Source organism: Homalodisca vitripennis, chromosome X, assembly GCF_021130785.1.
Source record: "Homalodisca vitripennis isolate AUS2020 chromosome X, UT_GWSS_2.1, whole genome shotgun sequence".
Classification (NCBI taxonomy): Eukaryota; Metazoa; Arthropoda; class Insecta; order Hemiptera; family Cicadellidae; genus Homalodisca; species Homalodisca vitripennis.
In genome coordinates this window covers 89,854,359-89,987,500 of record NC_060215.1, presented here as the reverse complement: position 1 = coordinate 89,987,500, position 133,142 = coordinate 89,854,359, and the positions used below count along the sequence as shown (strand labels likewise).

Here is a 133,142-nt window from a genome sequence, read left to right as displayed (position 1 = left end):
CGATACAACTGAATAGGACCAAGAAACAATGATTACACGATAAAGTATTCGTCTTCATTATGAAATGACACCAACAGTTAAATATATTATTTTTTGGAGATATTAAGAGTTTTATCTCGAGCAAAGAGGAGGGGCGCGTAACGCGAGGGACATTAGATATCACCGCCGTCATTGCCTGAACACGTAAGGGGTTGTATAAGTTGATTAGACGGGCCGGGATGGCAGGTCGTGTCTGGCTCAAGCTGCACACCAGAAACTGAACAATCCATCCTGCCACCGAGCAAATGTTTGGCCTAAACCATGGGTTATGATAACTGTAAAAACTTTGCAATCATTTCATATATTTTATGCTCCAATTCCAATTGTGGTAGATAGAGAGATATTACACAGTTTGAGGTCCAGTTTTATAACCCTATTCAGATTTTATAACATAGATGAACAAAAATGGATTTAATATTGTTCTATTCTATTTTTAAACTGTTCGTTTTTAAATTATTCAAACCTTTTTGGGCATAGAAATATTTTTACAGTTCTCCCTCATTGTAATGTCCCCAAACTTAGTAATGTCTTGTTTTACTCCTCATTCATTTTGTAATAAAATTTCTAATGGTGAGATATCCGTCAAATCGAGAAATAATCATTTGTAAGCAATTTAGATCCAAATACTAAAATTTGAAGGATTCTTAGGTAAATTCTGAGCATTTGTTATGACTACCACATTTTGTTGCTATCCTGATTATTTATGCAACATTTATATGTTTTTATTCATCATTGCATGTCTTAACTTTCAAACCACCATGGATATTCCATTAATATCCAAATAAAAGTAGGTGAAAATTATTAATTTTGACGATCTGCCATTTCCCACTTTTGTTTCATGTTTATGTTTTAAAATCGTGCGGATGGTCTCGAGCATGAAGGGCCACGCACCGTTTTAAGCGGTTTACGATGTCACTAAATTTCTCCTATCATTAAATAATACTAAGGATAATATTATATACTATATGTTATTGCAAATAAATAAATAATTTATAGTTTTATTTGTGGATATTGAAATTTTCGTATGGTACATGTAAACCATTATTTATTATGGGATGGTTGTTAATTTTTCTAACTGTCTCTGAATGTAAAAAGAATTTAAAGAAAAATAGAAATGATAAAAATATAAATAGTTTTATGGAACCTAGAAGGAAGAGGCTGTCGTTAATGGCGTAAACAGGACGAAATGAGTAACGCTGGAACGAGATAACCCAGACGTAATCCGTTCGCACTCGCGTACTCGCTGCATCTCAGATTTCCCTTCTCGAATGATTCACTAAGCCTCACTACTCATCTTCCCCTAATGGAATCATCACTCATTCCCACTTTACGCGTTGATGGGGGTCATTTTTTCCGCTATGCGCTCAGAACCGTAAACCCTTTAATTGATACCCTATCTTAATCCCTGTCCTCAGCTGGCTCCTTGAAATCCCTACAAACGGGGTTTCTTCCTTACCAACATTGCAATTGGTACGGCATATTTCAATTTCATTTCATACCATTGACATTGTGCTACTAAATATTTTGTGCGAAATACTTTTAAATAATTTCTCATAAGTTACGTAATTATTGACCGAGATCTTACATTTTCCTCAACAATGAACTTAAGAATGTATTCGATTTAGTTCTTTAATTTACTTACACCTTTATTTTTACTACATATGACAGAATTACGTACATTTCTCTTCACTGTGTTTTAGAAAATAGAAACATAACGTTTCGAATACTAGTATCTACTCTCTTCTTCAAGGCGAATTATAATTATGTGAGGTAAACAAGGAAATTAACAAACAATAAACATTCCTCAGATACATTAAAGTCAAAGTTAACAACAGAAAACCTCCATGTTTACGAAACGCCTAGTTTATGTTTTTGTTGTTACAATCATTATTGTAACACACATGCCATACCAATCATGTGTTGTCCCATCATTATTTGTTAATAATGATGGCTAATGTTTTTTATCCTGTTGTTTAAAAAATCATAAACAGTGACTGATACACAATATATCCAGTTGTGTATCAGTTGCTGTATTGCCAAACTTTTATATCCTATTACTAGTAAATATTGAAAGATATTGTGTTTATTTCATTTATTTAGAGTGAAACTTCCAACACTACCTATTCTTCCGCTGACCCGCGTCAACAGATTACATGTCAGATTGGGGTTTATCAAGCATACCCTTCTGAATGGGTTCATTTAGAGACCGACTGGCACAATCCCTGGATTAATGAGTTTTCAGAAGTCCCAATCAAATAATGCTAGTACACAAGGGAAAATTGCTGCGGCTGCAACGACCTTTAGTAGTCAACCTGTTACGAAACCTATAACAATACTGCCAACCTGTCTACTGGTAATAACTTATATTTCTCCTTTTTCGATGGATACTTTATCGATCCCATACTATTTTTGTAATACCAAATCTACCAAAACGCCTCTACAAATTTTCCTAACTATTAGATTATGATAGAGCCTAGCTATGATGTAGAACAGTGTAGGCTGTTCTTGAAATAGCATCAATATTTGAGTGTTTTTCTTCTTGTTTGAAGTTTTGAATTTTAAGCACGCAATGACAGATCAGCTGTGTTGTGTAAGCCGGAGAAAGATAAAACAAAGTGGTTCATTCGCTACGGTATTTCGGTTCAAGGGTTCCTTTATAATTTCTCTTAATTTATGTCATCTCCTTTTCAATTCATTCCAGGATTTTTCCATAATCTGATTGAAAATGTCTCAAATGGGTGATCGCTCGTATACAGCATCAGCTAATCCAATGTTTGTCTCTATAAATAATATTTAGTATCCATCCTATCAATGATCAATGGCTGATCGCTATATCTAAAAAATCAAATGGATATAAAGAAATGTTGTATGTTGGCTACTCATATGCTGTACATGTGCAACCAGGTCGGGTAAAAACTCGGTAAAGTTGTTTACATAGTGTTTCGTACAATATCAAAATTATGATATTTTCTCCATTTGCCTTGCTTTTCACAAATATATTGTCTTGCAGATGTTCATATTTCTTATAATCACTGTAATTTCAACTTGTGGAAAGTTTTAAAGTTTCTTTAATTAAGTGGAAGTTGTTCTAAAAGCTGATTTTATTACCTCGAATGGTGATTTTGTCTTTCATTACAGCTATCTTAAACGCTAACCGTTTAAAGTAATTTAACGCACAGTAGTTCCTTTTATACTTTGGATGAGCATTATCGCTCTGTATTCTCGAAATAGATTAGAAGAGTTAACGATATTTTTATGTCTTTGTCAGGTTTCCACAGGCAACGGTTTCACAAACTCTCGTGAACTTTAATTGCATTTTTGTTCTTAGACATGAGTTTCTTTTATTTATACCGTCACCTACTATCTTGAAATGAATTGTTGTATCTTGAAAAAATTACTGTTCTAAATAAAGAAAATACAACCTACAGTGGCAGTAACTATTAGAAAGTGTTATTGTAAACAGGTATTTTAAAAGCTGTTTTTCTAAAGTTTTAAAACTTGAATCACGAATTACTTTGTAGTTTTCTTTTAATTAAACCAATATTTAAAACTTGACTTTAAAATTAACTAATACTACGTATTCAAGTAATTTATTAAGGTATTTGTGTTTTATCTCGCCGGTAAGGTTATGTATGTTTGTCTTTGGCCTGTCTTATTTATTTGTTAAATAAAAAATATTCATAAATCGTAATCTTTTAAGAATAAAAACCTACGAAATTTGTTCAAATAAAATATTAATTATAAAATTTTCGAAAAGATTGTTGGTTTTTATTTAATTTACAATTGGCCTACCATGTTTAAGCTGCAATACATGCAATACGTTTACGATGATACTTAGCCGCCACCTTTATACAGGCAGTTGTCCTAAATGATTGAAACTACATTGATTAGACAATTCTTTCAATACAATCTTATTATAATTAAAAAAATCTGTAACTAGAGTAAAACGATTTCTCTATATATTTGATGTTATTATGATAAGTAACATTGTATTTTCATTCTGTACTTATTCTTCCCAGTTTACTTCATTGAACATGAACCAAATGGTTGTTGAATTAAAATATATTAATGGCTAGTTTTAAATAATATCCAACTAATTGTTTACTAGTCCATCATTCAAATTATTACTCGATTATATTTTATAATTACTTAAGTACATGCTTAGCCAGATTGAGATTTTATCCTATACATGACTGAAGTCTATTGACAAAGCTAGTATATGGTTTTGTATTATTATCCATAATTCTACTATATTTAATAGAATATTCAAATCTCACTTTCCGGAACAATAGATTTTGTTACTCCTATTGTTGTATGATTTGAGGTGGAGGGGATAAAGTATATAGCGTATTCATAAATTTATAGAATATTTTAAGTTAACCATTTGAAATGGTTGTACTGCACATGCTAGTTCATTATAGGTTTTGCAAATCGAATCAAAGAATAAGGATTATGTATTTATTAGAATTAATTTTAATTGACAATGATAAATTTAATTTAAATTAAAGTTTTTCGTGCTTGGCACTTAATACGCATAAACACAAAGCGTTAAACGCGAGGTATTTCTTTTTCATGAAGATATCTTTTGATTGATATCCATACTGTAAACGCTTACCTGTCTCCAGTCCCCCTAAACTTTATGACACAACATTCCAAACTTTTCTAATTATAACCCTTCTAAATCTTCATCTTATCAATTCAAATACATACGCTCATCTGCACTTCACATTTTTATCCCATCTCCACAATTTTGTACCTCCACTTCTCTTTTACATTTAACACATATGTGATGAGTGTAGCTGATTGTAATTGATTATTTACTCATGTTATGTTGAAACACAATATATTTAGTTATCATGATTTATTTTTATATTTAAATTAACTTACAAATTATTATGTTTTAATTAATAACGCACACTATTAACATAATCAAAGGTAATATACAGGTTACTGCCAAATAATACAAAAAATAGAAATCGTAATTTAGCATAATTTTAAAATGTATATCTCATGTATTATTGATCTAGTCTACGCGGATTGGTAAATTTGGTAAAAACTATTGTAATATTCTAAGAATAAGAAGTTTATATTTATAGCTGTATGTAAACGTCTTATTAATCACCAGAAGTTTTGTCATATTTTTCTATTGCAAGTGCTTTTAAAACAATCCTTGTTATCCACCAAACACAATGTGTACAAGTAAAAGGGGTATGCATACCATTTGTAGACTTATTTGACCTAATTGAATTTGATACAAGATGTTTTGGAAGCACGTAAGTTTTATGTGAATCTTTTCCAATATGGTTCAGTAGTTTCAAACACAATTTCGCAAGTTTGACTTTTCAGCGAATATTCGGCGATTGTTTTCAGATTATTCCCATGAGAGTAGGATATTTTTCAAAATTAGCCTTCACTCTCGTAATCACCTATAAAATCTATTTTTACCATAAGTGCACATAGCGATAATGTAGCTGGAAGTCGTTTTTATGTTATGTAATAGTCGCGCAAACAAAACATTCGTTGAATTAGTCCAAATATGAAACTCACGTTAATATTTTTATGTCATTTGTGCAGTTACGTATTTTTGTACATTTATGAAAGCCGCACTATGTTCATTTAACACTTCCTCTCTTACAAAACAGACTCATTGGTCAAAGTCTCCATGGATTATGATAATTGTGAGTGGTCGTAGCGGTCGACCTTCAGATCGAGAAAAACTATGTCTATCTTGTTTTAATTTAATATCAAAATAATGATGGTATTTTGAGGCTGGAATAAAATATTGCAGGATAATTATAATTCCGTTAGTAAGAAGGTTGACATATTGTTTTTTTTAGATTGTAACTAAAAGATTTGATTTCAGGCCCTGTTTTATGTGATAATCTTTCTTTGATCGTTTGTTCTGTATAGTTTATGACGTGATAGTAGCTGTATCAGTACTATAAGCCATAACCTTTTGCTAAAGACTAACATTATTATTACATTTCGTTTAAATAGTGTTGTTAATGTAAAATTTATTAGAACAGTTTTATAAGTAGGTTTTAAAAATTATAAAACTGAAGTACAAATACAATAATACCGAATGCTTTCTCCCCGCCCAGAGTTAAAAAAATGTTTTTAAATGGATTCTATGAACAACTTTAAATGAAAAGTGTTCTCATGTTTTCGACGGAAACGCATTTTTGACGTGACAACGTCTTAAATTAGGTTGCGGCTCGGAGTCACTCATGAAAAAGTGTAACGCCCGGTAACGTTACGATGCCCGTCCAGTAGGTCCGCCGCACGGGATCCGCACGGGATAAAGCAGATAACTATGTTTATTCGTGAAAATGTGGAGTGCTTAGATTCGTCATTTACAACAATAAAGGTAAATAATTGTACACTGATATTTCATTATCGTAAACTATGATTGATTGATTAATTGTTAGATTGACACAAAAGTTGAGAAACTGAGTTTATAGGTTATGTCATACTATTAACAAATGTTGATAGTGTTAAGTAAATTATTAGTTTAAATCACTCTGCAATCAATCGTAATTCAGTCGATTGAGAAGAAACAGCGCGTATTGCTAGTCAAACATTTAAAATAACAAATTATAACCTCTAACCTGTCATAACAGTGCGACCAAACAAACGAACTAAACCGACCAATCACCACGCGCGGAGTTAGAATTTAACTGTGTTTAGCAAGAATTTCAAATTCCAATTTTAGTAAATGTTTTATTCAACTTTACCATTTACAATAACAAATTTTAATTAATTTCAAATTATGTACAATGTTTTAGTAAACAAAATATATTTCTATAGTTAAAGTTTGTGCAATTCTTATTTTCATTCAATTCCTTGTTCCTATTGTGCAATTTAATAATATTCATATCAATAAATATTCTACCGAGAAAAAGACGTTGTCACGTAAAATCTTCGCCCGTAAAACCGACTTTACAGGCAACCGTAATTTTTCATTGTTTATCGTTATTTAATATGAAACGAATAATCATCCGATACTGGAAGAATGGCGTAATGACTTTTCGAAGTTACACTTTTTTGATTACAATTCTGAAGGAATGCATAAAACATATTTCGAATACCATAAATTATATTACTATTATACAGGGTGATTCACGAAGATATGCAGAAATTGTGGGAGTTCATTATACATGTAAAAATAATGAATAAACTTTATATAAATATGGGTCCGGAAATGAGTTACGGCTAGCGAGAGTTCGCCCGGATGTCAACTCACCATGTAAAACGATGTATTCCTGAAATTCTGGTAAGGTAGATTAAGGGGCGAATTCAATAGCTTTTTTATGGTTGTACACGTAATAAATGGAATGAAACAGGTTCCAGAACTGTGAGTATTTGTTTTATAAAACCTGTACCAAATGCAAAAATTGAGTGAAAAATACACTTTTTGTCTTTGGACAACAATAACTTTGTATTTCACCCCAAAACAGTTAAAGATTTTTCGATAAAACTTGTTTTAGCGAATAGATGTTTGATTAAATGCATGTTTATTCATAGCAACAAACACGTCTTTTATATTTAACAGACTATAACTGCTAATGACCCAAGAAATAAATTAAATTCCTACTAAGAAATTGTAAAAATTTTAAATCTGAAATGAAAAATTATTTAATAGACTACATTGATTTTAGCAGTGCATTCAGGTGCTGCTGACATACTGTACGTCTTGATTTAATTTGATTTAAAAACACAGAATGATATTTTGCGAGAAAATGTAATTTCATAAGTTGGCAATACAATAAGCAGCTGTTGAACAATGATATGATTTGAATTGTAGAATTCAAATAATTTTGAGAGCCAACAACTGAATTTCAGTCCATGTGCGTATTGTTCTGTGCGTATTAATTGAGTTTCAGTTCGTGTAAGTATTGTTCTGTCCGTAGTAATTTTAAAATTATTGGAGTGGTAATGCCACACTTATTTACAGGTGAAGAATGCGCCGATATGTTGTTTATTTCTGGTGTGTGTGAAGGCAGTGCTACGCATGTTGACGAATACAGACAACGTCACCCTTACCGCAGAATTCCAAATGCTACAACAATTAGTACTACATTTCTTACGTTACGGGAAACAGGATCACTTCTTAGCGCAAAGCTCCAGTGTGCTCTAGCCAACATGATGTTATTGTAGAGGAAAACATTGGTGCTACTGTTGAACATAGTTCAGGTATTAGTACTAGACGATTTTTAAACGGTTCAAAGTTACGCTAAGTAAAGTATGGATAACACTCAATAATAACAAGCTCTATCCCTACCATAATCAAAAAAATATACAGCATTTACATCCAGGAGACAATGCCCATCGCTTGGGGTACTGCATTTGGTTTAACAATCATCATGGACTCTTTAAGTGTATTTTGTTTACCTATGAGCCCACAGTTCACTCGTGATGGCATCAACAGTTTACGAAACCAACATTCATGGGCAGAAGTGAACCCTCTTGCAACAATTGAACGTAACTTTCAACAGCGTTTTACCATTAACGTATGGTGTGGTATTATTCACGATCAGCGTTTATTTTTCAAGAGCGCTTAAAAGGTCAGCTATACTTGCAGTTTCTTCAAGAAGAATTACCGACGAATTGCTTGAAGATGTTCCTCTTAAAACGCAACGCCAGCTGTACTTCCAACATGATGGCACATCGCCACATTTTCCAAATGTTGTTTCCACTTACTTGAATCAGCAGTTTCCAAATAAATGATCGTCGTGGAGCTCCTATACACTGGTCACACAGGTTACCAGATCATATGCCTTTGGATTTTTGCATATGGGGATGGATGAAGGAGAATGTTTACGAGGTCAAAGTTAATTCCCGTGAGGCGCTACTTAGACGTATTAATGAAGCTTTTACCTAGTTAAAAGAAAGCCCTGTTTGAACTACGGAAAACAACCAGAGCCATCCTTAAACACGCAGAAAAATATATTGAAGTCGGTGGAGACGCTTTTGAAAATTTACTGTAATTTGGTTGCATAGGTTTATTAATGGTTTCCAGTTAAGTTTACTTTGTACTGTTATGAATAAAAATTAATTTCGCTTTCTGTGTACTTTATTTACTTTCAAGTTTTATTAAAAAAAATTTATTTTTTTGTTATCTTTGAAAAGGTTTAGTGGTCTTTATGAAATAATCTACTTTTCGTATCCAGCCAGAATGAAACCGCGCTTACAGTTATGAAACGTATTTTATATCAAATATGGCAGTCGAATTATATATATATATATATATATATATATATATATATATATATATATATATATATATTAAATGTAATTTATAATGATTTGTGATAAGTTACTAACATAAATAATAGTTTTAACAAGACTTATCTGTAGCAGGCATTTCTCCTCTTATTCCGAACGATTTCACAGTTATAATTTAATCCACAAGTATAACGCGACGGGATTTAACACTAAAATACACAGATACATAAAAAAGAAAGAGAACAATAGCATACACACGTGGAAAATAAAAAAAACACACAAAACTAACGACACTTGTCATGCGAGGCAGAACTCCTGTACTAACAATAACTCTAGTTAGCGAAGGAGTGAGCAGAGCCTACAGCCTACCGGAAATTACGAAGTCAAGTTATTTTAGTTACCTGCAGATAGCAAACAGATAGTGCAGGCCATTACTGACCTCTGACACATGTTTGTCAGATTACGAATCAAGTGAATGGTGATAATTAAATGTTAAATAAGGATTATCATTTAGTTGCCTAGTTTATGAGGTAAGCATTGATTGTATTGTTTGATTATTACAATCAGCACGTGGTGTTATTTGATTTTAACTGAATGAGGAGACTTTGTACAAAACCTAATTTGAATAAAAGTTATGAGTACAAATTAAATAATGCATATTAATAATAATATTTGTAACAAGATCGCCTATATTATACTCGTAAGTATGTTATTCATGGTAAACTAATTTACCATATAATATCGAGGGGCTTTTAACACATTTATGTTTCATTACAATATTTCAATATAATAGACATATTTTTTAAATTATATTATAAATAATATAAACATGAAAGAGAATCACAAATTACCAATTTAAAGATGAGCTGTGACAGCTGCTGAAGAAAATAAACATATTATATGTTATTATAAGACTTGAGTAAGAAAATGTATCTTATATTGAGACCATTATGCTTGGTTATAATGGATTTACCTGTAGTATGAGTTGTGAGCCAATTTTCTTATATATAATAATGTCCTTTCAATGGCTGAATTTCTTCTTCGTCAAATTTTACCTCTTATATGTAGGCAACAACCTTGTAAAATGCTGACTGTAAGTTGATTTTTATTTATTAAAAATTTTATATTTGTATGCAGTTATATCAGTCTTTGCTTTGAGTAACATAAGATCTGTTCTTCACTGACATGTAAACCACTTCTGACATGTTAACACATAACAGAAATAGTGATTTTTAAATTTAATTTTTTAACTACATCATTCAAATTTTGTATGTAATTTGTACAAAGCTGTAGAACGAACTGAAAATGTAAAATGTCTCCCTTTAAAAGGATTTGACAACAAAGTACAAAATAAATTACCACAGGACTGTTTATATTTAGTTGAAGACCTTATGTAACTGATTATACAAGATAACACAATAAAGTCTTGATCGTGGTCATAGAAATAATGGTGGCAACATTATTTGATGCATCCTTTTATATGTAAATGCCACAGGTTAAAATATTACTCACCTATTTATAACACTTTTCAAGATTACATTTTAAGTTTTTAAAAGTATTATAAATAATAGTAATAGTGGGTAGTTTTTTTCTGAGACATTTGTCTGCACCAGTAAAAAAATACTGATCAATGTCAAAATGCCTTAACAATTCGCTGCTGAAAACGCCAGTGAAGCTTTCTTGCAGGACATTATCTCACATCAAGCTTCCCTTTTGTCACTTGTTCTGGACTCATATCAGTCTTAAACAAGTCTTGGAGTAGTAGCCTGTGAGTTTCGTATCCATATTGTTTTTTTTATAACTTTAAAACGATTTGAGTTTTAATACGGGTAATCTAAAATACCATATTATCAAATCATAACCCAAAGTGATTATAACTAGTAGTTCACTAGTCGTTTTAACGATAACCATTAGTGAAGTCATTATAAATTATCATTCCGCCTTTAAATCAGCATAAAGTGCTACAGCCCGATTGATTCAAATTTGTATGACTTTTATTTCACATGGGAATGGTCAGAATACACAAGGTTCAAACGCTATTAAATTACCCAAAACGTGTTTTGCTAAATTTCTTTCAGAGGCAAGTTTCTACTTATTTAAAATGTTTACATTATATCTATTATTTTATATTTAAAGCTCATTAAACGTCAATTGGCATCACCTGTTTATTGCAATGTCAGTGATGAAATATGTGAAATATATTACTGATATTTCTTATATGTTATATATGTTACCAATCGCTGCTATTTAACAAAATTACCAATTCATAAAATATACAAAAGGATATTCATTAAAGTAATTCCAAGCAAAAATAAAACATAAATATATACTATGACCATCCAGCATTTACTGTTGAAACACACATTTATTTAGTAGTGAACATGTTAATAAAATGATAATCATGCACTTCAAAAACTTATCTACATTGCATTTACGTTGACAGTCTTAAATCTGTTTGGCCAATGCATAATCAGGTTTTTATCCATGACTTTATTAAAACAAAATATGAAAAAGTGGGAATTATGACGGTTGTTGAAGCATTACTAAAATTATAGATATACTTAGCTGTATTGTAAAGACTAGTAAATATATCATTGTAGTTCTGATCATAACGATTTGATATGTTTGATTTAGTAAGTTTTCATTGTACTGTACTTTTAAAACTTGAACAAGAATAACTAAGGGTACCCCTGCCTAATGTGTGAGTCAAACATGATGCCAGTAATGTTGCATAAACACAAAACCTTTGTTGCATTTTTTATAATAATCCTGACAAAAGAGGGGGGTTATACTTGCATTAATATTTACCAAAACAACATATACATTCACACATGAAAAATCTCCTCTGCATTTTATCCTTTATTAGGTATACTCCCAACAGAGGTCTCGGATAGAACTGGCCCCTGACAGGAACAGCAAAATGTCTAGAGGTTAGACAGGTTGTCGAAGAAATTAATTTTTTTATCCATAGTGTGTTATACAGACAGTTTATTTGTGAAGAGTATACTCTGATTGAACCAGAGATATTGTGTTTTTGAAGTGACTACTTCTTTTGCATGGGGAAAACAATTTCGTTTCGTGCACAAGTTAATGTTTTCCACACACACGCTTCCAAAGTAGAATGACAGCTTTGCAAAAACGTGAACATACTGATATAGAAATTTGATCTGTACTAACAAAAGTTGAGGTTAATGAAAATTCTTTTAGGACAGATTAAAACAAAAACATAAACCACAATACCACAACATTATATATGATAAGGAAAACAATGAAACGCTTCTCTAATCTAGAAGTGTTTTATTAATTTATTTTCTAATTTTTCGATCAGTTTACTCATATTATTATTGACAAAAATGTTGTCTGAAATATCGCATCGTCTGGATCCATCCCTGCTTCTGCAGACTTTCCTTGGTTTTGGAATTTTTCAGGTTAAGTTACTTAAGCTCAAATATAAAAGCTGTCAACATTTACAAAATAAATTCATAATCTGCTATTAGTAGGTAACTTTAACACACTAAAAAACTTCCAATGCCAAACAATCGTTACTAAGAGACTAAAATTTATGGTAAAATACTGGTTAGAATAAATCTACAAACTAGTAATTTATTTATAAATCAATCCAACATAAAATTGATTAACTTACTGCATCAATTTTATGTTCATCAGATTCTAAATTGAATTCCAGCACAGTTAATATTAATTCCTATTCCACTTCACAACTAGTTTCGTCCTGACGAGATTTAAAAAAGGATTAAAAAATAAATTGATTAGATCCTGTCTTAGCTAGCCACAGTGTAATTTAATCCTGGAAGAAAATTAGTCTTTCTGTTGATTATAATTATAACCTTAACTCAATTACATTGGGCCTTACATTACATGCTCTTAAAAAATAAATTAGGTAATAACAAATTTTAATACAAATTTAACTGAAGAAACGTCAAACCAATCATTGAATTTTTAAAAGATAAATTTAATTTAACACTGTCAAAGGATAAAAACATAAGTACAACGAGATATGTCCTATCTTTTCCAGTAGATGCTGTGTTTACAAGATATCAAGCAAGATTTTATTCCAGAATTTTTATTTCTCATTTCAGTTATCATAAACCCATAATTTCATTTTCAAAATTTAATGACTATGAAAATTATGTAATTATTTTGGAAATATAAGATTGTGGTAAAATTGATACTGGCTAAATTATAGAAACTAATATGGGTAAACAATGAAAATGAAAGTGTATAAATATTTATTACTATATATAGAAGTCAGTGATTATTGTAATATATGAATGTAAAAAAATATTTACATTCATACAATATATATATATATATATATATATATATATATATATATATATATGAAATTGAATGAAAATTAAAAACTTTTTTATGTTAAAAAATTGAATGTCTCATTTTATTTTTAAGTATAAAAAAATAACCATTTAATAATTATCAAAGTACTTCTTCAAGATGTATATTACAGCCTGTTATAAGAGTAGTCACTTCTGTCCCTCAGTCCCGTGACTTTCTTACTTTTTTTAGAGTTTCAACTTTATAATAAATCTCTCAACACAGCTAGTTGATTTTAACCTTAACCTAGTGTCTCTCTAGAGGTGGTTAACAGAAAAAAACACATAAAGCATATACGTAAAACACTTTTTTATTAAACATTATTTCAAAAGATCAAATTAAACACAATCAAATTAGAAACTAGCTACGACATACCATGTTATGTACAAAAGAAACATTTGACGACTTAAAGTAATAAATTAATACTTGGCGTGAGGACTACCACAATACTGGTTGAGGTTTGATAATATTCGGTCACTTGCGAAGTGTGAATCAGCCAGGTTGAGATCAGCCTGAGTAAACAGAACAGGTCTCAGACGTGGGCCAATCAGTACGTACATGACGCACCACCCGTGCAAGTCTCTCTTGCTTCCATTACAATCCCGCATGTACTACCTAACTTTCTTCATACATTCTAACAATTACTAAAACATAAAGTTAAATTTATGCCCTGCTATAGTACATTCCAGCTATTTCAATAGCTTTTGATTTCTAAATTACAAAGGACATAATTTTTTTATTTCACAAAGTCTAATCTTAAACAAAGAAAAACAATTATTATTACGGTCACTGGAAAATCTGAAGTACCAACATGAAGGATCCTATCATTCTATATACAAAATAAAATACAATTCAGTAAAATACAAAAAATTTAAGAAATATATTTTGATTATTGCATTACATATGTTCATTATTGAAACACAAAATTTTCTTTAAGATTATTAAAATGAATTTTAATTCAATCACAACTGGTGAAATTCAAAACCAGTTTGAAATAAATAAAACATGTAACTAATGTTTTATTAAAATAATAAATAACTTGAACAGTACATTACACAACTCACACTTAACTAAGTTACGTATTGATAGAGAGCTTAGTCATAAACTAAGAACCTTTACAGACCTCCACAAGGACTAGATTTCTTGTTTATTCAAGAACAATAACTAATGACTTTTAAATAATTATTAATTAACATTTATGTTTACGATTTATTGCTATATAGATAACAAATTAACATTTGCAGGAGATAAATCTGTTTTCTTAATTTCGAATCAATATACAATTTCAGTTTTAGTTTTAATTACTTTGGCAACTATATACTGTATGTATATATAACTTGTGGCAAAATTCGTTTAATTTAAATCCAATAAAAGAACAAACACTGTATGATTTGATATGTGAAAGACCATGCAAACTGTACAAAATATTGTGTAAAAAAATCTTTCTTATGCTAACTAAATAAATGAATTACCGTACTCAAAAATTACTCTAAAAGGAAATGTGATGGCAAGGTACTCTATACTACTATGTATTTGGTCTTTCTGCAATATAAATAATTTCAATTAGATATCACATAAGCCAGTTATACCATCAACAACTGCTAATACGGTAACATGGTCTCAACAGGAACTGGCTTTAACCTAAAAAATAAATACATTAACTTCTTCTAACAACATAATATTGGACAACCAATTGTCACCACACACTCTTTATGCAATAAGTTTAATATTTATACTTGTAGCACACTGTTTTATGTTTTATATTACACTGCTTGAAATTATCTAAATATTCATATATACCGGTACACAAACACTGCAAAGTATGTTTACCCATACTATTGTTTATAGATTGTTTTTAATATTTTGAAAAATCTCTCTAAAATATTAACCTTTGGGTTTTTTAAGTTGTATAAAACTGAAATTATGGTTTCAATAATAATTAAATTTAGCTGAAAAGCATATAACAGCATTTAAAAATGTTGAGAGAGATTTTTTAAGTTATATTTAACTATTTAAAAAATATAAAACTGCTAATAAAATATACTGAAATTTTCAGTTTTCAAATAATTACTACTGCTTTAGAACAATTATAAGTAATAAATTTTGTATTTTTATGGTTTTATAGTAGGAAATAGTAACTTGTACGCAGTCTTCTTGCATCTAGTCTAGTCTACGCACAAGTCTCCTCCTTGGAATGTTTCCGCGAAAGACTTTCCTCCTCCCTTTAAACAAGGGCTCCTTTCTCAACTAGTCATCCACAACTATAACAAATATATAACACGCTCTGTATACGATAGAAAAATTGCAATAAATATTGATTTCTTACAGAACACGCAAATATACACTCAAGAATGCTATATACATAACAACATCACTTACGCAACAATAAACAAACTATCCATTATTGAGTTACATAAATATTCTACTTAAACAATTTCTAAACTATTTTTAAAATATCTAAACATCAACAAGACAAAAATATTATGTGAACTAAAATATTTTCTAAAAATTATACACCTTGGGTGTTTTAATTTTATACGGATTTCATCACAAATAAACTCTTAAAAATTAGTTATTAATACAGCAATTTACAAATCTATGTTTTATACTATAAACATCAAATACAACAATAAAAGTGTAAATCTGTTGGTGGAGTGTGATATTTACATAAATTAGAAACACAATGTGCTACATAGAGAGTGGTGCTTGCTTATGTATTGTTTGAGCATAAATAAATTACCATAGAAATTATATACGGTAAGATCTAGGAATGATGTGTCTTCAATTTACATAACAATGTTTCTCACAATTCAGCTAGACAACAGCTCGACTTCGCTGGACATAAGCGTGACGTGACGCAGTCAGTCCAGGAGAGCTGGGGCGGTAGCGAGTGTCTGGGTGAGTTCATGTGCGGTGGAGGTGTGTATAGAAACACCACAAAGATAGAAGACAGCCAAGGAGGAGGGATAAGGCGGAGGAGGAATAAGGAGCAGCACTGATGTCCTCCTCACAGATCTGGGAGCCAGGAGGATACTTCTCACAGTGCACCTGTCAATCATACACAAAATATAACCATTAGGGAAATTTACAACTGAACAGATTTTACAATCGTTTTACACAAAGTAGATAATGTTTCAACACCAAGTCACATTTTCACATTTGCTGTTTTGGTAGAGGTCAAATTTCACCACTATATGGTCAATTTGTGTTAGTGACAATTAAAGATATGTACAAAGTAAAAATCAAGTTAGTATTAAATTTAAAACCTGATGGTGCCAAGAATATTTTGGCGATTGGAAAATTAAATAAATCGACTGTGAAAGTCCAGTGAAAGAGTCTGTTTTTATTTATCTTACTAAAATAAATAATAAGTTTGCAAAATGAAGATCAGAAGAACTCTTGTATCCAGTGATAGGAAAGAAAAAGGTGTGGTGGGATGTTTACGAACTTGGATAAATAAAAAATTTCTACTATAACAGCTCTTATCAGCATTATCCAAATTAACAATTGGGTTAATTATTTAGTCACAGTTCTTTAAGAATACATTTACTGAAGACAAGAAAATTTAAAACAACGTTTGTATATTTCACAAGGACTAGTAGACATTGAAATAGTAGTTGGGGGATCTTGTAATCAGGGCCACATATACATGGCTAAGGATTTTAAATGTTTACGGTAGAATAGAAAAGAGGACTGAAGTAAGTCAAATATTTTATATTTGTGAAAATAAAATTTCCTCAAAACATAAATAGTTACAAATTCTTTTAAATTATGACAAGAATTCAAAATGTTACAATATATATATATAGATTTTAAATGTTTACGGTAGAATAGAAAAGAGGACTGAAGTAAGTCAAATATTTTATATTTGTGAAAATAAAATTTCCTCAAAACATAAATAGTTACAAATTCTTTTAAATTATGACAAGAATTCAAAATGTTACAATATATATATATATATATATATATATATATATATATATATTATGTGTGTGTGTGTGTGTGTGTGTGTGTGTGTGTGTGTGTGTATTTATAACTTTGTAAATCAGTTCGTCTTTTTTATGAAACAAAGAAAAACGTAAAGGTCAAATCAGAAGATAGAAAATTGAATTCTTATTATCAGCCATTTTCCCAACAACTATGTATATAAACCACTATCAGAGGTTGCAAAATATAGATGCATATATTGATAATAAAAAAAGAATTCACACGGGTTTATAAAATGAGACGTGAGAACGATTATCAGAACTGTAAAAAATGGAAAATCAAAAGTAATCATCAAAGAATACAATATTTTGGGAATTGTTGAATTTTATTAAACACATGTTTCCATTTACAATAGTGTTTCGTACTACTCCAATGTTACAAGACCATCTATGAAGTAGTTGTAAAGTAAATTATTTTAAGTTGCCTATTATATTTATTGGAAATGTTTCCTACAGCACGGAGCCTATACCTGGATGAGCGAGGATGCCATGCGATCGAGGAAGCTCTTGGTGAACTGTGCCGTCTCCTCGCCGCAGGTGTCCATGACGATCGCGTGTGAGCAGCGCAGGTACTCCTGGAACGAGCTGGAACCACAGGCAACACGTGTACAATACTGTTATAGTACATATACATAGTAACTTTCCGACCGAAGTGATTGTAACGGCACAGTTACATCACATCGTGCCAGAGATTACAATCATCCAGCTAAATTATTACTTGAAAGGTTTTATAGAGTTATAGTAATTTGATACGAAATCAGTTAGAAATAATTACAAAATGCAGGCCACTGTCGGTTTTAGTACCTAATAAACTGAACTATTTTTCAGTAGCTCCGCGAACAAAAATCGTGAGAGACGATAAAACTCTAAAGTTATTTAGTTTTAGGCCATCACAGTTATGTAGAAAATTCCCACCAACTGCTAAACAAATGGATCGAACCGCTTTAATATATTTGTACTTTCTTATATTTCACTCTTAACTTCTTGGGTTTTTTACGTTTAGAAATATTGGAAACAAACCGCCGATAACTAATAAAAACTGGGGAAACAGCGTTTTATCTTTTACGGGACAATTGGCCTATGTAATGTTGCACGAATTTTACTGCCAGAAAACTCACATCTTCCAAGCACCTCAAAGTATATGACTGCATCACTTCACCACATGAATAACACACGATAATAGCAGTTGTAGCTCACATAATTAACCATTTTTAATTAACTTTTTTGGTAGCCCACACTAAACCACACACACCTTTGATAGGTTTGTATATATTCTAATGTTTGATTACTCTCTCCGTTATTGTGATCAGACCCTCTAACAATTAATTGTAATATGTTACGTGATAAGTACGGGTTTTCTTTCGTCACCACCAGTGCAGGGCAGCACCAGATATGAACGTCACTGACCTCCATTCTTATAAAACAAGGTAAATTATACTTCCCAGAAAATAAAACCTCATTAATAACGATTACAGGTCTGATAGTTTCGCACCTATTAGATCATGTTTTGCAAGGTTATGCGAGGGCTAAAAAATATACCTAAATTAACTGACAGTAACACTTGTTCCTCAACATGGATATAAATTTCGCCGTAGGATCGTAATCTCTGATCACAAAGGCTGTTATAGTGATAAGGACGGAATTGGATTGGCTTATGACAGCATCTAAAATCACTGTCGCACTCATACAACTATGGCGTTCAAAAAGTGCATGCGATGTCACGGTTGATACAAACTATAGTACTGTAATATTATTATGTCACGAGTTTTAAGTGGCTCGTAAAATGGCTCGTAAAAAGGCTACGAGTGTAATCATCGTAGTTTGACGTAATTTGATGGACGGTGGCCTAAGGCGTTCTTAGCCATACACATTTACAATTGATGCAACGAATCTACCAAAACAATATACAATCAGTGCGTGCACAGAGTGGTGTCATGTACAACAGAGGGCGATAAGATCTGAGTTCTTGAGCGGTGTATTACGGCAGGGCACGTCGGTGCAGCGTGAGGGCACAAATGTAAAGTAGAGCGCCTGGTACGGGAAGCGGCAATCTGCACACTTTGGTGTCCAGTATTTTATCTACCACAGCTATCACGGCGCTACCCTCTATCTGTTAACCCAGCATCTGACCACGACTATTCAACTCAATGGTTTTATTCGTAATTAAATTAATATAATGGGAAATGTATGAATAGATACCATTCATATATATATGTGTGTGTTTGTGTATATATATATATATATATATATATATGTGTGTGTGTGTGTGTGTGTGTGTGTGTGTGTGCGTGCGTGCGTGCGTGTGTGTGTGTGTGTGTGTGTGTGTGTGTGTGTGTGTGTGTGTGTGTGTGTGTGTGTGTGTGTGTGTGTGTGTGTGTGTGTGTATATTATTAATACACTGCCATATTTATTTCTAAATTAAACAAGCAAATACATTACTGGCACACAGTAAAATTGGAAACTAGGCTCAGAAAATGGATACATTATTTCATACTACTTATATAATAAAATAATCATTAAGATAAAATACAGTCAAATACGGTGTTCTCTGAAAACCAAAATAATAAATTAAAGTTTTTAACATAATAGTAGCCATAACATAAGTGTATGTTATATATCTTTAGCGCAGGGGCAGTATGGCTTTCATATATTTATGAAGGTGTAATAGAAAATCTTAGTTCCTTGCATTATTATCCATTTCATATTATTTGAACTCTTCTAGGTAGGTCCGGTTCGTGTGGATAATATTTGCAATAACATTTGTGCATACCAATAAAAATGAATTTTATAATATTTAAACATTGCCTTTGGAAAAACCACATGTTACAGATGCGTTACAATTCAAAGCTCCCTTTTATCAGTTGTATTGCCACCACTCAACGATCATTCCCTTTATCTGTAAACAGTGTGTCATTTCACAGGTTTAAACATTCACCCGGTCACAAGCTCGCTTTTAAATATAAATACTTCTTGAATAAATGAATGAATGAATGAATAAACAAACCCCTGTGAATATTTCAACGGAATCTCGATTGATCATGAATTTTTAACTGATCCCACCCAGCTCCACATTTTCAACAGTGACCAAACATCAATCTGCTTTCGCGGCCACTATTACACAACCCGAGTGGAGGTGTTGCTCTTGTACCGGTCTAGGTACGATAGCGCGGCCAGCGAGTCGATTAGTACGCGGTAAGTAGGTTTGATATCGATTGAAGCCCTGAAATATGCTATATTTGTAAAAAGATGAAGGGCAGTATAAACACAAGTACGACACAGTTCATTCACCCCATAGAATATTTTACTTTGATTATTATTTCAATTTATACGTTCAACATCAAGCTGCAATTCCTCTGTAGTAATAACTTTAAAGCATACTTTTAATAGGAAGATCAAATATTACTTTTATTCGATCATTCTTTTTTAATACACAAAATTTGGGTGCTAATAATGTAGAATTACTAACATAATTAATACAGATTTAACTCTCAGAAGCACCATTATGACAAGCCGTGTTCACTATCACGTATGTCTACATTAACTATATATAACATTCATGCATTGACTTACACACTAATTGAACACAGTTTATATCGGATTTATATGCGACTCAAAGCTTGTTTCTCAGCTGAGAATATAGAGGGAGGGGGTCGATACGTAAATACTGTATTTCGGTTTGGCTATGCAGACTGAAATTACTATGGAGCTTATCAGAGAAACAAACACGCGTGCGCACGCGAGAGTTCTTCACTTCACGTTAACGTCGGCTAGTCGCGCGATCGTATCTTGAGAGAGTATAAAAACTATATGGATTGACGTTTGCTGAAACAGCATATGACATAATAGCGACATCAGAGTTGGAGAAATGTGTGTGTGCAGCTTCAAGTCCGTGTGCACATTTAGTGGAAAATGTTTAGCTCTTTAAGCGTCATCCTGTATAGAAATTACAATGAAATATGGAATATTAAATTAGAAGATTCCTTTCTTAATTAAAAGTATTATATATTTACAAGCTCATAACAGCACCGTTGGACAAACAATAATACACTGCGGCGTAAATCAATGAAGCGCATTGTTGCAAAAAACGTAAAAATCAATCACTACAGATTTTGATTCAAACAAGGCAGCCATCTATGTCAAAAACGTTAACAAGTTACAAGTAACAAGAGCATAACTTTACGCAAACAATTACGGGAAGAGAAAAATGGAAATGGGCTTAAAAAATAACACTGAAGTACTTAAAACATCTAATAAAATAATGTTTCCTATACCATACAATAATGATGTATCTTAATAAGTTACTGTCCTCAAGATTCGGAATTATACTTCATCGACAAGATCGGCATTGTTGGTCTCAATAATTCTTAGTGGCAGCGACCCAAGTCCGCGATCAGCTAATCTGCGGAATCGTGATATAGGGAACATCATGACCAGGAATCGCTAGGCAATGTAGTAGCTGTCAATGTAGCAATGTACTGTAGACACTTCACCGACAAGATTGGCTGTGTTGGTCTCAATAATTCCTAGTGGTAGCGACCCAAGTCCGCGATCAGCTAATCTGCGGAATCGTGATATAGGGAACATCATGACCAGGAATCGCTAGGCAATGTAGTAGCTGTCAATGTAGCAATGTACTGTAGACACTTCACCGACAAGATTGGCTGTGTTGGTCTCAATAATTCCTCGTGGCAGCGATCCAAGTCCGCGATCAGCTAATCTGCGGAATCGTGATATAGGGAACATCATGACCAGGAATCGCTAGGCAATGTAGTAGCTGTCAATGTAGCAATGTACTGTAGACACTTCACCGACAAGATTGGCTGTGTTGGTCTCAATAATTCCTCGTGGCAGCGATCCAAGTCCGCGATCAGCTAATCTGCGGAATCATGATGTAGGGAACATCATGTCCAAGTATCGCTAGGCAATGTAGTAGCTGTCAATGTAGCAATGTACTGTAGACACTTCACCGACAAGATTGGCTGTGTTGGTCTCAATAATTCCTCGTGGCAGCGATCCAAGTCCGCGATCAGCTAATCTGCGGAATCATGATGTAGGGAACATCATGTCCAAGTATCGCTAGGCAATGTAGTAGCTGTCAATGTAGCAATGTACTGTAGACACTTCACCGACAAGATTGGCTGTGTTGGTCTCAATAATTCCTCGTGGCAGCGATCCAAGTCCGCGATCAGCTAATCTGCGGGGTCGCGATGTTCCATTATGTATCGGCAGCTCTTGATTCCCTGGCTTTAGGAATCGCAACATCTCTGCTACAAGATAGATGTATTTTGTAAACCTTAACAACACTTCTTCACGTTGTAATCATAAGGAATAAATTATTCTTTCATTAATTTATCTTTCTCAGCCTTGTAATAATGAAATTCCTTTTTTATATGAAGACTCAAAAAATACTATCACGTAACTTAATAGTCAATATCAGGTAACATTTCGTTACTCTCGAAAGATTCAATGTCGTGCTCAATTTTTTAGTTTAATTTGTACCACAACATTTTTTATTTCAATGTCGATAAATATATTGCTTTATTTAAATTGTATTTTTATAAACGTGTTTGTGTTCTAACCAGTTAACGGGCCTATACTACTACCAACGCGACGTGGGCAGCAACTATGGGAATTAATTTCGTATATATGGCTATCATAATAATTCCAAAATGATAACTTATAACGTAAAAATGAATATTACGTAACCTATTTATTGTTATATTGAATTTTAAGTAGAGTTAAATTAAATAAAAGATATTAAATGTTGCAACAAATACAAAAGCCATCATTGGCTTTTGAAACACATCTTATTTAGGTTTATAACATTAGTTATAACAAAATAAAATACGAGTACTATCTAAGGATCATACTCAATTTTAGGCTATAGTGTTGAATGATAGTGCGTATGACACGTAAAACCCACAATTTATTAGTTAGATACAATATGTATAATATTTATACAATCTTAGTTTTAAATAATAAGGGAAAATTGTTTCTATCAATCCATTACCGTACACATTTCACATACGTTTTTTACCACATTCAATGATTTAAATAGGGTGGTAAAAATATATTTGAGTGTTTTGGCTTTGGCGAATGGAGTGACTTTGATGTGGTCCCTTATTGAATTGGATTTACTCCCTACTCCCTCTGAAGTGATGGAATAATTCTGGACATGTGATAGCACATCTTCAGTGTCTGCCACGACACACACACACACACACACACACACACACACACACACACACACACACACACACACACACACACACACACACACACATATTTATAATTTATTTTTAATACATACTTTTAATATCATTTTATTATTCAACTGTTCCATCTAACTTGATCTACTTAAACATTGCATAACTATTAGTTTAAGGAACCCATATAAATATAAGTAGTATAAGTATAATCTAGGTACGCTGTTGTAAGTTACTATGCATGTATTTAATTAATTATTTTAAGTGTTAATTCCGCAACCGATCAAAACTACAACAACAACAGATATTTACTCAAGTCCTGAGTAAATGTAATAGCCCGAATTATCATTACATATAATTTTTTGTGTTTAATGTTAACATTGATTTTAGTGAATTATTTTAGGAATGCATCCCGATTTTTATTAATATTAATGCAATGTTCCATGCATTAAATTGTACTATTAACAATAAAGGTAATCTATTATATAGTTCGTTTCCAGGATCTGAAAATAACATTTCAGTGAAACCATTAGCCACCTAGGAATACAAATGAATTGTTGGATATAAATTTTAATTACATAGACAAACAGACCAATTAAACGTAGACAATTTCATTTAGATTCCAATTGTCACTGTACATAAGTACTATACAATTCCTACAGAAATGGAAGATATGAGGATATGGCAAAATGATGAACTTTATGAGGTTCAAATTCGTAACGTATTTTTGTATTCTTTTTTAAAGAAGTAATGAATTTAAAATTATCATTGAAGTAAGTTAAAACTTTCGTTTCTCTTAGAAAAGTGTGTGCTTTTTTGTAATTTCTACTTTTTAACATAAATCCCAGGACTGATATTAAAGAAATCTACTCACTCTGTCCTCGCCATCTACACCAGTAGTCCCGGACTGTCTGTATCGTTTTAAAACGATAGTTGGCAAGTGACATCCCTAAAACGTTGAGACAATAATTCAGATAGACGAAGAGCAAACAGTAGCACGGACAGATAGAAGGACGGACTTACCGATCTCTACCTCCGCCCCAACCACTCAAGCCCACAGCTCCCAGATAAGCTGCCTTATTGTGATTCGGTTCGGCGGAAATAGACTCTTCACGTTTTGATTCAAATTGGTTTTTCTCGAGTAAGTCGACGGGCAATCGTCCACAGTAGTTGTTTTTGTTGTTGGAATCGATTCGATGATTTTCACAACACTGCCCTTGCTTTAAAAAGAATTGAGACAAACTAAATCAAAGGAGACGCATATTATCATCTGGACTAAAGAAGAGGGGGTAAAATTACAATTGGGTTGTTAAATGGTAAAATATTATGCTCAAACGGTTCTGAAACAAAATGTTTTACGATTATAACTAACTCAGGAACGTGAGTTATGGTACTAATTTATATTACAAAAATGTTCCGCTTTCTGAAAACCAAAGACAAATTACTTCCATGTGAGATATTTAGCACCAAATTTTTCCAACGGGCGCTATCTTAGAACAGGTGGAGTTATCTTTTGTTCTGATGCCAAAGATAAGCTACAATAAGACAAAGAGTCGTGTAAAATTACTCAACTGTAACTTAACCATGTATACACGTTGATAGGCTTATAACACGTACTATGAAACACCTTATGTTCGTCTAGATCAAAGGAAGAAAACCCTGAGCTATCCGTCTATAGTTCCGAAATACTCTGCAAGTGCCTGATTGTTTATGCATACAACATTCCTGAAAATCTAAAATATCCATCATTAAGTATTCAAGTACAACGGACAAGTGTAATATGCTCTTAAAGCAGTTAACTAATTTAATGAGACAAAAAAATCGGGTAGCCTTACCCACTGGTACGATAGACGATACCTGATGAATCGGAGTTGATTAATAATATGATGTAACGTTTTAAAATGATTTAACATGCTTATTTTATTGAATTGGTTTTATACTGAGTAGACCTCGGTAGTATTTCCGCATTTCTCACATAGATACTGCTCCCGTTACAATATATTAGCATAAGGGAATTTTCATTCATGTGTTTCAGTATGTCAGTGAATCAGCAGTAGCAGAAATGTACTGGGGAGAAAACGTTCCATACTACAAATAGATCATTCTGGGGGACCCTCTGACTTTGGCTCAAGTAGTGACAATGATTTGGCTTCCACTCTAAGTACTGTTTTAGCCGCGCAGCATCCGCCGCGGCGTAGAAGCCAGCGCGACCGTATGATAAACAAAGCACCTTTGACTTGAGCACTAAAACAGCACCTGTGCAATATGAAATCTATTTTCGAGTGACATCTAATCTTGTTTTGGCAACTGAATTTGCATGTTTGTTTGCTAGCAAAAACCAACTAGCTGAATGAAACGTTTAAATAGCACGTAATTTAATTGGTACGAATTGTGCGATTCTATACAGTGCAGTCAATAACTTTAAACGTGATAGATACTAATATGATACTTATATACATTAATATGTGATATAAAAAATATGCTTGTGTTCACCGTCATTACTTATTAAAACATACCAAAATTTGGTTTCAAAATTAAAAAGAAATTGCTTAACCTTAAGCTAGAAAGATAACACATGAAGTGTGTGTTAAGTAATAGCAACGGAAATGTATTTCATTTGGTCGTGACAATATTTAGTTTATTTTAAAGAATAATAGTAATAATGCATTGAAATATTGTAAAATAAGCAGTCTTCAATCAATCCAAGAACTACGAAAAGATCACAATTTTGCGTAATTGTATACGATATAAAGTATATTTCTGTGTTAAATTATATTTACAAATTTTAATCTTACGCATGCATGATGCGTAAGAACGAAACTATTTAGTAAGACAGATCCACAAAACGGAACGCATTAAAATCATGCTCATTGACAGTTGGGCCGCTTCCCCTACACCTATGTAACGTACAGTAAGACAGATAACAACGATCCACGGATCGAGTCGGTGCGATAGCAACGCCATGTTATTACAGAGCTGACCACATTATAACCCTGCTCGTTGACAGTTGGGCCGCTTCCCCTACACCTATGTAACGTACAGTAAGACAGATAACAACGATCCACGGATCGAGTCGGTGCGATAGCAACGCCATGTTATTACAGAGCTGACCACATTATAACCCTGCTCGTTGACAGTTGGGCCGCTTCCCCTACACCTATGTAATATACAACACTTGTCATTGATGTCTATATTGCTAAAGCCTTTCTTCGCTCTCGTATATTATTCCGAGGCAATTTCAACTGTAACTGTGCGAGGATAAGTTAATTACTCTTTTGTGTTAATAACCACAGGTAGTTTACAACACATTTTATATATATATATATATATATATATATATATATATATATATATATATATATATATATATATATCTACTTGAATCTGTTATTGTGAAGTATTGTTAATACTGTTTTTAACTAAGTCCATAAAATACGGTCCTCGTAATAAGAGCGTTCATTGATTTTTTAAACTGCTAAATACTCTTAGGAGTACATCGTTAACATTTTATATCGCTCGTAATTTCAATGTCGTGTTTAGGTAATAAAAAAGTAAACAGATTTTTAAATGTTTATTGTTAATTCATATTAAATTGCTTAATACACAATACTATAGTAAACAGTTTTAAAACATTTTTCTGTGACATATATTTTTTCTGTTGGACCTAATGTCTTTCTTTTATTAATATGACATTCAGTTCCAGTAGATCGGTTTTCCAGTACGTTTTAAATATGTACAAGGTTCTCAATGTCAACGAGTAGTTCAAGTTTTAGAACATAATAGTTGTAAATGCCTGCTAAAATATCAAGCAATAAAAATTAAAACATCCTGTTCCTTTTTTTTACAAATTTTTAACTTTTACATTAATAAATGTAAATTTAAACTCAAGCCCCGGAATCTACGAGTATCTCGAACAATAAATAGGCAGAAAGGGTTTATTTCAATTTTAAAATATGAATTGAAGTCAAAAGGTAAATTACTGTCATTAAGTATAGAATCAGATAAAATCACAAATTAACTTAAAGAAGTTGTAATGATAAAGGAGACTGAATTGTGAACTATCCAGATGGATACGTTCTGGGAGTACTCTGAGCACGTGTATTATACAGTCGAGACATGTGCGGAGACTATCGATGATGATGAGACTGATCGAGAAGCCTGTTGCCAGTTGCTAACCACTGGAGTCGATCATGTCCGCTTCCCCTTGGCCTGCAAGCCGGGTCGAGCACTCCGGGTCAATCACCAATCAGTGCCTCCTGCCTCACCAGCCTCGCAGTTCTCTGCCCACTTGCCAAACGTAATGACGGCTTAACAGATCTTCTTTTGGGCTTTCTTTCTTTACCTGAACATCGCATTAACTTTCTGCGCCTTTTAGTCGCCCTTGTTCCTTATAACCGATGCGCCCCGTTATCATGTACAAAAAGAGGTCTATGTTTTAAAGCAAAGTTGGGTTCTTAATGAAAAGGGTTCCTTAGATATCATTTATCTTTATACACGTTTCCATTTCATAACCAGAACCTGGACAGGAATACTGAACCCGTGGAACATCGGTGCACTGGTAGACTTACATAGATACAATAAATATCTGGTCATGCAGGGCGTTTAGATCTTGAGGTTATATTTCTATTATAAATTGTATATTGTTATATAATTATAAATGTATAAAACAAACATCATTTGGACTTACGAAATAAAACATGGACGAATAAAGCATTTGTCGAATTCCTAATAAGCGACGTTTTACAAGAATAAAACAGTAATAGATTTTCAAAGCCTCTACACCAAGAACGTATCCAGAGATAGAAAACAGAACACGTCCTGTATTGTTGCAATTTTTCTTTAACATTAATACAAAACAATTAATGAATCAGAAAGTCGTAAAACATTCTCTCGCGTTTTTGGGACTTATCACACCAGAGAAGCTGAAAAATATCAATTATGATTTATTATTTCAACGTATTAGTGCGCTTATCATTGTTGTATAATGCTTCCAGTATTAAAAACGTTACAGTAGTTTCTTGAATATCTGTAGATAACAAAGTACCATATGTAATTTAGTCAACCCAACAATACAATAAAATATTCCAATATGTGTAAGCTAATATCATAATTCGAATAGTCAACTATTTTTAAGTTCACACAATTTATTTTTTTTTAAATCCCATGCGGAGGTAAATAAATACTTCATAAAATAATACTAATTAAAAGTTATTTATTACGTATTACAAAACATGCACGTTACTGCATTAATCAGAAGACCAAAAGGGTATTCACTTCTTTAGTTATGGATACCCCAAGAGATTCAACAATGTGCAACTCATGTAGTACTTTACAAAACAACAAAAGGGCCCTAAAACTACTTTACCCAATTAAACGAAGTGACTGCAGTTATTTAGCCAAAACCGTGCACAAACGGGCTGACAAATTTAAATGAAGCTCTAAATCTTAGTGTAACTGCAGAGCCTTTTATGTACAACCTGACCCCTTATTCTTTGTGTTTCGGCTTGAATACGCGTATTTGCTCATAAACTTCGTCGGAAATGTAACTGCGGGCGCTGACAGGATTACAACTTAAACCTTTATTCTAGTAACAAACAACTTGGGACATATTTATAAATGATTGGCCTTTGTAACAATTACTTGTAAGACTGTATTGGTTAGAAGTCTTGACACCATCTTCATTCTTAATTAGACATGAAACGCAAAGCGATATTGGCATGTGCAGTTTTGTAGATTGTAGTATCTAAACACAATTTCGAAATAAGTGATATAGTTTGATTTTTCATTTTATTCCGTTATAAAAACTGGTAACTTATTCCGTACTATTTTAACACAAACGTTGAAATATAATTTATTCCAAAATCATACTCCTAAAATTGTTCGAATCGAACTGACCGTTATACAGAAGAAGAAAAACATTATTTTGCTAATGAAGAAAAACATTTTACTCACCAACAAAGTCTGCGAACGTGATGTTCTGTGTCACCGTCACTGGAGTCATTGGACATCAGGCTGCTTAAGTCCTGTATCTTCTGTTGGTAATCACGTGCGCACTCCTCGTAGTCCTGTTTGACCTCCCACATACAGTTGGCGTGCCTCAGGAACTCTGCATGTGCAACATATATAGTTACATATACATAGTTACATGGTTGAATAGATAAGATATATACACATACAGATTGTGCCTAGTCACATTCTTTGGATAGTCAGGAATCGTCTATAGTATTATTCAGGTGATATGTACAGAATAATTGTCTGAACTCAGCTAAAATCTCGTCTAAATAAAACTCATAAGACGTGACTACACTATACTACTATACAAATAGGCATGAAATAGTTGTTATGTATGGTACTAGTTTACAACGGTTGTTTAGCAACTGATTATATTTAGAAGGCCATCACATTCCATCGAATGAGTAGTGGAATTAATTGACAATAAGCTGATTGACATTAATTAAAATTGAAGTCCACGAGTTCAAAATATCAAGAATTTAACCTTCAAAACATATAACGATACATGCACATTATATGTTTAGCATGATGCTGTTGTTTAATCCTTACATACATTAATGACAATAAATTAAAAAGAGAGACACATTTATGTACGGTTTTAACCGATACGTACAGTATCACATGTGCTGACATAACGTTTATCGTTAACATTTCGTCAATGAGTTGTATACTGATAACGCACTAACGGGCTCAATGTAAGATAAGACGTTGTGAGTATCGTGGCGTGATATTTTCATGAGTTTCGCTTGATAGGAACCTCGGTGATATACTATATCTCTCTGATAGGTAAAGAGGCTTTCAGTCGAATCACCTTAATAGTAGATAATTTTTTTCATTTTTCGTCTGTATCATCCCACTATTACTCGTCATACATTGTGTATTAGCATTTCTATACTCAGGGATGTAATTTGTTTTCCTCAAGAGAAAGATGAGGACGCTAAAATTGTGACTTCGTGTACTTCTTGAAAAAAGTTATTCGTTACCTCTTCAAATGTAAATGTTTGTTTTATTTCAAAAAACAATCTTTTAAAAGGTAGCAAAAACCGATATTTAATAAAAAACTAAATGTGAAAACATATAAATGGAAGTTGGGAAGCGCACGTGCACACAACAATAGAGAAGAGTTGAAGAGGAGTACTGGGAACAGAACATCCAACCCGAGAGCGTTCGAGGACCTGTCGCCTTTTGTCTGCCACTGTTCTGTTAGTTAATTAATCGCATATTATTGTTTTCATCTCATCACTATAAATAAAACTTCTCATTTCGATTGTAAAACTCGTGCTACTTTAATACAAAGGTTCAATTGTGCATTGTGCGGGTATAATTCTGGACGTGGTTCTGTGATTCAAAGTAAAGAACCCTTCCTACAAAGCTAAATCCTAAAAAGCTTCTTTAACTACCTGTTCAATGTATATTCTCTAGAATGGCTCAACCTATAGATTTGAAAATTTGTACGTTTACTCATTCATACACTTAGCTTACAAAGACAATCAACGTGTTCCAAAATGTAGTTGCAAAAATAACAGCCATATTAACTTTCTAACTTAAAGCTATCGAAGAAAGGTACCAGTAAAATAGAATTGATCGGTTTGATACATTGTTAAGTGCGTTGGGACTTTATCATAGATTACTTATTTACAAAAATTACCAGTAAAAAGTAAGTAATTTATAAACATATACAGTTTTTAATTATGTAAGTCTAGTAAATAAACATGGCCACCATTTTGGAACAGTATATTGAAGAGTTATTTTCTTTAAGTGGCTGTATAGATGAATAGCGTAAAAACTTTGTATCAAACTGTTGAGCCGTTCAAGAGTTATACATTATATTGGGTGTTACAACGGTTCTTAAAAATTTCAACAAGTGTAATTTTTTAATGTTTAATAGGCTGTAGCTCCTAAACTAGTAAGTTAAAGACAATTCTAAAATTAAAAACTCTTTAAAATGATTTTTTATCCAAAATTGAAAAAAGATGTTCCATAAGAGATTTAAAGTTAGTTGCCATAATGGAATGTGGTGGTCAAATTTTAAAATTTTTAAATCATACATTTAGTTGCTAGTAAAAGAATGTGAAGCTCCCCATTTAATCTTTCCTATAAATCTAATCGTTTCTGAGATACCAATGGTAGCACAGGTAATTTGGACACCTTGGTCAAAAAAGCAAAATTTCGGATAGCTAGTAATGGCAGTAGATACGTAACAGTTGCGATTCCTTGTAAGCTGATCACCCGAATATTAGTTCCACGCTTGGGGAAAGATTCTTGTGGAACATTAAAAACCCTCGTGTAATAAAACGAACGGTAACTAAAAAAAACATTTACTAACATTCAATCAAAGGTACTTCCGACAAGTAAAATTTTAGTTTTAATTGAACGTTTCCTGACGTCCTTTTCACGGACCCGAAAATGAAGGTTCTGGTTTTGTGTTATTGCTAAACTATCAAATTAGATAGACTTTAGTAGATTTATCTCAATAGCTTTTTATATCAACTATAGTATACTAGTACGTAACACGTTTTTACACAGTTTATCACAGTTGATATTTTCTACAACTGTGTATTCTGCACAATAGTTTTATGAATACTATATGATGTACTGACTCGTTTAGAAACGTATTTAGGTGAAGCTGTAAGAAAGACGAATGTTCTTAATTATTGATTAAAAATGGTTTGTTGATCAGAGTGAAACATCTACTGAAAGAAGTCTGAAAACTGTAATCATATCCGTGGAACAAGAACCTCAAAAAAGCAATCAAGATGTATAAGAGAGATAATGGTTGTGACGCAAATTGTGAAATAATAGTGGCAAGGCCTTGGAATTGGTGCTGCGATCTGGAATAACAACACTCCAGACCCGCTTACTTGTCCAGGTTTACTTCCTGCTGCCGATCATGTGTTATCCATGTTAAATACTTGAAAGGAAATTCCCGTGTTTATATTAACTGATGAACGCTCATCAGAATGTAAAACAGCTTATACAACATTTATTTGTATTCCGAACAGATACTTGTACGACAAATACAACACGGCCATCAGAACATTACCCGGCGGCAATGTAAATATAAAACGAAGTTGATGTATCTAAATGTTTGAATCTGAAAACATTAAGTCTATTCTATTTATTAGTAAGTGGAAAGTTCCGATTACTCCAAACCCATACGGATCGGAAATTTCCAGGTATGCATCTATAGAAAATAACAAGGATTGTAAACAAGAAGATTACAAGAGAACCTGAACCAGTTAATTCCGGTTTACTTAATGACCATCTTAACGACCATTCCAGGTTTATCGAATCTGATCTTTTTTATAAATTCTTGCTCAGAAAAGTTCTTGTAGTTGCCAGTCATCTGACCACCCTAAGAAGGAGCACGGTCTTGTTCTCGGAGTACCTTTTGTGAAACAAATAACTAGGTACAAATAATGGCGCATTAAACAAGTTCTTGCGCCACCGGTAAACGATGACCTTGAAAGTGTGGCGTGAAACTTGTGTTCCGTTCTCGGTATGACGCGAGTACAGGCTATGTAGTCAGTTAAACAGGCGGCAAGGCCAGCCACTAAGTAGACCCGCTGGTGACGTAGAATCGTACGATGTTCACTCTCACCAATCGGGTGATCGGACGAGTCGACGACCAACCGTGCGGCACCATTCTGTTTTATCGGGACTGACGGCTCCGTGGCCGACCGACCGGAGTCTACGGCAACAGCAGATCCTTTTACACTTCTGGCCTATATCTTTTGCGGCTTCTCCTATTGGTAAAGAATAAGAAACTGACGACTTTGAAAAGATAAACAGGTGCATGGCGGTCCAACCACAATCTTATTTATAACATTCTAGAAATTCTATATGGTGGCTTACTGGGGCCTCCTTGGCAAAAAAAGCCGAAGTGCGCTACGCGTGGTCCGTTTAGCAGTGTGGACAGGCGTGACCTAGTTCGGTTTGGTTCAGACTTCCCGTTTAACCACTATCCATTTGAAATCAGTTTTTTATAGGCAATCAAAGGTAAAGGTACAATTATAATGTTACAAGGTTGATGTTAGGGTAAAACATTCTCGCTAATACTGTCGCAATTAATATGAGCCAAATAATATCTAGAGAATACTACGTACCCCATAAATGGAGCGGTGAGCTCATTTGAGTCAAGTTAGTTGCGTTATGGTTGTCGATGGAGAGACCGACACTGTGACATAACAGTTACGTGTGATACATCCGGTAGTGTGGACAGTACTACATAACGTGTTCACGAAATACACTTTGTTCCATGTTTATAGTGATAGAGTACAACATCAATTATGAACGGGGGCAGTAGGGTTAACTCTAACAATCCTGGAAACTGTACCAGTCAAACTGATAAACAAACTTGGAAAAATCACAGATTACGTTTATGTGAAGCAACTCGCCACAATACAACACTGACAAATCCCTTTTCGACTGCGAAACCATTTGGCTGATTTAATGTTGAATTGACCAAGCATAAAATTAGGAAACAAAAATAATACAGCAGTAGAGAGGAATGACGATTCTACAGCGGTCGGTTATTTGCAATCCAAATTCTCTGAATTGTGTAGACCTTAACACAGTCTGACACTGTCAAAAAGGGTTTAACTATTCAAAGTCTGACATTTTTTGTCTCAATTGTGTTGCTGATCTTAAATTAAAAACTGATTCAATTGAGTTTTTAAATCGACAAAAATGTATTAACAACCAAGTCAACTGGTTTGCGATTAAAACTCTATGGTTGATTGTAAATCTGGTTCTGTTTGTGTACGACCAATGAGATTGTTTACATCCAGAATTGACCCTGAGTAAAACCAACGATTTGTTGACCTACTACAACTACATTTATGAGCGGCCCTTCGACCTTTATCCCTTCCCTTCTGATGTTTTTTACGTTGCTCTATTCTATTTAACTCGTTAACGAGATAACGCTTTCTGATATTTACGTTCATACGTTTTCATTGCATTTCCTTTGGGATTTTCAGTATTTTCTCTCTCTGAACTACTGTAGTTAGCAAATTCCATTTTGATTGATGTTTCCATCTTATAATTGCACAACAAATTACATGCGGTGTCTAATGTTCTAAATGGTGATTACTCACGTTCATAAGTTATCATATTGTGGCTCATCCGTAAACTATGATTGTGTAAAGGAATCTTCACTTTTAGTTTTTGCGGACATTCACTGTTCAAACGAGTACATTTTAATAAGAAAACGCTATTGTGTCCAATTTGCTCTTATTATTCAATACAACACTTGCAGAATAGGAATTTTAATTGCAACAATTTTTCTTGAACCTTAAATTAAGAACAAGAAAAACCACTAAGACCGATGTTGGTATAAGTACAAGTACTTATATTATTATATAATTACGGAAAATATTTTGACAATTACCGCGCATAAGACCGGTTTAGCGGACTTTATATCTACAGTGTAAAGTGGAGATTAGAGCAAATACGCGTTATAAACGCCAATTAATTACAGTCTCATAGCTGATAGATAGCAGATTCGTAATTAATGATAATACATATGTAGTTATAAAAAAATAGTTACGTAATACAGTGGTCATTCCATTCAGTGTGACGTAGGTCTACAAGTTGGTAAATAAACACACCACTGCGCGCATACTAATTTAAAAAGCTTGTTTAGTAGAAAATGAGATTCACTGATGTTGTTTTAACTGGCAGACCAAAAACAAACCATCTTAAAGGTTTAACCGTCTTTTTATCTCATATTAACAACACATTTAAAATTAAATATTTTAAAATGAAAATACATGGTCAATTTTTTTATTATTTTTACCACTTTTATTCTATCTTTTTCTACACAACAGACTACACATCTAGTTGTAGGATCAGACTTGTGCAAAGGTTTTACTGAAATAACTCTTATTGTTTCCTTTTAAGTTTATGTATCTATAAAACAGAGTGTTCTTAAAGAATTAATTTTATTGTCAGTGAGAACATTAGCAAGACTGAAACTATATATTTCTGCGGACAAGTGTAAATTATTACCTCTGATATATACGATTACATGTCTCGTATTTAATTTCAAAACAAGAGCTGACATCCCATCTTAAGTTTTCTTTTCATCATACAAACTAACTGAAATGTCTACTAGCCTAGTACTACCACATGTGTCACTTGAAGGTTAAATGACAAGCGATAAGATGACAGGAGTGAGTCATCCATAGTATAAGAAGTACCACATAGTAAGGAGATAAGCAGAGTTGAGGTTACAAGGATGAGAATAGCCGCGAAGCTAGGTTAGGTCACGTGGTTCTGGGAGGTGTGTACTGGCGGACCGCTACGTCACACATCGCCTGATTCGTGACGTCAGACCCCTTCCACTCACACACTGGTTCTACTAGTTGAAGGTAATTATGCTCGGAAATAACTCAATGAGTTCACAATGCCGCACCACGCCACGCCTCGCCGCTCCACAGTCCCGCTCCCTCTCTGCCAGTTTTTATTCTCAACCGCCACATCAAGGCCGCACAGATCCACCGGTTTCGGCTGTTCAAAATCAAATATCCATCAACAGCTCACTTTGGAGAGTTTGGATCGGGAAAGCCACGTTCACACAACCTAGCACCTGCTGTGTGACCTCCAGTACATTTAACTATGGTCACGAAGATAAAATCATATAGCATAAAACTATAGTTTTCACTTTTATTGAACCCATCTCTTTGTTAGTTAACATAGAAAAAATAATGCAGTAAAGTCATTCAGAGAACTTAGAGAAGGAATGAGTTTTTGTTAGAAGCCACCCCATCAAAGTGATCTTGTTATCGTGTTCACAAAGTTATGCAAAAGTGGTTTGTTAAATAACCTAAACCTGACAAAATGTTGATACATGTCGCTCGCCTTTTTAACGTTTGATTAGTTAGTAGTGAATTCGATTTTAAATGATACGCCACATTTAAATCCTAAATTCTTCATCACAATAATTAAATAGAAGTAGTCAAACAGTAACTCAGTGGATCTTATTCTTCTAATGGCAGAACCAGCAAAGTAAAAGTGGTTAACATTGTCAGTTTGCTTGCTCAATATTTGTTAAAGCACATTTTAAACCACAACATTATATCTCTTAAGGTGAGGCGTTCCCATGTACAGGTATATTAAAAACCACCAAAGATAGCACAGCGATCAAGAAGCATGACTTAACAATCAATAATCGTCCAAGTTCAATTTTACCAATTTTTGTGAAAGTCTTGTGAAGGCTTGTTTTCAAAGACTAGGAAAATTCTTTATCCAACATTTTTTTGACAATCAAGTTTAGGTTTCTTAAGAATATATCATCAAATGATGCCATTAAAAAACTTGTAGATAAAATAATAATGAACTTGGAGAGCTAACCGCGCACTCCTCACGTGTTCCTCAATCTGGCAAAGTTGTGGGTTATGCAGATTGCAGTAGTGGACGAGATCGTACCTCATTAACAAAGGCCAGTATGTTGAATTGTTAACACTCTGATACAAAAATCAAACATAATGTTCTAAGTTATTTCAAGTAATCACATACCTAATCTGCAGCGTTGAGGTGAATGTGCTAGGTAACCCTAGCATGTTTAATGCAACTATTAGCTGCAACAGAAAGCCATCTTAATGTTATCAAAATTAGAACCAAGAGTCGAATCATATTTGGCTCAGTTATCGAGCTGATTTTTGATGACTTTCCTGCATTTACACCTTGAAAGTTACTGCTTTTGCAGATAGGGCTACTCCTAATTAATTCAGAGCAGAAACTTACATAGTTATGTACTAGAGGCAAAGACCGGTATAGAGTGCAATAGTATCGAACACAGGCATCAAAATAACGTATTTACAAGTCGATTCGAGATTCAAAGACCGATTAAAACGATTTTACGCTATGGAAGAGTTTTTTGGAAAGTCGAGACCATTAAGTATCATTAAGAGCAAATTACGCAGGGTTAATTAATGATTGGGGAGATAAGAATGTAATTTACTGTATGCATGAATTTAATGAGGTAAATTAATGATAGTGTCAGAAAGAGAGGCGATTGTAAGATTATAAGCTACGTTTTCAAGTCTGCCATTGCTAAGCATATAGCCCACAAAACACGATCATTACTGATTACATTTAATAAATGTATAGTTCCTCCCAACTGTTTGCAATAGTTTTTGCTAAGTATGATATAAACAGCATTTTGTTGTTGTTAAATAACTCTTGCTACAGAGAAGGTTTTGTTATTGGCGTTCCCACATATTTTACGACTAAAATAGTAGACAATTACTTTTAAACTACCTTTCACGTGCATATCAAAAGTTGTTTAAATGAATCCCTGAATAAATCTTTAAACCTTAGAAATATAACACATGTGAAATACAATTTGAATGCTTGAAAAAGTATTAGTATTAAATATTAATAAGTATTCATACTACTAACGTTTTGTTTATCATTAGTTGTAAAAGTTTGTAAACTTGCTTTTATAATAATTTATCAATATAAAAAATTTATAATATTACCTCATTTTGTTTTTTGTGCCTTGAAAGATTTATCCACCTGTACTAATAAACCCTGAACGCTTTTGAGGGTTAATAGCTCGCTTGTTGATGTTCAACCTTCATAAGTAGAGTTTTGTTTATGTTTGTGGCCAAATAGCAACCTATACCACTCGAAGGTTTCAACAGTCCAAGGCAAAACTAGGAGTGGCTTCGTCTCCGACATTGGTCAGTGAGAATATATCACCACAGGAGAGTTAGCTAACGTTTATCTTTGACATATCAAGCGAAACTGCTATTTTGGTTTGCCACTCGGCTTTCCCCTCTCTCTTAGGAATTCGGTTTCAGCTGGTGGAAGGAGCTAAGCACTCAAGCGGAATTCCCTTGCTACAAATATTTTTTCATGCGGAAAGGTTAGACAGGAAAATCAGAATTAAGGAACACCACAAACATGATTTGGAGTAATCGTAATAATACGGATGTGTAGTTAATATATAACGATTACATTTTAATTGCTTCAGAAGTAATAAGTGAGCTTGTGATAAGTTAGGGTATGGGCAGTTTTTGTAAGATCCATTGTATAGTTGTAAGTGTATATTTTGTAATTTAGGTGAAAAGAAATAAGTTTTGACAAAATATAATAATAATAGTTTTAAATGTAAGGACTTGTGCCATTTAACTAAAGTAATACAAATGGTTCTGTGTACAAAACATTTCTTGATTTGAGATTGTATAAATATATACACATCGAAAATAATGGGCAACTTGTAGTGAAAAGGTACCCTTAAAATACATGTTAAGCATAGTACATAAAATTTGACCTTCGATTACGGAATAAAATATTCAAAATTGCACAATTTTTGTTTTATATACAAACTCTTCTAGATACATACATAAATACATACATACATATATATATATATATATATATATATATATATATATATATATATATATATTTATATATATATATTTGTAATTGAAGCGAAAATTCACAAAGCTTCTTGTTTTTAAAATACATAGTTACAAGTTACATATTTCGTGATGGAAAACTAGCCCAGATAGCATTAGACAAGAAACAGTCAAAGTCTATTAGAAATTCAAAACCAAATCAGTCTAATACACTAGTTTACACAATTATGGAATTCCTTAAATACTTTGTAACAAAAGCACATTTCAAACAGCAGGCTCGGATAACACTTCTGCGTCCAAACAAAAATGCATATAACCCTGGCATTTTAGATTCTGTATAGATAATTAACTGACATCTTTTGATTGATTTTATATTGAATTTTCAATAGTAACACGCCGTCATAATTATGGTAAAATTATCAACCTTAAAAATTAACTCGGAGAACAACGTGATATAGAATCGGTTGTACATCCTATACTCTTATTTATAAATTGTGAGATCATTTCCTCTTTTGTAATACTATGAGCAACAAGATTTTAGAAGGAAAAATTGTGTGAACAGACTTTCAAACTCAACCAAATCATTCTATTTAGTTAACAATTTCTGTCACTATGCATAACGGTGATGATGATTGATTGCTCATGACGTGTAATCTTTTTTTTAATTTTTCTAATACACCAAACCATTGTGCTATTTGGTGTATTGAAAATTTGCAGTATTTTCACATGCACCTAAACTAACAATAAACGTTTAATCGGTTCACTAGATTCTAATTTTATACCATACACAAAAAAGTAGGAAGAAATAATGGCTACAGTGCAGTACATCCGGGAGTTGTTTCTGTCGTCCTTCCCAATAATGTCAGTACACACTAAACCAGTTTATTAAATATAATATGTTGTCCATAATTTATGCTCCTTACATGATGTGATCAATGAATTTGTCTTTGTAGTGTTATACGGGCCAGATCAAGTTAACAAATCTTGTCTCCACTTTAATATAGAGAAATAATCGTATATTTCAATTTACAATGTCGACGATTGGAATTATTCTTCAAGAGTATTTAAATTGAGACCTCGACTGAACGTATCTTTTCTTTCGGATAATTGCTTTACAAAATCCTGCATTCCGACTTACCGTCCTGGTAAGGTCCTTCCTGACAGATCTCTTGGATGACCATGCTGCTGCCGGCGTACAGCTTGTTGAAGTGAGAACGTTGATGAGGTGCCATGCAGCGTCTGGTGTATTCGTCAATACAACGTAGTCCTGCATTCAGATCTCTGCAACAGATACCACGGGGTCGTTATACATGGTTTGGTGAACACAGGATAAAATATACCTACGAAATATATAGGACTGATGCAAACGCAATCAGATAAGAATTTATAAGTAATCGACATGCTGCAGATTGCATACGAGCTAATAGCTAGAAAATTTAGAAAGTACTATAGTTTGCGTATTTTGGTAATTAAAAATGTATATCGCTATAAAGAAAAAATAACAATGTTTCTTTCTTCAGAGTACCAAACAATTCTCAAATCTGTAAAATGACTGTTCTTTCCTCGACTGCCCAAGGTCTTGTGAACGGAAGAACCGAGACGTTGCGAATGGGATATTTACAGCAGGTACAGTACGACAATAATCGAGTACACTAAAGTCAACACACCGCGTGATAAAGCCACCACTACAAGTGCAATGCTCTCTCCCTCCAAAACTATCGTAGTTCCTTCTTGTTCAAACTTGCCAGCATTCTAATTCCAACAAGTCTTGGATGTTGGGTTATATACAATCTTTAAAGGAATTTCAAACCAGCAATAAATGCGATATTGATACACGTTATACATAATTACGACAACATATAAACTAAATTATCAAGAACCATTTGTCAATTGATTAAAAAAATTATTAATATTTTCAAACAACGGTCAAAACCAAGACAAAACCAAGCAATTATTGATGTAACATTGTGATTACTCGTTAAAGTTATTTTGCTGATAAACACGGTAATTTAAAAACACGTATCAGTGCGTTGTTTATAATTTTTTCGAGGTAGAATCAAACGGCGACGATTTACATTCCAGCTCAATATATCACTGGATATCTTGTAAGCTACAGATGACAAACTGATATTGCAATGGTATTGTATTGGGTTTTAAGAACTGAAGACAACAATGAACGTGACTATTGTTTCTTTTATGACTGAATTTAGGATAAGACTAAATGAAATGATAACTTCTCGGCAGAGCGTCTGTTAATTTATGACTGATTGTTAATAGGGAATGAGTGGGCAGACCCAGAAATGGTTGGCACCTGAGACAGAGACACCTGCTAGTCTAAAGCTGTCGATGTGGTGAGAGAGGGGGGATGGTTATATCTAGTCATGGATGAATGTAGGGGACACACCTGCTGTATCTCCCCTGTTCTGTTCCTCTGTTGACAAACAACGCCAATAAATTCAATGTCCCGAGCGGGATATTAGTACGTCCTTGAATGCCCTTTTGTGCAGCCGCGGTTCGCCAGTTAGAGTAGAACTTCAACCGCACGAGAAATAGCCAACAGGCAGTTATGAGCAAAGAATACTAGCTGAGTTGATATTTCTGGAATTAATGATCGACTGCGAAAAGGTGCAACATGTTTTATTATAAATAAGTATGATGTAAAAGGTCTCATAAATAAGAATGTTTAACCATCTTGAAATACAAATAAGTTACTTATGGGAATCCTGTCTTGGTTGCACATTTCCAATACCATGCAATTGGTGTACTTCTTCCTAAAATAAAATGAAAAATACAAACAGTTTTCAGAATAATTGGACGACCTTACGAGAGCTATGGCTGAAAAACTTATCACAATTTTTAAACCAGCTAACTACACGAACAAAATCTTTTGAATCAGTGGCTGCCTTTTTATTTAAAACGTACATTCTTAGTTGAAAATTTAAGTACAATTTCACAATTAGGTTATCGTAAACCTACATACAAATACGAGTGCTGTATAAATAATACGAATTTACTAACAAACAAGATGTGTTAATGTTTGAGCAACGTTAAACACTAACTTTTTCACCTAAAATGCCCTTCTCAGTTCCCTAATAAAAAAGGAAAAAGGACAATCAGTCCTCCAGCAAAGAACTTCTCTGTCAGCGTTTGGGTGTAAAACGTACTCAGTTTCCTGGCGGGAAGACAAAACCCTCGGGAAGCCTGTAAAAAGTTTAGGTTTGGATTAAATTTGTTTCTAACTCATTGATATCATCACTGGTCTGGCTCGTTGGAAGCAAGCATGGGGTTGCACTTGGGGGGGGGGGGCTACTTTAATGTTAATGTGATGCATTACGATTATTATTATATTGTGACCTAATACGCTTTAAAATGAGGCTTTCCTAGTTACAGCAATATATTTTAACCTATAACGAAGCATAAATTGTGTTTGCTGTTATTTTTATATCTGGTATAAAAAAATGCAATATTTCACATTTTTAAGACGCTTGAAAATCTCTAAAAATCCTCCGAAACATATTGCTTGGAATGGGCAATTATTATAGGTACACAATGAAAAGTAGTAAAATGTATTTGGTGGTGAGAACTGGTTAACTATAAAGTAGTGAAGACAATCTTCTTATTCTAATTCTACAAGAAACTGAGTGGTTTCCTTGTTTTATATGGCTTACTAGTAGGCCTATATTAAGTAATAACTTTTTATTGGACTGAAGCGATAAAGTACACGTTATTAAACTGTTTTGTGGCATTAAAACATTTATTAACACAGATGTATCGGTAACTTAATCTGGCATTTTAATCTTGTACCTGCCTTCTCCAATTCGTGTTTCGGTCTCGATCACTGCCGCCTGCCCTTATCTATTGACAAATGCTGTTGCGTTACATTTCAATGGTGTAAAAACAAACACATGTAATCCTGTGTACAGTTGATACGTACACACTTCAGGATGTCTATAAACACATGTCCGTTCTAACATTCTTGTTTTCCCTTGCCGTAAATGTATTTTTATGTTTTACAATAGTATTACGAGAAAGTACACATTAATGCGAGTATATACTTCTACATTTTTATTAGTAGAGGATACTGCTACGTTTGGGTTGGATTGGAGGCACAGCTTATATTATTTAAATATATAGATGGAGTTAGGTCTGTTTGGTAAAATCTTATTAATAACTTGTAACCCAAGACATAGTGTCCGTATTGTTATATGATACAATGACTACATTGTTACCGGTCAATTGATCTTGGTTACGTAAACAATATATTCAATTTTAGTCTTTATGAGAAAAAATAAAAAGGCTGTCTTAGAAAAAAAGATGTGAACCGTGAAAAATTGAATAGGCTCTAACAGATGAATAGATTCACGATTCCTATTGAACCCAAATCTACAAAAAATAGCCAAAAGATATACGACTAAGGTTTCCATAATTGTTAATGAAATCTAGATTTTTCAGGGGTTTTACAACTAAAATTAAATCCAACGCTAATTCAGGGTTTTTAAGACTAGCAAACCCCATGGTAGCGTATTTCAGCGCGATTGTAAATCCCAACTGCCACCGTAAGATGGGCGAGCCCTGCCAAGGCGCCCACGGCGCGTGCTACAACCTTGAGTCTAGTTTTATGTTCGGTTCCTGAAGTTACCTTTCACTACTACTAAACTGGCTCGCCTAGTTCTGATCAGTTCATTATATTATTAATGGTCTAACGGTTATAGAGGCTTGGGCATGGTAAGGCTAAAAAGGTATCTGATAAAATCTTACGGGCAGATGAGGTCTAGATCTTCCTTTTTGGAGGCGAATCCGAAATCTTGCACGTTAGAGGAGCTCGGGAGTGAGCTGGCACACTGGATCAGGTGTTCCTGGTTACAAGGATGAGAGTCCGAGAGATGAGCTCCTGTAACAGACGACGGAGAACATCAGGGACAGTGCTACTGGTAGGCCTTCTTACTAATGCATTAAGTTAGCTAAGCATATACTTGTTTGATAGTAGGTTGACCCACATTCAATTATGTTTAAAAAATGTAGGCATGTAAGTTAGTAGCAACCGGTACATCCTACTAGCTTATAATAATGTTAATGTTAATAAAGCAACAAATAGTAAATATTTGTTTAGTATATTTAAATAAATATATAACATACATACATATATTTAATATAATATGATCATGCTATACTACATATCTATAAATCATCTCTAGACTAAACAACGAATGCAACGGAAATGTCAATAATTTCATAAAGTCGAGTGCTACTATTTTCAGAATACGAAGAATCGGAATAGAGTTAATAGATGTATCTTTGTTCAAACGTATCCACAACACGCGTTAGCCGCAACCGCATGGTAGACTTTTATGTGTACTTTTTTGCAAGAGAAGAATGCACAGAGTATAATAAAACGCTGAAATTCAAATTAAGAACAATATAGATTTTTTTTTAGTTGTCTTGTTATCGCATGAAAATAGAACTATCTCTAGGTCGCGTCATCGTAAAACCTAAAAATAGATATACAAAATACCGTCGCATATCCTAGGAGCTGAATACTTTATTTTCATATTATACCTACTGATGTCTGTTCATATCATATGTTTCAGATTATTAAACACGAATTATATCAAAAACAAACGTTAAAACCTATCGTCGTTGTAAATAATCACAGATAAGCTTCCGCTCTTCTGTATAAAAATATGCTTTTAAAGTTTCGGGGTAGATGGCTTGACCCCTTCTCTGAAACCATCACTGCACAAATAACGAATACAGAAATTAATTCTGTGTATGAATAGCCGTACGTATCTTCAAAGAGATTTCGAATAAATCCACGATATTAGAGGGTTTCCAATTAGTGTGCCAGGTAGCTCAACATACAACAGCCATAATATTCCATGTTCACAAAATAAAACCGGATAAAAATCTGTACTTTGGTTTTTGTCATTCATTATGTGAGTGTTGTATTTAATCGGCGAATATCAACTTGTAAGCTTTTCTACGTTTAAACATTTATAATAAAGTTATGATTACGGACATTAACACTCTGCGTACTTTTAAGCAACTAAATTTAATGTTTACTATATGGTACCAATACACTTATTTTTGTTTGTTATTAATATCTTAAAGATAAAACCTAACTAACGAATATTCCGTGATGCTTTATTAACACAGTAATACTACGAACAACCCAGATGAATTTAACAACTGCCGTGCTGCAGGAAATATGAACATTCATTAAAATATGATTAGATTAATAGGATGATTACAGTTTTTAAACTGCAGTTATTTGCTAAGAAATACCAGGAAAACTCTCGCACTTTTACGAATAAAATAATACTGAAACTTAGTCAACTTCACTACAAAGATCATTAAATCTCCTTGTACTTGTTATATTCATGTTACGTATTCGCGAGAATCCCCTTTTCTTGTTCAAAGATCTCGTGACAAAAATACTTCAGCATCTTATATTGCTAAAGTAAATCTGCTGTCAAAACTGCAAGGAATTGAAGTGAAGCGCCAGTGTGCGAAGGAAGCCAACCCTAGTTAAACAGCAGTTAAAACTAGAACTAGTTGAGAACGAAGAAAAGTTTATCAAAGACGACATGAGATAGTCGCTATGGGCATAATTGCCTCGTAAACTGTAAACTGTGACTAGGTTACTGTAAGTGTGTGCACGACGACGCGACACGTCATTCCGCCTCCAGTTAGTAAACTACGCCAAGTATGATCTAATCTCACAATAAAAATAACGTATTACTCAGCAGCAGATTGAAACACAAAATCAAAGACTAATTTACTCCTTAAGAACTTTTGCCCCTTTATCAATACTATTACTCCCGAAATTGTACACCTAAATTAACCATTATTTTATTACTTAAGTGTATTATTAATTATTTTAATTCTTATTAGATTTATTAGATTCGGACCGTTTTCAAAAAAAAAAAAAAACTTGAGTATGCCACTGGCATAGAAATAACACCCTTTAAAACAGTGACTACCTTGTCACAGAAAATGTTCTGTGAATGTCTGCAGTAGGCCTATGTAACACGCCCAACGACGAGGAAAGAGAAACAACAGAGGTCATTCAGCAACCCAGCAACAGCCATCACTGCTGTTGATATTTATATAACTCGAAAGTAAAGCGTAGGTGAGTATTCTTGCGTTAACCACCTGGCCGCGACAGCTGTTTATTTTCTTAACAGGCAATGAATAAATTACAAGCTGGCAATGGTTATCTGAGGGTCATTATTGATGATTAAGCAATGGAGTATGGATTTCCTGGTAGTTTATTATGACCTTGAATTGCACTCAATCTGAGTGAATGGTTGATTGATCCCACACGATTAGCAACTTCATTTTTGAACAACTTACAAGAACCGAAGAAAAATTGATACTTAACAAAGGGTTTTTATATTTTTTGAAAATAACCAAGACTAACTATAAATCCACCTTTAAAACTTTGGCATGAAGTGATTGTACACTTATGAATATGAGCCAATACTTATACAAAATTAAGTAGCAATTCATTTTATAGTGGGGTTTTTCATAACTTTGTCTTGAAATGGATAAAAAAACACAAATGATAGACTTATTCTTCGATGTGTGAGTAGTTATTATTGTGGTAGAACTTAAAGTTATTTTAGATTTTTCGGAATAATTACGCAACAAACTTAAGCAACGTGATGTGCCTCACTTCATGATTATCATATTTCCACAGCTTTATTGTTATCATTATGCCTTAGAAAAGTACATAGGAACAATATATAGCATAAGAACATACTATACCTATACCCATACCTGTACCTGTAACAATATGTTCCAACAAGTTACAACATGCTATATATCAAAACGAGACACAAAAACTATTTTCCAATTCTGTGAAACTGAAGTTGACATTTTAAAGAAACTAATCAGAATTTTGTAATTTTTTACTAATTACTATTTTATGGTTTCTTGAGAACTGTAAAATACATTTTTTACGTAAAACATAAATTATTTATAATTTGTTTTTCGAATAACTTTAACACGAATTGATTACCAGAAACCATAGCGGCATCGCGTGAACATGTGGAAGCGTTATAAACTCATTTTCTCAAACCAATCGACCAATCTAAATACGAGTTACAATCTCGTATAAATAACTATATAAAGTTGGAAGTATGAAAAAGGACTGGTATATACAAAAGAGATAGAATAATATAACAAAACTCTTGAAAAATTGAATATTATACAGGCTGATATTTAACTCTTTTTGCCGTACATGGGTTGTGGTGTTTAAGGTGGCGCAAACTAGTTTTTGTTGGGAAAATTTGTTATTATAAATTAACAGTGTTTTTAGATAACTTCCCTAAAGACCAAAAAATAGAACAATTTTCTTTGATCACTCTACCAGGAATAACAGGATTTAAAGTAGGACATTTTACTATTATACCCAAACAAAAACTGATGAAGATACAATTTTTCCACTATATGCATGAGTTACAGATTAGGTGTTTTATTAATTTACATCTTAAGGGAATTATACATGTTTAATTAAATATAGTTTAAGAAAATAAAATGTTTTAAATAATTTTTGTTGGGGAAATTTTTAAAGTAAAAACATGTTAATTCTTCCACTCATAGTTTATGTAGATACTGTAAAAGGTCTATACCCTTATCTTGAACTGTTTTTATTTGGGCCTGATTATAAGACACCCTTAAATTCTGCTTTAAGTGTCGACCACTACTCGTAGGATGAAGAAGTGTATCTATTTTTACTATTTTCAAAATTTATATCTCAAAGGGCTATCGCACACGTTTTCTTCAAAAAATCCAAAAAATCCTACTGCATCGCCTTAAAGTTGATGGTGGATTTTCTGCTGCTAAACGCATCACTATTTATATGCATTACGTGATTTTCCAACACAAAACATCTGTTTTCGACCAAAATATATCATAATAAGTCAAAGTAGGCACATGATTTAGAATTCCTATGCAGGTGTAGTGTGCAAACTTTTAGTACTTAATATATCATATGTGCTTCCTGATAATAATCTCGTATCATTTAATAATTAAATTATTAAATCATTCTAGATTTCAGCTTCGCTTTAGCTTCATCTTGGGTATTATTTAATCATAATTTTCCAAAACGTCTCAGATCTAATGTCCCGTATATATATATGAACAAAGTGAATAAACGTATCAGAGCCAGCCCGAGGAGATTACTCGGGGAGGACTGAAGGAAGGAGTCGCCTGTGAAAGAATCAGACTTTTTGGACGTTTCTTTTCAGAAGTACTTTAACTTGTTGAAAGCTGACTTGGTCGCACATCCGTTCCTTGGAGCACTTATCAACTCGGAGTACCCCACAGTCGTGGTGGGGATAAGGAGGGGGCGGGAGGGGGTGCGACGTTACAAACAGATACATCATGTGAGGCTCGCACATGCTCCCCCTTCGTATCAACGTTACCCTATTTGTTATCATTATTTTTGATAAATAGTGTCACTTTTTCCAAGCCAAAATATTCTCTAACTCCGCTCGCTTATTCAAGCGGTCACCGGAGCTAACGTTGCCGTTGATAGGAGTATCTGTCACAGTGTTGACAGACCCCGTGTGTATCAGAGTAATTATCGCACTATAGTGTGTCTAAACCTGTTAGATTTCATACCGATCTACCAACACTTTAAATATTTAAAAAATGTAAAACTATTTCAAGTTGTATATCATTTTACAGGGTTTGATCAGAAATAATAACGCTATTACAATGAACAAAGACTTGACATGTGAAAGAGTTTTAAATATTTAGATCATGGTTATTACTTTACATAAATAACTATAGAGCTTGTTCTTTATACAAAACATGTGTAAGATAAAGCGCAAAAACAATGGGTCATAAGGAACATTTTTCTAGATTTGTTTTAATCTCAAACCCCATTGTTACTTAAAAATAATGTGCCATGATAAGAATATTTGCTTATAAACCTACGAAAAATAACATATTTAGCACTCACTGTACTTAAGTTATTTTTAATTGCTTAAATATTGAACCGTATGCACAAAATAATAAGATTAATAAACTATATTAAGCTAATATCTTTATTGTGGTGTACCACGTACTTGTGCTGTCTTTTATGGGTTGTGCAGACTCTTTTGAGGAAGCTGAGAGTTACTGATAAACATAATTATATATAATGTATGATATGAAAAATTTCACTTTTAAGAGTTTAAGGAGAATTTAAATTTAAGGGTGAATTTTAGTACACGCTGTAATTGACTCATATATTAATGATATTTAATTTATAATAGCTTCGAAAAATATTTGCGTCTTCTCGGTAGACAATTCTAATTATCTTTTCGCCGAACCGTACTAATATTGACTTCTGCTAACATTATTCCAAACTATTGGAGAAGGTTACGGTAATTTTCAATGACCTAACTTTGCTTATACGGTATCAATGGAATTAAAATCCTAAGTCAAGAATCTTCAGAACGGATCAATATTAAGAGCAAACATTAGTTCAAAATGTCATCATTATTTTAAAAGAAACCACGTTCAAGTAGAAGATAAAGGAAAGCAGTGGAACGCGAGGTGATGGGAAATTATTCAACTGCGCTGGACGTATTTAAATGTATTCGAAGTAGGATAAGGAAACAAGTCTCAGTCCGTGTCTTCTAAGAGGATCAGTGTCTTTTTGGTTCAACCTAAACAGAAATGTGCAAATGTTCAATTTTAGCAATATTATAATTATTGTACATCGGTACAGAAAGTAGTATTGAATAATATGCCCCGTGTTTTCGCCTTACTAGTCTAGTAATTTTAAGATGTTAGTGCTAAATAAAAGGACTCCCTAAAATCAGTGTTTCTGATTTTCCTGTTATCTGTCCACGTGAGTTCTTCTGATTTAAGCATTTTGTTACGATCATTTTTAATCTAAAATATAAAAGATTTAATGTATTTATTAAATACTAAACACTACATTACAAATCTCCTTATGCTTATCGCAACAGAATATCTACTTAAACATATAAAAAAAAACTAATACCCCACTGCATATAAACAAAGTTTTTAATTCGACATGGTCAGACATACCAAGAGGTTTCCTCAAGTTTTCAAATGTATAATCAAAGATGAATCGTCTTTAATTTTCCATGCTCTTTAAAGATTCTTAAATCTTATTTTATACCCACTAAGATGGTCGGGTAATGAAAACGGCTAGAGGAGAGCTGATGGCGGTAAGGGGAGGGGGCAGGATCACAAGCAGATGGGGAGGTTTGTGATGGGGAGGAGGGCACACGTATTATTACTTTACTGATCAAAGTCGCTACGAACGTGAGATTACCCTTAAAGTCGCACTTCCTACAGCTTTTATTCTGTCTGGAGCACGAACAAACTTGTACCCGCCTTCTTCCACCCCTGGACGCTTTCTTCTCCTAACCTCCGTTTTGTGTCATATGGTTCGATTTTTGTGAAAGACATGGTCAATCACTCCCCAATGCACCACGCTGCGCAGGTGAGAATCCCGGTGTTTTTATCTTCCTATTCATATCTATCTACTTCTTAGTTATTTAGTGGTATCAAAAAGAGAAATGATTGTAAACGAGGGGCATCCAACAATTCCGCGATTTTTTATCATACAATAATAATACAAATTTGCACAAAAAACCTACTAGGTTTTACTAATACTAACAATAGGTAGCAGGAAAAAATAATATTTAATAACATTTGAAGAACAATATATCTGATATTAGTAATTTGTGTTTTTCTCCAATGAAGTTTCTCGGTTACAACAGTTGTTATTTCAAAAACTGGAATTCCAAATTAAATAGCGTAAAACATACAAACAAAACTTTATATGTATATCACTGTATGTATATCACTCTTTACAGTATATGTATATCAATATTACATATAAATTTAAAAAATCTTACAATAACCAAACAAAAAAACACAGAACGAAAACTTAGACCACTTTAAATGTTTTGCTATAATAATATCAATTTACAAATAAAAATAATATGGAATATAAATAAAAGTTTCTTTTATATGTACTTTCGATCATTACTTAGGATTATTATAAACTAAAAAGAATGTAAAACATCCAATAAAAATGTATTATATTAAAAATTCACATAGGAAATATTAATTGTGAACCTTGTAACTGTTTGTGTAAGAAACGTTCGATGCAGTAAGGTCCTCAATGTTTGTAATTATCGTTTTAGTCCATTTCAATCGTAACCGTAGCGGAAAATACATTAACGATAAGATTATAACCTCTCAATAGAAGAAAATCTTATGTTATATATTTGCGCAACACACACTTCATACGTAACGAGTTGCGCATTACTTCTTCCTGTCGTAAAGAGTTGGTAAAGTAGTTACGCTAGTATACGCTCACATCGAAACAGCGATTGCGCTGAACTGCATCAATAATAGCGGACATAGTTCGTTGTAGAGCAGGAGAAAGTGGACTGCATGCCAGCCGACTAGTTCCCAAGTGGAGTTAAGTCTTTTACACGTGCGACTTAGACTAAGACAAACCTTGGTAACCTTTCATTGATAGCACAATATTTTCTGTACTATCTACTACTTTTTTATTATTTCGCCGAAAGAACCCAATATGTTTAATTTGTAAACCTAGAATCAGTATTATCCAATCATGCCCACAGACCAACACAACTTCAACTAAATAAATCTGTTGTTAGAGGTGAATAAAAATAATTTGTATGCGTAGGAAAAAAAGTAAATGGAGTAAATAAAAAAAACTGTCTATTACTAGTTTATGAACAAATAAATCACACGTCTCACTAGTTTTTATAATTTAACAATCAAGGAGGACATTACATTATGATAATGCATCTGACATAAAACTATATTACAAATTGTATAGGTGAAATTTTTAATATTTAGAATTGTTGTTAAGACAAAAATATACTACGATCAATCTGGTAAATTACTACTAGCCATATTGACAAATTACTAAGCAATCGTTCGATTTTGACTCATGTCGGTTGGAATTTCGGCCACATATTGAGACCGTAGTTTAGATGACCACGTTATGTTAATATACGAGCGGTCGGCAAAAGCTGACGGTCGCCAACCACTCGTGGACAAAATGACTTCAATTATCGCCAAAGTCAACACGTTCGACAAGACAATCGATAAACTGAAGAGCCGACTCTAACCTCTAATTATGTCGGAAGAAAATCGTACAAGTAGGAATCGATCGACTGAGCCACGACGCGACGTGGCCACGATGCGACGCGAAGCTGAGCGGATTTAAGCGTGGCGATTCAGCGGACTCGCATCCCACTCCAATACCTAATTATGCCATAAAGGAGTTTCCGATCGATTATAGCAATACCAAGCCGTTCGTACACTAACGAGCACTCGAAAACATCCCTTCCACATAATTCCTTTGACTGAAGAGGAGGTTCGGAAATGGTTATTAAACTGGGGACGGAGATAAACCTGCAATGCTTTAATCGGTAAAACCCGTATTGGTTGCGATATTTGCCCTTTATCACAAAAATGATCAACAACTTACTTTCAATGTGTTTTACTATAATTAGCATTCAATTATATTTATTTTCCTGTCCAACACATAACATTTCGTAATTATAATGATCGCAATGTATGTTTATTAGCTATTTTTAGTGTAATAATTTGGGACATTATAAAGGAGTGCAATGGAACGATCCTACAAGTCTATAGGTATAATAATTCATGCTGTGCTTGAAATTGTATTTTTACATGTCACACAGTACATTTCAAATATAACTGCTAGCTTAAAAACAAACATCCTTTGAAACCATAGCTGAAATCGTAACAACCATCGATCAATATCGCAATCCATGGTATTGGCGATATATAACGGTTTAACTATTAGCTTATTTTAGCTTTATTAAAGATGTAAACAAAACATAATTTAAAGCCTCGAAATGAATATATCAGCTCAGGAAGAAGACGGTACTGAAGGAGAAAAGGAAGCATTAAATGAAGGGACAATAAAGAGCCCGGGCTGAAAGAAGCAGTGATCCGCATGCAGTGTATAATAGTTTATAATTTATATGACTATTAGTGAGGCGGGAAGGAGATGGCCATAAGCTGGCTTAGCAAGACCTCGGCAATTAAGCAGCGGCTTACACAGCTCTGCAAAAATATTTCATTGGCCCTGCGACAGTCTTGCATCCTAATTTAGCGCTCTCCCCGCTGCAGAAGAAAATTCCCTCCCTACACTCCCACAAAATACAATAGGTCTATATTTCAAGATAAAATACAAACATTTGTTCGCAATTCTGAATTTCTTATAAAAACTCATACGCTATCTGAAACGGAGCCGACCAAAACATTGAATGGGTTTTACGCGTTTACTTTGTCGTTATTGTCTATGTATCTACTTTCTTACTTGTAATTAAAATACTCCTATATTGAATTTTACAACGATCGTTTCCTACAATAAGGCGACACAATTTACGTATAATTCACTCCAAACTTAAACTGACACAGCCTTTCATTCAACAACTTTACATTCATTCACATACTGTTCTACATCAAACTTCTGTCTTAGTATTGTAGTACAGGAACTGGAGTTTACAAGGCGTTTACAAGGTGACTATTCAAATTCATGCCTATAATAAAAAACAATAAGGGATAAAAATATATCCCTGTGGGACACCATATACCAGTTTACTTGTGATGATTGAGTGACTGACAATTTAAACTGTGCTCAGAAGTTAATGTGAGAGTTGAGTGAAGTTAGGCATTCCTACGATATCACAGCACTCAAATTAGTTTAGTAAACTGCTCGAGACATTCACACATTTTAGAAAGCCCAAAGCAAACATCAAGAGCTTGCTTTCGCTCCTGAATACCAGCTTCCACAATCATGTCAACAATGCTCACTACTCTAAGTATTGTGTCGGCAAACCGATGAAACATAAGCAGAATCACTCAAGTTTGTAATAATATTACGAATATTCGGTAAATAAAACTTTGAGTTCTTGGAAATATAACATGAATATAATGAAAATACCCTCGCAAATGAAAGGCTCTTTAAACACAGAGGCTAATATTATATTGTAAATTATTATCCAACCGTATCATTCATTTTGATTGTATTATTAATTTGATTTACAATTTCTATCTAATTAATACATATTGCAGTTTACATCACATTACCGTGAAATTGAGTAAGCCAGAATTCCTTTATGCCTGGCTATTGTTATTAAACTACTAACATATTTTCAATTGAAACATTTCATTTATAGTAGTACATTATTGTTACGAACTGAAACTGAGGATCTAATACATTTATTGAAGCAAAGCTAGAAATAACTCACATCATATTTGTAATTATTTAAATTAATTATTTTTGAATTAGAATGTAGAGAAGAAACTAAATATGTTTTTGTGTCTTCGATTTCGTCTTTTGTCACAAAATGTTTTTTTTTTCGAGTTAAAAGACTTAACTTATTTTTCGAATTAGAAGACTTCACTTATTAATAAAAATTATATGTAATATTTGGTGTATTTCCCTAATAGGCCTGTGTTTGTAGAACTAATTAAATTAAATTGCACAAACCATTTGTGTTCTAGACTGCAACCGATGAGTAGACGTGGAACGCATTTTTGTGTTGAGCCAGAAGAAAGAAGTGGTACCCAGTTACGAATTGCCGGACCTCTAATCAGCTTATAAATATAACCAGCCGGTTTCCGAGTACTTCAAAGTAAACACAGTTATTCAACTTTATTTTGTATTTGGCAACGTAATGAAAAGTATCGTTCGCAATTCGGGCAAAACAAACTTGTCTTTACTGTGCTTGAAAAAATACTCCAAGACCAAAGATGTCTCGTAGAGCTTCGATATCGTAAAATACACGACCATCTGAATACCTGCATTGTATGAAAAGAAAGAGCGGTGGCATGCCACCTCCAGCCGGTGCGATGTGTCGTGTACGCGTGCACTCGGTGGCCGGTAACCGGTGACCGCCCCCGGATTACTCCTAGCCACCCGTGTAAACAGCCTTGTTCCGGCCCTAAGATGGAATCAGTAATGAACTCTGCACCGCGCCTCCTCTACTTTATATTTTATTCAACGAATCAAATCCGCTGTACAAGCGACTCCCGAGTTCAGCAGAGGGGGGGAGGGACTCTCGACGTTTCGATTTGAGAAGAGAGCGAGGGAAATTGGTTCTTTCTGGGCCACACGTGAAAAATACAACTCGGATTCGCCAGGCCGGGGAATTGAATAAAGACATTCCGGGAGGAAATCGCCGATTATACCGTTAGGGGTAGCGTAATGTTCCGCTATAGCCTTTGCCCTCCTTGTAAAAGCTGCCGGATTTCATTCATACGTCAAACGATTCGTCGTTTATTATTTCATTCGTGTAATTCGTTACATTACACATCTCTGAAGTATACACCCAGGCGAATGTGATTATGAACTTATAGTCATTTAATACTGCTGTATTCAATTCAATTCATCCTGGTGAATTGAAACGTAACCCGGTGATTACAGTATTAATGCAAAATGGACGGTAGCAAAGGCCCGTGATTGTCTACAAATTAACGAAATACGCGTAAGAAGTATTCTCGTATAGCCAGGATCAGGAGTTAAAGTTAAAATGTAACAGTTGTAACACACTCCACATGAAATGTATCGGTCTAGCCCCCAATTAAGTGGTATCGAAGTACAATATCTCGGGCACTGGGGCCCCAGGCCGAGGCGACGCGAGCGGCATACCTCAGCTACTTGCCCCGATATTGATTTATATTAACTGCTCCCTTCGGATAAATGTCTTAACCTGTATTGAATCCCTATTAATATGAAATTCTTCTTTAATCTAAATAGTAAGATTCGTTCTTTACGAATTTATACAACTATACAATATACAATTTTTGGTAACAAATTCGAGAAAGTATTTTTATAAAAATTGTTTATGATATTCATTAATTATATAACACATTTTTTGAATTAATAAAAATACTTAGTAATTAATATAGAGGTTTTAACTGTAAAGCATTTATGTCCACATTGCGGGACCTATTTTACAAAATCTGCAAAAGAAGTTGAATCTCCTTAAATAATACAAAATAATATCATTGTATTCTAGCTGCCTACAATATTTTTGACTTCTTTTTGGAGTATGGAAAAAAATACCAAATGATAAACAGAAAAATACTCCAGACATGTAGACCAGGAGGCTACTACTGTGAAGAGTACTGGCAAATTGTTTCGCTCAGTTCTTATATCTATTGACAAATGCTAGATATATCATTTTAATTTTATCGGCTTCAATGTTTGTTTGGACACAAACAAAAACATCGGAATTCAAACTAACACAACAAATAAGAATCATCAAAATCGATTTCTTAAAAATTGGTAAATATTTATATTTAATATAAATAATGATAAATATATAATTTGACATCTAAAAATATATCTGATTAGTTTGTAATCAACGAACAAAATGATTGAACAAAACTGTTATATAGTGGATAAAGTAAAAATTTAACACATTTTTATGCTTTTATAAATTAAAGTATATCAAGAATAACCCTCCTTCTCTCCTTCATGCAACCACTTAAATTTTGAATAAGAGGAGAAATAATATTTTACTTCAGTAAATATGAACATAGCATTGTGCTTCTTTTGAGTGACGTACTTTTGCCTCTTTCCAAATGGGAGGAGGGTAAACCTCCAATTCGCGCTACATCAATGCAAACGTCTTAAAATAAACTAAAATGGCAGCCTATTTAGTTTATTTCAAAGTAAGTTAGTTTTATGTTAATTACGATGTTACTTACTAGAGTATCACACATATGTCTGTACAAATTTATAAAGTTATTTGAACAGAAACTTAAAACACAGGAAATATACACATTCAGTCAGATATTTTTATGAATATTCGTCAGTGTTTTGAATCTTATACATAACGTATTGAATCTTATAATTAATGTTGATTTGTATATCTAACTGTTTTGTTTCAATTAAATGTAAGTATCGGCACTAATTCAATATTTATATTATTAAAAAAAGTCTATAAAAACCAACTAATTTACCCAACAACCACGACAATTCGAGGTTCTCATGGTATACGGGCTTTCATTTTTATATTTTCGTGAATTACCAACATAAAGTTAACGCGGGATTGAGAATAAAATACAATATACAAAACATTGAAAAGAAACTTCAAATCTGACATATTTTTCATGCAATAAGAGCGTTTAAACAATCATAAAATATCCGTTGCTTCTGTAAAGATTATAAATAAACAATTAACTCCTAAATAACTTTTCCTCTTGCCTTGGACAATCGAAATAGTTGGGGTTTTAAGCCGCCATTTTATTCAGCATAAGAATAAAATTCCCCTCTATCTATTACCATTTCCCCCTTTTATCAAGATCTTCATAACGAGATATCACAAGGTACGCATACAATTTTTGAGTTCCCCCTCCCCATTATTTCGGAAAGTGTTGGGAAAATATCCTCATTCCAAAAATCAATGAGAGAGCTTACATATCTACTGAAAGGTCCTATTTACGTCGGGATCTAGACGCAAAAGAAGGAAATGCTTGCACAAAAATTAAACTTTTCAGTCACATTAATAATGAATAAAGAACCGATAATGTCCTTCACTACAACTTTCTGAGATCGTTTGTGTACCATAACAGTGTGTGCTGAAATTGGACAGTGTTGTTCAATTTTAATAAGTGTTAACTTATAGTAAACATTTGAGTTATATATTTTTACTTTATTGTTCTCATTAGAATATTTTTACTTCAATGTGAATATTGAGTTCTGCTCGTTTTCTCCTCCCGATTAGTGCCACCGTTATGTGTAGAAAACTCGGTTGCTTTACAATTTCCTTCAGAACATTACTGGATCATTAAACAGTAGCTACTTGTTTATCTCATTTCTAGACTAAACATTTATTTCTGACATAAGAACGTGCGTTGTCAAAATATGTTCACATTCATTTTATGATGTTTGAAAAGAGTTCAGTAGGTGAATAGTCAGAAGAAGTGTGAGGGGAGGGTGGAATGGCGATGGAAGGGGATGCGAGACAAACGGAACGGCGCGGTACAGAACCATATCTCACAAAGACATTTGAAAGGCGACCAGTCAAAGGCTTCCAATCAGCCACCATAATACATGATTAATTCAGTAATGAAAAAATAAGGCAAGTTTGGCACGGGCAGGTAGGGGGTATGTACCGGTCGATGGCGAGGGCCGTACCCTTAGCGGGGGCGGCGGCGGCGGAGCGGGGGACGGGGGACTTAGCATTCTGTCCGTCTAGGCGATAATTACAGAACTGTATTCGTTATGAGATAATCAGCGACCATCCTGTCACACTTAAACACTCGGCTTCTGGTTCTATCATTAAAAACTGCTCCTTGAACTGCTTTTGACAGTATGTGAACTGCATTAAACACTATACAAAGGCAGACCTCATTAGGTTACTTTCATTTTCGTGAGGGGCTTGACACAATCACGCGTGTTCAAAGAAACCGAGTTTATATTCAGAACATGAGTGTAATAGAAAGGTCACTTTATAGTTCCAAAAATTAAGACAAAAGCCCTTTGTCTACTACCGTTTGAGGGCGCAATGCGTTGCATTCAACTACTAATGTATAAAAACAAATTAAATGACGAGTCTCACAATTAATCTTACTAACATGCAGAAACGTCTTATTGTATTGTGCTAGAATCTGTGCATTTAGGTTTGTACTGTGAATTTGTTGATGTAACAAGATAAACCAATATTTTTATCAAAGATTTTTAAAGGACCCAGTATCATAGCCCAAAATATTGCACATGTTTATTTCCAGGAATTTTTGTTATGACCCTTCTTACAGTTGTCAATGTGCTAACAAAAGGCTGGAAATTATGTGTTCAAAAGTGTGAGTACTCAAGAACACATTGCCGGTTTTGCTTAACGGGAAGTGTTAAACGAATCGAGTCAAATGGGATATCAATGATTTTAATTACATTGTTTTTTTTTATTAACGTATAATGTCTACAAAAATCAAGTTAGAATATAACATTTAGCTCACCGGATCCACTTAGCAATAACTGAGATAACGATACTCCAACATAAAGTGTAGGTGGACTTAGCCGCCGTGTCCAGTGCGACCGCCCCCAGGGGACTTCGGTGCCACCCCCGGCCCCTGCTCCCAGCCTCAAGCGACCTCTCGTTAATGCTATCATTATTTTTGTACACTCCAGGCTTCTTACAGTCAGTCCGGTTGTTACTTTCTGAGTGCTAACTATTCCGGCCCGTAACTGTGTTTCAACTGATGTTTACCAAATCATGGGCGTACACTTATTAATGACTCATTGTATTGAAAACACAATTCTTCCTAAAAATTATGTCTAGAGCGAATTCCTTATTAGAATATCTTCAAAGGAGGTTCATTTAGTTCTATCTTGCAAATGAAAGGTTTCACAATTCTAAATTAATTTCTAATAAAATAAACGAAGAAGGATGCACCAAACATATGCGGTTTTCTATATACTGTTGAGAGGAAACAATACTAACACCACCACTACAAACTACCGTTGTACTGTTTTTTCATATCTGTTGTATATGAGTGGTTCTTTCATATTTATTTTAGATGAACATAATAGGATTTATTAAACAGTGTTGATTCTTAACAAGATCAAATTCGCATAAATTAACTTTTTAGCGAAGTTTCCGGTCGGGTGAGGATGATCAGGCTCGGTAAACAATTTGAAGTGAGTCATGTAATCGGCAGTTGCGTAAGAAGGACAAGGTTTCTCACGTCAAGTTTAATTGAGGTTGTCGAAACTGTCAGGCTGTATTCTTGTCAAGATCAAATCTGAGGCTGGGTCTGACGGGAACTGGCCGAACTGGACTACTCAGAGTCTAAGTTCCTGTCAGGACATCGTATCCCGGAGTCGTTTCTTAGAACTTATGTAAAAATGATAACTGGTCAACCTTATCTGTCTATACGAGATTGTTATTAAAGCATCAAGAACCTCAAAATAAAAAAAGTCACAGCAATGGAATAACAATATTTATCTACCTTTGGCCTTATTTAGGAAAACATAAATATAAATGTTTAAATGTATTACAAGATTGTTAGACAAAATTACAAACCGCCACTTGTGAGTTACAATATCAACAATTGAATGTACTGCGGGTGATATAAACTCTATAATATTTTTGTAATACAAATGAAAAAGTATTATTTTATATTTTATAATGTAACAAATATGAATTTGTTATCACAGGTGTGCGGTTGTAAACGACAAAACATATTTTCTCGTTGTGTTTCTTTAAACGCTAAAATGATATATGTGTTATTTCTTAAATTAACACAACTTGTTACAATTAATTTATCGATTTTCTCAAAATACTAAATGAAAAATGTGTCATAGCCAGTATTTTAATTGAAGCCTATGAATGTAACTGTAAAACATGTTTCCACAGTCCTTTTCTTCCTCCACTATCCAAATTGATTGATTCTTTTAGAATAGTCGGTATTCACAAAATAATAGATTAAAATCCTTAAATCGTTTTGGAGATATTCGTTTTATCATAGGGAAATCTAACAGATGAACGAAATATTTTATGGGAAGTTATTTGTTTAGATAACCCGGTTGGTTAGATAACACCATAGTGTTCAAAGTGACGTTACATTTGATAGCATACTGAATGCAATTAATTGTATAAACACTTCGAGCACGTTGTAGCCGACAATCCAATAGTTATTTCACCAGCACATTTGCAGCATCTATCCATCATGGCTGAGGAACTCGATCTCGGTACAATTTTAATACTCAAGGTTTCTAGCTTGTATCTGGTCTGTGCAGAGATATTTCAGAACCAATTATAAAAACCTCAAACTGAGTATATACCTATACAGCAAGGAATAGCTAGATTTACAGGTAATATTCCAATACAATGGTTTAATAAAATAATATCGTTATTTATAAATTGCATGCATAATAGATGCATTTTCTGTGCTTCATTTAGTGTTGTAATGTTTGATACTTGCCAGATTTACAAATCAACATATATGAAATAACCATGCGTTTTCTTTATTCTCAAAAAGTAATGTTCCGTTAACATTGTTCCTGACACATGTTTTACAGCGTACAATCTCTCCACGTTTCATTAAGAGCCGGCAATACTGGCGGCCATCTTGATTGTAGCCCCATTAGAACAATGTTACACCTCGTGCACTTTACGGTATTATTTTTAGTAATGCAATTATGGGACATGTCTCATTTTAAATATTTAATTAATACACATCCAAACGCGTTTTACTTTTCCAAAATCTTTACAGGGCAATCATAAAATAAATAGATTATAACACTTTGTACTTCATCGTTTGAATATTCAAAAAATATACACTTTAGAAAAAAAAAACTAATATTTTGTAAAGATATAGCTTATATGCACATATAGTTATATCTTTAAAATTAGATATCTAATTCTACTGCTAAAAATAATGACGTAAAAGTGCACGAGGTTTGAGATTGTTCTTACCGTTGTTTTGCTACCGGCTTTAAAATATTAATATATTATTGATAGGTTTGAGATTTATATAAAAAGGTAATAAAGTTTACATTGTAACAGTGTGCTAATAAATCGAAATGCCATTGGTAAGGTACATTTTGCTTCTTAAAACTAAAATATATTATTTAACATACGAATGAATCCTTAAAAAAGGGTTTCATTGGTATCCATGAAAGAATTCACAGTAAAAATAGTTTATCTAAGTAAATAGATAAAGAATAAAAAATTTTGTGATATCATTTAAGCTATTGAAAAAGAAATGCCTAATTAATAAAATAAATTGTTGGTGTTATACATACAGGTTATATGCACTTTAATTTATTTTAAATTTTAAATCTGGAATGTTTGAACACTAATACAGGTTGTTCAAGATTGGGAGTGTACCATCCCAGGGTTGTTCAAGATTGGGAGTGTACCATCCCAAGGTTGCTCAAGATTGGGAGTGTACCATCCCAGGGTTGTTCAAGATTGGGAGTGTACCATCCCAGGGTTGTTCAAGGTTGGGAGTGTACCATCCCAGGGTTGTTCAAGATTGGGAGTGTACCATCCCAGGGTAGTTCAAGATTGGGAGTGTACCATCCCAGGGCTGTTCAAGATTAGGAGTGTACCATCCCAGTGTCGTTCAGTATCGACAGACATCCTGAGCATAGGCCCTAATAAAGAATCACAATCTTTTCCAATACTACTATTAGAAGAAATCACTTTTCTTTTTCTAACCGAAAGTTAGGATGGATATACTTTTTTACATATGCAAAACCATAACCTTTGCTATTTGTGTAATAGTGTGGTCGGATGTCCATATATACTGGCCATTGTTTTTGAGACCTGTAAAGATGCATACTTTGAGGAAAAATTGGATAGGTCTTCTCATTTAATGTTAGAGAGTTGGCACCCACCTCCATCTTTGGAAAGGAAAGCAATTTAGGGTTACCACCCGCCTATGCGTTTGGGAAAAGATACGATAAAAGGAGAGCTATTTAAACTTTAAAAACCAACAACAGAAAATGTTATAACCACTCTATAATTTCACAATTATCCTTAACGCAAGAAGAAGATAAGTGGGCCTTACAAACCGCAATGTGCAGTGGAGATGTATGAATAAAGAAACTATACTTATCTTGTTTGTAGTAGAAAAGTAACGTCAAACAACTATGGTGTACCATAGAAATAAAATGAAATTATTCTAAGTGTTTGCTCTTTAAAGGACGCAATTTATCACATTCACGGATGTTATCCGTAAAGTTAAGCTGTGGAAGGGTAAGCCCCAATACACGCTTGAGCGACCGGTTTCCGGTGTGCCAGTTTTCGTTATGGGGCATCACTGATTATAAATCAGTAAAAACAATGTAAATAGTCAAAAGTACAAAAAGGTTTTCTACACAAATGTACGCGTTGATTATTATTATTAAAGACGGTTACGTATAGTTGTTAGTCATCTCATAACACTGTGTATTGCATTTCAAATATGCAATAATGTTTGTATTGCATTTCAAACGTTACCATTTTTCGTGAAAGTTGACAATAAAAACGATCAATTCAATTGAAAACGTAAGGTGTTGTTATACACATTTGGAAGTATGGTCCACTTGCTGAGTTTAAAAATAATTACTTGTACGTATTAAAATATTTCAAAACACATATAAAAGCGGCATACAATGTAAAATTATCTTGGTTACCTATAAATTGCATTATTTAATGTAAATTCGTAAACACTATATATATATATATATATATATATATATATATATATATATATATATATATATACACGCACACACAACATTATATTGTTAATGATAAAAATTAAAGTTAATATAACAAAAGATCAAAAATAGGCTATTATATTACTTGTGCTATTATTTTATTATTACTGAAGAAACCAATATGTTACTTATATAATAACATATGTTATTATAAGTATATTATAAGATATAAATAGACTGATTGAATGGAGTGAAGAGAAGGGTACAACAAGAGCGATGATAAATCAGCTTCCCACGGCTGTCATGGTCATTAGTATACAGGGGGGGCTAGCGGGAGTAGCCGTATACACCATAGCCATATCGACATGGCGCTGCTACCATACCATGGTTACGTTGATGTCATACTGTGGCAACGACGCTATCATGTCTTGTTAACTACACCTTGGTGACGACAGACGCTGTAAAGTCTTGGCAGCGAAATTTGACATGCTGTGGTAAACTGGCTGTTACAGCGTGGAACTTTCGAATTTACAGGAATTTAAAAATACACAGTTAGAGTTAGATGCAAATAATTTCAAGGTGTACATCAAAATACGGATCCCTTCTAATGACCTAAACGAAATACGCGTCAATAGAAAATCCAAATGAATTCTATTTCGAATACATACTTTAAGAGAAGACTCGCCCCTAGATTTGTGTACTTATGTGTATACCAATCGAGTCTACTTTTTAAGTATATTCTATGCAATTCTACTATTTGTCATCAGAATTGTGGTTAATGATTTTTCTAATTAAAACCTTAATAAAGGGCGACCTCTTGCTGGAAAGTTAAAAAGCAATCTTAAAACAATATCACTAAATCAATTTATCCTTTATCTTCAGAGTATTTAGTGAGCTAGACGGTATCAGTACCTGTAGAATATACCATTTGTCATATACCATACGATTCAGTTGTTTTCGATATTTTATAAAACAAGAAAACCGCCAGTGTATTTGAGTTTGAGTGAAGAAAATAAAATTAATTTTATGTAAATAGTTTAAATATCTTTACACTACCGCAACTGTAAGACGATTCCAGTACCTATGTTAAAAAAAAAAAAAAAAAAAACAAACATACTCATCTGCTTTCAGGAAGTGCTCCTCAAAGTTTCGACCAGTAGTAACACTGCCTTCCTCATTTGAAAAAGCGAAAACGAATACCAACTTAAGAAAAACTCCTCGAAAGAGATTGGCGTACAATGGGGTTTTTGTCACATCGTTGGTCCACAGGACACTTCAAGGACAATAGTCAATGGAGTTACAACGACCACTCCTATAGACAGCAGACCTGCATCAAAGAGGGATGGGCCCGTGTCAGTAGTATCGGCTTCCCAGGCGCAAGTGCCGATCGCTGCCAACAGAACCTAATATTGTAGACGTTTATGAGCAATAATCATGCAAAAGAGCCTGTTTTCCCATCTGTCTGCAACAACCGTGAACCGGTTTACATCACTTACTGTCGCTAAACCGCCAATAAACTGAATTTAGTGCTCTCGTAAGGCGAACCCATTCATGCATGCCACATCGGCACAGTTTACGATTGTGAATGAACAGTGACTTCCAAATATAGAAAGGCTAAACGAAAACTTACTTCAAGATGTGTATGACAAGAGTGTTCTCTCTTGAGTGATTTCTACTATTAGACACTTAATTAAACATAACGGAAACCCTACTGAACTAGATTTGACATAGCAATAACCTTTTTATTGAATGTGAAGGTCATGTTTGTATGAGACTACGAATGAGTCAATAAGTAGGATTGACCGTTCCTATGCAAATTATATTAAACAAAGACATACAGGGTTTTATTACATTATCCGAGAATATTTAGTTTCAATTTAAGACGTTTCCAACAAAAATAAATTTGTAATCTTACTCCTATTTCATTTACTGAAAATATTAATGTGCGCATCTTTACAGCTATTTATTTTTAAGACTACATGTTTACTATGTAAAGCTGCAAAGCTGAATTGCTTGAAAAGGAAAAATAATAGTATTGGAGAGCTTGATGGTACGCAATTAGATTTCCTATCGTGTAACTTCTTTTCTCATTTCCTCATCAAATCTTCCAGAAATTAATTAATTGTATAGACTAATCTCCTCCTCTCAATATATATCCCATTTGTTTAGTCCTCCTACTGCAGACTGAGTGTAAGAAAGGACTTCATTTCACCTGCGAAAATAAAGAACTCATCCATTCATTCTCCTCATGTTCATATTTTCCCATAGTCCTTTTTAGTCGATCTACTTATCTCTTCTTGCTCTCTGATTGCCCTTTATTCTCTGCTTCATCTCCCAAATATATTCTCTCACCTACAGTACCTCTTTCCCACTTAATTTCTTAGCACATACAAGAAGCGCAGCGACCACGTAAGGTAATGTCGATACCACGATCAGGAGAGTCTACGCCTGCAGGCTTTGTTTAATTGGCTTACTGTATTGTTCTCTGACAGTCTCTTTGTTCAGAGCATACGCTTCTGGCAGATTTTCTCTTCGTATTACAAGCTGAACATAAATATCTACTTGAATAAACTAGGAGTCTTCAAATATTTGTTCTCTTAACGTTACTTATATGTCTGAGAATAATATATTGTCAGTAAATGTTGCAATAAAAACAAAGTTCAAATAACACTTATACTTGAAGTGTGAAAATACTTATGTATAACAATGAAATTGCTATTGATGTCATCGGATGCGAAATTCTATAATTTTGGACTTTTTCTGGCCGTGAAATTCCGTACAACTACTTTGTAATGTACACTGAGTGTGTAAATACTTCAATGTAATGACAGTTCACTCTCACCGGGACTGCCTCTCAATTGTCAGTAAAGGTAGAAGAGCAAGACAATGTTAATATTTCTCGTCAGAATACAAACGAAACGCCGAGGGCAGATATGACAACACAGTATGACAACACATCCACCGTTCTTTTAAAATCATTAAAGGTAAATAAGAACGAAATAATTCAAAACACACTCTTGTAAATTACGGTTTATTTAAACAGAAAACATAGTTATCGGTCGGTTAATGTCGTGCCAGAGACAGAATGCCAGTTTACTTTTTATTTTCATAGCCCCAGGCAGCGTTCTTAGCGAAGACGATTTATTCTCAGACATATCATTGAGCTTAAATCCTCAGAATTCATCAACAGAATGCCGACGCTCCGTTAGGTACAGTCCACGCCAGTATCAGAACTGGCCGCCGGACAAAACCATGACAATAATTGTCCGTGTTCTGTTCAGAACATAGCAGGTTACGTTAGGGAAGGGTGGTCAATATTCAAACTGACCTCAATGTATGAATACACAATGGAAGACAATGCAATGGAATTTCCTAAATATATTATTGCTAAATTACAAAAAAAGACCGCACATAAGTGCAGTTTAACTTCGCTCCTCCGTTCACTTAAAGTACTGGGATTACCTTTTTGTAGGATGAACTCTTTAATTTCATAATCATACTCCTTTTGTGGAATATAACACTTGTAGTTATTTAAAAATAGAATGTTATGTAATCATGACATTTGCTCCAAAGACATGTTTACTATTAAATAGGTTTTTTTCTATAAAAAAACTATTTATTACTTCACGAGAAATTATCTTATGCATGCCAAGGAAATCTCTTTTGTTTTAATATAAAAAAGTTTTGCTACTTACGGTAACAATTTCATATTGTTACTGTTATATGCCATACGTCATATTAGCCGTTTTCTAAAGGACCTGATTATTATTTACATGTCTGCAGTTTCTCGTAGAAAGACAACATTTATATTTTACTTGTCTGCAGGAAAGCTATTTTATAGAACAACCTTATCATCAATTGAAGAATGTATGAACTGAAAAGATTTGACAACCTATTTTGTAATTTATTTCCATGTATTACGAATAACTAATCGACGCATATTATGTACTCTGTGTTAATAAAGTTTATTAGCCCATTTGGAACATAACAAACATGGGTTTTCTTGTTGATATTAAACAAGAATAAATTTATCGTGATAACTTAGATAATAAACTTTTAGTACTGATTTACATATTAGGATGTTCAGCCACGTGTGCGTCATTGAATATAATAAAGGCTTGCCTAAGAGTAGTGTTGTGTTGTTTATAGTTTTCTAGTCGAGATATTTATACAAGTTTCATTAGCTTAAGCGTAACTGTCAAATATTAACTTAAGATTACTTACTTATATAAAAACTAATACACAAATATGTATATTTAAATTCATTTATTTGTGAAATTTATAAAAATAATAGGCGAATTAAATAAGATGTTATTAGTTGTAGGCTTACGCGGTCATGGTCATAACTACCTTTAAAGCGTTCCGGTTAACACAAAATGTAGCTCGGTGTACTCCGAAAATAGCTGGATTAGGCAGATAATTAAAATATGGTTTTATTGGGAGCGGCTGATGGGTCGATATGGCTTATTGATTACGCCGATAACTAACCTCGATATCTTGATCTTGACGAAAGTTAATAGGGCATTTTTGATGACAGAAATTGAAGTATAATGGGACGGTCAGTTCTGACGGGCCGGGCTCCGGGAGCTGTGCGGCGCGGGCGCGGGCGGTGCGGCCAGCAGAGCCGATATGAGATGCCGAGTTGACCGTAGCACAATATCCATCTCAAGTTGAAATTGCCCCCATTCAACCCCTCACACTTTCCAACTTTGCTCGCCAAAATCGAGTGCTGCATAAAACTAGTCGGTACAAGTTATACACAATAGACCCTGATATACACTGGCCACACGTCTTGTACGAACACTTGGCTGGTACTATACTATACTTACTTCGCTGTACTATAGTGTTTATTAACACTATATTTACAGGCTTTACTTTTTAACTTTTAACCTGTAAGGGAAGCAATGTGTCCATCAATGTTAACACAATCTGTGTATTCCAAGGATTTATGTAATACATTTTATTTTGGTATTTTGTTTTAAGTTTGATTTTTACATAACTGAAAACTCACAATACTCCTTCTCTACTATTATCTCTTCTTTCACAGTTTCTAGCGATAAGTATAATGAACAAGCCAAACAACTGTTTATAGCTTTTTATTAACTATGCGGGTAAATAAATAACAATCACCGTTATTCTAACTAATCAATAAAAAATATACCCTATTTTGTAGCTACAATACATTTTCCTTATCTCGGATTCTTTAAGTTTATGTATCGCTTTGGAAAACTTGCCATTGTATACGAGCATAATCATACATTGTCTTATTACTTAAATGCAATAATATAGTGATTTTCAGAATACAGATGTCTTTGATTTTATATCAAACACAATTAATTTCCAAGATTTAAAAAGCGGCATGAACACATTTTCACGCTACACAGTAATGCAGAAAAGTACTAACAACGAACTAAAAAGTTCAGACCACGTCATTGTGAGGAATTAGTTCCCTGATATCTACTGTACTATATTGAAGACAAATGGATTTTCCAAACAAGACTCAAATATACCATATGGATCATATCAAATTGTTTTTACCAAAGCTTGTTTAATCTGAGGGAATTCCAAGAAAGAACGTACTGCATCATTACAATTAAGTATTAGGAAGTATTCATGAGAATGTTAAAGCTAAGAGATTAACTTATATAAGAAACGGTATTGCAGTTGCAGGAAAGTTTTAAGTACAGAGATAACGGGTAAAACTGATGACGTTATAAAATGTTTGATTATATATTTGAATCTACAGTCAACGTTAATAGAATAACATAAAAAATGGACAATGGCACCAGATTAGATAGTATTTGGATTAGTCGTCAATTTTAATATACAACCACTCGAGTTCTGCACGAATTGGGTTAGATCCTTCTGCACAAGTACATACGTCGGTAATAATCTAATCTATTGAATTCAGTCAATTTTATTCATATTCAAGTGGAGTAAGTGCAGTAAATGTGTATTTATAAACTTAAAGACCAGAATCACCAACCTATATAATCAGTCTAATTTCTTGTTGGGTTTGAGAAAAGAATTACAGGAAGCGTTTAACAGGCAGATTAGGCAGGTTAATAGGCAGATTATATGAAGGACAATATAAACTATAAACATGATTTACAATATAAGGCCAATGTTCATAAAAATACCATACCTCAGCAAATGTTTGAATTACACTGTTACACTTTCACGGTTGTTATTCCTAACAGACTACATCAGCTATTAAAGTTAAAAATATTGTTTTCTGTTTTTAAAGGACGCTGGTATGTGACTGTCTCACCACTTTTACTGAAATTTGGAATCGGCCTAGAGGAAATCTTCCTACGAAGCGGTAATTATAAATATAGCATTTAAATAGATTATGGATTTGTGAGTAACAACACTTATACATAATCGAAAAACTAAACATACCTTGACGGTTTTTTTATGATTTTGACCAATAATACATGATAATTATTAGCAAATTTTAGTCTGAAAATGTTATTGAAATATTGTTTGTTTCATACCAATCTCATTATTACGCAATTACGACTTTACACAACTTAAAATTATTAAATATGGGACACTGTTGTATTTAGTTTTACACACCTACATGTTTTGTTTATTAGTACTGTTTTTATATAAGTAAAATATATTAGCAAAACATATATATAATACTACAGATTTATTTCTAATCTTAGTGCACACGACAGGTAGAATTTGAACTGAAACTATTGCTATTGAATTGTCCGAAGCTGTTATTGATGATGCTAAACATACACGCATTCTTGTTATTAAGGAACAAGACGAAGTAGAACGCTAAACCCTCAGCATTTCGGAGGAAGGTTTAAACTTTAATGTGAAAACCCTGAGGAATTCGCCAGGATTACAGGATTCCCAACACTATTACACTTAACCTAGGTACTCGACAATGTTATCAGCAACGTACAGAATAATGGCGTGGCCTTTTAAGAACACCTCCGTGTAAGATGTTATTGTGGTTGCAAAAAGTGCATAACTGCAATTTCTGAAAAACGAGAGTTTTTATGTAGTTCAATCTAAAATTGTAATTCGTTGCTTCACGCGACGTCTTTACACGCTTCCAGCCATTAAACCTTTCAGATCAGGTTAAAATAAACAATAAAATAGAAATCCACTGACTATCCGTATCTAGAGTAACGCTCTTAAAAAATTATAAGTCTCATAATAAGATGCAGATCATGCGGGGAAAATATTTGATATATTTTAGCATCAGAGGTGGAATTGGGAAGGATCTGTTAAGGAGGGGATAATTCCAGAGTTCAGAATATCGTAGCGCTCGAAAGTTGTGTCGGGTCGTGTGGATGAAACCCCAGATTTCGCCCGCTGTGTTGTACGGCAACAGCCAACTCGCGGCGTGCCGGGCACTTACTTCCACACGACCTTTCTACACTTTTACCGACTGCGCAGTTGTAAACAGCAATTAGTGCGATCAGGACCCAGACTGCCCGGTCACTGGTCGAGCGAGGCGAGCCTTTCGCCGCTATTGGTCGAGCGCGCGGCGGACGGGGTCCAGCCTTCTCGCGAGTCGAGACCGGTCGTTGCAAGGACAGGGACTGAATCGCATACTTGGCAGTGGATAACCTCGCCGTCCGGCGTGGTGCACAACGCCCCGGGCTCTAACAGTTGCAGGTCTACAGGCAGTACTTGTAAACCTGTAATGTCAATCCACCTCGCAAACGCATCTTGCAAGTCGCATAGCAATCTTTTACCGTTATCCGTGAACATGATAGCGCGCGCATGAAGCATGGACATATGGACACAACCGATCTGGCTGATCTTGTAATCTGTGTAGCCCCTAAACATTACCTAATCAGCCAAAAATAAGAAAAGTGGTTTATGACTTAGTTATCCCTTACTACAAAACTTGGAAGAAACAGCCAAATGTTCCCGAGTGACATAATGTTCAACACACAGATAAAGATTGTTTTTAATCAATTGTTTAGTACATTTTAAAGTTCAGTGTTACTTTTACAGCGATGTTTTAACCCTCATTACTCGTGACGACCGACTTTGACCGACTGTTTTGGCAAATATAAAAGAAATTCTCTTTATTGAATACGTTTACAGAATTTTCTAAATACAAGTTAAGTAATTAAAATATTACACTTGCAGAGATTACTAAAACAAGAGATTATAAATTAAAATATATAAGAAAAAGGAAACAACTATTTAGATATTTTATGCTTAAAACATGTATCGGGTATAAGGCTAAACATTCTTGTTTTATAAAAAAATACTACCAAGAAGATTCTGAATTAACTACAATAACCTAAAAGTATTGTTAACAAGAAAATTAAATCTACACATACGGTACTAAATATATGAAATCACACTGCGCTGTCTGTTTCACACAAGTGCATATAGGCTACGTTGTGGACGGTTTGTAAGCCGCACAGAAATGCCCTATTAAAAGCTTTTTTCGACAAAGATTGACGAACGTTATGTAACGGTAAGCTGAAGTACTCAAATGTCACCTGGCATATGTACATGATAGTTATATATCCATGTAGCCAATAAAAAACAAGTTATGGTATTTTAACAAAGTGAACTTTGTAGCTTGCCACTATAATTTGCCAATAATTTTATGCGGATAGTTGATCAAACACGAACATTTCAAACGGACATTATGTTTTAATTGTTATAACTAAATAAAATTTAAGTCATCTTTGCCTAGAAAAAGTATGAAACCAAAAACGATTTTACATAACATTTCCGATTTGATCATGGTCATTCTTTTAATCAACCAGTTCCCGCCAAATGAATTTGCTACCGAAATAGAACTGTTTTTGAGATACCACACTAAACTCTGAAATGTAGCACTACCGGTTTTCTTACAAGTTCCTCTATTAAATCATAATTGCAAATCGTTTATTTGCTGTTGTTGTGGCTTTGTTCACAAAATATCACAACACAGCAACAAAAAAGATTAAACCCTACCATTTAATTTTCTTTAAATAAAATAATTAATTTTCTTTTAACATAGTCTTCATAGCAAAATCAAACGAACTTCATTTGATTAAAACCTTCGCTTTCAACATATTTTTTTATTATTATATCGCATTAACCACGATCATATTGCTCCCGATTGCATTTCATCTTAACAGCCTTTATTACCCAATTTTGTAAAATATTAGAAAGACATATAGATTTTCATGCCAAAATAAAAACATAAATGAAATACGGAATTTGAATTCTTCGTTACTTTTAAAACGAGCAAGTATTCTAATACCATATGAAATACCAAGACATTCATTAAATATTTTGACAGTGATAAATTAATACTATAACAAGAATCGGACCGTTGTGGATCTTTAAAAAAGTAATATTATCGTAATTTAAAACCTTTCCACTTTCATCTGAAAATGGTCTGTCAGAGAGCGAATGATGTCGCATCATTTCAAGACGGATGCTGCAGTTTCGGATCGGACGCGCGGCATTTCTCCAGCATCCTGGTTATTTTTCTCAATAAATTACACAGCAACGTCCTTATTCCTTTAAGGCGTATTTCTGCATTTTCTAAGTGTCCCGTACACATGAGTTAGGTCCCGAATTAAACTCTTGCATAATTTATTAACCGTTAATAAAAAAGCATATATAAATAAATGCGCCATTTATTGCATGAGTATGAATTAAAAAAAACAATGATGACGTAAGCCATTATTAATATTCGGAATATGATCGGTAGTCCTAAGTACGATTGGAAGTGTAAAAAGGGACGGAGTTTTCTCATTTTACAAAACAACAGGTCAGTTTTAATCTCGTTTACAATGTACAAATTAGTAGTACATTCAAAATGAAGGGTGTTGTTTAAGCATAACATATTTGAGCATTTGATCAAGAAATAATACGTCGTTGGCATAAGTCTACGACCCCAAGTTGACTTGAAATTAATTTTAATATCGGCATAAAACACGATTACTTCATTAGCTTGTGAGTGAACATGTTTTCTGCTACCAGCAATTCTATATCTTCATGGATGAAAGATATTACGTAATGGTTGCAATTAAATTCACTGTTTCTCTAAGCCCAGATACTCGGCCATTCCCATGTAAATAACCGAAGTCAAGTGTTATCGCCATCGTTGTTGCCCGTGATCGTGAATGGCTCGTGATGTGTTAAGCAATTTGAACTCGGATAACACTAATCTGTTTTCCTTTTGAAACATTTCATTACCATCTGCAAACGAGAGAACTTAACTTTTTCGACGCCATTCTGAGATTTGTATAGTGACCTATTGCAACTGACAGATTAAATTCTGTTATAAATTGAGACTGTTAAAAATATATTTAATCAGTACTTGACTTAGATTTTTCTAGATCCTCTGTAAGTGCTGCGCCATTTGACTTTTAAATGCAAGGTCACACCCTGAATTCCCGGTTATGGTATGAGATTAAAACCGATTCGCAACCAGACACAAGCTATAATTTTCAGTTACGTAACCGACTAATTGTTGTTTTCCTACAACAAACCGGTGCGGGCCGGAGCCAATTCCGAGTCTCCGCCCTTATGACGTGGTGAGTAAACAACTGGGCAACGAGTTGGCGAGGGCGGGGAAAACAAGAGCGGTGCCAAATCCAAAAACGACACTTGCATTTCAAAAATCGGGTCAAACCGAGGCGGAGCAAGGTTCCCCTCCCCCTCTCGCCACTGACTACATGCTAATATATTCACAGAGAATGATAATGGGGGAATAATTAAATGGTTACCCTATTTGACACTAGAGCTCCGCTGGTATCTAGCTGAAACTCGAACCTCACTCGTCCGTTCCCTAATCTATAAAAATCTATATTGCGCTTAAAAATTCCAACTTTTCTTTTTACAATTTAAACAATTATATAAATATTTCTTCCTGTTAAATACAACCTTACCGAATGCAAGTTATACATGCAAATAATTGTTTTCATACCCCATCCGCCACCTCATACCTGGTTATAATTTCATTTCATACGCTTAAACATTAATACTCCCTTAATAAAAATAAGTGACATGTTGAAAATTATACAACAATCCTTATTTAATTACTACTAAGGCAAGATGCTGTTGCGAAGGAGTCGCGTTGTTTTATTAATATATTTACTATGTATACATACACATCCAGAAACTTCAATATTTTAACAATACTGTTTGGATAGAGACATAAATGAAATAATGGTTTGAAAAAAAACATACAATAACTTCTTGATATCAAAGAGGGAATGTATACTGATGAATCGATATGCAATGGTTATACACAAAAAGAGTAATTATGGTTTAACTACACGCCGTATTTTCTATGAAAACGTTGAATCGTCTTATTAAAAATAATATTTTAGGGTGGCTTTTATTTTTTCCAAATATGGTACCTGAAAGAACGACGATAAGAAGCGTGAAAGATGTGGTGAGGGCGGTTGTCATTTCTTGAAGCGAGTTGAGAAGTCGCGTGGCCGGAGAGAAGGTGTGTTACGAGGCCACAGGACTGAGCGCGCACGAGGTACTGCTGTCTGCACTGCCTTGCCACCACCGCTACCGCGTGGTTAGTCGAGCGCGACAAGCGCCCCTGGTGGCCGGTGGCGAAACTACAACATCACGCCACTACGGCTATGCTATTAGCCTAACTGCCCCTGCACCTGCCTTTCCACGTCTCTCCTTTTTCATCTACTTCAGGCATCAAATTTTAGAGATTCTCCATTCTAGGTGACCGACGGGAATCGGATTTCCTGAACTTTTTCAGTCGGTCATAGGGATTTAGAATATATATTTTTTATTTTTAGTTGTCAGTGTTGTAGACAAATAACTCCTTGCTTCATGGACAAAGAAATATACACCTTTCTTTGTCTGAGTTGCTCCAGCGATATGTTGCATATTTTCACTGTAACCCAGATTCAAGGTCGTCAAGATCGCCGATTGGTACGATGCGTACAAAAGTGGAAGCATCCAGATTTCCTGACTTAAAAAGGCAATATTTTTGGAACTGTTCAGTGAATTTCTAGATTTGTCTGGCGCGTACACAAAATAAATGTATTCATAAATTAAAATCTACGTATATATTATTGAATACTTCATACTTAATATTTATACTGGCTGCGTCATACACATAAAGCCTGTTGATATTCTTTCTATCATTAATTACTTTCGTTAACTGTATATCACTGTTTATGACCTAGTTGATTGGCTAAGATACAACAACAAGACTTTGTACAGCACAAGACCGCACATATGAATAAAAAAAAATTAAATATAGAATTTAGAATGTTGAAGGTTGATAAATTACAAGATACATTTGAATTCATAATCACTGCAGCTTGAGAAGTTTTTAAAGTTTATTTCCCACATTCATGCTTTTCATATGATTATATGTTTTTAGTTATATTTAATTAGCGTAGATTTTTCTGTAGGATTGTATGTTTAATCCTACAGTTACAGAATACATTTTTCGTCTAAGCTAATATCAATTCTGATCAATACGTTAAGATCCATTAATAATAAATACATACAAAACTATCACATAGAACTATTAACCTGAAATTGGATTGACCGTATATGTAGACGTTGGGCTACCATCGATATTACACATTGATAGAGCTACTCGTATTGCAAATTTTCGCACACATTCAAGGCAGAGGGATTTAATTTCAAGTGTATAACAACATACATTAATGTGTCGTGGTTTATAATAAATTGAGAGCTTGCATAATAAATAATGTAATCATAAGATAGTCTTCCAAAATAGATTTGTTACTGGAAACATTCTAAACGATGTATTTCCAACCTTTAAAATAAAACTAAATATATAATTCTGAAAACCCAACCTGCAGTACATGATAATTCCGCTGTGTATTTACTTATCGATCACGTCTTCGTAAATCTGTAGTAAACAGGACAATAATAATAATGGCATTTTACATTACAATAAAGATTTAATGTATGGTACAAACAATCTGATAGTGTGCATTACTTTTTCAAACAATGGTAATACACTTAATTGGCATTTGTACTTCATATTTGTATAATTTTACCTAATTTAGCGCCAAAACAGCTTGTCAAAAAGTTGCAGTTGTAAAGCAGTGTTAGAGACAAAACTGAAATTTGAGTAATTTAAAGTAATGTTTCTTTAATTGAATTATCTAACTGTAAAGAGTTACTACTGTTGAGTCACTTCATCGGGCACTTTGGCGCTGAGCCCCATTGCCTTGTCACATACCATCCGACCTCGAGTTATCTGGCATCTACTACGACCAGCGAGAGAAGATATCTTTGTCACAGAACAGAAAAATTGTGACATTTCAGTTCCATTTGAAACCTATCCGTCACAGTTTGTAGTGTTGGGTCTGACAGTAAAATACCGTGATGACGTTGCGGATGTTCAAGGTCATTTGATATCTGAAATGGTTTCTTCCTTTTGTTTGTCAAAATACCCTTACTTTTCCCTCTTCATATGGTAAATTTAACTTTGGCTTTCTAAACAAAATTTTAATGTGCTATTTTCCAGTTACCAAATAAATATTTTCTAAAAAGTCACTGAAACAACTGAAACCGAGTTTGAGCTAGTAACCTAAAATGTACCTATAGGTCTTTTCAGAAATTATAATATTTCGTATTTCACAATACCCATCACAAAAAGTAAACATATTAATTTGGTGATCAAAGTATGAGTATCCACCAGGCTTGTTAGTAACCAATTTTACAACATAAATAAAGCTATCCAGATTTCCACCTTTTACAGATTACTAGGTGTATGCGTTTAACATCTACAAAAATACCATTGCTCGGTTGGCCGATATTTAAAAAAGTGTTATTGCTCCCCGTATTATAGTATCGTGTTGGACTGTGCATGACCAATAACGTAGAAAGGAAAAGGAAACCGGTTGTGAATTATTAACAGTTCTCTAGGTGTACAATTTGTAATACACTGACATTCAAATATTTCCTACTAATCTTACACTGAAAACTTGTACATTTGATTGCTGAATATCTAGCGTTTACCTAATCCTCTCCTTTCCTCACGCCCCTGAAAAGAATTTCTGAATCCCCAAGTGATCAAGTGTACAGATCACAGGTTAAACACGAAAAATTATCTTATCACCCTTTGTATGCAAGTGATTCCTCGTTATCTAACTTTGAATGTCAAGGAAAACAACCTCGACAGCATTTAGTTTTTGTGTAGGCATATCATCAAATGAAGCACCTCGTATAGTTCTTAACGTCTTATATTAATATTAAAAAAAAATTAATTTTGACTCAACAATTAAGACAGATTACAAATGCAACATCGAGAATTTTACAATAGACATTACAGTATATTAAAATTGTTGACAGCGTACCCTAGGCATAAATTTCGGAAGCTCGCATGTTAATGTCCATTAATAATAAGCTATTAAGCAGAATATAGTGTTACAGAATATTTTTTCAGCCTTCTTCTTCAACACCATTCTCTCTTTAGAGATCCTTGATTAGCTCTGTGTTTTGTTTAAGGGCCTTCAAGAGATAGATTTATGCGATTTCTATCAGTATTGGTGGTTGATGTTGTAAATAACAAGGTCAAGTGTTATGTTATCCGAACCGCGGGCGGAATTGCGTCACCTTCATGTTGCGTCTTTACAAGTCGATAAGACATATTACAGCATGAACAACTTTTCCATAATTAATGTTTTGTCTCAGCAAGGTCAACAATATATCTTGTATGGTATGTACAGGTTTCTCCAAGATGGCTTATCCTAAGGTAGTTTGCTTATGTATAGAAGTGAATTTCTTGAGTTCGACTGGAGTCTTTGGGGTTCTGTCCAACGAGGGTTCTTGGTCCTTTCCTTTCGTAGCAGAGGATTCTCTACAGTCCTGTTCAGAAGAATTTTTACAGACAATCAATCCGTATCGATGGTGAGATTCGCAAAGATCCAAAATAAGTAATCCTTGGTGAGTGTAGGATACCGGTATTTTACATTCACTTGCGTAGACAAATTTCTGAAGAGGTGTACAATGTGATGGTTCCAGGAGATATTACATGCATAGCATAGCTATGGTTGGAAGGGATGATTGAATGCGAATGTAGAGTTTCGTTCAAATTCATCTTCCTTTTAGTACAGCGTCTTGGATGTGGCGCCGTCGCAGACTTCAGATTGTCCTCAATTGTGCACCTCAGGAGACAACGAGAATACTTTTTCGTCTAGATTACACTATATTGTATTCTACGTGTCTCTGATGTCCAAACAATACAAACTTCACCTTTTTAGATCTCTTCAGACGAACATGGCTCCATATTCCAGGAGTCAAGTAGGTGACAGCGTCAGATTTCAGACACTGCACTAACAAGAAGGTGAGTTGAAGCAAAAAATATTCACATTTATTATAATGTTTATCTTACAATCTGAACTATATTAAGAGATCAAATATTCTTTAAAGTTATTGTTTTTTTTAATAACTTTCAATTTAATCGTTAATTCTATCATATCTTTCTATAATACTTTTTTTCATTGTCTGTATGATATATTTTTACAATGTATATTGTGTATATTTATCTATAAAACATCTGAAGCTTTATGACTTTCTAATTTTGTCTTTTACGCACTGGATTCAATCTTATTCCATTAATATCTGAATTTTATTATATTTGCATGCATTATTGTACAAAACCAACGAAAATATCAATGCATTATTTAAATATCATTTTGATTTTATTTTAAATGGTAAACATATTATTTATAATAATACAATATTGCCTGTGATCTCTTTCATTTCATACTAAATGCTAAATGCTGATTTAAAATTAGAAATATTTGTTGATATTGTGCATTCAGAGAGAATACATAATGAATATTTTAATTAAAACGTAGGAAACAAAGCAAAACTTAAGAATTATTTCATCAAAAATTTCCGATTTAGATTAAGGAAATAACACATTACATTCACACTCATTCATTCTTTACTTTCATCGCAGATTTTTAATAAGATATTCATAAGCAAATTTCTTTTATATTTTTGTTTGTGTTTTTTTACAATTAGAGTTATAAGATTAATTTAAAATGAATAAATTACGATTACAAGAATATATAAAGTTAAAACGAATAAAAAAAATTAAATATAGAATTTTGAATGTTGATAAATTACAAGATACATTTGAATTCATAATCACTGCAGCTTGAGAAGTCTTTAAAGTTTATTTCCCACATTTTGTAATTGGTTTAGTTTATAAATACAATAAAAGAAATAAAAAAGAAATAATTTGCATTTAATGGTTATTGGAGACAAAAACTTAAAGATCATGTTTTCGATATAAGAACAATTTCATAATAAAACATTTATGCTACTATTTACAGGTGTTTAGTTTATTACTTATTAAAATGTATAAATTTCTTTACTTTTTTATAAATTGTATGATTACACTTGTCATTCTTTCTGTTTATATTATATTATTGTCTAATAAAATACAACAATATACGACAGAAGTGCATGAACAGTGCTGATATCTATATAAATATATAAATAAAGATATAATTGCAATGGAGTTTTCTTATAAATTTTAACTCTAGTTATACAACGAGTATTATGAAATAAAGCGGAACGTTGGCAGAGATTCTTTGTAGTACTTAACTAGACTATTTCACTCTGTGCAGCCTCTTTAAAAGCACATATAAAAGGCTTAAGCTTGGAATAAGCATGAGCCGGTGCTATATTTAAACTATGATTAAGATTAGATACATAATTTGTATCTACACCCCCATGACATTAGAAATGTCCGCTCCAAAGACATTCCAGATGACTTACGCCGGTTCTCTGCTCATGACAATAGGCAGGTGGTTGTTGAGACCAATACAACAGTTAAGAGTGTTAGAGCGACTGGTAGGTGTGCCGCCGGTTATAAATTATCTAGTATATAGCTATTCATCAAGTTATTATAAAGGATTTGTTCATCAACGCAGGGTGAAACAGGGTGATAGGATTAGGGTTAGTGATGTGGCAAGTGTCTCTGGACGATTTTACTTTCGAGATAAAAAGTTGCCGTTCAATCGTCTCAATGTAATAATCTCCACTTTAGAGTTGAGCGCCCTTTGGAAAATCCATGGTTTTTACAAGATATTTCTATTAGTTGAGTAAGGGTTTCAACGAGTAAGTTGAGTAAGGGTCTGGTTGTGGTCTGTAACCACAGTTCTTCTGGTACAGTTCGCTACTGCCCATTTAGTAACATTCGCAACCTACTGGTATGATGATCGGTAATAATTTCACCTTTCATAAACAGTAGTTTCCCAGTAGCTCTCTTCATTTGCATGCCATACTAGGATCATGACATCTTTCGCCAGTGTAGTATTGTCACATTCAGCACTTATGTGATTCTTAATGTTATCATGATTTGTAGATGTGATAGATTTACTACACTAATATTGGATTAAGTGCAAACCAGTCCCGGATACATGACAACGGCAGTGGTACGGGGTCACTTCATGATGGCTTTCCCTTGTTGTACGTACTATTTCTGTTGGCATTAGTTCGTGGGAATGGGAACAAAATGAAGAGGATTCCTGACTAGAGATGGCAGGTTGCAAAGTGCATCTTGACAGTGGATTTACGTAGTTTGTCAGCATAGAGAGTAAGAGCATTTCAAACCAAAATTCTCTTCCCGCTCCAAAAAGAAACATTTCTGAAACAAACACTTATCCGCTTTTGCAACATTATAAACATTAATTCTGATATAATGAAAGTAGTCCCAAGATTCGAACTTCAAGATCGAGTTGGAACTGAATAATTCATGCAAGAAATCTTTTAAATCCCCATCAGTGTTTGAAAACTCTGTGCCACTGTCTTCTTCTCCATTTTACCACTATTTTATTTGGTAATGTGACATTGTGAAAATTGAGATCGCTGACTTTCTCTATTTTTTTGCCTCAGCTTGGCAATGGCTGTAGCTAACGAAAGATGAAACCATGTGATTTTCCACACTGTTGTGTGCGACGGCTGGTTAGGAGCTCCCTCCATAGATTTCACTATTCCTGATTTGATTCTAAGGAGGTTTGCAAAGCTCGTATGTCATCTCTGATAGTTACAGCTACTGTTTTACCATTCTGGTTTAATTTCATTTACTGTTTAGATGTTAAATGTAAGAAAGGACAATATGGTCCTAATTTCGCCTCAATAAAGAAGTGTGTCTATTCTATTCTAGTCAGAATGGATTGTGAATTGAATTCCTTGCGCTCGGAATACCCGCACTCGTAAATGTTGTGACCATTAATTTTTCAGTAATTTTTGGAGAACTAGTGGGTTAGAACACAGTACAACGGGCAGAGTCCAGATGTAAATGGTTGATAAGCTTGGAAGACATCTGCGTCTTTCAGAATTTTAAACTGCAATAATGTTCAGTTCAGTTAACTCCATCCCACAATTATTACGTACTGCAAAGGGAAAATGGCTTTCACATGTCGAGTGCCGTCGTCACATGCTGCTGAACAACATCCAAGGTGCCACAGAACGCATGGTGGTCGCATTATGCGTCATGGTGCTGTGAGCTACACGGTGACTGCGGTTTTATCCGGTGTTCGCAGATCCATGAATTTAGCATAAAACACAAAAGCTGTTGCTCTGTATTGGTTAAGGGATGACTCAAACGTAATATGCTCTGAAAAAGAAGTGACGAGCTTTGTGTCATTGACACTCACTTGTTTCTAGTGTTTCTGTATTAATTGGTTTTCACTCAGGAAGTTATTAGTACACGATCAACTTCCACGGAATCTGATCCACCTTTAGAGTAAGTAATTTTCCCTTGAGGAGTAGGACTCTCTTCCTTTTCCCTATAATAGCATCTCACGGTGTTTTCTGCACCCTTTTTCAAGTGTCAATAATCGCTAATGTTTGCTCACACAATTGTCAATCTCACGAATGAAATTATTTATAAAATTTAGTTGTAAAACACAATACTTAAGACTGTCTAAACGACTACTGGAAAGAGTGGCACGGAAGGCACATATTAAAATGAGCTGAGGTGTGTTGATGTAGCTTTTACAAAATTATCAAAGTGGCTGATACTTTTAATTCTACGCTAACTACATTTATCATAAATGACTTCAATGAATCGTTTGCAATAAAAACTAGACATTACTAACAACATGTAAACATTTATTATGTTACTCAAATCAATTAAGAAACTCAACTTCTAGATTCGCGTATGTTTGTTTAGTTATGCGTTTATTGGTTTGTCAAAAAGAAACAGCACAATAATGGCTATTCCTAATTGTCTCTAATTTTGTCAATTTAAATAGCCGGATTTAGAGAATATTTGCTAGATTAATTTCAATTTATTCTTCCTGGAAAGGCGCAAGGAACGCCTTCATCGGTTCGTCTACATTGTGAATTACGTAGAACAATTGAATTCAATAAATCGTTTGTCGTAACTGCTTGCCGTATGTGGTATTCGCTTCCAGCTCTCATAAAATATACGAAGAGCCAGGATTGGTTTGACTTACTTCTTGCAGCAGATGACCGCGAACATGAGCCCTAAAATTAATTGCTTTGGTTATTGAGAGGAGATATGAATGTGTGAGTGAGTGAATATGGCTATTATTTTTTTATTTCTTTTTGTCTCTTATACTTTTATATTTACAATTGTTCCTTACATTATGTGGTGTTATTTGTACTCGAATCGTTAGTATTTAAAAGTAGTTATTTATCATACCATTGTATTATTGTTATGTAGATATTTTTAGTTTGCTTTAATGATTATTAACATATTAATTCTACTTGTTCTTTTCAAAATAGTTAGGATTTTAAATGTTATTATTTATAATTGTTAGATGAATCGGTAATTTGAAAGAATAAAACATTTAATACTCTGTTCTAAGTTTTGAAGTTTAAAGTGTGGCTTCAACTTGAGCACAGCAACACACCTAACCTTCGAAAAGAAGAAGGTGCGTAAGTCTTAATTTTGAACATTCAGGACGCATATTTTGGGGCACGCTGGAGTAAGAAAAACGTAAAACTCTCCCTCACCTTAAAATAATGTAAAAAAACAATCGCCTTACAAGAGTATAATAGGTGTAACTGCAAGTTTTAAAAGTGTTCCAACTTGAATTGTAAGAATTAACCAGTACGAATTTTAACTGTTGTAATATGTAATATAACATATATTGAATAATGTCTTTCAAACAGAACGAGTACTAGCTGAGCGTGAAAAATAACGCATTAAATTTTTAGTTTGGGACATATCGTAAACCAAACCAACAAAACCCCTAACCATAGACGAGATAAAGCCTACCGTGTAAGGCATGGTACTGTACGCAACACCCGTTACGTACGAACAGCTGTTTTATTTGTCCCAAACCCACCAGGACGAACCGGTTATATCGGGTTTGGGTTTCTTCTTCCGTATCCTTCCCGGGTCTCTTATGATTAATATTAGGGCATTTTGTGTGGTATTTGCCTATTTAGAGGGCCAAAAATACTTTTAAAAACTGTTGCTAACTAGAAGGCCAGAAAAAATATGTACTTACTCTGAAATATTGATTCGTAAAACACAATAGAAATAATTACCCAATTTTACGATGAGTTCGAAATGTATTCACCACCTATGTGTTAAAAGTAAACGGGTTATACTTATGAGTAATAATATAATATAACATTTAGCTCTTTCAAAATGGACCTCTACATCCCTTACATACCGTATAAATGGATTAGACGAACAAAACACTTTGTTCAATGGGTCTAATTTTGACCATCAGCATCAGTCAATCGTCACAGACAACTCTATTAATTTTAGCCCATGTCTTCTGAAGGAAATATCAATCGAGTACGTTGAGTTGATTAGGAGACAAAAGCTTTGTTCAATTGACCGACTCTCCATAAGAGTTTAGCTGAACGGTTTCGGGACGAAAAACATTATCGATTTGTGTCAGGGCTTTTGAAGATAGTAGTGCAAGGAATCTCATGCGGCGCGGCGTTTTTGATATCACGAATGCTCTTGACAACGTGAATCACTTTGTTATTGTTGTCATTTGGGCAGATTTTTAAGTGGGCCAAATAAGTTTCAGAAAGACGCGAGAAGTCTGAAGACATTGAGAGCCAAACTGCCTAAAGTTCGTAAGCTATAGAATATATCGATTCTTTCCTTTGTCCGTCAGTTTTTTTTACGTGGTAAAATCTTCTTTTTTGTTGAGTGAAACAAAGATATATATTTAAGTTTATATAACAAAAATTCACGTTGTTTTCTGTTCAAATAAAACTGAAATTTCCAGATATACACACAAACACCCGCGCATGCGGCAGTATGGGTATAACTTGTTTATATTGGGTACTTAAAGCAACAAACGTTAAAAACTATTTGAATAGTCTTAAATGTGTTAATAAAACATACTTTTATTCGTTTAATTACGTAGCCTAATGGTGCATAATTTTCATATTGTATACATAACACTCGTAATATCCAAATTAAATCATACTGTTTATTTAGGTAAACATAATCAAGTTATGTCGTAGCAAATCCTAGTATTGCTGTAACAAGCGATAATCAGGTTGTTTGTTCCACGAACTAAAAATAAAGATAAAGAATTGTCGATGTGTTTTTCCGAAGTTGTCGGAGATTTCCATTGCTTGTTAAATGTGAGCTCTGTACTTAATTTCAAAAGAACACGTTGAGTTGTCATGCACATACTTAATCCAACTTAAATGTGTAGAATTATTAAGATTTAATTGTAGTGCTCTATCAAATTACCGGAACTGTTTAATATATTGTAGATGTTGTATTTATGAAAATGCATTTTTGCATATCAACGTATTGTATGAAGTTCTATTATTAAAGGGTTATTCGGGATTGTTGAACCCTATACTTTCCTTATGCCGATTATTGGTGATTCTTTACAAACTAAATTAATTTTTTTTCTTTGGAAATGGATAGCACATTTAAACGTGACATAAGAGACAAAAATATTAACTAACCGTGATTTGCAGACCTCACATCTTAAAATGACGGTCGACTTTATTTATACCTTTCATTTTAGTAATGCTTTCCAACAACTCATAGAAGGTCATCTTCCTAAAAATATGAAAGCCAATAACTAAACAAATATATCAATGACCTATGTCGCTTTGCTGTTTAAATTAAACTATTAAATAATCGTTAAATTGGCGTTAACAGTATAGGTATATAGGATAATATTTAATTGGAATACAGTTATTAGATATGCCCGGTACAACAATAAAATAAATGTTCCAAAGATCAGACATAGTATTTAATTTACATTAGATCTTATTCACCTGCAAAAATACATAATCCCAAAACTGTTTTTAAGATATCCGACTTTAATACTGGAAAAACCTAAATCCAAGTAAAATAATTAATATTTCTGAAGTGATTTTTATTTCAATCTTTTATCTGAATTTGATAACAATAAAAATATACATCTAAAGACTTAAAAACGACAAGTAAGATTGTATACATCATTTTTAAATCTGAATGAAATAACGAAAACATATGTTTGTTTGAAGGTTATTTTTGACGATGGAAGGATTGTGAAGGAAACAGGATTTTTCCGGACATTTGCCATCGTTCAGTGAAACAAGAAATCAGTAACACTACGTTTCGAGATCTGCAATCTGATCTCTTCTTCAGGTAAAGAACTAACCAAATACATAATTACAAACTAGGTTAAAATAAACAAATCTTACCAAAGAGTTGTGGCACGCCTAGGTCAGGAATTACAACCACCATATTGTTTGTCAATTTCACTAACTCTATAAACTTGCACTTAATAAAAAACTATACACTACAATAATCATTAAAACTAAAATACGGAATACAGGTCACAATACGTCTTCATTCGTCTACTAACCACCTACGACTGACCAAAGGGGGCTAGCCAATGGTAATCGTCACGGCAGACAAAAACAAGATGGCGGAAATAAAAAGGAAGGGGGACAGGAATGGGCCCTTTCGTTATTATTGGTTCATGCGAGATTAACTTCTTAAAACCATATTGTGACTCCGCATTGGTTTATTACAAATATCTGATCCGTTTGATACTTTTGGTTTTCTCTTTAGTTCATTTTTTAGAATTGGCAACCAAAGCGGCCTAATCTCGACTGATGGTTGACTGATTGATTGGTCTGCCAATTTAATGTATGTTGCCTCAATTAATTTCCTTTTGAAGAAATGTGGTTCTCGATGTATTATGTTGGCTTCATCCCAATTCATATGAGGATCTTCGGACCAACAATGGTGTGCAATTTTTGACTTTTCTGTGAGACCCTTTCTCGTGTTTTCTTTGTGCTCTTTTATCCTTACGTTTAGTGGTCTTGTTGTCTCGCCTATGTATTTCCTATGCCAACTACATTTTATACTGTAAACACAGTTTTTGGAATCCTGTGTGCCATTTTTTGGTTTTGCTTTTACGAGACTTTGTCTAAGAGTGTTGTTCGTTTTAAACGCGGTTCTAATATTGTACTTTCTACCTACTCTTCTAATTTTTTTCCGATAGTCCCGGCACATAAGGGATTGACATAAACGCAAATTTATCACAATTCTGTTTTTCTGACTCAGGAATGATTCTTCTGGTTCGTTTGCACTTATTTATTACTAATTGAGGGTATCCATTGCTTCTGAGATCCGATTCAACTTTCTTAAATTCCTCTCTTAATCCATCTTTATCTGAGCACAAGCTCTTTGCTCTATTAAACAACGAGTAGGCTACTCCTTCTTTGACAGATGTTTGATGGTTGGATTGATAATTTAAATATTTTCCTGTGTGTGTTATCTTTCGAAAAACAGTTGTCTTAAGGACATCCCTATCTCTTAATACACACACATCCAAGAAGGGAAGCTTGTTTTGGACTTCCACTTCCATTGTGAGTCGGATGGAAGGAGAAATACTATTAATGTGATTCAAAAAATTATTTAATTCAATGTCTCCATGAGAACAAAAAAATATTTTTATTAATTAAGTTATTTTTTCTCATGGAGACTTTGAATTAAATAATTTTTAGTGTTCCAATTTTTAAATCAAAAGTTTTAAACTAAAATTTTAAATCATCAAACATTGTTAACACAATATTTTAAACAAGGAGATTCGACACATTTTGACAATTTCAAGGATGTTAGTTTATTATACTTATATCAATAAATGATTCTGAATTAAAAAAAAACTAACTACTCAATATCCGCACCATCTTAGTTAAGTTTATAGATATAATAATAATACACAGCTTAGTTGTACTAAGAACTTTAACGGAATTTCAGAACGACTAGATATTCAGTTTATTAAAGAACAATAGGTCCCTAAAATAAACCTCACAGCGGAATAACGAGGGACCTTACAGAGCCTAACAAACGAAGTAGCGCACATATGAACAGACAGACGGTGAGTCATCACTTCCTGTTAGATCCTAAAATTACTTGACGTTCTTCCTTGGACGAAGAGGAACCTATGTAGTAAGTTTCAAGTTTATAGGATCATTATATCAAGAGTTGGGCAGACGGACAGGCGGGCTGCCGTTTGACCTTTTGACCCCAAAACCAATAACGTTCTTCCTTGGACCAAGGAGGGTCCATGTATGAAGGTACTAGTCTCAAGGACCTTTCTACAAGGAGTTATCCCTTATCGGACAAACCTTATCATTCAATAAGGTCCTGTCGGGTTGTTAATAAAATTTATGTTATGCATTGGTTGTTTATATTATGTTATGTATTGGTTTGTTATATTATGTACTGTTGATCACAACAATATACTGTTGGGATTGCCTACATGAACCTGGTTTACTTATTTCACGTAAAGTTTTAGCCAACAAATTACATAAGTTTCTTCTCCTTTTATAAAACAAACAATGTTTTATTATTTCAATTCTAACCTCTATTTATTTATATATTGCAACCACTCCTCTTTAGGACGAAAATTAGGTTTCAGCTCCAGCTTTAAACAACAGTTTTACAATTTAATTTAAAATATGAAGTATTAAAAAACACAATATATAAAGTATCAAATAAGAAATCACTGCAAACAAAAAACAGTGATGTGGCGGAGGTAGGCAAAACAACTTTGTATATAAACCAGTGACTCATTATAGCAAATGCCTGATGTTAATTCCAACTGCATTACAACTAGAGTTCAATCTACAGTTGAAGATATTATAGACAGAAGCATTATTTATTTACATTTTATTACTTAGTTCTTCAAAACTTTAACGAATGGGGTGTTACAAGAGAAGTGTTACAAAGTAATATCGGTATCAGTACAATTCTGACCTATAACTGAACTCTGGTGACATCATAAATATTCTCAGACAACTCAACCATTACAAGAGGTCATGTCTGATGACCTTGCTTCTCCGTATCTGCTGACAATATTACACTATTTATCTCTTTTTTACAGAATGATCCAAATTATTCCGTTACATACCTATAAATTCGTGTAGAGTAATAAAACTGTTGTAATTTGTTATCTTCAGGGAAGTTATCTAAAAATTATATATTTATATTATTTTTTAATTTACCGACTCTAAAAGCTGATTGCACCACCTAAGCACTTACACCACTCTGAAGTTTTCTACTGTAACGTAAACACTGTAAGGTGGAAATCAGGTGCAAAATTGTCCACAACGTAACATTTAAACGATTCTTTAATTTTTAATTTAATTCTTAACTTAAGAGCGCTGTCTGGGAAAATCCAGCACTCAAAATAATCCCGTAGGTATGGCCGAGAAATATATTAATGGAAAATGTACTATTGAATTTCTCTAATCAATTGCGTGCTGAATGTCCAGTGCTTTTGAAAAAATCTAGTGGCAAAATTCTAGTAACTTTTTTTATGGAACGATTATGTGTAGTATGGGGATATTGTACAGTCCATGATGATAGTTTCCTGTGCTCATGGCTAGAGATTACAAATAGATACCGGTGTATGGGGTATATCGCTGTTTAGTGAGGAAGCTCAACACATAATTTAACGATCTTTATATTGTCCGGGTAGGCGAATATACTGGTTGATAACGTCTGTATAAAAATTCACAAAAGAAAACGTACACATTCTAATATCATGCTCCCGATGAACTACACTGTGGGTGCGAAAGTTTTTAATTCTTATCATTGTAGGATATATGCATCTACATCATGCAAACCATTTAAGTTTAATTACCTGATATAACTGATTCTATCAGTAGACAGATGACAAAGTTGTCATAATTGTTATCATCATTCTTACTTAAGGAACACTTGAACTCATATAAAGACTATCTTCTCTTTCAGTTCATCTTCTTGAAGTCTTCTCCTAACTGTTCTGGTACTTTACATCAACTCCACGAACTCTTCTTGGCTCGTTACAAACTTCAACGGATGTTCCAAACCGATTCCTCGGACTCAAAGAGACAACATACCTGTTATCCCTTGCAGTTGTGGCTGTATTTCGCCCCGATCCTAGTCTCCTTTCATAGCTTCCTATCAGTCTGAACCGAATCACTGCTCTGTTGATGATTGATCTGCTGACATTTACCACCTCACGTACTGTTAGTCCATGTTCAATCAAAGTAATTGCTCTAGCGCACAGCAACGCCGAGAGAGGCATTTTGGGTTGAGATTAGTAACTGAACTGACAAACATTAGAGTTAGACAAAAGTTTGAAATAGCCTGCATTAGAGTTCAAGGGTTCCTTAACTAAGTATGATGATAACTAGTATAGCAACTTTGTTATCTGACTACTGATAAAATCGGTTCTATCAAATAATTTTACCCAAATGGTTTGCATGATGTAGCTGTATATCTCATACAATGATAAGAATTAAAAATATTCACTTTTACCAATGGATTGTAGATGGGTTTAGTAGATACATTGAAAATGTTTGTTCTTCTTATTTTGTCCCATAGTGTATATACAGGATAATTCTGAACACATGTAAAACCTTTCAGGAGGGTATTCTAGTAGGCAAATTGAAAGATTTCCTTCTATCGTTTTTCCAGTTCCTATGTTTTATAGACATTTCACAAAAGTTAGAATAATAGTTTAGTTTTTATTACAACGTCCACATTAAATAAAGACAAATTACTAACGTTTGTATTTGGGAGTATTGTATGTGCAAAAGTCTTCCAGGCCATAAAATTGTGACGAGATGATATTGGGGTGATATTTAGATTGACAGAGAACTTTGCCAGATATTAAACTTTAAAAAATGAAATTTTATCAAAATATTCATATCTCAATTAAATGTATAATGAATAATAAACAACATTAAGTTTGTATAAGTTGCAAATTAAATTATTTCTTATAGTTTAAAAAGAATGTTATATAACGATTATTGCCGTATCATAATCATGGACTACATGAGTCCATGAATGTTTTGGTTAAAGGGGTTTGAATTGTAAAAAAGCAGTTATGTTTTACAATTTTCGGATAGTTGTGATTCTAAAACAAAATGGAGAGGCTCAAATACCAAGTGTAATTGATTAGAAATTACTTTTGTTTCAATTTTAACTAAAGGAAACCATACTGATAGTTCGCATAATTTTTAACTAATAAATAAGTTGTACACGGGAGTCCACCAATTCATGTCCACACTTGCCCTTCATCAAATTGTAGCCACCATAATCGCGTTCACATACTGTATCTCTAACTTAGGTCGACTGTGATCTCAATTTATTAAAATGTACATCGTCATTCCTAAAAACTGAACTAAATGGGTTTATAAAAGCCCTTAGATATAAACGGAAGTTTTTTTATTTCCAACTCAACATTTATAGACAAAATGCTGTCAAATAACTGTTGTAGTTTTGTCGTGATTTTAATAATATTATAATTTCTTTATTAGTATGACTTGTTATTTGTTTACATAAAACGGATAAGTCGACTAATCTACGTAAGTCAGTACATAAGTCAATGAAAAAATCATTATTTTGTTTACTTCGCTATTTTACCGCGTCTTAAAGGAATCGTATTTACGGAATGTTTTCTATAGAAAATTGAATGCCTGTAACAATTATATATTTATTCTTTTTTCCGGTTAGGTATTTTGAACTAGTGTGCAAAATAAGCTAAACGAATTACAAAATACTATGTTTGCTCTTAGGGCTAGGGCATGCGTGTCCTCTCTTACAGTGGTGAAAAAATTGAACCAGATTTTTAAAATTTTAATGCCATATAAATAGTTGCAACACGTTCGTCTGCAATATGCATATTCGTTAAGCGCCTTCAGCTTCTGAACGGCAATAACAATCAAACCTGACTGGCAGATGTAAGAACAAAAGTGCAGGAGCTAAAAAATACTAAAATTTTACGATTAAAAAAAATAAACTAACTTTGTGTATTTCTCCAATTTTTATCTTTATCAGTGATAACATCATAAGTCTTAAGTTCCCTAATTGCATATGAATTTGTAATAATCACAATTTTGTCTGAAACCCGTGCTCAAGTTTACTGTTTTACTTGTATTACTGTTAAAAGCTTCTTCAAGATTTATATAAATACATGTAATCGCTTATATAAGTATGTAATGTATTCATATGGATTAATTAAACAAATATCGTAATAAATCATTCAAATAAACTCCTGTTGGATGTTAATCTATCGCAGGTCTAAGTGTATTGTAGCTGTTGCCTGATTAAAATTACAATTTACAAAATAATAAATTCCAATTCCAAAATATTTCCACACAAAACGTTCGTTTATCTGAGAAAAAAACACTCATATGTTTGATGGTCTCCTAAAATGATAAAAACCACGTTTAACACGAACATTCTAAACACATGAAACATCCTACTCAATAATAATATATGCATTAAAATAGAACACATTTATTTGCCAGTTAAACTTAACAGTAAATAAAAATTATTTATGTTTTTAGAAACTATTTAAAAATAAGAGTAGGGAATGATAATTAAAACGTAAGAGCCAAATAATAAAATGACGAATAGAACTACTTGCAAATCCAAGAAAATTGTTTTAATTAAATGAACTAGAACAAAAGTACTACACACACATAGTACAATTCCTAATGACAGTATGATCAGTTGAAATTAAGATAATGTGGAATGATCAAATGGGAAACCTATTGTAGGCATAAGTAAATGCAACAAAAACTAAAATTAAAAAATAAGTATTCATTGTATGGAGTTGGCGTTAGTGCCTCCGCAGCAGCGGCACCAGTTTCCGGTATACCTGTATAGCAGTCGCTCACAGATCTCTCTGCGCGCCTCCACTTGTTTCAATATCTGCTATTAGAGATAATGTTGGTAATGAGAATCTGACCATTTTTGGAGGGGGCAGCATCTTCAACGCAGCCCCTTAGCACTACAATCCCCGGAGATGACGTCACTTTGAGGGATCATAACGACAGGAGTGGACATGCCCAAGGGCTGTAACTACAACCCGATTGTTATAGGTCCAGAGCCTGGTCATGCCCAATGAGTAGAATTACAAACCATCAAGGGGTTCAGTTCCCGTGATGTACAATACACGCCCTGTATAACACACCCGAAGGCTATAGTGCCAAAGCATGGTGATGTCCTAGGGTTGGCGTTATACCCTCCGGATTGTTATTCAGGAAATTTAGAACATGAACACTCTAACTACACCCCTCGGAGATTCTAACCCTCTCACATTGTATTTTAAATATAATTTCACATGATAATACCCTGACCTAAAGCTTCATGATGGATGTAGTGCCAGGTGTTAAAACATACAGAACTACCATCACACTCCCTGGGGTATAATTCCAATTGTTGTAGAAGGCCACACATTGCCACCAGGGCCCCTTCCAATCTAGAGTCTACTGCGTGTGGCGAGTATTCACATTAATCTAGATGTTTATGTTAGAACTCCCCCAGCACATGAAGGGACTAAGGGTATATCTACGGCTCTACAACCCACGGAGTAGTCATCAGGGGCTTTGTCACCAAAGGTGTAACTATAACTCCCCCAGCCCACGGAGAGGTAATCAGGAGCATGTCACCAAAGGTGTAACTATAACTCCCCCAGTCCACGGAATGGTCATCAGGAGCTTTATCACCGAAGGAGTAACTATAACTCCCCCTGCCCACGATGAGGTTTGAAAGATTTTAAATATTTTATAATGGTGGGATTTTAATGCCACTGGAATTATAGCAATGTTCTGTTCTATTATTACTTTTTGTGATGAAGAAAACATAATGTGATAATATTTATATTCATTACTTGGAAGAAGAAACATTGAATCCGAAAGGCTCATCCCTAAATTGCTGCACTGATTACTATGAGAATCGCTTGCTTCACCTGTCGCAAATTTATCTGTTTTAACCGTCAACTTTGATTAGATCATGAAACTGCTCAACGCATCGTTTTAATACAATGATTTACCTTATTGCCCGCTTCTAGCACTGTGTACACGTTTCTGTTTATCACTGCTCGTTTGTTACTTCCCGTTATATTCATGTTTAGTGCAGACGTATCTTCTGTGTTTACAAACTTATATAGCTCAACTTTATTACAGTTGATGATGTATTTATTTTCTGATCAATTAAATATCGGTGAGTTTTCTTCTTCCGTCGTCGTAACTAAATGTATAAATTACTAGTCGTTTTTCCGGGGTTCTATGATTGATTATGATCAATTCCAGTCCGTCAGAATTTATTTGAACCATTTGAAGGATTAAAATAGAAATGTGCATTGGCAAAGCGTTTGAAAATGTATACTATCACTGTAGCTATCGATTGTATTTTTGAAGTCAATTTTATATTATATGTTTCTCCACACCAAAAGACTTCAGTATTTCTTATTTTCAAAATAATTGTGAACATATATCACTTTCGTCATTGTTGTTATTAAAAAAATTCCTATTATTGACATTATACTTATTAAATTCCGCTGCTAAATAGCTATCTGAAACATTTTATCGTATCTCTATTATACATCCTTATTTAGTATACCTATATAGTGTTTATTTTAGATTCCTTTTAGTAATAGAATATCAAGATAATAGATTCTAAACAAGATACACCGATATGTGCTTGAGAGATAAGATTCAATGGCCACTAAATATAGCACGTAGAATAAAACACACCAAATTCTATAGTAGATTCCGGACTGCAACAAAACTTAAACTGTAAGGTTTTTGTATTATAATGTTATTAAGATATGAACCATTAAAATGGTATTGTAAAATTATCATGGCAAGTATCGAGATGGATACAAACACTCAGCGACTTTATTACTTTAAAAGTAGTGATGTTCTGTACATCGATAATACTCAGTCAAGTGAATTGTGTGTCAAACACAGTGGTTTTGTTTCTTTAAAAGCTGTGACGTTCTGTGTATCAGTAATACTCAGTCATACCTCAGGGGCGGTCTTACTTTCGAGGCCGTACGGGTAGTGGCGACCCCGAGGTACCCTAGCTAATGCTCCAGATCCCTTCTCTTCTTGTTCTGGAGGCCTATGGCTGGCACACTTTTCTATGTGTCAGCCTATCTTTCTTCTTCACTCTCTTCTATCTGAGGTAAACTTCCTCAACCCTTCGATTTAGTTTTCCTTTCATTTCTCCCACTAGGGGCCAAGCCACGGTGGAACAGCATAGGCCAGGGCTGAATGGCTGGTGGCAAACCAGTTTGTACTATGCGGACTCTGGATACCGGCGACCCTCCAGTTTAAAGCAGCTTACCCAGGCATGCGGGGCTCTGTCTGGGTCGACCTTCCATTCCCTAGCTACTCGTGGGAACATCATGATGAAAAACAAAAACCAAAACCAACCAACCCTTGAAACAGTTCCTGAAGCTGTTTCTAACCTACCTCTTCCTGCTGAGGTAGCTCCTGAAGCTACCTCGCATACACCATCACCTGGTAACACAACTCAAGAGGTTGTTATGCCAACATCCCTACCTTCTCCTCAACAAAGTGCATTAGGAACACAGGAGGTTCCATTGCACACTGAAGCTCCCATACATGGCAAGGCTTTATCTGAGGAAGGTAGTACAAGCGCTGAGGAAGCAAAAGCCTTTCAAGATATAGAAGATCAGCTCCTCAACAGCCCAGGCACTCCCATGTCTAAAGGTACGCTGGATGATGCCACAGAGCAACTCGGCAACCTCAGAATGAAGAGGCCTAATCTCACCACTGCTCAAAGGAGAGAAGCACTAAAGGCTAAACTTCTTGAAAAGGGTGAAGCTTTTGACCCTTCCAAGTGGAGGAGGGAGAAAAAGAAGAAAAAGAACCTAGAACGGCAGGAGATCTCAACTCCGGGCCCAACTGCGGGTACCAAGGCGGGGGAGGGGTCGGCCAAACGCCCCAGAGGCACCTTGGCCACCCCACCCTCCGCTGAGGGGCCTGCAAAGAAGGCTAGGAGGGAAACCCAAAAGCCGGAAGCCCACGATCCCGAGGCCTCTGGTAGCACACCCAAGGCTACCTACAGAGAGGTCGCGGCGATCAAAATGGCCATAGCCCTCGAAGGCTACCCGGAGGCGAAGCTTAGTGCAGAGCAAGGAGAAGCCATCGAGGACGCAATTATGGAAGAAATCCAACCCCTGGAGGATGGTTCCGTTCCATCGTTTGCGGGCACCTACCTAGAAAAAGGTGTTTTAGTTGCTTCCTGCATCAACGAGCACACCAAACGTTGGCTGGAAGAAGTTATTCAAAGAATAAAACCCCTGGGAGACGACATCTCTCTGAGAGTGGGGTCTGCGTAAGAACATCTTGAGGTCCACTAGGGTGTTTTTAGAGCTCACCCGAAGATTCTGAAGAAGACACCTGAAAAGGTACTTGAAATGTTTAAAAAGCAGAATCCCAACCTAAATGTAAACGAGTGGAAAATCCTTCCATCCAAGCCAGATCCGAAAGGTTACGGATTCGTCTGTTTCCTGGACGAGGTCTGCTACAAGGCTGTGAAGGCTTCCAACTGTAGAGCCAACCTAGGACTCTGGCAGGTCTTAATTGTCTCCTCGACAGTCAAGGACAATGCCACGAGTTCTACAAATCAACCTACAGCACAGTAGGGCTGCTTCGGCAGCCTTCTGGCAGTTCTTCCTCCAGGAGGGATTTGATCTGGCATTAATTCAAGAACCATAGCTTCATCAAGGGAGAGTGGCGGGCCTAAATGAAACCAAAGGTAAGTTAATTTACTGTACCTCTCTAAAGAATGTCAGGACCTGCATCCTGTTGAAGAGAGGCTTGGATTTTCTAACCCTCAACGAATTCTGCTCCAGAGATCTCACTGTGGGCACACTGACCTGGAAGAATGGAGGCATAGTACAGAGCACAATTGTAGGCTCCGTATACTTGCCATATGATGCCAGGGAACTCCCTCCATCAAGAGACCTAGAGCTCCTGGTGGAAGAAGCACAAGCCAGACATCAACAACTACTTCTAGGTTGTGACGCCAACGCCCATCACTCTGCTGGATGGGGCAGCACCAACACTAACCCCAGAGGTGAGGTACTTTTACAATTTCTTCTAAGTAGGGACCTATTTATATGTAATAATGGTAACCGCCCTACGTTCGTAACACGAATTAGACAGGAAGTTATTGATATAACAATCTGCACACAAGGTATACTTGGAATGGTTGATAATTGGCACGTAAGCGAAAAGGCCTCATTATCAGATCACAGGTATATCCGCTTCAACTTGCAAGATGAGGCTGCAGAGGTCCTCTATCGCAATCCCAGGAGGACTGACTGGTTGGGATATAAGTCTGACCTTCAGTCACAGTTGGGATCGGTAGGCGGAAGGGTGCGATGCTTCACAGACATAGATCAGATAGCTTCTGACCTGCAGAATGCTATAATCAATAGCTTCCACGACAATTGTCCATTGCGACGGGGGAAGAGTCGAACCAATACTAAATGGTGGACTGCGGACCTCGCTCGCAAAAGGGCTAATGTTAGGAAGCTGCACAATCAATGCAAAAGGAGCCGTATCTGGGAGTCCTATCATAGAGCTCTAACAGAATACAGCCTATCAATCAAAAAGGCAAAACAAAGTTCCTGGAGGCAGTTTACACAGAAGGTAAATGAATTAAGCGCGGCAGCTAGACTGCAACGTTTACTAGCCTCAGGTCCAACCGGTCACTTGGGATCTTTAAGGTCCCAGGGAGGTCAATACACTTCCGGGTCTAGTGATAGCCTCAAACTTCTCCTTGAGACTCACTTCCCTGATTGCATCTTTGAGAATGACGACACTGGAACGTCTGGTAACCATGAGGCAGGCTCATGGCCAAGAGCTTATCGTGGTAGCTGGGCATTGCCAGAAGGATTGTCACTCTCTCTAAAGCCAAATGGGCAATTTCTAAATTTGTCCCTTTCAAATCTGCAGGAGGGGATGGAATCTTTCCTGGGCCGGAGAATCTCCTTACCCTTCTATGTGAACTATTCAGGGCGAGCCTAGCTTATGGTTACATTCCACAAGTCTGGCGTCTCAACAGAGGGCTTTAGGGCTTTTTTAGGTCTTTATCCCTAAAAAAGGGAGAGCGGACTATTCTGTCCCTAAATCGTTTCGTCCCATCAGTTTATCTTCGTTTCTACTGAAAACATTAGAAAGACTGGTGGAGAGGCACCTGAGAAAGGGAGTTCTCTCAGACACTCATCCCTTCATCGCAACCAACATGCATACCAGCAAGGCAAATCCTGTGAATCAGCACTGCACCAACTAGTCAGTAGGATTGAGGATAGCCTGTCCGCCAAGGAATTGGCATTGTGCACCTTCATAGACATTGAAGGAGCTTTTGACAATGCTAAATTCACTGCGATGGTAAGTGGAGCACAGCGACGTGGCCTCGAGCCAGCTCTGTGCCGGTGGCTTAGGGCCATGCTGTGCTCCAGACGGATCAGGGCCGATCTCAATGAAGAATCGCTTGTGATCGCACCCACAAGGGGATGCCCTCAATGAGGCATCCTGTCACATCTACTGTGGAATCTAGTAGTAGATGGTCTACTTGAGGACCTTACTAACAATGGAATCTATGTCCAAGGATATGCAGACGACATAGTCCTTATGGTACAGGGAAAACATACAAATGTTGTTGTTGATATCATGAATACCAACCTTCAACATGTACACAACTGGTGTCATGGAGAGGGACTGAAAGTAAATCCCTCTAAGACAGTAGTTGTACCATTCACTAGGAAAAAGAACCTAGAGTCTCTTTCCAGGCCGAAACTCGCATCCACACAGCTTGAGTGGTCAAAGACAGTCAAATATTTAGGACTAACTCTAGACCATAAGCTTACGTGGAATGATCATCTTAACAATATCCTGCACAAAGCAAAGTGGGCGCTCATGACGTCCAGGAGACTTGCAGGAATCTCATGGGGCATAAAACCCCATATAGCACTATGGCTTTACAAAGCAGTTGTAAGGCCTCAAATCACTTATGGTTCATTAGTCTGGTGGACAAAGGTGAATCAGGTAATTGCAAAAGCCAAACTCGAAAGCTTACAAAGGCTTGGCACAATCTTTGCAACTGGAGCATTATTTAGGAGCTGTCCCTCAGCGACCTTCGAGGTGGCTTTAGGACTTCTACCTCTTGATGTCTATATAAAAGCTGAAGCGCGTAAGTCAGCTTATCGGCTGATGGTTGCTGACTTGTAGAGGAATGGCACGTCTAAAACGGGCCATGGCACCATCACCGAAGCTGTAAACCCAAACGCTATTCTCGAAATGGTCTCAGACATAATGAGAACGGAGTTCGTATTCAATAAGCAATTCTTTGTTGACTTCTACTGCAGAGATGAGTGGAAATCGCAAGATAACATCCCAACAATAAGAAAGAGCTTTGTCTGGTACACGGATGGCTCGCTTATTAAGGGCAGAACTGGATATGGAGTGTTTAGTCAATCCCCTAGAACTGCCCTTTGCGGCAGTTTGGGACGGAACTGCTCCATATTTCAAGCCGAAATCTATGGTATCCTGGCCTGTGCCAACCTAGGCCTCACCAGAGGGTACCAAGGAAAGACCATCTGCATAATGTCAGACAGCCAGGCAGCTCTTAAAGCTCTTGACTCCAACAGCATTTCATCCAAGCTTGTGTGGGAGTGCTTCAACACTCTCTGCAAGCTTGGATCACGCAACTTTGTACGTCTTGGTTGGGTACCGGGCCACACAGGCATATGTGGCAACGAATGCGCCGACAGGCTTGCCAAAAGCGGAGCAAGCATGCCATACACCGGTCCAGAACCGAGTTGTGGTATAAGCAAGTCAGCTGCTTACCAAAGTATAAACAAATGGTCCAGGAAGACACACCGCTTGCGGTGGCAGAGTCACCAAGGACAAGCACTCGGAAAAAGACTGCTTGCTGATTCTAGCTCCGGCTTCACCAGATGGCTGATGGGGCTGGGCAGGGATCAGGTTAAGCAAATGATTGCCTTGATCACTGGACACGGCCACTTCAGGAAACACCTAAACACTCTAGGTTTACGAAATGAGGACTCGGAGTGTAGACTCTGCAATAAGTCTGAAGAGACTGCAAAACACATAATACTGGACTGTGAGAGACTGGGAGCAAGGAGAAGGGCTCTTTTCGGTGATAAACAACCAGGCGACGAACCAGATGCTAGTATCGGGGAAAAGCTTCTTAGCCTAATTAAGGGCACAAAGATAGGCTTACCCCTCTAACATCAAAGTGGCACACAATAAGCTCAGGTTGACGTGTGAGGATCTGTGAATCCACCCCAATACCCCAACGCAAAAAAAAACTCAGTCAAGTGAATTGTGAGTCAAACTTGGTGACTTTTTACCTCAATTCTTAGTTTTTAGCTCAACTCTTGTATTGTATCTGCATTGCAGATTCTGCATTTGTCTTTGACCTATTTAGAGTTGTTTGGCTAATCAGTGAGTCTTTAAACGTATCTCAAATACGTGAGGAATCGTATTTGTTTGTCTGTGAGTTCAGTTTCCGTGGCTTAGTGTCCATAGTTCTAAAGCTATAAAGGGTAATGTAACAGTCAACATTAACAAAATTCAGCACAATAACAAATATGTTCGATACAAGTTTCAAAAATAGAAATATTTTTTGAATATGACTGTGGTTCTTAAGAAGCCTTTTACTATATATGTTTGGGTGAAATACTTATAATTTGTTTAATTAATTATATTTATTTTATTTTTTTACAGTCAAATTCTCTATTAATTTTCATCAAAATATACCCTAAAATATTGACATGTTTAAATATTGATAAGTCATTGTTACAGCTGTGTATCCTTGTAAAGCTGCTGTAACCTCAGTGAATATTACAAGTAATAGGAGCCATTTTGTGTATATGAAAAAAAATCAGTTTTAGTAAATCCAGTGTATATGTGTAAGAAGAGAACATAAATCCAATCACTGAGTGTATCAATTGGGTTATCTCTTGTACTAAGTTGGTAACGCACAGCATTTTTTGAAAGCCTTCAATTTCTTATACGCCATATTGTCATATACATAAATTTTGAGTTCAGCCCCATTTCACCTTCCGCTTAGTGCAGCGTCTGATACTATCACAGACTTTACTCCTAGAATCTGGAGTCAACAGCCGCCAGAAGAGATAAAAAAAGTTGGCTATGAAGAAGCTCAAAACGAACTCTCTGCATCGGTTTGACATCAGATACACCTAGGCTAAAAAACAAAATGTAATCTAGATGAAAACGTTCTCATTATCTCATTAGATGCACAAATGTGTGCACCTGGAACCAAGTCTGTGACTGCGTCAGATTTCAGATGCTGCACTAAGCGGAAGGAGAAATGAGGTGATTCAACATTCGTATTGACTCAACCCTTCCCACCTTAGCTAGGTTATACCGACATAGGTTTGCACTGAAAAAGCAGGTTTAATTTTTTACAGCGTTTATATTGACGAATTTCATAGTATTAAAAGAACTTTGTTTTTAATGTTGTGCGCTCTTTTTTATCCACCAAGACCTGTTATATTTATTCTATCATAGAATAATTGATTGTTTTCTTCATGTCATTTTTATTGTCATATGAAAATTGTGTTATTTTTAATCATTGTACCATGAAGTATTTAATATTATTTTATCTGAGTATACAAAGAGCATTAATTTATTTGTAAATAATTAGTTTACGTATTTTTAAGGTATTTGTTTATTCGTCGACAACGTTTTAAATACCATTTGTTACGCGGTAAAGAGGTATGTTAAATTTACTTGTTGGGCTCTTTTCTTGTTGATGATATTCTTGACCTTATATCCATATTTTAGAATTAGTTCAGATCAGCAACCTACAACTGAGCTTCCTATGGTGAAGACGCAATTCTTGAGAAGTTCTTACCTCATGTAAGCGCACTTTTTTCTGCATTAAACTTGCTATGCAAGATAACTTCACACAGGAAAATTGTATTTTACAAAATAACTTATTTTTAACTAGAAATAAATGTAACAGTCTAAATTCTAGTTTGAAAGAAAATTTGAAATTTACAGTAAACTAGGGAATCAATTTTAAGACAATTGTTTTATTTAAAAAATCACAAGTAAATAAATTAGAAATTGAAAATTAGAACCTAAAGGGCTCTTGGAGAGGGCAATATTGGTGTCGACTTTGCAAAACTGATTCAGCAGAGCGATGATATAGTTGTCAGGTTAAATTCTGAGACATTACGGACTAACAAGAGGCCGATTTGATGATTCTGTAAGCGGGGCTGGCGAGTGTGGAGTGCCATGAGATAGTATCTCGAGGGAAGACGCTGAGTGGATCCAGAAGTACCAAACACCCGATACGAGTACTGTTTTAGAAAGTACGATCACTGTCCCACATTTTGGCGTCAGCAAATCTCCTTTCTACAGAAGCTGAGTGCAGTTCGCAGAACGATCGTGTATGAATCATCTGATTCAAGGAGCCACTGTACATAAACGAGAGAAACCGTCATCAGGATGATTCACCCTATGGAACACAAAAGGACCCATTTTCAGGGTCATTTTTTATGTTGATCAAATATATTTTTCCTTTTTTAGGCAAAAAATGTTCAATAACCTTTCTTACAAACTATTTAATTGTCAATCTATAAGTAAGTTTATGTATAAATCTAGACATGTGTTAATACATGATTGGCTTCAACATTACTTTAAAATAGTTTATCACGAGTATTACGATGATTTTTCTGTAAAGCGGTTTATAACAACAGAGATACACTTGATAAATAAAAAATCCATTACCATTTATGACTTTATAAACGCACGGTAGCTGACGGATTGTATGAGTGCACAAGTCTTTCCTACTTTTCTCTGCTTCAATGGTTGCTTGATCGAATCATGATAACCGTTCTGTCCTTGAAGAGAGAGCACTGCCTAACTGACAGTCGGGAAGACCGTTATCAGCCTCACAACATACGGATACCGATATTCAGATACGAGTAATTTGGGAAAATATCACCACCAAAAATGTGAGTACCTTAGCGTAAAACTGAACACCAAGATCTTGCTCTGGGGGCAGATTCTGGCACAGAATTAATGGCAGCAAGTATATCCTCGTTAAACGGAGCAATGAAAGCGACGGAGCTTTGTCTAGCACGTTACGACTGTCACACACTCTATGCTCCTGTACGGGTGCGAGATTGAGCAGCCGCACATCGCCAAGATCGCTACAGGCACAATACATCGGCACTGCAGAGGGGCAGTTCTGTCTAATAACGAATGCTTATCCGTATGAACTGCCATAGTTGTTAATGGGGTAAATTATTTCCCTGAGATTTTATCTATTTCGGATAACAATGGGTTACAAACGGATAACGGTGAAAACAAAAGACAAGATGGTAGTTAGGTTAATTTTAAACCTAAGAAAGCGTGTGAAAAGTTATTAGGGGAGGTGAATTTTTACATGACCCTGTTTCACTGGCCATAACAATTTGTTTGGAATTATCTTTTGAAGATGGGCAAGTTCAGCAACTCGGGTGTATCTGCGGGTTCTTGGAACACAACGCCACCAACCATACATAATTCTCCTGCAGAGCACTAGTAGAAGAATAAAGAAGAGAGCTTGAAACACTGTATCTATCGGCCTGCTTTCAGTGTATTATATTATATTTAATACAGTCTACAAATTAAATAAGTGTCCTTGTATATGTCTTGTCGTGAACGTAGTTTTGAAGGCTCTATTCTGAAGAACCCACATTGGGGCTAAGAACCAGCGAGTCAATTCCATGGTTTTCACTAACAGTATTTTGACTTTATGATATCAAAGCGGTACCTTCAGACAAATCTGCTTCAGGTGGAGCAAGCGGTAGCGGGGCTGGGGCTTTCTTTTAAGCGGCTGAGTACAGTGTTTCTTTCTTGAGTTCCGACCAGAGTTAAGACCGAGGTGATTGCAGCTCCTGCATAGCATACAAGATTAATTGGGACCGAGGCAGGTGGGTGGGAAGATTGTTTGTTTCTTGATTGGATAACGAGGCTCTTTAAAAAACTAATCAAATATTTTGCTTGTTATCACAGTTGGTTATTTAAGGTTGAAAATTAGATTCCTGAATAACACTTTTCCAACCTTAGCTCCGCAGTAAAAATTGCAGCGATCAATTAGGCAGCCCTCTCTTGACAATCACTACTTTGACTTGCTACAAAGCTTGAGTCATAATTGTAGTTAGCATCTCTAACTGAACTAGATATTTAATCTTACCAATTGGAAAATCCTAAATAAGAGCTGTTATAGCTATTAGTAGTAATTTTTTATACAATTTTACAAGTTTTATTCTATGAATATTACAGTGAACAATTTTTATACATTATTTTCCATACATTAAAAAGGCTTCCAGTTGGCATGTGGAGAACCTAAAATTTCTGACAATTTTTATAAAATTGATTTACTACTAAAACCAATTACTGTTGTGACATTCCTGAGAAAACCGTGTTTTGAAACCAGAGGATAAAACCAGAATAAACTTTCACAAGACATAGTCAAGCACAATGAAGAAAATAGGAAAAGAATAGTACCGATTATAATCTGTGTCCTCAACTCACAGCTCTCGTTGAAGAAAAGGCTGAACGCACTAGATGCTGAAGATTCTGATTTTAAACTCAAGCTGATTGATTGATATATTTAAGGGTCAGTAACAAGTATTGTATGAAATTAAAGAAAGCGTTTTAGGAGTTGGAGACACCTCTGATCGGTTTGAGCCACAGTATCCATACTCAACGTATTTTCACTTATACCGATACTATGTGATTCGAATGAAATGTGGTTATTTTAATCCTCTGTTATAAAATAAACTGAATTATCAATCTATTGATAGGAATTCTTATATAAACTACCCCTCTCTAATTCTTTATCCAACCGAAGCCTCCTCCTAGCTAATAACTCCATGTAACTTTACTTAAAACTTACCCATAATCGTGATTATACGATGCTAGTTCCAGATGATATCGTGCAATCATTCGAGGCCTGCATATTTTCTTACATAATGTGCTCCCAACCTAGCTCATGCCATACCTCCACCTTTCCTCCATATTCTAATAAAATCATGCCTTACTAAGAATGCTATCACTTATTGTAAAAATTTCGCTTCTTCGCTGCATCTTATCATGGGGGTCATAAACATGAGAAAATGCTACATACACAATCTGAATTCGGACATTTGTTTGTATATTGAATTTTGAATAATTTCCATTGTATTTACCATATTTAAGGGTACTATGTTTCTCGCTTTTTTCAATATAAATATTATAGTAACCCTACATAACGAATTATCAATTTATAATATATAAATATACATTGCGCAACTTGAAAAGGTTGAACATGTTATTAAAAATAACTATGTAACAAGTGTTTTTCTCTCCGTCTCACCACCAAAGTCTGTTGATGAGTTGCTATAATTGACCCACCGAGTAACGCCTCAGTGATACATGACTTGAACACGTGCAAGTCTTGGCAAGTGCTAGGGAGTACTGGCGCGTATTATCTTACACACTCTGCGTCTAAGATTTACCTACGTGTAGAATTTACCTGATCATGTTGGCGTTACATCACTGACAACTTAAAATGAAGTTTTATTTCTGTGACAGCCTTCATGATGGAAAAGGGTTTAATGCTGGTGGTTTTTGTTTTATCTGGTGCAATGGATCATAGAATAGCCAACAGTGATCTGCAGGATGCGTCGACTTGGAGACTGCATTGTAGTCAAGCGTCAGCAACGACAGACCTTTTGCTGCTGCAGAGTGTTTAGTCACTTAAATTTCAATCTTGTCGGTGACAAGTTTATCAATTTATTAAAATTCATTCATATAAAGTTCAGACTCGTACTATTGTCACTCTCAACGAATGAATCATATATAATAGGTGAAAACACAAACCGGTTGGTGAACAGCCAATGTTTACTACCAGCAGCAAGATAATTACGTTTTTATACGAACAGAATTGACTATTTTCCTGTGTGTAAAGTTTGCCTATGGGCTACGTGTAGAGTTTACCACATCATGTTGGCGTTACATCACTCATTAACCATTTACTACCACTTTCTTCTACCTATGCGATAGTCTGCACATTATAGGATTTGCAATAGCCATCCGCGGGTCACTTCACGGGATGAGCATGTCAATTATTAATCGACTCAGTAATATATTCAGTTTTGGTAGTCATCATGTTCTAAAAACTGAGGTCCATGTGGTGACGTCGCACAATCGTAATTCTTTAAAAACAAAGTGTCAACCTTTAAAATGATATGTAATTATTAGATAAACTGTTATAAGAGTGGACTATGTTGGAAAAAGATATTAATATTAAGCGTAGAGTCTACGGTGTGGTATTGGCCACAGGGTTAAACAGTTTCGTCCTACAAGATGAATGACTTTTCAGCTATTTAACAGTGCAATTGCGCTGACTTTTGCAATATACACTCACTTAATTTAGTAACAGAAACAACAATAAACCCCAAGTTTTGAAATATTTATGTGTATGCTGATTATTCTGATCAGAATTGATATAATAGTCAGTAAATCAACATATAAAGTATAATTTAAAATAATTATATGAGACAAATCTAAAATAATTAATTATACACCATTTACTAGCTCTGGTATCCTTTCTGCGCTAATCAATCGTTTCTACCTACAAAATATTTCTGTAGATACGAGCAGGGAAATCCTCCAATATTGGTGACGAGTTTCATGAGATGGAGAAGGATTTCAAGAATCGAGTGAAACGTACTACAATATTTAGCTATCGTGGTCTCGGTATTTAACGTGGTAGTAGTACTTACTATAAATAAATTATAAATTGCGTCTTCCATTGAAAATTCTGAGATCACAGTAGCGTAACTAACTTACTATAGACTCAATTCCCTCGTTCTGTCGTTTTTTTTTTCAGGCGATATTTATTAATTAGTACTCGTTCATTTACTGGCACGTAGTCGTTTGTGCAGTAACCGCTCTATAGGGTGATTAATACAAATGTTCCAGCCGTTTTACTTGGAAACTATAAGTGATATTATAATAAGTTAAATAGACATTTCACTGGATATTTTAGTAAAAACAATTTGGTAGTTTTAAACTTTTATAATGTCAGCCATTTTTTCCAAAATAGCAGCCAACTCAGATATTTTAGATGCAAACACTATTTTGTGTGTTTATTTCGGGTACAAAATACAATTTTAATGCATTTTAATACTAGTCTTATTTTTCATACACCTAACCGTTTCAGATAACCTTACATGATTTTTATGTCAAACTACTATCTATTTATTTTTATTTATCTATTAACCTCATTAATTAAATCCATTTAAGGGAAGGTTTCACCACTCAACCTCATAATACTCATAATATATCTTAAATTGTACCACGCCATACCAATTTGTTATCGAATTATTTAGTTAAATTTAGACGTCATGCACGGTCATGGACTTTAGACGAGCTCAACAGACGATGTGTGTTAATTGATTTTCGAGTGGTTTTCAGGAGCAGAATGTACTGTAGTCGAAAGGGATGGATTTTAACGTATGCAAGAAAACTCTGTATATTTTAAATCGAGTATTTCTATAGTGTTTCTTGAACCTGACTTAACCAAATTGTGTGCTAATTGCGACTTTAACTATAAGAATATGTACATTAAAAAAGTGTTCTGGTAAAATGAAACATTCAGTCTATTATTTCCACATTTTTATTTCATTTGATCTGTGATTCAATCGAATAAATGTAGCATTTTATACTACAGTAAATAGTAGGGAAGAATAAAGATTACATCATTCTGTTTCCGGGCTGTCAAGTCTTTCTTTGCCTTTATGAGGGAAGAGGCTCAATATTTTTGTTAAAAATGAGTGATCTCAGTTTGTAAATTAATTACACTAAAATCTTGTAGTTGACACAATTGTTTCAAGTGCAGTACAATGCCTGAAACGCTGTTAAACTTGGGGTGATGTGGATTCAACGAAGTATAATCCCTGTATGCAATAAAAGTGTCAGGGCAGTTTGGAGCGTTCAAAATTAATCAGTTTAATGTTAGCAGTGGTTTTTAGCACCAAACCTTTTTCAATACTTCTCATATAAGGGACTTTTAAAATTATGAAATGCGTAAAAATGCTGGTTAATTCGTCGTCATTTTTATCTCAAATAGAGGAGGAGAAGTGACTTTCCTACCAATCATATTTACTGTATGCAAATCATTTAATACTTACTGTATGTAGTAAAGCTTAAGAATTGTTATGGCACCTTCATTCAAATGTAATCTAAACATTAGTGTAGCAAATCATTTTGATGTAGTTTGATTAATCTTCCTGCATAGAGGCAACGTGAATATTAAAATGGGTTGTTACATTTAGTGATGTTACATAATTTTGGAAATGAAATCAAATGTAAATTTAGGTAGTTAAGTGGATGGTTTAAAATATTTATATTCATAAAAGTTTGGTACGGAAAATATAAGTAATTATTATAAAACATGAGTTGATTATTCATTTTATGACTAGCATTCAAAGAATCACTGAAACATACTTAAACAACGACAATTCTTTCTTTTTTTTTGCTCGATTTGTTCAGTACATGAAGTGTTACAAATTCAAAATGACGCCACGATCGGCTTCTGATTGTAAACACGATCGGTTGTTGCTGACGTAAGCTACGTAACGTACAGCAGCGTCAGCCGTGAGCCGCGTTGTTGGCTGTCAGCAAACAAAGGTCCACGGTCCGCGCGAGCCAGGATGATGTCTCACCAGCCTTCGTATTGTTCACTAATCACTACAACCGCATTTTTGTTCAACAGCACAATGGAACCCTCTTGCACTTTATTTACATAACAATTTCATCCCTCTGTTTCATTGGCAAATCAAAATCTGCATATTAAACTTTCCTCGAGCATTCTTATCCACACACTCGAGAAAAACTATGGGTGCTTGTTACTGTAACAAAACAAATACTGTAACCTAGGAGGTCTTATTATTGGGATCACAACAGACTATAAGAAAATATTCATTTATTTGTATTCAGTTCCGTTCCATAAAAATATAAAGTTCTTAGGGCCCCTTTTGTAAATGTGCCCTGGCCCAGGGGCTCAAAATATTTTATGTTATATATTTTAAGGCACGACTTAAATGATAAAAAAGTGTGCGGCAGTCGGCTGAAACTGAACCACAATTTTATAATATTCCAACTTGCCATTGTTAACCATTACAATCACAACAAAATGCTTGCGTGTTTGTATATTGCGCACGCACGTCACTCTATGACTAATAATATTCTAATCGTGTGAACGCTGTTTTCTACACCTAGCAATAAGGTGGCCGAAACAGAACGTTCCAATAATTATCGGCCGTAGGGTCCGAAAACGAGCTATAATAAGGTATATATTTACAAATCACGTCATTCTCGGCACTCGCCCATGACTCATCCGTTGGTTAAGTCTTCTTGGTAGTAAATGTGAATTTATCTAAAGTATGTACACAGTAGAATACTTTATTGATCATTGACATATTACTGTTACAATGTTTCGAAAATGATAGTCAGTCATAATCAATATAAATATTATTTCTTAAAATACCATTAACCTACTAAATTTGTAAGAGACTTTATGAACACCTGTGAAATATTCTTATTTCATACAATTCACCATCATAAAAAAGGATTCAAACTTGGATGTACAGAGGTGACAATCTGGAAAGATTTTATGGAGTGAGCTAAATATGTTTAGTCTCAAAATTACTATCGCAATTATTTTTGTAGTATCTTTCATTCATGTTTAGGATTATGCAATTGGTCATGTTGTTTGTACCACACTGGTGGGAAAATTGAAGAAATAGTTTTTTATGATTAAAAACATAAATGGAAATAGATTTCACCAAATTTAAACATCAAAGTCAAGATTTCCCTCACTGAAAATACCTTCTACAACTTTCTCTCCGTCTGAGGGCACATTCTATGTACCCTTTTCACAACCTCAAAGACTCTTGCACAGAGAATTCATAGTCCAGTCACTATAATGTGACACCATAGCTTATAATAGGGTAAATTTTTCTGACATTTACTTTGTGAAGAAAATAGCTGCCTACCAAGCCTAATGTAAACCATATCGACTTGAGAATACTACCTAAAGTTATAATCAATTATAATACCCAAGAACGACACATAATCTCAAAATATGATTCTCCAGGTGATTTTCTTATTAAGTTGATGTTGAATATCTTAGTTTTATCAATATTATAGCTGACAGGGTTACACATCTACACAAGATGAGCATGGTTCACCACTTAATAAAAACTAAAAGCCCTTCCAGTGTAACTCATCTTAGACCTGTATGATGTTTATTTATTTATGGTAACGATTACAAATTTGTCACACATTGTCACGTTGAAAACACATTGTTGTACAACTCAATGTTAGGATCAATTCAATCCTTTAGTTCGCCCAAGCTTTCTAAAAGGAGCAATAAATTAAATCTATAAATCAAAAACCATTTTAGAATACTGATAAAAGAATTTCCTAAGATTAACAATTTCTTATTCATCAGTAATCACAAAAAAGTCATCTACTTCATAAAACGGATGATCAAAGAGGAAAAAGCTAATTTGAGTTTTGTGTAAAGTGTACAGCGGTAATCTTAAACTATTTGGCAGGACATTCCATAATTTTGGTCTAAGAGATAATATTGCTAACAAATATTGCCTGGAAGACAACTTATTGTTTACAGTTCTTTTGCGCCCCTCATGTTTTATTGGTAGAAGTTTTGATACGTTAAGTTGCTTGGCATAGCCATATAAAGCAACAGTTTATACACAACTAAACAAGGGCCTGTCATAATATGAAATTCTTGAAATTGTAGTTTACATGAATTTTTATAACCACATATACCAGAGATATAGCGTACTGCTTTTTTGTATTAATAAAATTATTAATGTTCTTTTTAAATATATTTCCCCATACAGTATTTCAATACCATTAACCGATTGGGAGTAAAAATGCATAATGTACAGTTTTAAGAGCTTTTTCATTGCAGAATTCAGATAGTTTTCTTATCATAAATATTACTTTATATAACTTTAGCTTTAGAGTAGTTATATTTTTATTAAAATTAAAATTTAATTTTGATGATCAGTTCGAGAAATTTGTAGAACATAAGTTGGTATCACTAAATTGTCAATTGCTACTTGAATTCAAGGAAATATTTTGTATTGTATGTAACATTTACACTTATTGATTTATTTGCATTTATTGATTTATTTGCTAAAAAGATTTCACTAATGTAATGCACTACATTATTAGTTTGTATATTTCCAATGATTTCTAAATCTTCCAGAATTTTGTGTTTTGTGTAAAGTATAGATAGATATGTCATCTGCATATAAAATTGTCTGGTTAGGATTATTTACATTTCCAATGTCTTTAATATATGTATATTAAGAGTAACAATAGACAAATATCGAAATCTATACAACACTTAATGTTTGTCTAATTATTTTTTATGTACTAACAAATTGTTTCTGGCAAACTAAGTATAATTTCAGTAAATCATGAGTTGTCTCTTTTATTACTTACTTTTCTAATATATCAAGTAAAATATTTACGAAAGCTTTTTGCAAATCCAGAAACACACCACAAATATAACCACCATCTATTATTCCTTTCATTATTTCAATAAGAAATTTGATTATAGCTGACAAAGTGGATTTTCCCTTTGTGAATCCATGTTCATTTATAAAAAGTATGCTCCTAGCTGCTAAAGAATCAACTAACCCATTACAAATAGTTTTCTCAAAAAATTATGGTTGCCTGTAAAGTCGGTTTTACGGGCGAAGATTTTACGTGACAACGTCTTTTTCTCGGTAGAATATTTATTGATATGAATATTATTAAATTGCACAATAGGAACAAGGAATTGAATGAAAATAAGAATTGCACAAATTTTAACTATAGAAATATATTTTGTTTACTAAAACCTTGTACATAATTTGAAATTAATTAAAATTTGTTATTGTAAATGGTAAAGTTGAATAAAACATTTACTAAAATTGGAATTTGAAATTCTTGCTAAACACAGTTAAATTCTAACTCCGCGCGTGGTGATTGGTCGGTTTAGTTCATTTGTTTAGTCGCACTGTTATGACAGGTTAGAGGTTATAATTTGTTATTTTAAATGTTTGACTAGCAATACGCGCTGTTTCTTCTCAATCGACTGAATTACGATTGATTGCAGAGTGATTTAAACTAATAATTTACTTAACACTATCAACATTTGTCAATAGTATGACATAACCTATAAACTCAGTTTCTCAACTTTTGTGTCAATCTAACAATTAATCAATCAATCATAGTTTACGATAATGAAATATCAGTGTACAATTATTTACCTTTATTGTTGTAGTTGTTGTAAATGACGAATCTAAGCACTCCACATTTTCACGAATAAACATAGTTATCTGCTTTATCCCGTGTGGCGGACCCACAGTTATCTGCTTTATCCCGTGTGGCGGACCCACAGTTATCTGCTTTATCCCGTGCGGCGGACCCACTGGACGGGCATCGTAACGTTACCGGGTGTTACACTTTTTCATGAGTGACTCCGAGCCGCAACCTAATTTAAGACGTTGTCACGTCAAAACTTTAGCAATAACAGAAAGAAGTGCAGTTGGTCTGTTATTATTAATTTCTGAGCAGTATCTTTTACTTTTTTTAATAGTCACAATTTTAGAAATTTTAAGATTATCTGGAAAAACCCCTGATTCAAAACTTGTATTAGTTATATATGACAGAGATTCGACTACAGCATTTTTAATATTTTTTACAAGTTAGTACTTGTATAATCCCAACCAACTGTAAAACTATTGTTCAAATTCTTTATTATTTTAACAATATATTTTTCATTTTGTGTGAGGAAAGAAACATTCTGCTGTTAATTATTTTAACCATTGAAGAATAACTCAGATTGCTAAAATCAATATCCCATTGTTCAGGGATGCCTTTAAAATATTCATTAAACTGTTTAGTAATCATATTGTGATCAGTTCTCAAACTAGCATAGTTTCTTAGTGAAATGTTAGCTTTATTTTTGCTATTTCTTCCTATATCTCTGTTTATGATTTTCCATGTAACAACATCTAAATTTTTCAATTCAAAATTTTATCTGTCACATATTCTTGTTTAATTTTTCTTATCAGATTTTCATGTTTTTGCTTTTGCATTTTCAAGAAATTTTTTTGCAAAACTATTATGATTGTAAACTCAAAGTGATCAAGGAAAATTACTATTTTTTTGTGTTATTAAAGTCTTTAGTTATCCAATGAGTTTTTCATTAGCCTGCCTCCAACTATTTTTATTTTTATCAGACAACAAATATCAAAATTATAATTTAAAATTTTAACAAATCTAGAATATTGCTTGTTAACATCACAACTTGATGTCACTTTATCCCAGCTTTTCTTTTAAAGAAAATAATTGAAGATCGTGATTTGTAAGTTTGTTTGTATGCTTTAAGGAAGATTCTATTGCTGTATTAATGGTGCAGATCTGTTAATCAAATATCAATATTAGTAGCAAGTGTTTATCTCAGTATAAATTATTTGTGTATAGTGCATTTATTATTCATAAAAAACTGTCCATCTTTATTCATTTGAGATAGTGAACCAGCCAAACACTTCATAAAAACTGTCCATCTTTCGTTGACAACCATGGTCAAACCAAAAAAGGCAACCTCGAAATACCCTTGTGGAGTATGTAGTATTGGGGTAAAATACTCTGGCATTTATTGCACTGAACCCTGTAAACTGTGGTACCATAATGGCTGTATTAACATAAAAGATAAGACTTTGAATGAAATGATAAAACACGATGAAATAAAAACCTGGACGTGCAATGCCTGTGGCACCTTAACATCACCTACTTCATCAATAACACAACAAAATGTATCACAGCCTTCTTGTAGTAAAATTGTTTCATAAAAAGTTCATACCACTCCAGATTTAGAAGAAACAATGTTGCAAGCTCATGAGATAGTAACTCCTAAATCATACCACTTCAGATCTAGGTTAAATAATTCCTTAAAAGAACTTGAAACCAGCTTATCACTTGCAAAACCTGAAGCAGAAGATGAGAAGCTGGCTATGGCCGCTAGAATAGGACTGGCACTACAAGAGGAGAATAAGTTTTTGCAAAAAGAAAATAGCAAACTTATGGTAAACATAGTGAATTTGGAAGCCAAAATAGAAGAGGATCAAAAAGAGGAAGAAACATATTTACGGAGGATTGAATCATTACTACAAAAACTAGAAGAAAGGGAAAAACAACTAGAGAAGGAAAAGCAACACTTCCAAGAAATGCAAGACATTTTTGAAGAGCATGATAAGAAACAATTACATATCATGGAAGGATATATCAAAGACATTGACAATTTGAAATCCAAACTCCTGGAAAAAGAAGCAACCCCTCAACATATGATTGTGGACAGACCTTGCCCTACCAGTGAAATAAAAGAACCTTTTAAAGTTCAATCTACAACCACTTGGATGTCACCAACTTTTTTTTGTGACCTTAAGGAATTAAAAGAAAAACAACGAGCTATGGAGCAAAAAATTGTACTATTGGAAGGAAAAATTGCTTCCCAAAGTCAAATTAAAAATACAGAAAATACTAAAGCAATTAAGCAAAACAGGAAAAAAAACATGTTACCGTCGAAAAAGAGATAACTCAAAAAACATGTTTAACATTACTAACATAGAAAATGAAAACGAGCTAGCAAATACCTCAACGATTTTGAAGAGTTCATCTCCGAAAAGCGACGGCGACCTTCACATTTTACTACTTGATAGCGAGGCTGCAAGAGATGCCTCTCCTCAAGAACTTAACGATAATGAGGACAATGAAATCACTCAGACAAGAAGCATGAGCAGGAGAATTATTAGAGCTGTAGCAGTTAACTCTAATACCGGTCGCATATCCACCATAGACCCTCAAGATATACCAGTGATTGGAAAGCTAAAACTGTTCGGCTTCATTCCAGATGAAACACCACTAATATCTACAACTCTTTGCAACGATGATGACAGACTTAAATTGTGTGAGATTGGGTTCTTTGACATAGAAAAAACAGAACGCTCCTTGAAATTAACCTCAGAAACAGCGGAGGATATTTTTAAAAGGGTGAATGAACACAAACTCTCATACAATAGCTTTGTAACATTTTAAGATAAAGAGAAGAACTACTTTGTAATATGTTACTCATCAGAGCAAAACAACTGGAAAGAAAAACTTTTCAAATTTAACAAAACTATCAACGAATGCATCAAATTCCCAGTACTTTTCTCATTGGATGTAAGTGACATGCTTAGCTCGCTGCAACTAGGTATCACCAGTGTTGCGGATATCCTTCAAGTCTTTCAACAATTCTCCTGCAATGCATACTTACATAGATTCAGATTCTATACCATTGACAAAACAATTAAAAAATCTTTGGACAGAATACTTGAGGATCAATACAATTCACAACTTACAATATCCCGTTTGGCACCTAAGACAGGTATTTACAATGTCTGGAGAAGCAATGTGACTGTAACCCCTGCTCTACACTCAACTACAACAGGAGAAGAATCAATGGTACAAAGCTTTGCAGTGGCTGCAATGGAAGAACAAAAAACACTATGGAAAACTGCAGAATACACTTTCTCCCAATTCTACAAAAATAACACACTAAACAACAGCACGTTGGACCAAATTAAGAAGAAGCTGACTGCTTCGAAATTCAGTTACGATGTAATTGATCTTAAGACGGGAAAACTGCTTTTAGGTAACCATCCAAAAATAAATTATCAATTTGGCTTTGATGGTATTCATTTCATAGAGCTTCAATGCAACAACAATTTCAAGTACTCGGTTCCCTCGAGTGCCAAACCAACAAATGAAATTATTTTAGTCTCTGATGAAACAGTTATTATGAATCAAATCAGACTCTACAAAAGTGTAAAACGCCTCCAAATTAAAGATCCCTCTTACATCAAAATCAAATTGGTCCAGGGAGTACTAGGGTGTGGTAAAACCACTTTTATCATCAATAACTATAAAGATGGAGACCTAGTGCTTTTCCCAACGAAAGAAGGGGCAAAAGATTTTCGAGAGAGACTAAGCCAGAAACAACCAAACCGTGATGACACAAAGGATGCATGCAGGACAGTCCACTCATTCCTGATAAACAAGACAAAATATATGGAATCGGGAGGCACCTACAAAAGAGTGATTTTTGACGAAGCCCTGATGATGCAGGCTGGTTAAATACTCTATGCATGCGCATTAGCAAATGCTCAGGAAGCCCTTCTCATTGGTGACATTAACCAGATACCATATATAAATAGAACAACACATGACTTAACCTACTACGACATCATGAAGCTGACAACTGTTGATAAAATCCTAAACCATTCATACAGGTGCACAAACAGTGTGGCAGCTCTAATGTCTCATTTCTACCCACAAGGAATGACAACATGCAGCTCCATAAAGAAAGAAACACAAACTTTTCAACTGGACGACATCAAAAAACTCAACATTGACAAACATGAACACAAAGTACTAGTGTTTAAACAATCTGAAAAACTGGAGCTACAAAAATTAGGTTATGATGTGTCATCTATTCACGAGTATCAAGGAAAACAAACTGACCACATTGCGGTTGTACGAACATCAAAGATCCCAGAAGAGGAGCTCTACAACTCTAAACCACACTGCATTGTGGCAATTACAAGACACAGAAAAACCTTCAAATATTTCTCACCAGTGGCAAATGACACACTAAGTGAATGGGTGAAGCAAATGAACAGTTATTCGGACAATGATCTAGCAAAACATCTTAGGGCTGAATCACACATAGTATCACACATGCAAGCAGATGAACACATCCCTCTAAGTCAATCTCTTACACTTCAGACTCACAGTGCCTCTACTCTGGAAAATACGGAAAAAGGTAATAACACACCCTTGCCGATTACTTAAGAGAACTCAACCATGACACACCATACCTTGCTGCCACCCATTACAGTAGGTGAAGACCACCAAGAAACCCAGGAAAATGGACATGAGACAAAACTCACGAACAACACCTCTTCAGATCAGTATTACCATACTGAAAAAGCTCCTTTTTTAGAATTTTGACGTCCAAGAAAGACAAGGCACAAACAGGCTACAAAAAAACACAAAATCAAAATATTTTGGAATTCTATCCCCCATAACTATATTTCATCAAAATGTCCAAGTACTATCAAAAAAAAGTAGAGAGAATAAACCATCTAATGAATGATTTAAAACCAACAATACTGATACTTTCTGAACATGGATTAAGCACAGAAAAGCTATTACTCACCAAGATTAGTGGATATGAATTAGTAACATCTTACAGTAGGAAAAATCATAAAATGGGAGGAGTTGCAATCTATGTACAGGAAAAAGGTAACCTAAAAACACAAGCAATTGACATATCTAATATGAACGTGGAACTGGTATGTGAAACTGCATTAGCAAAAATTAATATCCAGAATAAAACACTCTATGTACTTGGTGTTTATCGTCCTCCAGGAGGACAAGTCAAATTAGCTGTTGAAATATTAGCTGACGTACTTACTACATATAAAGCTGAAGCTAAACTCCAAATCTTAATGGGAGATGTCAATATAGACAGATTAACTGTAAATACAGACAACACTTTCTTTGAGGATGAACTATTAATTTTTGGTATCAAGCGGCTATCTCTCCCAGAGACAAGGACTACTTATCACTCCAGAACATCTATTGATTGTATTTGCACAAACATATCAGAAGATATGGTGAACTTTACAGTAGTACAGACTGGGATATCAGATCACACTGGCCAGATTTGCACCGTCAACATGCAAACAAATTTGTCCTCTAAGAAAGAAGCTACTGTGAGGAGAATATTTTCAAGGAAAAATCTTGACATACTTAAAGACGAATTCTTTCCAGAAAATTGGGAGAGCGTGCATGCTGCACCAGACGTTGAAGAGAGCTTTAACTTATTTTTAACAATAGTAAAACAAACACTAGACCATGTATGTCCTAAGAAGAAAGTACAAGCAAAACCAAGTAGGAAGCTTAATGTACAATACGATGAAGAAGTAAAAATTCTAAAAGAAGACTTTCTAACTGCCTTACACAGATATGAACTAACTGGAAATAATTATGACAAAATAGCAATGACAGAAAAAAAGAAAACCTACGACCTTAAACTCCGAAATCTCAAACGAAGCACAAAGCAGAATATATTAATCAGGCTGACAAAAGAGTAAAGCCATCTGGGACACAATCAACTTGAAGAAACAAAATAAACAAAAAGGTGAAGCAAATATGCAGTTGGAGATGGATGGCAAAATAGAGGATAACCCTGTTCTTGTGGCTGAACACTTTAATAAATATTTTTCAAAAATAGCAGCTTCCACATTGGAAAACAATCGCGAACAATTTAAAAACACAATAATAACTCACCAAATTACCCTCCCACAAAGTGATACCTGGTTACTATTTTTAAAACCTACTAACACAAAGGAAGTCATTGCAACAATATCCTCACTAAAATCTAAGTTATCTTGTGGAGTAGACGAGGTTCCATCAAAAGTCGTAAAACACTGTGCCAAACAACTAGCACCTCCATTAGTCAGCATAATAAACAAATCATTTAGTTCAGGACAATTCCCCTCTGCTTTAAAAATTGCTAAAATACATCCAAAACACAAGAAAGGATCCCTCATCAAACCAGAGAATTACTGCCCTATCTCGCTAATATCAACACTCTCAAAAATAATAGAAAAGATTGCTCTGTCAAGAATGCTAGACTATATGGAAAGAAATGAACTTATTACAAAAAATCAACATGGATTTCTCAAAGGTAGATCCACCACAACAGCTGTTACAAATTTACTTGAAAAAATCACAGACAACCTGGAAGATGGCAGACATGTCTCAGCTATTCTACTTGACTACAGTAAAGCCTTCGATTGCTTGGGTCATGACCTCATTCTGAGAAAACTCTCAGCTTTAGGTATTGACGGCCTAGCAAAGGATTGGGTGGCTAGCTACCTGAAAGATCGTACACAAATTACTGAAATTCAACAAAATCTGAATGGAAAAAATGTATATACAGATAAAAGCCACTGCCAGTGAGAAGAGGAGTGCCTCGAGGCTCAGTACTGGGCCCCTTTTTAGTTATTCTTTTCACCAACGACTTTTCTGTTTTTATCAATGATGACAATGTAGAGACTATAATGTACGCAGACGATACAACTCTTCTATTTGCAAATGACACATCACATGAATTAGTAACTAGCATTTTATCATCTACAGACAAAGCACTGCAATACTGTCTTCAAAATGACTTAGCTATCAATCCATCCAAAACCACGCATATCAATTTTAGCAGAAGACATTAACAAATACAGATATTCCCAATATTTCAACGGAACAAAAGACAAATCTACTGGGGCTTACAATTGATGCTGACCTTTCCTGGGGAGATCATATTAATGCATTGACCAAGAAACTCTCATCTGGGATATTTGTAGTTAAAAGAATGATATGGATGGGAGGTCCGGAATTAGCCAAAACAGCCTATTACACGATGGTAGAATCTCACATTAGATATGGATTAATTTCTTGGGGCTCAACATTCGAGGCCAACCTTAACAAAATCCTGATCCTCCAGAAAAAAGCTATTAGAACACTTGCAGGCCTAGGGCCTACAGATAGCTGCAGAGAAGCGTTCAAGTCACTTAAGATCTTAACCGTCACATCACTCTACATACTTGTAGTTGTCGTCTACACCAATCAGCTGGACCTTCCAAGAAATGAAGACATACATTCATACAACACTAGGAGAGCAGCCGACTACAGTCTTCCTATTCACCACACAACAACATTTAGCAAAAAACCTTCATACATTGGCCGCAAAATCATCAACTCATTGCCACAAAACCTTAAGGACAAGAGAGGAAACCAGTTAAAAAATGAACTTCAGAACTGGCTAGTGGAGCGACCCTTATACTCAACCAAGGAGTTTTTTGACCTTTTATAAGATGACAAAACATTACACAAAATTAATAAATAAATAGATACATAAAATTGTAAAGCAAGATGACATTGCACATGTTGACGCCATTGTATTTCTTAAAGAAATTGCAAATAAAGAATATTGTCTATTGTCTAATATTGTCTATTGTCTATTGTCTATTAGGCAGCATTTATACTTATACAACTGTATAGAAGTTATAATAAATGTTATTGTTTTATTTTCTAGTTTAATGTATGTTTCATTTCTAAATTGTTTCTAAATTAATAATTATGAGTTCGGAAAAATATAGGTCACAATACATAGCGGATCGGTAGGAGGCAATTTAAACACAATAAATGGAGACACCTAACGACTTGGATATTTCTAGTACATTTGAATGTCTAGAGTTTGAAAAAAGATTTGATTTTAATTATTTGTTCTCTAATAATTTAAATAGCGTAAGTTTTAAAATTTTCCATTTGAATATAAGAAGTTATTAAAAAAATATTGATAGTTTATTAGTTTATTAGGAATCACTTAACAGAGCTATCGATATTATCGTTTTAACCGAGGCCTGGATTGGTGATGACATGATTATTTCGCATCTTGACAGTTACGAGGTGGTAAGGACTACGAGAAAAAGAAATTGTAACGATAGTATTCTTGTCTATGTGAAGAGGTTCTTATCTGTCTTGTCTGCTGAGGTAGCGATGGGTGATGTTTATGGGCTTACGTTTGATTTTATTTTTGATGGTAGGAAATGTAACTTAACTGTTTCATACAGAACACATGATAGTGACATTGACCTATTTCTTAATGAACTGGAACGTTATTATAGTAGCACAACAAAGAATAAAACTTTTTTAAGGTGACATAAATTTAAACTTACTGAACACTGATATGTATGCAGAGCATTACCTTAACATTTTGACAGAAAGTGGTTTTGTGAGTTGTATAAAATATACCCACACGTGTGACAGGTGACAGGGACAGTGGCTCGTATATTGACCATATATTTGTTAATCATGATAACTTCTATAACGTTCGGACAGCTGTCTCAAATACAGGCATTACTGATCACTACAGCATTGCGGTGGAGATACAGTTCAATGTGTCAGGAGGGAAGGTGCGACAGACAGATAATAGTTATACAGATCCAAGTATTGTTCGGAATATGTTAAGAAATGAAAGTTGGAATTCAGTCATATTATCAAATGAATTTTATTTAGTACAAACAATTTTTAAAATATAGTTGACAAAATTATGCGCAAGGCAAATAAACTAAGTTTAAGTAGTTCTCGTCTCACTAAATTAAAACCTTGGATCATGCCTAATTTAATTAGGTCGATTAGAAAAAGAGACAGCTAAGCACATTGGTTAAGAAACAACCTTTTAACACAGAACTTTTAACTATTTTAAACGCTATCAAAATTTCTTAAATAACTGCTTAAAACAGACTAAATTAATTTATTATAGAGAAAAAATAAATCTGTGTAAAAATAATCAACATTTATTTTGGAAAACAATTAATGAACTGTCAGGAAGAAATAAAAATAAAGATTCTTTCCCAATAGGGAAATATATGCAGGGGACGGACAGTAACATTATGACTATGTGGACATAGCCAACGACTTTAATAACTATTTTTCGACAGTAGGGTATAACTTGGCAACTGCATCTACTCAAGTGGCCCACCAGTGTTATGTGACGAGGATTACTCAACCGACTCCACTTTTACTTTAAGCACTGTAACTGAGACTGACATTATTGAACAGGTTAACAACTTACGTGGACTGTCCGCGCCTGGGTGTGATGGTGTATTAGCCTCTCTTCTCAAAAATGACATTGAATTTTTTTGAAACCATTATTGCATATCTTTAATTTAAGCATTATTTTAGGCAAATTTCCATCTGTTTTTAAATTGAGAAAAGTTATTCCTATCCATAAAAATAATGATTCCCATACTAAAAGGAATTACCATCCAATACCAGGCCGACTTTATAGATTTAGAAGAGATAACAACATAACAGATGCGTTGTACATGCCAACTAAGGAAACAACGAAGCTATTAGTTCAAATAGGCGTTGCCTCATAGTATTTTTAGATTTGGCTAAAGCATTTGACTCCATTTCACGGAGTAAACTCTTACAAAAGTTACATTGTATAGGTTGTCGAGGTAACACATACTTATGGTTTGAGAGTTACCTGTCGGACAGGAAGCAGTATGTATTAATCTGTGGAGCAAAGAGTAGTGAACAGCAAGTAGACTACAGAGTTATCCAGGTAAGTACACTTGTAGTCCAGTCGTGTTACCTGATTGAAAAAATAAATGTTTTCTTACAGCAAACTAATGGCACAATTTAGTCAAATACATCATAAATAAATAAAAAAAAAACATTCTGAACCAAAATCGTCTATTAGGGGGTATATGAGGGGTGGTTTTTAGGGGTGAAAATGGTTTTTTTGCAATTTGTGACTAAACAATGCATCCTATTGAAAAATGTCAAATGAAAAAGTTGTTGGAAATAAAAAAATCTACAACTTATGTTGTAATCATTTTTGCCCTAACCTCAAAAATTTCTTTAAATAAATCCAAAAAACCGTTTTTTTGGTTTTTAATTTTTTTCTGTTACAAAAATGGTTCGATTGAGCTGAAAGTTTGATCAAATATACTTTGTGCTATTCTAAAAATACTGCATTTTTTCATTAAGAAATATTCAGCCGTTATAATAAAATTTCACTTGAAAAAAAATGTTTGATAATTTTCAATCACAATTTTGAAACATTTTTTTTTAATCAAAAAAGGTTCTCTGACAGCTCATTTTTTTCGTTTTTTTGTCTATTATGAAGAAATGAAATAAAAAATATGTAGTTTAATTGAAAAAAACTGCAGAAAAATTGAAAATAAACAAAATATTGACATTTTTCATTATACATTGTATTATTTACGTGGAAAATTTGTTATTATTTATTTAAATTATAAATCTTTTTTCTTCACAGTGCGTCGTACTTCTAAGTTTTGGTCTGGAATATGGTCTGACATGACTATTGAGCAGGTTTTGATGAGGAGTATGCATAGTCAAGGCGGGCTTACTCATGGCCGCGGATTTTCAGATAGTGTATTGACAAAATTTATTGCTGCAATGATTGTATTAATAGATATATGTAATGAAGTAGAAGAATTTTGCAACTCATCGTTCAACATGTCTGAGCAGCATGTTGATGCAAGAGAATCTCGCATAGCTCGTGATAATAGTGATTTAAAGAAGTTATCTGCATTTTTGGAAAAACATAATCCGTTTCCTGAGTCCACCCATGTCATGTCGTTCTTTTCCGCAATTGTTGGGGGATCTTCCATTAACTGTCAAAAAGCTTATGAAGTAGGTATGAGATCAGCTAAATCCATTATTGGCAAAAACTTTAGAACCGTTAAATTAAAAAAAAAAACTAAAGTTTTGTCTCTTAAAACTGTGAATTCTTCCATTAAAGTGAGTGGTGAAAAAATAACAATTAATCCGCTATTATTATTTCAAAGAATTTCTTTGCAAATAAAGAATATAGACGATATGAGAGATAATCTCAAATATGAGCTTGCTCCATATCCATTAGCTTTATTTACGGATAATGGATAAAAAAAAATTGCAAATCTGACTTTTATAAATGTTTCATACATACCAACTAATTGCCAAATTCAAATAAGACCATTGTTAATGTTATTGGTGGTGGCTTCCTACTTCATAAAGTGATTTGGCAAAAAAATGATTCCGTTGAAGTCATAAAAAAATATACCACATATGAAGCTAGCCACTACACTGCTTAAAAAGAGTAAATATGCATAATTCATTATTATTTTGCTTAATGCTTACAAATAGCACTCGTATAAAAAAATTATAATTTAAATAAATAATAACAATTGTTCCACGTAAGTATACAATGTATATTGAAAAATGTCAATATTTTGTTTATTTTCAATTTTTCTGCAGTTTTTTCAATTAAACTACATATTTTTTATTTAATTTCTTCAAAATAGACAAAAAAACGAAAAAATGAGCCGTCAGAGAAGCTTTTTTGATAAAAAAAAAATGTTTCAAAATAATGATTGAAAATTATCAAACATTTTTTTTTCAAGTGAAATTTAATATAACGGCTGAATATTTCTTAATGAAAAAATACAGTATTTTTAGAATAGCACAAAGTATATTTGGTCAAACTTTCAGCTCAATCGAACCATTTTTGTAACAGAAAAAATTCAAAAACCCCAAAAAAAAACGGTTTTTTGGATTTTTTTGGGAAATTTTTGAGGTTAGGGAAAAAATGATTACAACATAAGTTGTAGATTTTTTAATTTCCAACAACTTTTTCATTTGACATTTTTCAATAGGATGCATTGTTTAGTCACAAATTGCAAAAAAAAAACCATTTTCACCCCTAAAAACCACCCCTCATATACCCCCTAATAGACGATTTTGGTTCGGAATGTATTTTTTTATTTATTTATGATGTATTTGACTAAATTGTGCCATTAGTTTGCTGTAAGAAAACATTTATTTATTTAACCATTTTTAACTGCTATTTCTCCTGGACTATTGGTCCCATTCTTTTCTTGCTTTGTATTAACAATCTTGCCAATCTTCATATGGAGGGTGAGTTGTTTCTCTTTGCAGATGATTCTGCTATATTATACGAAAGAAAGAATTGGGGAGAAGTTAAAAATAAGGCATTACGTGGCTTATCCATGGTAAAAAATGGTTTGATCAAAACTTACTATCCAAATGTTTCCAAAATGAAATTCTTACCAATTTCATTACGAGCCAATAGTGATTTTAATGACAATAGTCTAAAACTTTCCTGTGGCAATTTTATGAGTGAAACATGCGGTTGTGACACTATATGCAGTGTCAATTCATATAAATATCTAGGAATTATGTTTGATAAACGGATGCATTGGGCAGTGCAAATAGATCACATTAAAAACAAAATGAGAACATTTATTTTTGTATTTAGGCACCTACGTGAAATTTTAAATTTTAATGAATTGAAACTTGCTTATTTTGCTAATTAGTCAACCAATGTTATTGGCCGGTATCATAGCTTGGAGTGGTGCCTATAATCTATGAATGTTGTTCAAAGAGCCATTCTTAAGGCTGCCTTGTGTAAAGCATCATGCACTTTTTAATGATATGGGAGTTTTGGGTGTCAGACAGCTTTATGTAAAAAAAATTGGTTTTGTATATGTATAAAAACAGTAACACAATTCTTAGACGAACTAATCTAATTAGTTAGGTGTGGAACTCGTTTTCAGTTTCAGTAAATATCCTACATTAACTAATTCTCATTATATAATACAAATTTTGATTAGAAAATTGCCATAACCATTAACTGATTTTTATAACATAAAAATTGGGATGTATAAGAAGCTACTGGTTAATTGGCTTACAGATTTGGGAGGGGAGGCAACAGAGTAGTTATTGCGTCCAAATACAGATAGGAGTATTTTTTTACCTAATGTCTTTATCTATTGTACCAACCTAGGCCCGTTACTTTACTTTATTTTCACTCTACTGTACAGGGAGCAAGGTTTGTGTATTTATGTATGTGAGTATGTGTGCTTTTTATATGCTATTTATCTGAGTCATATATATGATTAAAACTTATCAGTAATGTAGGTCAACCTATCTTTTTCAATGACTCGTACTCACCCACAGGTTTGCCTATGTGGGTACTTTTTTCCTATATTTTAAGAAATGTTTATTTTTTTAATTATATTTCTAAAATATTAATGTATAAATTAATCTATTATGGAATTGTAATTTCTATATTTGGAAATAAATAAGTTTTTGTAATTGAAAATTTGAATTGAAGTATTGAGTATAATTTCAAAGTGATCTACAATCCTGTAATCTTTTGAAGTTACTTTTTGTAAACACAATTTGTTATTGATTAATATGTTATCCAAAGCTGCCTGTGTGTTCTGAGTTACTCTGGTTGTGTGGTTTAACAAGAAACTAAAGTTTAATTCTTTAAGAAAAGTCACAACTTTAAATGCGTTCTTAGAGTGCACTTATTAAAAACTCTCATCAGAACACAATTAGAACTAGAATCAAGTGAGTCAACCATTCTGAATAGTTTTCATATACAACTGTAAGTATCAGAATTGGATGGCTTGTAAGCACAAATAATTAAGTAATTCTCATTATCTAATCTTTCATACGAAGTTATGTCAAGTTATTGAAATTATACAGAACTCAAGTGAGTGCATCTCATTTGCTATGCTTCATTTTTCCCAGACCTTTGACTTCATTATCCGCAGTTTGTTCCTTGCAGAACTAGGTTTCTCCAGGTTCATGGATGATGACAATAATTGACTGAAATATTACTCAGTGAATGATTTTAAGTGACAAAAGTGGGTACAGATATCTTGTCTCTTTTTGTAAGAGCAAGAGGCGTTCCTCAGGAAACCTGTCTTGGACCACTTTTGTATACTCTGTACACTACAGATCTACCTGATTGTGTACGGCATTGCAGCATCCATGTTTGTACTAATGACTGTTAGCTGTAACTATCCTATGATCCAGATATATTCATAGAGGCTGTCTGAGGACTAAATGGTAATCCTGAGTGCATAAGAACATGCTGCATCAGACACAGTCTCAAGCTCAAAATTGACAAGTTGGCTGTCATCCATATAGCAACACCTGACATTTGAGGGCATCTAAAATGAGTCAATGCATAAGTCAAGCTTGTAGGAAAGTGTTTGAAGACATGTGACACTGTCAGGACTCTGTGAATCAAACTTGACTGTGATTTGTGGTTTTCTGATCATGTGACCTACATGACTCAACAGATTCTGGGAAGGCTTAGAAACCTATATAGATCTTGACAAGTTTTACCACACAAGGAAAAACTGAAACTCGTTCAATGTCTGGTTCTCTCGGTGGTCTATTATTGTTACCCTGCATATGGCAATAATATCTCTAAGTGACATGACGACAATAACAAAATAATATTTATTTTCGCTAACACATAATGTGTTCTTTAGGAGAAATAACATTATTTTCAGTGTATGGCAGTGCTTTGTCATCAGCAAATTAGGTGAGTTTACATTTAAATTTATCATAATATAAATAATTTATGTATATTAAAAACATAATTACATACAAAACAGAACCTTAGGGCACAACTTGGTATATATACTCAATTTCACTGAAAAAGTAATACATTTTTACACATTGCTTTGCTATTTGCTAAATATCTTTCAAACAGTTTTAAAGTCACTACTTTTATTCTGATTATTTTAAGTTGTACAACAAATTTCTATGATCTACAGTGTAATAAGCTTTTTTAATACTAAGAAATAATCCAGTTGTAAATTTTCTATGACTCAAACTATTGTAAATTTTACACATAAAGTGTTGCAGAGCATGTTCAGTACTTCTCTGTATCCACATTGGTTTTGACTAAATAATTGTATACTATCAAAAAACACCTTTGAGCACAAGCAGAAAGCAGAGAAATAGGATGAAAATTATTGCATTCAGTATTCATGCCACCTTTTATGTGTTGGGGTGATCACAACTTCTTTCAATTTGTCAGGAAAACACCAGACTGCAAACTTAAATTAATTATATGTAATAAAACATCTAATATCTGTGGATATACTGATTTAAGGAGAGAAGAATATATTCCATCTATTCCTAAGGATGTTCCATTTTTTAAGGATTGTATTATGGTACTTAGAACTTCACTTGTTGCAGACTCAACAAACATTATCTTACATGTGGTCAGAAACTATTGTTAGTGAAAGATTTGTAAAGTTATAAGGTTTGTCTTTACTTAAATCTAAGTTACCAAAAACATTTTGAAAATATTCATTAATCATATTAAAAACAACTTTTGGATTATTTTTCAATTTCCCCATTAACTTTTGATGAGATACATTTTCCTGAGTATTTTTATTATGTTACCTTATTACTACATCCAAAAAGTACCATCTCATATCAAATTATGTCTAAGGCTTACAATGGTTTATTATGTACTTTATGTTTATTTTAATATTTATTATAGTTATTTTAATGTATAATGAAGTATTGCTCACCAATTACAGTAAATAACAGCATACCAATTAATTTTTATTCTTCAGTTCAGAGATGTATTGGATGACACGTTTTTAACAAAATATTCTATGCAAGTTTAACGTAAGTGCTTGTGAAATCAGGTGATAACCGCTACATTACACAGCTGCAATATAACATGTGGAACCAAGGGTCACCTCGTAACTCACCTACAATAGTCATGTTTTGCTCTTTCATTCTCCTTTTTGACTTGGTGACAGGCCAGTTTGTTGTAAATCTAGCAGACTTCCCATATTCACGATGTTTCTTGAACTGAGTATTCTACTTTCTGAAGTTAAGGGCTGATCTTTGTGTTTTATAATATTTGTATGTATACATAACTGGGCAATATGGTCCGATATTGCTGTATTAATGAATCACTTCTAAGTATTCATGATCCAGGTTTGTACAGATAGTCAATTGAGGTTTTTGATGTAGGTGTGGTTCTAGTAAGGGAAGAGACAGTCATGTCATATTATGACTTAGGGGAATTTGTGACAGGTGTGTTTGGTCAGGTGTATTTTTCATAATATCAATATTAATGTCTCCCATTATTAGCACCGGGTATTTTGATGTTGGTATTTTGTTTAATATCTCTGACATCATCTCAAGGTCTTCTATTAGATTCCTCCGTTTTCTATAGATCCCTAGAACATAAATACATGTATGCTTTGTCTCAGTTTTTACTAGAGAACCCTCCATTTCAATTCTCTGCAATGGTCGGATATGTCGATGCCTCAGAGTGAAATGAGATGTTTTCACTGGCATATATTGCAACGCCTCTCTTCTGGCAATGCTCCCTACTGAAGTCTGTGATTAGTGTATATCCAGCTTATCATGTTTTAAACAAGAATAAGTAGGTCTAGTTTGGTCATGATTAGAAGTTCATTTACCTAATCAATTTTGTTGGCTACTCTGTCAGTGTTTTGTTGGAGAATTTTGAGGATGTTATTTGTTCGCATTTTGTTGCCAGCTTTTGCTATTTTTAACACTTTGTCTTTGCTAGATGATATAGTTCTAAAAAATACTTCATAGCCTCGCATATGCTGCATTAGTATTGTCATTTGTTCTTATGTTGCTGCCTGGAGTTAAGAAATCTCTAATTTATTTGTTGAAAATGTCTAGATAGCATCATTAATTTTATGAATTCTTGCTATTATTGGGGGGCCTTTGTGTACTCTGAAAGTTCCAAACATTTTTGGTTTTTTTTGAGCTTTTGTCTGGAATACATTTTGGGTCTTTCACTAAATGTTTTGTGGGTAGAAGGGGCCATTATCCTTTTTGTTGACTAGGACCTAGACTTCCTCCATTACATGGCTCTCCAGCATTTTTGATAGGGTGGCTTTTTCTATTTGCCCATAGCCATTTGTAATGATATGTTGGAGTGGGTTTACTTGATATTAAGAGTTTTTCTTTTACTTTTATGAGGAGTGTTAGCTCTTTAGAGTGTAGACAGGCTGAAGACTTTTAAGGAGTTAGGTGATAGTATGCTGCAGTCAGTTTGTTTGCTTCCGAAGTAACTTCTTGTTTACTTTAAGTCACTTCTGTCCCTAATCTTTTTACCTCTTGCTCTGAAATAGTTTGTTTGGATTTAGATTGAGCTATATCAAGAAGAAGCAATGTGGTATGCAGAGAAGAGTGTGACTAATTGTTTTGGAGAATGTCTGACTCTTTGCAAGGTCTTATGTTCTTCAGTTTTAATATTTGCTGTTACTTCTTTTTGTTTAACTTCTCTTCTTAGATGTACTATTGTTTTTTCTAAACCTTTAATCTTTGTTACGTAATTATTGAGGTTGAGTTTGTTTATAATGCGTTTTCTTCAAAATCAATTTGAAGATAATGTCCAAGTTTTTCCCTTTTTCTAATTGTTTTTCTGTTTCATGGATGTTGTCTAGAAGGCTCTCCTCCATTTTGCTAAGGTATTTTCCTTTGGTTTCTTTAGCCTCTTTCAAACTTCCTTCTAGTGATGCTAAATTGGCCATGAGATTAATTCTTTCATCTTTAAGAGGTTTTTTTCATGTAATTGTGCTGCTCCATTTTTAGCAGCCATGTCTAGTTTTACCTCGTTGTGTAAACCATTTTCTTCCAGGCTTCTTTCCAGTTCCTGCATTGAAGTATTGTGGAGAGTGATTTGGTGTTGATGAGTCATATAATGAGGGGGTGACCTGTGACAACACGTCTCTTGTAAAAGATGGCATGAGATCATTTACGCTAATGTCTAGTTGAGCACAAATAGGAGTGTTATTGGTGTCAATCGGGGATGGTGATGATGGTGTAGCACCACATTTGTTGCAATGCCAAATGTCAGCTTCAGCTTTTGTAATTGTCTTTTTAATATGTTTCTGTCCATATTTACACACTTAATATGGAACTACATTATGCAGGATCCTGTACAGCGAAAGGCTGAGTACTTAACTTCTATATTGAAGATCCACAGGCATTCATTCCTTTGGGATATTGGGGTGGATTCCTAGATCCTCACACGTTTCATCCTGAGCTTATTGTGTGCCCCTTTGATGTTAGAGGGGTAAGCCTATCTTCGTGCCCTTAATTAGGCTAAGAAGCTTTTCCCCGATACTAGCATCTGGTTCGTTCGCCTGGTTGTTTATCACCGAAAAGAAGCCCTTCTCCTTGCTCCCAGTCTCTCACAGTCCAGTATTATGTGTTTTGCAGTCTCTTCAGACTTATTGCAGAGTCTACACTCCGAGTCCTCATTTCGTAAAACCTAGAGTGTTTAGGTGTTTCCTGAAGTGGCCGTGTCCAGTGATCAAGGCAATCACTTGCTTAACCCGATCCCTCCCCAGCCCATCAGCCATCTGGTGAATCCGGAGCTAGAATCGGCAAGCAGTCTTTTGCCGAGTGCTTGTCCTTGGTGACTCTGCCACGCAAGCGGTGTGTCTTCCTGGACCATTTGTTTATACTTTGATAAGCGGCTGACTTGCTTATACCACAACTCGGTTCTGGACCCGGTGTTGGTATGGCATGCTTGCTCCGCTTTTGGCAAGCCTGTCGGCGCATTCGTTGCCACCTATGCCTGTGTGGCCCGGTACCCAACCAAGACGCACACAGTTGCGTGATCCAAGCTTGCAGAGAGTGTTAAAGCACTCCCACACAAGCTTGGATGAAATGCTGTTGGAGTCAAGAGCTTTAGAGCTGCCCTGACTGTCTGACATTATACAGATGTTCATTTCCTGGTACCTTCTGGTGAGGGCCTAGGTTGGCACAGGCTAGGATACCCATAGATTTCGGCTTTGAAATATGGAGCAGTTCCGACCCAAACTGCCGCTAAGGGCAGTTCTAGGGGATTGACTAAACACTCCATATCCAGTTCTACCCTTAATAAGCGAGCCATCCGTGTACCAGACAAAGCTCTTTCTTATTGTTGGGATGTTATCTTGCGATTTTCCACTCATCTCTGGAGTAGAAGTCAACAGAGAATGGCTTATTGAATACGAACTCCGTTCTCATTGTGTCGGAGACCATTTTCGAAGAATAGCGCTTGGGGTTTACAGCTTCAGTGATGGCGCCATGGCACGCGTTAGACGCGCCATTCCTCCACAAGCCAGCAACCATCAGCCGATAAGCTGACTTACGCGCTTCAGCTTTTATATGAACATCAAGAGGTAGAAGTCCTAAAGCCACCTCGAGGGTCGCTGAGGGACTGCTCCTGAATGCTCCGGTTACAAAGATTGTGCCAAGCCTTTGTAAGCTTTCAAGCTTGGCTTTGGCAGTTACCTGATTCACCTTTGTCCACCAGACTAATGAAACCATAAGTGATTTGAGGCCTTACAACTGCTTTGTAAAGCCATAGTGCTATATGGGGTTTTACGCCCCATGAGATTCCTGCAAGTCTCCTGGACGTCATGAGCGCCCACTTTGCTTTGTGCAGGATATTATTAAGATGATCATTCCACGTAAGCTTATGGTCTAGAGTCAGTCCTAAATATTTGACTGTCTTTGACCACTCCAGCTGAGTGGATGCGAGTTTCAGCCCTAGAAAGAGACTCTAGGTTCTTTTTTCTAGTGAATGGTACAACTACTGTCTTAGAGGGATTTACTTTCAGTCCCTCTCCCTGACACCAGTTGTGTACATGTTGAAGGTTGGTATTCATGATATCACAACAACAACATTTGTGTATTTTCCCTGTACCATAAGGACTATGTCGTCTGCATATCCTTGGACATAGATTCCGTTGTTAGTAAGGTCCTCAAGTAGACCATTCTACTACTAGATTCCACAGTAGAGGTGACAGGATGCCTCCTTGAGGACATTCCCCTTGTGGGTGCGATCACAAGCGATACTTCATTGAGATCGGCCTGATCCGTCTGGAGCACAGCATGGCCCTAAGCCACCGGCACAGAGCTGGCTCGAGGCCACACGTCGCTGTGCTCCACTTACATTGCAGTGAATTTGGCATTGTCGAAAGCTCCTTCAATGTCTATGAAGGTGCACAATGCCAATTCCTTGGCGGACAGGCTATCCTCAATCCTACTGACTAATTGGTGCAGTGCTGATTCACAGGATTTGCCTTGCTGGTATGCATGTTGGTTGCGATGAAGGGGAGTGTCTGAGAGAACTCCCTTTCTCAGGTGCCTCTCCACCAGTCTTTCTAATGTTTTCAGTAGAAACGAAGATAAATGATGGGACGAAAAGATTTAGGGACAGAGTAGTCCGCTCTCCCTTTTTTAGGGATGAAGACCACCCTGTTGAGACGCCAGGACTTGTGGTATGTACCCATAGGCTAGGCTCGGCCCTGGAATAGTTCACATAGAAGGGTAAGGAGATTCTCCGGCCCTTGTTGAAGCAGGGCCGGAAAGATTCCATCCCCTCCTGCAGATTTGAAAGGGGCAAATTTAGAAATTGCCCATTTGGCTTTAGAGGAGAGTGACAATCCTTCTGGCAATGGCCCAGCTACCACGACAAGCTCTTGGCCGTGAGCCTGCCTCGTGATTACCAGACGTTCCAGTGTCGTCATTCTCAAAGATACAATCAGGGAAGTGAGTCTCAAGGAGAAGTTTGAGGCTATCACTAGACCCGGAAGTGTGTGTTGACCTCCCTGGGACCTTAAAGATCCCAAGTGACCGGTTTGGACTTGAGGCTAGCAAGCGTTGCAGTCTAGCTGCCGCGCTTAACTCATTTACCCTTCTGTGTAAACTGCCTCCAGGAACTTTGTTTTGCTTTTTTAATTGCTAGGCTGTATTCTGTTAGAGCTCTATGATAGGACTCCCAGATACGGCTCCTTTTGCATTGATTGTACAGCTTCCTGACATTAGCCCTTTTGCGAGCGAGGTCTGCAGT

At 34.5% G+C, this 133,142-nt stretch overlaps 1 protein-coding gene across 1 annotated transcript; it reads right to left on the bottom strand.

Moving 5' to 3' along the window:
• Positions 1-13,906: 13,906 nt before the first annotated feature.
• LOC124369331 lies at positions 13,907-74,906 on the bottom strand. Its single transcript, XM_046827291.1, has 6 exons — positions 74,755-74,906; positions 43,948-44,080; positions 40,328-40,470; positions 29,759-29,912; positions 18,071-18,185; positions 13,907-16,662 (listed from the first exon to the last, which is right to left on the bottom strand). The coding sequence occupies exons 1-6, from the start codon at positions 74,804-74,806 to the stop codon at positions 16,519-16,521; spliced, it is 741 nt and encodes a 246-aa protein (XP_046683247.1). The 5' UTR covers positions 74,807-74,906; the 3' UTR covers positions 13,907-16,518.
• Between the last annotated feature and the right edge of the window lie 58,236 nt (positions 74,907-133,142).

What these genes read in the sequence shown, in the direction of transcription:
- LOC124369331 (XM_046827291.1), bottom strand. Translation starts at nt 74,806, where the DNA reads ATGACAACCGCCCTCACCACATCTTTCACGCTTCTTATCGTCGTTCTT. An exon ending in TCTTATCGTCGTTCTTTCAG is followed by an intron (nt 44,081 to 74,754) that starts GTACCATATTTG and finishes CGTCTGTTACAG; the next exon opens with GAGCTCATCTCTCGGACTCT. An exon ending in GATCTAGACCTCATCTGCCC is followed by an intron (nt 40,471 to 43,947) that starts GTAAGATTTTAT and finishes TATCTGTTGCAG; the next exon opens with AGATCTGAATGCAGGACTAC.